Consider the following 144,179-nt stretch of genomic DNA (forward strand, 5'->3'; position numbering starts at 1 on the left):
ATAATAATTCTAGGACACAGTGGGTTGCAGTCTTCAAGGTTTACTCACAGTTGTTGAACTCCAGGCTACCAGAACCAGGGTAAACCTCCCACGCTGTCCTGTGTTTACCAAGGCAGGGGTTCAGCAATCTCCCAGGTGTTTCAGGAGCACATAATGGGACCCCATTCTGTGTGCCTTCCTCGGTCGTCTTCCTGCGCTGGCTCTCACCCTCCTGCCCTGTGCCGCGCAACCAGTGTCCCAAGCCGGTAACCTCGATTTTGGCGGGCAACCTGCAGTCCCCTGAATCCTACAGTGCTGGCCAAAAGTATTGGCACCCCTGCAATTCTGTCAGATAATACTCAGTTTCTTCCTGATAATGATTGCAATCACAAATTCTTTGGTATTATTCTCTACACTTAATTTGTCTTCAATGAAAAAAACACAAAAATAGTTGTCCTAAAGCCAAATTGGATATAATTCCACACCAAACCTAAAAAAGGGGGTGGATGAAAGTATTGGCACCCTTTGAAAAATCATATGATGCTTCTCTAATTCGTGTAATTAACATCACCTGTAACTTACCTGTGGCACCTAACAGGTGTTGGCAATAACTAAATCACACTTGCAGCCAGTTAACATGGATTAAAGTTGACTCAACCTCTGTCCTGTGTCCTTGTGTGTACCACATTGAGCATGGAGAAAAGAAAGAAGACCAAAGAACTGTCTGAGGACTTGAAAAACCAAATTGTGAGGAAGCATGAGCAATCTCAAGGCTACAAGTCCATCTCCAAAGACCTGAATGTTCCTGTGTCTTCCGTGCGCAATGTCATCAAGAAGTTTAAAGCCCATGGCACTGTGACTAACCTTCCTAGATGTGGACGGAAAAGGAAAATTGACGAGAGATTTCAATGCAAGATTGTGCGGATGGTGGATAAAGAACCTCGACTAACATGCAAACAAGTTCAAGCTGCCCTGCAGTCCGAGGGTACAACAGTGTCAACCCGTACTATCCGTCGGTGTCTGAATGAAAAGGGACTGTATGGTAGGATACCCAGGAAGACTCCACTTCTTACCCCGAGACATAAAAAAGCCAGGTTGGCGTTTGCCAAAACTTATCTGAGAAAGCCTAAAACGTTTTGGAAGAATGTTTTCTGGTCAGATGAAACAAAAGTAGAGCTTTTTGGGAAAAAGCATCAACATAGAGTGTACAGGAAAAAAAAAGAGGCATTCAAAGAAAAGAACACGGTCTCTACAGTCTAACATGTCGGAGGTTCCCTGATGTTTTGGGGTTGCTTTGCTGCCTCTGGCACTGGACTGCTTGACCGTGTGCATGGCATTATGAAGTCTGAAGTCTACCAACAAATTTTGCAGCATAATGCAGGGCCCAGTGTGAGAAAGCTGGGTCTCCCTCAGAGGTCATGGGTCTTCCAGCAGGACAATGACCCAAAACACACTTCCAAAAGCACTATAAAATGGTTTTAGAGAAAGCACTGGAGACTTCTAAGGTGGCCAGCAATGAGTCTAGACCTAAATCCCATAGAACACCTGTGGAGAGATCTCAAAATGCCAGTTTGGAGAATGCACCTTTCAAATATCAGGGACCTGGAGCAGTTTGCCAAAGAAGAATGGTCTACAATTCCAGCAGAGCATTGTAAGAAACTCATTGATGGTTACGGGAAGCAAATGTTCGCAGTTATTTTGGCTAAAGGTTGTGCAACCAAGTATTAGGCTGAGGGTGACAATACTTTTGTCCGGCCCTTTTTTGGAGTTTTGTGTGAAATGATCAATGATTTGATTTTTGCTTCATTCTCTTTTGTGTTTTTTTCTTGCAAGCAAATTAAATGAAGGGAATAATACCAAAGAATTTGTGATTGCAATCATTTTCAGGAAGAAACTGAGTATTATCTGACAGAATTGCAGGGGTGCCAATACTTTTGGCGAGCACTGTATGTGGCTCCCTTTTTAGCAATGTAGTTGCGGTTGTGAGTAGCTGCACCCCGAAAGTACAGAAGCCTCCGGTTTCTAGCAGAGCCTTGTAGTTCTCCACTAGTTAGGGGCTGGTCCCCTTTGCAGCCTGATCCCTCCACGTTCCTGCAGATTCAGGCGCATGGGTGGCATCCGCACTTCCCGTGCCCCTGGGATCCCCTCTGTCTCTGGAGCCTTCCCTCTGCTCCCGTCCTCTCTCTCTCTCCTGGACCTCTCTTACTAGGCCCCACTCCTCTCAACTCCTGCTCCAAGCACTGAAGCCAGGAGCCTGGACCTCTTCCACTGCTCTCCTGAGCAGGACTGGCTCTCACTGAACTCCTTCTAGATGGTTCCTTGCTTTCTTATACTCCTACTGAAGTGCTCCCCTAAACTACTTCCTCCACCCACACCCACTACTTGGTTCCACCCTCCAACCAGGGACCAGGGACTGTGCTCTCCCCTAGGAGCAATCTCGCCCTTCCCTCTGAAGAGGAGTGTAATGGATGCAAGTGCGTGGGTCCCAGGCAGTACTCCATCCTTACCTGAGAGTGGGATACCACACCTCTGGATGAGATGTAGTACCTCAATGGCGACTGAACCCACTGGGGCGCCACACAAGGATTGCCTGCCACACACTGTAATGCCACAGGCATGTTGGTTGTGGGCATTACAGTGATTGGCTGGCTGCACAGCATCATCAGGTATATATAAGACCGGGCGCCGCCATGCTCGTCACAGTCTACCCCGGAATCAGGTAGAGTAGGGAGAGGTTCTGCTTTGTCAGGGAGAGATTTAGTTGTTTAGAATTAATATAGGTATTCCACAACATATATCTATAATATCCATCTGAACTAACAGTCCTTCTGAGGACTAATCCAGCTGCATATAATCCATGCTAGGCAGGAAGTGTATGTTGCAAACTGCAGTGCATGATACAGCACATGAGGGTCAATTGAATGTCCTGTTAGTATAGGTATTCCACAACATATATCTTTATCCATCTGAACTAACAGTCCTTCTGAGGACTAATCCACCTGCATATAATCAGAGCTAGGCCGGCAGGTGGCATATGTGGCAGACCGCAGTGTATGATACAGCTCAAGAGGGTCCACTGAACGTCTTGTCTGGTGCTGCTGCCAGGCCAGCATCAGCAGAGGTAGCAAAACTAGCAGCCTGACCACCACCAGCATGATCAGGCACATGGCAGCAAAGCACCCATCTAAGTCGGCCGAACCCCAGGGTCCAGAAACAGTGTCTGCGGGTGACACCACTGCTAGTTTCCTACACTATAGATGGTACTACCTGCACAACTGTCATACCGTCTGTTCAGCATGGATGGCCTGAGGACAGGGAGGAGGAAGAGGAGGAGGATGAGGAGAAGAGCGTAGTCAGTTGTCCTCTTGGTGAGGACACCGAAGTCTTGCCTCTTTGCAGTCTGGCACACATGGCTGAGTTTATGTTATGCTGCCTTTCCCGTGATCCAAATTTTGGGTGACAGTCATTATTGGTTGGTGCTCGTTGGACAACCAAGGAGTACAGGTGAGAGAGCCACAAATGCAATCCAGCAGAGGCAGGGGAACACTGTCAAAGTTCTGGGACAGTTTTCTCATACCCTCTCATAACACAGGCCCTGAGGCACAGGGTACTCTCACAAGGAGTATAAAGTTTTGGAAGATGGTGAGGGAGTACTTTGCCAACCATACCAATGTCCTCTGTGCCTTATAATTATTGGTTATACAAGCTGGACACATGGCATGAACTGACTCTCTACACCTTAGAGGTCCTGGCCTACCCTGCCGCTAGCATTTTGTCAGAGCGGGTTTTTAGTGCCACTGGTGGAATTATAACCGATATGTGCATCCGCCTGTCAACTGAAAATGCTGACAGGCTGACTCTTATAAAAATTAGCAAGAGCTGGATTTGGCCAAACTTCTCAACATCACCGAATGATAGCAGCATAACATAAACTCAAATACAGTGTCTTTTTTTGGGAAGTTCTAACTCTGTTCTCATGCACCTCTGTCTTCACACCCAGACATGAGTATATGCTTCCAGATTTTGTCTATTTGCTTTTGTCTTCCTCCTCCGCATCCTCATTCTCCACCACCATATTACCACTATATGTACCATATTAACATATCTACATCTCTTGCAAGGGGCATTGGAGTTCCCCCAAATTTTTGGCAGCCGTTGCTATACTACATAGGCAAGCAGTATGGCAGACCCACTTTCTAATAATGGGAACTTTGTTTTCAGGAGGCCCTCTGACCTCTACGTCTCTTGCAAGAGGAATATAAGTTCCTTCAAATTTTTGGCAGCCGTTGATTCACTGCATAGGCAAACAGTATGGGAGACACACTTCCTAATAATGGGAGCATTTTTTGCAGGCGGCCCTCCGACCTCTATGTCTCTTGAAAGGGGTATTGGAGTTCCTCCAAATTTTTGGCAGCCATTGCTTCACTGCATAGGCAAACAGTATAGGAGACACACTTCCTAATAATGGGAACATTGTTTTCAGGAGGCCCTCCGACCTATACGTCTCTTGCAAGGGGCATTGGAGTTCCTCCAAATTTTTGGCAGCCCTTGCAGTCACTGCATACGCAATAACAGTTTAGGAGACCCACTCGTTAATATTGGGAACAACAAAGCATAGCCGGCTGATGGCTCTCTAACAATAGCAAGGACCGACTGCTGGCCCTTTAATAATAGTAATGGCCGCTTGATGGCCCTATAAAAATAGTCTTGGTGACTTTTAGAGTCCCTCCATCATAAATGAAACAGGATGTGTCTGATGATGTGTCACACACCACATGACCAGATAAGGTAGTAAAATGTTAAAATGACAATTCCTGGTGAATGCATTTGTCTTGGTTGAAAGCAATGCAAAAGTGCAAAAACGCATCAAAAATGTGTGAACACAGCCAAAGGTGTGGTGGAGATTTTTTGTTTTTGGTTATTTATTTTGCCTAATATACAAGTCATTAACCTGGAAAGGATGTTCCTTAACATATTGCCCAGGAAAATCCATTTTGGTTTCATTTTTGCATGTTTTATTGTGAGTCCGTAAAAGTGGCATAATACCTCTGACAACATTGTTGACAGCAGTGACCTGGGAGTCAGAAATGCTTCCAGAGGTCTTCCCCATGCTGTTCCCATGTCATTGAAAGGGGGAAGATCGGGGTGTCAGTACTTTCAGAACAAGGGATCTGGAACTGCCAGGGCCGTGCCTCTGGTTGCAGGGGGAAGACAGACTGTGAGCTCAGGGGTCAGGTGACCGGGAAGCTGGGGGCGTATCCAGAGCCAGAGCTCAGGGGTCAGGTGACCGGGAAGCTGGGGGCGTATCCAGAGCCAGAGCTCAGGGGTCAGGTAACAGGGGAGCTGGGGGCGTGTCCAGGAAGAGGGAGAAAATGGCGTTTTGCATGGGAAAGCAGGGAGTTGACAGTTGGAGTCAAGCCCGACTAGAGGGAGAAGAGACACAAGGTCCATGGAGCCAAGCAAGTGAGGTGCAGTGTTATGGACTGTTACGCTCACGCCTGGACTGACTGGCGTGAGTGTGATTAGTGATCCCACTGTACCATGAACCGAGGAGTGCCTGGAGGGGCGTTACTAAGTATCAACCAGATCTGACCAAGGTCGCATGGCGGCTCAGTCGACTCCGTGAACCAAGGAGGAACCGAGCAGAGGGACCAGGTGCTACTCCAGGTCAGACCCCGGTCACAGCTGTTGACCCACACCGGGGAATGCAGGAACAGGCAGGTTAGGCTGGCAAACAGACAGGTGGGTATTGGCAGGCACGGTTGTTATGCAGACTGGTGGGTACTGGTAAGCACGGCTTGTATGTAGACAGGTGGGTACTGGCAAGCACGGCAGGAGTGCAGACAGGGAGATACTGGCAAGTACGGCTGGAGTGCAGACAGGGAGTTACTAGCAGGTTGGAGCGCAGGCTGGATAGGGTCCAGTACAGACTGGGAGACAGGAACAGAGCCGCAGATGCGGTGGACAAGCAGAGTAAAGCGAAACCGCCGGAGCGGAGGACAAGGCAGAGCAGAGCGGAACCGTCAGAGCGATGGACAAGGCAGAGCAGAGCGAAACCACCGGTGCGGTGAGTATGCAGAGCAGAGCGAAACCGCAGGTGCGGTGGACAAGGCAGAGCAGAGCGAAACCGCCAGAGCGGTGGACAAGGCAGAGCAGCAAGGAACCGCCGGAGCGGAGGACAAGGCAGAGCAGAGAGGAACCGCTGGTGCAGTGAGCAAGCAGAGCGGAGCGAAACCGCAGGTGCGGTGGACAAGGCAGAGTAGAGCGAAACCGCCAGAGCCGTGGCTAAGGCAGAGCAGACAGAAACCGCAGGTGTGGTGAGCAAGCAGAGCACGGCGAAACCGCAGGTGCGGTGGACAAGGCAGAGCAGAGTGAAACTGCCGGAGCGGTGGACAAGGCAGAGTAGAGAGGAACCGCCGGAGCGGTGGACAAGGCAGAGCAGAACAGGGCTGCAGGTGCAGGCAGAGAGGACAGGGCTCTGTTCACATGGAACAGACTGGAAAATACAGGAAGATGGTTAGAACACAGGAGGTAGATACTGAGGAAGGGAAAAGGGACAAACAGAACCAGATACACACAAGGTACTTACAATGAAGTAGCAAGTGAACACAAAACTCGCAAACAGAAGTACAGAGACAACGAGTTGGAGTTAGGTACAGGTTCAGACACTGCAGGAAAAGGGAGGGTACGGACATAGAGACAAACAGGTAACAGGCTAGGACACAGTTCAGACAGGAACTGATACTGCAACGAGATACAGGAACGAGCCTGGGTATACAGCCCCCAGGGTGGCAGAAATGGACTAGAAGTTACAGATAACAGGCCTCAGTATACAGCCCCCAGGGTGGCGGAAACAGACTAGAAGTCAGAGATAACAGGCCTGGGTATGCAGCCCCCAGGGTGGCAGAAACAGACTAGAAGTCAGAGATAACAGGCCTGGGTATGCAGCCCCCAAGGTGGCAGAAACAGACAAGATACAGGACAAGACCTGGCAACTCAGAGGCAGAGAGCACACTGATCGTTAGTGTTGCTCAGGCACCTCCTTCTGGGTGGAGGGGGTTTAAATATCCAGTGACTCACAGCAATAGGCTGGGGACGAATTAAGAGTGCGCCCACTGCAGCTATAAGAATCAGGAAGTAACCGGGCCACCGCCCTAAGCAATCAGACAAGAGACATGCACACAGCATGAACTGGAGCATGGTTTGCAGACTGGACTGATGGGTAAGATTGCGGTCTTGCATGGTGGGAAGTGGTGCACTATGCAAGCACGCCGCCAGGGATCTTACATGGACTAGGGGCTTAGGGGGTCAAACCGGAGACCGCCCGCTGCCGCCAGAAGACGGAGCATTGTTTAGGCGGGGAAGCCAGAAGAAAACAACACCGGTATCAGCCTGCAACGGCCTTGTGGGGAACAAGAGTCAGCTAAGTGTAAAACTGCCTATTACAACTGTCTCTGCTACATCTAGCCAAAGTGTGGATTGTCAGCTATAGCCTTTTAACTGCTACTCCCTTTGTTGTCCTCATATTTCCCCTGTTACTCCCTGCGTGGAGAAACACGGGGTGAATTACAATAAATTCCCCCTGTGTTTATTAACCCTGTACTGGCTGCTTTGTGTTTCTGTGTCACTGCATCTAAAGTACCTGTGTCACATTATTTGAGCACTGTTCCCATCGATTTCGGCAATTTTTAGGCCCTCTGCAGACCGCCGGGGGGAGCCGCCGGAAAAATGCTCGAGTTTCCCATAGACTTACATAGGGCTCGTTACTCGGACCGAGCACTCGAGCATTCCAATTTGATCGACTCGAACAACGAGTACCCAAGCATTTTAGTGCTCGCTCATCACTATTAAACACCACTAATGCCACCAATGTAAAAAAGAGGCTTTCTCTTATTATGTAGACTCAAATACTAAGGTTGAATTTACGCTTCATGATTCTTGGGAACGTCCCTAGGACCACGGTGTTTATTAAGATATTGGAAGAGCTTGAGGACCTTGAATAAGAATGTTACTCTTAACTGTTATTTATATTTCACAGATAATAGCAGATCCTGACGTTCAATGGCTTAATATAGATTGTTACACCAAATTTTCAAGTGGTATTAGTAGACTCATCGCTGAATAAGGCCTGTCCAATCGCTATTTCATATCTATTCTAGTTTATATATGTGTGTAAACAGGGAAAAATTATAATGTCCTCTAATGTCATAGAACACATTGAGCAAATCAACCAATAGTAGATAATACACATAAAGAGTGACACACATGTATCACAAAAAAATGAGAAACCAACATGTTTGCCGTCATTAAATTTGGTTCATCACACGTCACATACCAAAATATAAAAAAAATGCTGAGGCATAGCTGAAGATGTAAAATTGTTATAGACTCACTATATAGTGATTAAGTGATATGCAAAGGTATGATAGCAGCTAACAGATAGAATGCACCACAATATGGTTTAGCGAGTAAGCAGGGAGGGGGAAGAGATGAGCTGTTTCCATCTCCTCTTGTGAACGGTGTCATCCTTTGTATCTATATATAAGTCTAATACATCTGTGCATACAGATGACTAATAACTGTGATCTATCAGACTGTTAGGCTATGTTCACACACGTTGGGTTTTTCAGCGTATTTTGCTGCAGGTTTTTATGAAAATTTTCAGCTGCGTTTTGCAGTACCAGCAAAGTCTATGAGAAACCAGAATTCTCTGTTCACACATCTTGGTTTTATTTTGCTGCGTATTTTGTGCCTTGGTTGGGTTTTTGGAAAATAGAGCAGGTCACTTCCTTCAGCATTTTTTCACCTTTTTTTCACTCATAGGAAGTAATGGGTGGTGAAAAAAACGCACCAAAAAATGCAATTAAATTTTTTCAGTTTCAGCGTTTTTTTAGTGTTTTTTCGGCGTTTTTGATGGCAAAATAGAATGGGGTTCTTTTTTTTCACAGAACTTTATGTACATGCATAAATAGAGACAGAAGGACAGTGAAAAAACGCTGAAAAAATGCATAAAAAAACACAGCAAAACCTGCCTTTTTGACGCAGCTGGTTTCCTGCCAGAGATCAGTTTTGATGAAGATTTCTGACTTAAAAAAATACAACATGTGGGAACATAGTCTTACCATGAAATCACTGTTCTCAGAGATCTGTAATGTGTAAGCAGATAACTGAAAAAAAAAATAATTTGCTACTTGCCAATCTGAACCGTAATGGAGTGAAATGAATATAATATTTTATAAATAATTAAATAAATGAAGTAAACTGAAAAACACCAAATACAATAAATGAATAGATATATATAAATTAAACAAGCTAATTTTTGTCAGAATGAGTGTTAACCCAAACAAAAACTAAATACTATAGTCTATTAACTTTAGTCTGTTTTATCCTGGTCCTATGCAGTTGACAGATGACACACTGATGGAAAACAATGATGACACACTGTTGAAAAACACTGATGGAACTAGTACCGGCTTTTGACATATGTGTTTTACACGGATGTGAGAAGGCGGTCTAAGTGACTGAGAAATTTGCAAAACTAATATGGATTTTTGACATAGGGTATCAAAGAGGTGAACTCCACATATAAACCACTGGGGACCACATGATACTCATACAATTTGGATGTCCAAATGCATACTTTTGACTTTATGAGCAGAATGTACCACTATATTTTTTAGCGTGCATGTTACCTTTCGTTCCTTAATATCATATGATTTTCTCATTTATATACTGCTAAATGCAGAAGGAAAAATGCATATTGCAACTAATCTTTTGAGTCTGTCATTCTGATTTGTGTCCTTTCTTCTTGTTAATGTAAACTTGACAAGTTAGTTTTTGTTACTTGTTTCCAATCCAGGAGCTGAATTCTGTATTTTCAGGAAGTGAGTCTGTCAGAAACAGCTATATCACCATAAAAACAACAGGACTTTTGTGGGCCTATATGGATTTTCATGGTTAAATTATTTGTAGCAATCTTCAGACATGAATCTAACTTACAAATAATAGTTGATTATAATTGCAACAAAAGTGTAGTTCTGCAATCATTTCAATTTTTAGCAGTACCTCCAAATTCCTAAACCAAACATTTCCATTTAGTAGAGTTTAGAAAGAAAATGCAGACAGCTCCTAATGTCTGACCTATGTATATGAAAACTAGACTGTTCCTTGCAGAAATTATGCAAGTAATTATTATCAGTATTAAAAACCATATGAACCTAAAATTTGTATTAAAAATTTAGAGCATGTATGCCATGTCCACAGGGTACACACCAAATGGCAGGAGGTTCCATCTTTAAAGGGAACCTGTCAGGTCCCCCATGCCCTTCAACCCAGCAGTATTCACCTATCTATGAGCAAATTCCCTGCCTGACCAGCCCTGTATAACTTTATTGAGTGAAAACAAGGTATAAAACAGGCAATTATAATGTCCCCATTTGCTATTCTAATGAAGGCTTTGACAAGTTGATTGGGCGTTACCTACCCAAACTAGTCAGCCCTCTTTCCATGTTATCACGCCCCTGTGGGCATGATAACATAATTTGCATGAGTGGTAATAATGTACAGAAAAATACAAGAAAAAAACTATTGAAAAAACATTAAAGCTAAGTGTACACTTCCCGGCTTCAGAGGTGTGCACTGTGCACATCTGGAAGTTTAAAAGATGGCTTCCAGTAATGCTCAGTGCGCACCTATGAAGCCGGGAAGTGTACACATGGCTTCAGAGAGGCAGTGATGCTGCCGGAATGAGCGGCGCGCATGTGTGAGATTTGCATGAACGGCAATGACGTCGGTCGTGCAAGTTATGTTATCATGCCCACAGGGGCGTGATAACATGAAAAGAGGCTGACTAGTCTGGGATAACTAACGCCCCATTGACTAGTCAAAGCCCTCATTAGCATAGCAAATGGGGACATTATAAATGCTTTTTTTACACCTTGTTTTTACTCAATAACCTTATACAGGGGTGGTTAGGCAGGGAGTTTACTCATACATTGGTGAATGCTGCTGGGTTGGAGGGCATGAGTGATTGGACAGGTTCCCTTTAAGACCTTCATTTATAATAAGGAGGATATAGGACTTCAATTCAAAGTGGCCATCAGCAGCCTATGTCTATTGAAATCAATGAGGAGATGATCTTGTGACTGTACTATACATGTCCTAAAAAGGGAATACCTATTTGATGTATCGAAAATAAGGGGGGGAGACAAGCGTACATAGGGTGATATTGAAAGGTACAGATGAGAAGGAAGTTATGGAATTGCTCACCTGAAAAGGTTGTGATGGTAACAACTCCAATGATTTCCCATGAATATCACAGCTGCTGCAGTCCCTTTGGGAAATGAAGTTAAAAACTCTTGTGCATATAGATTAGTACAAAAAGGAGATTGATGTTTCACAGTAGACCGCACTGCTGTAAGTAGGAAGTATTTACAGAATGGAAAAGAAATTTCATAGTTTTTATTTTTACGCTTTTCGTTTTCAAAAATAAACTACATAGCACAATCCTAATTTGATGCATACTCACCATCTGTAAAAGCATTACACATAGATAAACACTGAACAATCTCAACATCATTTCAATAAATACTTATATTAAAGATACACTCCCATCAAAGTTTATATCCTCTTAATATATTGCAATCATTATATTATATAGCACTGTGTACTTGCAATTGCTCATTTAGCCCCTGTACCCAGTAAATTCATCTAGGTCCAGCTGAATCCTTCTAAGCTCTATGTAGAAACAGGAAGTCTCATTCCCCTGCATGAGACATTATTACAATCCTACTGAAGAGTCCCTGGCCAGCCAAGCTCAACATCCTCTTCAACTCCTGACCCAGCTGCTCCTGCCCCCCTTGCTTCTAACTATCTTCCTTGTTTCCTCTAGTTAGTGAGGATTGTAGCTCTAATGCTGTCTCATGCAGGGAAAAGTCACTTCTTGTTTCTACATAGAGATTCAGCTACACTGATTTTCATCACGTGATGTCATAGACATAAAGGAAAACAGAAGAATTATCTGGGTAAAAAGGCAGAATGAGCTATTGTAGGTTCACAGCCCTATATAATATGATGACTGCAATATATTAAGATGATAAAAACTTAGATGGGAGTGGTCCATTAAATAGAAACTACATAAATATTCAGTAAATAAAGCAATATAACATTTTTCAGTTCTTTTCCTCTAATGTATACATTGGTGTATGCTTTATTTGTCTAATACAGGGCATGTAGACACAGAAATTTGGACACGGCTTTAATTTTGCAAGACTTTTTGGACAAGATTGTACTTTAAATAGCTTATATCAAAATCAAAATGTAAGTTTTTGATGGATTAAAGACAGTGGCAAGCTGAATTTCTTATCTCTACACAGATATACACTTCATTTTAAACCTTTAGTTCATAACACAGCAAAGTTTTTTACACTATAACATGGCAGCAGTAGTGAACTTTTCTATGCTGTCTTGGTAAAATGTCAGAGAACAAAATATTTATATAAAGTTATGCTACTTAGTGGCTCATAACTATCAAAGAGGTCCTACTGTTGCTTAATGGCTTAGCGTAAGTCCCTTTAATTACATATTTCCATCAGTGAACTATGAGAACACAAAGACCATTTGTACTCTTTAAACTATTTCCTTTCCATTATATTAATAGTGTGCTTTCTCACCTAATACTTACACTATGCATCATTAGCACATTCAGATTTAACGTGTCCAAACGTAAATATGATACTATAAATGATTGCTCTTTGGATCTTTCTTTTTTTTTTTTTTTTTAGAAAACACATTTCTACTGTGGGGCAAACAGTTAATAAAATCTTAAGGGAAAAGAAAAAAACATTATTCTCAATCCTGGCAATGGTTTCAGTTTGTATTTTGATTTAGTAAGGAAATGAAAGCCATAAATTAGGAACCATATCTCAGAAAGGTTAGAGCCAGGAACAAAGCCATGAGTAAGAACAGCGCTTGTGCTATTATTAATGGTATAACCAGTACTAGAAGTGTGGTTCCCATGAACTCTCACACAAATATCCAAGATGGACAACAAAGCAGAATGACATATTAAACGTTATAGCCTTTGTAATATAAATGTAATACATGTAAATTTTATTAGCTCTAGCACAATGCAGGATCATACACTTTGTTATGGCTAGAATATTAATCTAAGTTGGGTTTCACACATCCGCGGGTCTCCTGATCCAACCTTGAAAGTTCCATATATGCCTAAGAGGTTGTCGAGTTTTGGTGGTGAGACCCACAACCAGTCTGCTCGACGTAGTCTGCAAAACATGGATATGTGAAAACTTATTTCCATTTTATATATATGAGCTAAATACTCACTACATGAAAGAAAGGTGTCTATAATGTAAATTGACAAATTCAATGCTAGCAGCGACAGCTATGTACAAGTGATATCTTCACCTGTAAATACAGGTTATCCACTTGAATGGAAATGTAACTTATTTATGTAAATTGTTTTGCGCAAACTTCTCACCTGTTCCTTTAAATACCCATGTATTGTTTTCATTGTGTGCTCCATATGTTTTCATACATTGTATACAGAATACTGGATGATCCTTATTGAAATAGAGCATTGTTCCGAGCAGAACACATGCACAGTTTGTGAGAAGGGAAGAAATATGAAGACAAAAAGATACATACTATTTTTAATTACTATAACTCATAGAGGTTACATAGGAAGGTTTAACCCATTCATATCCAGTAATTTTCCATTTTATGATTTAGTTTTATTCCCCCACTCCTAAGAGCCACAACTTTTTTTTATTTTTCTGTCACCACAGTCATTAAAGGGCTGTTTTTTGAAAGGATAAGTTATAGTTTTGAATGCCTGAATTGAATGAAGTACACCATTGTTTTTAGGTCATTGTGTGATATAAATGATCTCACCATAAAATTATCCTGGTCAATACAATCAGAGTGATACCGAACTTATAAGGTTTTTCTCATATTTTAGTGATTTAAAAAATGTGAATTTTATAAAAAAAATATTGATTTGTGTCCCCATTTTTTTTTACATAGTTATATCAGTAAAAAGTAAGCTCACAAAGGGCAGGACCCTCTCCCCCCTGTAACAGGCTGTAATGGTTGGTTTGTTCACTCTAATTTGTATCCGTATTTTGGATGTAACCCCTTCTTATGTACAACACCATGGAATCAATCATTCTCCAAAAAGAAATAATAATAATAATAATAATAATAGTTATATAGTTACATACAGTACAGACCAAAAGTTTGGACACACCTTCTCATTTAAAGATTTTTCTGTATTTTCATGACTATGAAAATTGTACATTCACACTGAAAGCATCAAAACTATGAATTAACACATGTGGAATTATATACTTAACAAAAAAGTGTGAAACAACTGAAAATATGTCTTATATTCTAGGTTCTTCAAAGTAGCCACCTTTTGCTTTGATGACTGCTTTGCACACTCTTGGCATTCTCTTGATGAGCTTCAAGAGGTAGTCACCTGAAATGGTATTCCAACAATCTTGAAGGAGTTCCCAGAGATGCTTAGCACTTGTTGGTCCTTTTGCCTTCACTCTGCGGTCCAGCTCACCCCAAACCATCTCGATTGAGTTCAGGTCTGGTGACTGTGAAGGCCAGGTCATCTGGTGTAGCACCCCATCACTCTTCTTCTTGGTCAAATAGCCCATACACAGCCTGAAGGTGTGTTTGAGGTCATTGTCCTGTTGAAAAATAAATGATGGTCCAACTAAACGCAAACCGGATGGAATAACAAGCCGCTGCAAGATGCTGTGGTAGCCATGGTTCAGTATGCCTTCAATTTTGAATAAATCCCCAACAGTGTCACCAGCAAAGCACCCCCACACCATCACACCTCCTCCTCCATGCTTCACAGTGGGAACCAGGCATGTAGAATCCATCTTTTCACCTATTCTGCGTTGCACAAAGACACGGTGGTTGGAACCAAAGATCTCAAATTTGGACTCATCAGACCAAAGCACAGATTTCCACTGGTCTTATGTCCATTCCTTGTGTTCTTTGACCCAAACAAGTCTCTTCTGCTTGTTGCCTGTCCTTAGCAATGGTTTCATAGCAGCTATTTTACCATGAAGGCCTGATTGCACAAAGTCTCCTCTTAACAGTTGTTGTAGAGATGTGTCTGCTGCTAGAACTCTGTGTGTCATTGACCTGGTCTCTAATCTGATCTGCTGTTAACCTGCGATTTCTGAGGCAGGTGACTCGGATAATCCTATTCTCAGAAGCAGAGGTGACTCTTGGTCTTCCTTTCCTGGGGCGGTCCTCAGGTGAGCCAGTGTTACGATGTTAGTAGATACCCTGAAGTCCAATGGCGTGGGCCAAGGAAGAGACTGAGACAAGAGTAGTGTGAAGGTCTATTTTAAACGCAAGTGCAAAAGGGATCACAGCAAACAGTTTATGAAGGTAAGTTCATTCCAAACAATACTTCTCAGAACATAATCTGTAAGGCACAGGCTTCCTTACTTTGTGGAATGTAAACGCTAACAATAGTCCAAGTTTACTTAGGTACAGTAATATGCAAGCAGAAATAAGGATAATAAGCAGGCGTAGGTATTCCTCAGTTGATTGTGGACTCACGTAGTAAGTAGAGAAGACAAACTGGAATATGGACCTTGATGCTGAGGAATGCAGGAGGTGCAGCGGTGGAAGCAGCGATGTCTTAGGCAGAGCTGGAGCCGGGTATTAAACACTGAGCAAAGATGGTGACTTTACCGGAAATGTGAAGATCCAGGAGAAGTCCACTTCAGGAAGACAAAAGTTCTGAGATCCCAGAGAGAGTGAAACAACAGCCAGCAGTTCCTTTCAGCAGAAGTCCCTTTAGCGGAGGATTCAGGCAGCAATCCTTTCAGCGGATGACTAGAAGTAAACACAAAGTCAGCAAGACTCTATTCAGAGGGCTAGCACAGGTGAGTAGCAAGCTACAGGCACACAATACTCAGGCAAGGCATGATTGCAACACATGCAGTTTAAGTAGATCCACAGGCAGGAATCACATGACCCCAGTGAGGCAGTGGAAGCCATCTTGGCTAAGGGAAAAACTACTGGCAAAGTAAAATTAAACCTGGCATCCTGACATTACTCCCTCCTCAGGGGTGGCCTCCGGACGTCCCCAAACCAGGCTTTTCAGGATATCTTTCATGAAATTCGGCTATCAGTCGAGAGGCGTTGATGTTCTCCACAGGTTCCCAAGAGTTCTCCTCTGCTGAATAGCCCTGCCATTTTATCAAATACTGAAGCCGGTTCCTGTGAATCCTGGAGTCCAGAATCTTTTCCACCACAAATTGTTCTTGCCCATCAACCACCACAGGATCAGGAGGAGGTGCTGTGCGTCCCTGAAAAGTACTCGATATCGTGGCCTTTAGTAATGATACATGGAAAACAGGGTGGATCCTCATGGTCCTCGGTAACTTCAGGCGACATGCAACTGAACTCACGATACCACTGATCTTAAAAGGGCCAATGAATTTTGGTCCCAATTTCTGTGAGGGAACATTTAACTTCATATTCTTGGTTGACAGCCAAACCGAGTCTCCTACCTTGAAAATAGGTGCTGGCTTCCGGAACTTATCAGCAGTCCTTTTATACCTCTCTTGTGCTGACGTCAATGTTTCCTTTAGGAGTTCTAGATGTCGTTTCAGGGCGGTTAACCTCTCTGCGACCGCTGGTACAGGAGCCTCAACTGGGAATCTAGGTAGAATATGTGGATGATAACCAAGATTGGCAAAAAAGGGTGTTACCTTTGTGGATGCACTTTGGGAGTTGTTGTAGGAGAACTCTGCCAAGGGAAGCAGATCTACCCAATCATCCTGTAGATGGCCAACGTAGCACCGAAGATAAAGCTCTAGCGTCTGGTTAGTCCGCTCTGTTTGTCCATTCGTCTGGGGATGGAAGGCTGTGGATAAACAGACATTGATATTTAATGCAGAACAAAACCCCTTCCAGAATTTGGAAGTGAATTGTACCCCCCGGTCTGAGATAACTTCATCCTGAACCCCATGTAGCCTGAAAATATCTTGTATCACCAGATCTACCGTGTCCTTAGCCGATGGAAGGCCTGTGCATGGAATGAAATGGGCTGCCTTAGTTAGACGATCTACTACTACAAAGATCGAATTTTTTCCCTTGGAGGTGGGCAACTCCACAATGAAGTCCATTGAGATAGACCCCCAGGGACGAGACGGGATCGGTAGAGGCTGTAACAATCCAGTTGGTGGTGAACGAGGGGTCTTACAACGGGCACAGACTTCACAAGAACGGACATAATCCCTCACATCCTTCAGGCAATTAGGCCACCAGAAGAAACGGCTCAGAAATTCCTGTGTCTTTTGTACTCCTTTGTGGCCAGCAATCTTTGAGTCATGCACAAACTTCAGGATCTGCAGCCTCATGGCTTCAGGAATGTATAGTTGTAGATCTCGAGACCACATCCCATTTTTGAAGGTCAGATTTACGTCTTCAGTAGGCTGAGATAGAAACGAATCCGAACTGTAGGCCTCCTTAATGTCTTTCCATAAATCCTGGTTCTGGATTACTCCAACAAAATTGGCATCGGACAGAATTGTCTTAGACGGGGCATCAGATATAGCATCTGTAGCGTACATTCGAGATAATGCGTCTGCTTTACCATTGCGGGAACCTGGACGGTAGGAGATGATGAAATTAAATTGGTTTAGGAATAAGCTCCATCGAGCTTGACGTGGAGACAAACATCTAGCTGATCTGACAAACTCCAGGTTACGGTGATCTGTGAGTACCGTTATTTGTTGTGCAGCTCCTTGAAGATGGTGCCTCCATTCTTTAAAGGCAGCGATAATCGCCAGTAACTCCTTATTCCCAATGTCATAATTCTGCTCTGCTGAAGAAAGTCTTCGTGAAAAGAAAGCACAGGGATGTAGCAGACTCTTCTCTCCGGTTCTCTGAGAGAGTATTGCCCCTAAAGCGCAATCAGAAGCATCCACTTCAATGACAAATGGAAATGCAGGATCTGGATGAATCAGTACTGGTGCAGAGGTGAAATGATCCTTGAGGCCTTCAAAAGCCTGTTGGGCTTGCGGAGACCATGAAAAGGTTCTTCCCTTCTTTGTAAGTTGTGTAATGGGTAGGGCGACTTCTGAGAAGTTACGAATGAATCGTCTGTAGAAGTTGGCAAAGCCGATGAAGCGCTGCACCTCCTTGACACTCCTTGGGATGGGCCAGTCCTGAATCGCCTGGATCTTGCTAGAGTCCATATTTATTCCCTGTGGGGAAATTACGTAGCCCAAAAACTGAATCTCTGTCTTGTGGAACTCACATTTCTCAAGTTTGATATAGAGGAGATTCTCCCTAAGTCGCCTTAGCACAGTCTTGACATGTTCTTGATGCTCTTGTAAAGAATCAGAAAAAATCAAAATATCATCCAAGTAGATCACAACAAAATGGTCCAACAAATCCCTGAAAATGTCGTTAGCTAAATGCTGGAACGAAGCAGGCGCATTGCAGAGCCCGAAAGGCATCACCAGGTATTCAAAATGTCCATAGCGACACCTAAACGCCGTCTTCCATTCGTCGCCTGGTCGAATACGAAGTAAATTGTAGGCCCCGCGGAGGTCTAGTTTAGAGAAGATTTTAGCGTGTCGTACTCTTTCAAGCAGTTCGGGTATCAGGGGTAACGGATACCGGTTTCGAATGGTAATTTTATTGAGTTCCCGATAGTCTATACAGGGTCTGAGAGACCTATCCTTTTTCTTCACAAAGAAGATGGGAGCTCCTGCTGGCGAAGAAGAGTTTCGAATGAAGCCCTTGGCCAGGTTTTCATCAATATATTCTTTTAAAGCTTGCAGTTCTGGTCCTGCCAGGGGATAGATGTGACCAAAAGGTATCCCTGCACCTGGAAGAAGTTCTATAGGACAATCGTAAGGTCTATGTGGAGGAAGCTGATCTGCGTTCCGTTTATCACAAACATCAGTGAACTCCTTGTAAATAGATGGTAAAGATAATACCTGTATCAGATGTCTCGGCTCCTGAGGCTCCTGAGTCGGTAGTGTTGCGGTTGGGCTCCCCTTGAGTGGAAAAGAAATCTCCTTGGTCTCCCAGTCTATAATGGGATTCTGTGACTGCAGCCAGGGTATTCCTAGAATTAGGGGAAAATGAGAAGAAATTAACATAAAGGTGAGCGACTCCTGATGGTTGGGTTCCATGAATATCTCAAGGGGAACCGTCTCCTGATCCACGGGCCCTGAGGCTAGAAGGGAACCATCTACTGTCTCCATTGTTACTGGAGTGGCCCTCTTTTGTATTTTAATGTCATGTTTTGTGGCGAATGCAAGGTCCATAAAGTTACCACCGGCACCTGAATCAATCATTGCTGAACTGGTGATCCATTGTCCTGCAACCAAAATCTTGATGGGGAGAGAAAGGTGTGAGTTCTTCTCTTTTCGCCCCCTAGAAGGAGCAGCCGCCGATAACGAGCGGATCACCGCATTAAGAGGCAGACTGGATTCTGATGCAACTGATTCCGAGTCGGAAATATCACACTCAGCGATGGCAGCTATGGACTTGCGGGGCCGACTTGGGCAGTTGATGAGGAAGTGATCTGATTTACCGCAGTAAAAGCACAGGCTCTCTCGGAGTCGGTATTCCCGTCGCTCATCACTCCCGCGTCTCTGTAATGCGTCGACTTGCATAGGGATCGGTTCTGCATCTCGAACAGTTCTGCTGACAGGTTCCTTAGAGGAGGAAGAGAGGAAGACACTTGAACGATTCAATGCAGTCCATCTTTCCTGCTTACGCTCTGTGAGGCGAATATCTATGCGTACACAGTGATTAATAAAAGCTTCTAGCCCTTGGGGAGACTCTGTTCGGGTGCGCTCATCCTTGATGGTACTAGATAATCCTCTTCTAAAAATGGGCAGTTGAGCATTACTGTCCCAAGTCGTGTCCACTGCCAGTCTTCTAAAGTCTGTTGCATACTCAATTACAGAGTGCTTACCCTGGCGTAGTGATAACAAGGCAGCCTCAGCTGTGGCGCGACGATTGGGATCATCAAACATTTGCGCCATCATTGCCACGAAATCGTTGAAATTATTCAAACGCGGATCACGAGTTTCAATCATTGGATTTGCCCAGGCCAGAGCTCGATGAGTAAGCAGCATAATAATGCACAACACCTTCGATCTATCAGTCGGGAAATGAGCTGCATGAACATCAAAATGCAAGGTACATTGATTGATAAACCCACGAAACTTGTCACGGTCACCATTGAATTTAAACGGTGGCAGTTTTGGACTGACGGCAGAAGGGGGCTGAACCAGGTTTTGAGTCTCTAGATTTGATAGCCGTGCCCGTAGTTCCTGAAGAGACTGCCCCCACACTTGCGTGTTATGATTTGTCTGAGCCTCCAAAGCCTCCATCTTTGTCTTCAGGTTCTGCACATCAGTATGTAAAGCATTAGTAACTGTACATAGTCTCTTAACACGTGTCTCCAGAGTTTCAGACCCCGCGGACTCCATCTTTAGGCCTGAGTATCCTGTTACGATGTTAGTAGATACCCTGAAGTCCAATGGCGTGGGCCAAGGAAGAGACTGAGACAAGAGTAGTGTGAAGGTCTATTTTAAACGCAAGTGCAAAAGGGATCACAGCAAACAGTTTATGAAGGTAAGTTCATTCCAAACAATACTTCTCAGAACATAATCTGTAAGGCACAGGCTTCCTTACTTTGTGGAATGTAAACGCTAACAATAGTCCAAGTTTACTTAGGTACAGTAATATGCAAGCAGAAATAAGGATAATAAGCAGGCGTAGGTATTCCTCAGTTGATTGTGGACTCACGTAGTAAGTAGAGAAGACAAACTGGAATATGGACCTTGATGCTGAGGAATGCAGGAGGTGCAGCGGTGGAAGCAGCGATGTCTTAGGCAGAGCTGGAGCCGGGTATTAAACACTGAGCAAAGATGGTGACTTTACCGGAAATGTGAAGATCCAGGAGAAGTCCACTTCAGGAAGACAAAAGTTCTGAGATCCCAGAGAGAGTGAAACAACAGCCAGCAGTTCCTTTCAGCAGAAGTCCCTTTAGCGGAGGATTCAGGCAGCAATCCTTTCAGCGGATGACTAGAAGTAAACACAAAGTCAGCAAGACTCTATTCAGAGGGCTAGCACAGGTGAGTAGCAAGCTACAGGCACACAATACTCAGGCAAGGCATGATTGCAACACATGCAGTTTAAGTAGATCCACAGGCAGGAATCACATGACCCCAGTGAGGCAGTGGAAGCCATCTTGGCTAAGGGAAAAACTACTGGCAAAGTAAAATTAAACCTGGCATCCTGACAGCCAGTTTCTTTGTAGCGCTTGATGGTTTTTCCAACTGCACTTGGGGACACTTTCAAAGTTTTCCCAATTTTTTGGACTGACTGACCTTCATTTCTAAAAGTAATGATGGCCACTTGTTTTTCTTTACTTAGCTGCTTTTTTCTTGCCATAATACAAATTCTAACAGTTTTTTCAGTAGGACTATCAGCTGTGTATCCACCAGACTTCTGCACAACACAACTGATGGTCCTAACCCCATTTATAAGGCAAGAAATCCCACTTATTAAACCTGACAGGGCACACCTGTGAAGTGAAAACCATTTCCGGTGACTACCTCTTGAAGCTCATAAAGAGAATGCCAAGAGTGTGCAAAGCAGTCATCAAAGCAAAAGGTGGCTACTTTGAAGAACCTAGAATATAAGATATATTTTCAGTTGTTTTACACTTTTTTGTTAAGTATATAATTCCACATGTGTTAATTCATAGTTTTGATGCTTTCAGTGTGAATGTACAATTTTTATAGTCATGAAAATACAGAAAAATCTTTAAATGAGAAGGTGTGTCCAAACTTTTGGTCTGTACTGTATGTTGAAAAAATACCTAGGTTCATCAAGTTCAAGCTTTCTTCACCAATTATACAATTTTTTTTCTCACTAAATTATCTATAACCCACAATGTTATGTGTACTGAGGAAATCATCCATCCCTTTTTAAAAGCTGTTATAGTATCAGCCATTACTACCATTTGTGGTAGAGCATTCCACAGTCTGACTGCTATGATTGTAAAGAACCCTTTCCTATTTAGCTGTCAGAATTGCTTTTATTCCACCCATAATGAGTGGCCCCTGTTTCTTAGTATGGTCCTTGGAAGGAATAAGTCATGTGCTAGTCCTTTGTGTTAACCAGACATGTATGTATACATATAAATGAGATCTCCTCTAAGACGTCTATTTTCCAAGCTAAACAAGCCCAACTTTTCCAACATCTCAACATATGAGAAGCCTCCATCCCTTGTAATAATTTAGTTCCCCACCTTCGAATTGACTCTAACTTCTGAATATCCTTTTTAAAATGTGGAGCCCAAAACTGGATCCCATATTCTAGATGTGGCCTCAAAAGTAATTTATTTAGAGGTAATATAATACATTGGGATCACAGGATTTTATTTCTCTTTTTATACATCCTAAAATCTTATTTGCTTTTGCGGCTGCTGCTTGACAGTGAGTGCTGCTGCTCAGCTTACTTGTAACCAGAATTCCCAAGTCCGTCTTCTGCTCTGCAGTAGCGAGTATACTCCCATTTATTGTATATATCACAGTAGGATTACTCCATTCTAGGTGCATTACTCTACATGTATCTACATTAAACCTCATTTATCAAGTGTTTGCCCATTCAATCATCTTATCCAGATCATTTTACAATATTTTAATGTCAAGGTCAGATTTTAATATCCTATATAGCTTGGTGATGTCAGCAAAGACTGAAACGTTACTCTCAATCCCATGCACTAGGTCATTAATAAAGAGGTTAAAAAGAGTCGGTTCTAGTACAGATTCCTGCAGAACTTCACTGCTGATTATCCACCATTTAGAGAATGTACCATTTACGATGACTCTTTGTTTCCTGTTTTTTAGCCAGTTCCTTACCCATCTTCATATAGTTTCCCACACTCCCTGCTTCTGGAGTGTCAGTGTTAAGCTGTTATATGGTACAGTATTAGATGCCTTTGCAAAGTCCAGATAAATCAGATGCATTACCAACATCCAGATTTGCACTTACCTCCTCATAGAACCCCAACATGTTGGTTAGACATGACTTTTCTTTCATAAATCAATGCTGGTTGTCAGTTATTATATTATTCCCTGCAATATATTTCTGCAGGTCATCTCTTATAATAGCCTCAAAAACTTTGCACGCTACTGATGTCAGACTTACCGGACAGTATTTCCCTGGGTCCACCTTCTTACCTTTCTTAAATATAGGTACCACGTCAGCCCTCCTCCAATCCTATGGCATTAACTATGTTACAAGAAGATTAAATACAGTGGTCTGTCAATTACTGAGCTCAATTACCTCAATATCCATGGATGAATGCCATCTGGCCTGTGGGATTTGTCAGTGTTTAATTTGCTCAGACGTAGTTGTACTTCTTGTATTAAGCTTGTTATATCAGGGGGTGAACTTTAATTTTTTCTTTGTTAAATGACCCCTGGAACAGTCAGTTCATTGGTGAACACGTATTAAAAATGTCTGTTTAATATCTCAGCCTATACTTTGTCCTCTATAATTATCTTGTTTTATCATCTTTTAAGGGGCCTATACCATTCAATTTTTTCTTTTCAGCATTGATGTATTTATAGTATTTTTGGGACTTATTTTAATGTCGCTGGTGATTTGTGTTTCAGTAGCTAACTTTGCTAGGTTTATTTCTTTTTTACATTTCCTATTGAGATCTTTATACTCCTGAAATGCTATTTCTGTACTCTCGGCCTTCAAGATTTTGAATGCCTTTTGTTTTTGTCTTATTAAACTTTGTACTGTCTTATTTATCCATAATTGTTTCTTTTAATTCCTGGACATTTTTTTTTTAAACCTTGTTTTTATTGAAAATAAAATTTTCATACATTAATTAATGCATATATAACTTGAAATATACATTATTAGATTGTTATAAGATGGTAAATAGCAGAATGTACATTCCAAGCATGGTTACAACAAGTCAAAAGACAAACCAAAAACTAGGAGGGGGGAGGGGAGAAAAGAGAATGCCTAAAACAGGTTCTTTTCATATATAGATCACCCAACAGGGGTGTATAACCTTATTCCCTTCTTGAAAGATGTGCGGGACCCAATGACACTAAGATAGACTCCTGACACCTAGATGTATCTCCACACTGCGGCTCTAACTAACACATTTCTACATGGGCATTTCCCCCAAAAGTAGCTGCTCTTGGTACCATACTGTAGGTTGGAAGCAAATTCTAGTGTCATCTTGGATGCATTGCGGAAACAAAGAAATTAAACTTTCCCAAGTTTCAGAGAAGGACTGTACCTTTTCCTCCTTGTGTAAGGAGGCCTCAGCCCAATCCATCTGAAGCAGGAATGACAGTTTATCTAAAAAGATCTTAAAAGGAGGAGCTCGGTTGTGGAGCACCATGTGTTGCAGTTTACAGGCCCCCGGAGAGCATGTGTATTTATCTGGCTCTAGGTGTCCAAAGATGGCCAAAGAGGCTCATCAGATTCCTGGACATTTTATTACCGGAGGGTATACATTTTCTACAGGATTCTAGTAGTATATCCTAAAACAAGCTTCATTTTATGTTTGGTATGTTATTTTTTGCCGATGTGGGAGTGCTTGTCTGTTGCATGCCAAGTACCTTTTTAGTGCTTTTTATTACTTTTTCAGTTGGAAGTGCGGCAACTAACAAATTGCAATGTTGGCGTTTCATTTCTTTTTTTTCAGCGTTAAACTTCCAGTTTAAATAATTTCATAGCATTATAGAACAGACTTTTATAGATGCTGTAATATCAAATACTATTATTTTTATTTTTTCAGGGCTATGATTTAAAATTTTATATATACAGTACTTTTTTAAATAAATTTTTCAAACTTTTAATTTTACTTAATTTTTTAGCTCTCTAGAGGACTTGAACTTGTTGTCATTTTATCGCTTATGCTATGTACTGCAATATTAAGAATTGCAGTATATAATGAAATTGACATTCTCCCATAAAATGTAGCCACGTGTCCCCAATAGTTCATCAGCACACTGCAATTGGATCTCAGGAGATCGGATGGGAGCCTGTTATGTGTGCACCTGCCACAAGAACACTTAATTGCCACTGTCAGTGTTTCACTGCGGCAGCTAAAAGGTTAAACAGTAGCAATCAACGATGGCATAATCTGCTGCTATTATAGGAAAATAGAGACTGTGGAACACAGTTGGCATCTACTACGTGTGGAGTAGGCTCAGCTCCTGTGCCCGCTCCATGCATGTGCACCCAAACTGTGAGACCTAATTCAGATGTTTGTTTTTTCTTATATGTGAAAATGAAATTGAATGATTTTCATCAGTGTGATGGATCAGATTTTCATACATTTTTTGGTCAATATGTCACTTTTTTACAATCAGTAATTTTATCCATTGCCAAAAAGAAATTGCAAAGATTATCCCATATCTTGTTACAGTTTTCAAAAGAGGACAGCACACAGATTGCACAGGTATGGTTGTCTGTGATTTTCATAGACCCATAGATTTGTATGAGAGATTTTGATCAATGACTTGATCAAAACAGATATGTTTCTGTGATTTTTCGCACACACACCGTCTAGCAAAGAACATGGGCATGTGACCATTTTCATAGAATATAATCGGTACGTGTTGTATCTGTGAAAAACAAAGCTAGAACATGTATGTGAAAAACAAATATCTGAATGAAACCTGACTTACTGTTATAACATGTGCATGCAGGGCTTAAATAGACTATAGTTCATTTTGTTCAACTTCTTATCCTACAAAGCTGACCCACAGAAGGATAAAACAATCTTTTCACATTGTAAATAGGGCAATAAGACCAAAACCCTCTGTATTAATGATCCATCTCTAGCCAGGTAGTACAGCACATGCATTGAGGATATATTATTATTACCATATTTTTCGGACCATAAGACGCACTTTTTTCCCCAATATTTGGAAGGGAAATGGGGGGTGCGTCTTATGGTCCGAACGTTACCTGCAATGGTGGTAAAGTGGGATCGCAGGGCCCTCCAGGAACGTGGTGGTGGTAGCAGCGGCGTCAGTGGCAGCTGAGGTGAGGCAGAGCGGCTGGGGTGGGGCTGGCACCTGTGCCTGGCCAGTACTGGGGCTGGGGCCGGTGTCGGGCTGTGAGCGGCGTCGGGCAGCAAAGCAGTGCGGCCTGCGCAAATTTCCAGTGTGCGGCCATCTTCCTAGAGCTATGATCCACAGCATCTGACCTCTTCTGCTGCAGCTGCCAACTTCCTGAGGGACCCTGCCTCCTGTGATTGTCGCTCCACTGCCCCCCAGATAAGATACCATACCTATTCAGACTATAAGATGGACCCCCATGTTATAAAAAAAATTTTTTCTATTTTCCACACCAAAATTTGGGGTGCGTCTTATAGTCCGAAAAATTTGGTACTTGCTTCTTTAAATGAGCTGAATAGGCTTCTGAAAGGCTATTCCATAGGTAAATTGTTCTTGCTTTGCACATATTCATATATATGACTGTATATACTCTAAACACATGGGGCCCAATTCATCAAAGCTTTTACAGTAGAATTCTGACATAAAAGCTATGAGAGGACGAAAACTTTTAGTGCAACTCTGAGCTGCCCCCAAATTTTCCCATTTTGTTTTCACTTCAGTTTCTCCCAGCACTGCCGAAATGTGTGGAGCTGTGGTATGAGGGGTGAGATGGGAGCGTGCCGCCACAGCTCGTCTGATTTATCATTGGAATGAGATTTTTGTTATAGCGCATGGAGGCGCATGTTCCTAGTCCACATACATGAAGACGTGTGTGTCTCTTCATTAATCAGGAGTGTCTGACTCCACCATGCTCCCTTATCAAGGCCAACGAGAAAATCTCTGGTCTTGATGAATTGGGCCCATTGTCTTTATTTTGTAGGTTATCCTTACAGTGGGTTACAATACCTTAATTGCTGCAATGACACGCTTCTGTGGTTAACTTCTTCTCATTAAACTGCAGAGGAAGGTATTAATGGTAGAGAAGTCTCTGAAAGAGCCGTGTTGACAAGGAGATGTGCATTATGACACTGATACACTGAGCCACAATGCTGTGACAAATATTTGCGGCGAGGGACAGGAAATTATCAAAGGAAAGAATTGACATCAAAAGGGTATTGCATGTTCATACCTGTTGGAGTTGCTGCTGGCCTGTTAAGTGGTTAGGCCTGAGGCCTGTTCCATCTGAAAGGATAGCAGTGTTTTGAAATTTAGTGCAGACTGAACATCAGCAGCTATGGCAGAACTTAGAGGTGGCTTGACCACTGAAGATATAGGAGGTGGGTGGGAAAAAAGCAAATGTAATGTCGTACCTGAGTGAGAAATGCTAGGCAGAAGGTAGTATGTTGTGTAAGGTTAAGTTCACACGTTCAGTATTTGGTCAGTATTTATATCAGTATTTGTAAGCCAAAACCAGGAGTGGGTGAAAAATGCAGAAATCGTGCACACATTACTATTATAATTTTACTCTGATTGTTCCACTCCTGATTTTGGCTTACAAATACTGATATAAATACTGACCAAATATGAACTTGGCCTTAGAGTTAGTTTCTTGAGGACAGAAGTTATGCTGCTTCACTAAACAAGTCCTGATTTGTCACCTGAGTAGCGATGGGCGAACCTGAACAGTAAAGTTCGTGGTACGTATCAAACACCTAGTGTTCAGGCACGGACCCCGAACACGGACTTCCTCAGGAAGTCCATGTTATTGTTTGGGTTCAGCAACCCAAACATAGGCTGTTCCCACACTGTCATCTGCGTGACAGTGCAGGAAACACAGGCTCTGATCGGTGGTAAGATTGTTATTGCCGGTCAGTGCACTGCGGGTTCAAGTTGTTTCATGACAGCGTGAGCCCACAGCTGTGACTGAGACCGGCAGTAAAAAGCTTACCGATGGTCAAAGGCATTGGCTGATGAGAGTACTACTCCCATCAGCCTACTCCTGCTGTCGCTTATAATCTGCTGAAAGTAAAAAAAAACAAAAAAACATTGAAATAAATATTGAAATATAAAACACCATTATTTTCACTTTAACGCCTAATCCCCAACTGTTCTCCCTGACAGCCAGATCACACTGACCGAAGCATAATCGCTCCTGTAGTGTGTAGCGAGGTGCTTCAGTTAGAAAGTTCACTAGAGTTCAACAGCTGCTGAACCCCGGTGATCTCACTTATGGCACCGCTGATGAGTGAGAAAGTTCTCACACAGCAGTGGTGCTGTGATTGAGTTCACCAGGGTTCATCAGCTGATGAACTCCGATGAACTTTCTCACAACAGATCAATGCTACACACAGACAAGGAGTGATTACACTCCTGTGTCAGTGCGAACCTGCTGTCCTGGAGAGTAGTCATATCAGTGACTGCTGATGTGACTGCTCTCCAAAGTCATCAAATGTGTATAGCCATGTGGAATTTCATTTCAAATAAAGGTTTTTGGTCAGACTGTGTCTTTATTTACAAACTTTTACTAAGGGGTTAGTAATGGGGTGTCTTATGGACGCCTCTCCATTACTAATACCTGAACTTCATGTCAGCTGCCAATACAAGGCTGACATGAACCCCAACTTTATTACTCCACTTGCCACCGCACCAGGTCAAGTGGGAAGAGCCGAGGCTAGGTGCCAGATTTTGCGCATCATATTGATGCACCATTTATGGTGCCGCTGAGGGCTGATGTTATTAGCCTCAGAGGTGGCTAGCATCCATGGCCCCTTTCCTAACTATTTATATCAGCTCACAGCTGTCTTTTTAGCCTTTTCTGTTTAGAATATATAGGGGGACCCTATGTAAAGTTTTTTTCTGGGGTCTCCCTATAAACTAGCCAGTAAACACTAATCAAACAGCTGTGAGCTTTTATTAATAGCCAGAGAACATTTTGGGCTTATGGCCCCTTTTCCTGGCTAGTAATATCAGCCCCCAGTGGGCAGCTTTCCCTCTGCTGGTTATGAATAATCACCGGGAGCCCACGCTATTTTTTTTTATTTAATTCTTTATTTTACATAAAATGTACACTGTGGGTGCTGACTACAACTCCCATCATTGTCGCCTGGTCGCGCTGATCTCAGGGAGAACAGGCGACAATGATGTGAGCTGCACTCAAAACCCGACACTTGACACTCCAGCATTCACTAGAGCTACCGTGAGACCAAGAGGCTTGAACTCAGGTAACCTTTCACCAGAGTTCAAAGCCACTGGGTCTACCAGCAGCTGTGAGGCCAGAAACTTCATGGGAAACTTTGAGGCACATTTTAAGGTTACTGACAGAAGCGTAGCTATGGTTCTTGTTCAGAAGGGGTAAAACTTCTTCGCGGTCCCCTAACCAGGTAACCCTGATTACAACTATGGTGGCGCACCATAATAGTAGATATAGGAGAACCTCAGAAGATGACTGTGCTGTTACTAAAAAAAAAATCTCTATACAAAGACCAATGCTGATATTACTGCCATACAATGACCATATAGTGGTAGATACCAGTCATATATAACATATAAGGGATCACAACACAGGTATTGATGGTAACTTACAGCGGATGTTCATTCTGATGAAATTGTTCATTTTTCCAGTTTTCTCAATCTGAACAAGACCGTTTTATGGATGCAACAGTGTTTAATGGCCCCAACACTGTACAAAGGCCCCACATTAGCTCCATAACTGTATGATAGCCCTCTAAATAGCCTCCATATAATGCATTACCAGTTAAGGGGACGGTTGCAAACAACTTTATTAAATAGTGGAAAGCAACTGAACCCGGGGTCTGCGAGGTAAAACAACCAACTGAAATAACAATCCCCTCTGTGTTACTGCACACTAGAAAGGGAATAGGGGTTCGCACTATCTCCGTTTACTGCACAAGAGATGTGCGATAAATAATGTATCTATAGCCCTGTTTACAGCACAGGGACAACACAGCTGGCGCTAGGATGCGTGTGTGATACAAGCACGCGTATACGTGCTCCCAGCCGGCGTGCTACCGGACTGAGGAGTATCTCTCCACGTGGCTTACAGGCGGTGCCGGGAATACAGTTTCTGCAGACTGCTCGGGGTGTATGGCGACCCCCTTGTCGGAGCCAGACTGTCAGACGAAGCTACCTGCCTCCCTCCATCTAAGGCTGCCTATCCCCTACTAAACCTGCCTGACAGAAGCTAAAGCACACGTGGAGCCCAAACGACCAAGCGTCCACACAACAACACCATCACAGCTCAATGATCTGAGCGCGCCGCCATGTTTGTGGGCAGGCTATTTAAAGATTAAGCCCTGCCCACCGTCGCCCTATTGGTGACGTCACTAGCCATCAATCAGGCGGTGCCAGGTCACCGGATCAGCTGACTCCCAAACCACCAATCACGGTCCGCCATGTCACGGGCATGCTCAGTGCAGTGAATCCTGGACTTAGGCTATAGCAGCCCTGTTTCCCTCTGCAACCTACGCTTCATGTTGCTAGGAACAAATATCCAAGAGACAACTTGTACATCTCATGCACCAGCTAGGTGTTGGGACTGACGATGATGCTCAGCAGCATCAGCCCTGGCTGGACCAGAATGGGGAGACCACAGAATCCACTAATGGGTCTGAACCCATTTCAAATCCAGCAAACGCCTGACACCTAACATTATCTCCCCTTCTAACATCACCCTCCACTTGATGCTCATTTTTCTCAACGAGTAGGGGAGCATGAATGTGGTCCACCGGTTCGCAGGGATGATCCTCAGATTCATGGACCCTCCAGTGTACTGGGTGACCATTTTTTCCACGAACCATCTTAGACCCCATAATAGCCTGCACCTCGAGATTATCACACCTAGTGTCTGTAGCAGGTTGGGGTTCAGCAAGTTTTGTCAGGCGAACAGGTTTAAGGAGCGACACATGGAAAGTGTCGTGACTCCTCAGGTGTCGTGGTAACTGTAAACGGTACATTACTGGGTTTACTTGGGCCAAAATTTTGAAAGGACCAAAAAAGCAGAGGGCAAACTTAGCAGATTCCCCACGTACTTTAATATTGAGAGCCGTAAGCCACACTCTGTCGCCCGAATAGAATTCGGGAGCAGGATCATAGAATCATAGAATCATAGAATGGTTGAGTTGGAAGGGACCTCCTGGGTCATCTGGTCCAACCCCCTGCTCAAAGCAGGATTCACTAGATCATCTCAGACAGATGTCTGTCCAGCCTCTGCTTGAAGACGTCCATTGAAGGGGAACTCACCACCTTTCGTGGCAGCCTGTTCCACTCATTAATCACCCTAACTGTCAAAAAGTTTTTTCTAATATCTAATCTGTGTCTCCTCCCATTTAGTTTCATCCCATTGCTTCTAGTCTTTCCTTGTGCAAATGAGAATAAAGATGATCCTTCTACAATGTGACAGCCCTTGACATATTTGTAGACAGCTATTAAGTCTCCTCTCAGTCTTCTTTTTTGCAAGCTAAACATTCCCAAATCCTGCAACCGTTCCTCATAGGACATGGTTTGCAGACCAGTCACCATTCTGGTCGTTCTTCTCTGAACTTGCTCCAGTTTGTCTATGTCTTTTTTAAAATGTGGTGCCCAAAACTGTACACAGTATTCCAGATGAGGTCTGACCAAAGAGGAGTAAAGACCGATAATGACTTCACGTGATCTAGACTGTATGCTTCTGTTAATACATCCCAGAATTGTATTTGCCTTTTTTGCTGCTGCATCACACTGTTGACTCATGTTTAGTCTATGATCTATTAGTATACCTAAGTCTTTTTCACATGTACTGTTGCTTAGCTCTATTCCTCCCATTCTGTATATGCTTTTTTCATTTTTATTGCCCAGATGTAGTACTTTGCATTTTTCCCTGTTAAAAACCATTCTGTTGGTTGCTGCCACTGCTCCAGTTTATTTAGGTCTTTTTGAATCCTCTCTCTCTCTTCTCTAGTATTAGCTATCCCTCCTAGCTTTGTGTCATCAGCAAATTTAATCAGTTTACCCTCAATTCCTTCATCTAAATCATTGATAAAGATGTTGAACAATACAGGTCCCAGGACGGAGCCCTGTGGTACCCCACTTGAGACATTCATCCAGCTGGATGTGAAGCCATTTACAACCACCCTTTGAGTCCGATCACTAAGCCAGTTATGAATCCACTTAACAGTTGCCTGGTCCATTGCATACTTGGTCATTTTTTCAATAAGGATGGTGTGAGATACTTTGTCAAATGCTTTGCTGAAGTCAAGATATACTATATCTACAGCATTTCCCTGATCCACCCAGTCAGTGATTCTGTCATAGAAGGAAATTAAGTTAGTCTGACATGACTTGTTAGTTACAAACCCATGCTGACTCTGGTTAATCACTTCATTCTTATCCATGTACTTACATACATGTTGTTTAATAATTTGTTCAAAGATCTTTCCTGGTATAGAAGTCAGACTCACCGGCCTATAGTTCCCTGGGTCCACCTTCTTCCCCTTTTTGAAGATAGGAACAACATTTGCTCTTCTCCAGTCTTCTGGGACTTCTCCTGTTCTCCAAGAATTTTCAAAGATTATGGAGAGTGGTTCTAAAATTTCTTCTACGATCTCCTTCAGTACTCTGGGGTGTAATTCATCTGGACCTGGAGACTTGAACTTATTTATGTTAGCTAAATATTCCCTCACAATCTTTCTGTTTACAGATAACTTTGATTCCTCTATTCCTTTAAAAGGACAGTGAAGATCAGTTGATGTTACATTTTCTTTCTGAGAGAAAACAGATGCAAAATAGGAATTAAAAAGTTCGGCCTTCTCAACATCCTCTCTTACCATTTCTCCATTTTCATCCTGTAAAAATCCTATAGCATCTTTGACTTTTCTTTTACTTTTGACATACCCCCAAAATCCTTTTTTATTGCTTTTGACATCTCTTGCAAGCCTTAATTCATTGTCAGCTTTAGCTAACCTGATACGTGCCCTGCAGAATCTGCAGACTGCATTATAATCTTCTTTAGATATGCCTCCCTCTTTCCATTTAATAAACATTTCTTTCTTTCTTTTTAGCATGTGTTTAAGTTCTGTGTTCATCCATCCTGGTTTCCTTAAATGCTTCCCATTCTTCCTACTTTTCGGGATTGTTAAGGATTGTGCTTTGAGAATCTCATTTTTAAAAATTTCCCATCCTTCCTGGACATTTTTGTCCTTAAGGACATCCAGCCATTGGATCCCTCCTATTCTCTTTCTGAGTCTCTTAAAATCTGCCTTTCTAAAATCTAACCTTGAAGTTTGAGTCTTCACATGTCTTCCTCCTCTAGTTATCCAAAATTCTATAATAGCATGATCATAGGATGATGAAGAGTGTCAGCCGACTCTCTCATTCGATTCTTGGAGGCCAATATAGCATCCTGGGTATGGTACCAAACCTCCCGTGCCTCCAGAGCCAAATCTCTGACCCCAGGTTCCATAGAGGGAACTGGCATAGGAACCGGAACGCACGGATGTTGGCCATTATTCAGAAGAAGTGGAGTCAGATCTGTGGAATCCGCCACGGGTAACGGGTGGAGAAGACCAGCCGGACTTTGACGGGATGATTTATCTCTCGCACAGGAGACACATGCTAGAACATATTCCTTAACGTCCTGGCACTACCGGGGCCACCAATACGACCGTAGAAGGAACTTTGTGGTACATTTGACCCCAAAATGACCTCCGATCTTAGGGGCATGTGTCCAGGAGAGCACATCATTTTGTAAATTAGGGGGAATGAATGTCCTCCCAGAAGGAAGAGTGAGACTGGGCTCTTCATCGTCCTCGGCCATATCCATGGACCAGTACAAAAGGTCTACCTGAGGGTTCTTTTTGATATAATCTGACAAGACCTGGGTCACAGGGACAGACAGAGGATCTGTGCCGGGGGCCAAATCAATAGGACAGCCATACGGTCGGTGGCGAGGTAAAGTGTCTGCAGCCTTTTTGGGAAAGACATCCGCAAAGGTCTGATTTTGCACAGGGAGAGCGGCCAAGTCGGAAGAAGGCTCAGAAACTACCCTCCGGGTGATTGTAACCATACACTGAAACACACAATTCTCACTCCAGGAAAAAATTCTCGCCGAATTCCAGTAAATGTGTGGAGTGTGACAACATAACCATGGAAGACCCAATAGCACCTCATCTAATCCACTGGGAATAATAAGAAAGGAGATAACCTCCCGGTGACCCTGAGGAAATGACATGGTGAGGGGAATTGACTGGTGGGTGATTTGTGTGTCCAATAGTGAACCATTGACTACCCTAATGTTCATTGGTTTTGGAAGTAATTCCATAGGAATGGCGTACTTCTGGGCAAAAGTAGATGACAAAAAATTGCCATCGGCACCAGAATCCACCCACGCCTTGGCAGTAACCGTAGTTGTTCCGAAGAACAATGTTACCTTATACAATAATTTGAAGGAAGGAGCCCCGGAATCTAACACACCTCCTCCAACGGCGGTTAGACACACTTGTTTTCCCGACTGCTTGGAACCCTTATTAATGGGGTACTCCAAGAGATGTGCAGGTCGGGAACGAGAGGGGCTAGACTCCGTCCGGGATACATCCATAGCCTCAGGCTCCGGGTCGGGAGTCGCGGGTTTGGAAATGGGTCTAGAGAATGAAGGTGCCAACCGACATTGAGGTCTGGGGACCTCCAACTCTAACTTGTGTTCTTCATGACGCAAATCTATTTGGTTAGCAAAAGAGATAAATTCCTCCATGGAGGTAGGAATCTCTCTGGTAGATAGAGCATTTTTAATATGCCCAGCCAGACCCTTCCAGAACACCAGGATTAAAGACCGCTCAGACCAATCCAATTCAGCCATTAAGGTTCTGAACTGGATGGCATAGTGGCTGGCAGTGACCGAACCGTGGACCAACGCAAGAAGCTTAATAACCATATCATGCGTGACCTGAGGACCTAGGAAGACATTTTTTAGGGCTGTAAGAGAGAGACCTGCATTATCCACTACAGGGTCACTCGGATCCCACAGGGGTGTAGCCCACTCCAAGGCCCTGTGAGAAAGCAACGAGATGACAAAACTCGCTTTGGCCCTTTCGGAGGGGAACCGTGCCTCCATCATCTCCAATTGAATGGAGCACAGATTAATAAAACCTCTGCAGGATTTGCTGTCACCAGAAATTTTTTCCGGGAGAGCAAAACAGGGTAATGGGGCGATTGCAGCTGCCTCAGCATTCACCGCAGCCAAGTTAACCAGATTGGCTGCTTGAGAAGCTGCCTGGGTAGCTACTGCAGTGATATCAGCCACCGGGGCAGCTTGTTCCAGAGTCCTAAGTCTGGCCTCAAGTTGCTGTATATAGCGCTGCAGTTGCTGGTAGTCAGCCATGTTCGGCAAGACCCTGGCGCTCTGCTACTGTTAAGGGGACGGTTGCAAACAACTTTATTAAATAATGGAAAGCAGGTGAACCCGGGGTCCGCGATGCAGCCTGGGGGACTGCGGCCGAACACCTTCCGGGTAAGAAGGTAAATAGGGATTCGCACTATCTCCGTTAACTGCACGAGAGGTGTGCAATAAATAATGTATCTGTAGTCCTGTTAACAGCACAGGGACTACACAGCAGGCACTAGGATGCGTGTGTGTTAAACATCGGCGTATACGTGCTCCCAGCCGGAGTGCTACCGGACTGAGAAGTATCTCTCCATGTGGCTTACAGGCGGTGCCGGGAATACGGCGTCTGCAGACTGCTCAGGGTGTATGGCGACCCCTTTGTAAGTGCCAGACGGTCAGACGAAGCTACCTGCCTCCCTCCATCTAAGGCTGCCTTTCCCCCGCTAAACCTGCCTGACAGAAGCTAAAGCACACGTGGAGCCCAAACGACCAAGCGTCCACACAACAACACCATCACAGCTCAATGATCTGAGCGCGCCGCCATGTTTGTGGGCAGGCTATTTAAAGATTAAGCCCTGCCCACCGTCGCCCTATTGGTGACGTCACTAGCCATCAATCAGGCGGTGCCAGGTCACCGGATCAGCTGACTCCCAAACCACCAATCACGGTCCGCCATGTCAAGGGCATGCTCAGTGCAGTGAATCCTGGACTTAGGCTGTAGCAGCCCTGTTTCCCTCCGCAACCTACGCTTCATGTTGCTAGGAACAAAGACCCGAGTGACACCAGCTAGGTGTTGGGACTGATGACGATGCGGAGCAGCATCAGCCCCGGCTGGACCGAAATGGGAAACCACAGAATTCACTAATGGTTCTGAACCCATTTCAAATAAAGCAAATGCCCAACGCCTAACTCTACCTATAGTCCTTGACACAGTATAATGCACGCTCTATACAGTACGATACACTCCCCTTAGGCCTCTATACAATATAATGTATTCCCCATAGGACTTCATATGGTATAATGCATCCCCATAGGCCTGTAAATAGTATGATGTGCTCACCAACGGTCTCAATATAGTATAATACACTACCAATAGGCCACAATATAGTATAATGCACTCCCCATGGACCTCTGTATAGTATAATGCACTCACCATAGGCCTCTCGATAGTACAATGCACTCACCATAGGCCTCTCAATAGTATAATGCACTTACCATAGGCCTCCATACAATATAGTGCACTCCCTATAAAATATACAGTATATATACAGTACAGACCAAAAGTTAAGACACACCTTCTCATTTAAAGATTTTTCTGTATTTTTATGACTATGAATATTATACATTCACACTGAAGGCATTAAAACTATGAATTAACACATGTGGAATTATATACTTAACAAAAAAGTGTGAAACAACTGAAAATATGTCTTATATTCTAGGTTCTTCAAAGTAGCCACCTTTTGCTGTGATGACTGCTTTGCACATTCTTGGCATTCTCTTGATGAGCTTCTAGAGGTAGTCACCGGAAATGGTCTTCCAACAATCTTGAAGGAGTTCCCAGAGATGCTTAGCACTTGTTGGCCCTTTTGCCTTCACTTTGCGGTCCAACTCACCCCAAACCATCTCGATTGGGTTCAGGTCTGGTGACTGTGGAGGCCAGGTCATCTGGCGTAGCACCACATCACTCTCCTTCTTGGTCAAATAGCCCTTACACAGCGTGGAGGTGTGTTTGGGGTCATTGTCCGGTTGAAAAATAAATGATGGTCCAACTAAACGCAAACCGGATGGAATAGCATGCCGCTGCAAGATGCTGTGGTAGCCATGCTGGTTCAGTATGCCTTCAATTGTGAATAAATCCCCAACAGTGTCACCAGAAAAGCACCCCTACATCATCACACCTCCTCCTCCATGCTTCATGGTGGGAACCAGGCATGTAGAGTCCATCTGTTCACCTTTTCTGCTTCGCACAAAGACACGGTGGTTGGAACCAAAGATCTCAAATTTGGACTCATCAGACCAAAGCACAGATTTCCACTGGTCTAATGTCCATTCCTTGTGTTCTTTAGCCCAAGCTTGTCTCTTCTGCTTGTTGCCTGTCCTTAGCAATGGTTTCCTAGCAACTATTTTACCATGAAGGCCTGCTGAACAAAATCTCCTCTTAACAGTTGTTGTAGAGATGTGTCTGCTGCTTGAACTCCGTGTGGCTTTGACGTGGCCTCTAATCTGAGCTGCTGTTATCCTGCGATTTCTGAGGCTGGTGACTCGGATAAACTTATGCTCAGAAGCAGAGGTGACTCTTGGTCTTCCTTTCCTGCGGCGGTCCTCATGTGAGCCAGTTTCTTTGTAGCGCTTGATGGTTTTTCCAACTGCACTTGGGGACACTTTCAGAGTTTGCCTTCAATTCTTAAAGTAATGATGGTCACTAGTGTTGAGCGAGCATACAGCCTTTTCTCTCTTCTTTTGGTCATTTATTGTATGGGTTTGATGCATCCTGGTAGTGCATTAGTTCTGAAAACCTGGGCATGTAAACGCTAGTGTTGAGCGAGCATGCTCGACACTGCTCGTTTCTCACCCGAGCATCACACTACTCAGGATGTTCGGCGAGCACCGAGCATTTCCGGGTTACTCGGGCGGGAGCTCGGGTCTCCGCCCTGCACGTTTGGCGCTCTTTACAGAGCCAATGAACATGCAGGGATTGCCAGCCAGTCACTGTAATGCAGCAACCATGTTGTTTGTTGTTTGTGGGCATTACAGTGATTGGCTGGCCTCACAGCATCACCTCGAGTATTTAAAACCGGGCGTCGCCATCTTGGACACAGTTGCTCCACATCAGAGTTGTAGGGAGAGTGCTGCTGAGTTAGGGAGAGATATATAGTGCGAAATACGTAGTGTAGGGTCTCTAAAGCCTGCCAAATCAAACAAACAGTCCTTCTCAGGACTAATATCCATCCCGGATATCAGGCAGGCAGGCAGGCTGTATAGGAGATGCAGTGGTTATACCAGCAAACGCAGCATTACAGTCCTGTGTGCTCCTGTTGGTCAAATTGCTAGACTTATCACCCCTTGTCTCAGGGGCCCGGAAAAATTATTATTTTTTTCATCTAAATCCTGAATTTTTTTTTCCTCAGTCAGACTGTCCAAAAATGCATCTTATTAACCTTTTGGTATCCCCCCCCCAAAAAAAAAATAATTGAGTGTACCTGTGACTGTTCAGACACCAATATATCTGTTTAAAAGAGTCTGGTATAGGTCAGAAAAATAGAACTGTGGCTTTGTAGTTTCACGGGTGAAATCTTTGTATTATCCTGTTTTTGGCATTTTTTGCCGTAAAAAAAACTGTAATAGTGTCTCCCTGACTGGTCAGACACCAATATATCTGTTTAAAAAGTCTGGTGTAGGCCAGAAAAATATAACTGTGGTTTTGCAGTTCAACGGGTCAAATCTCTGTATTATCCTGCTTTTGGCATTTTTTGGCGTAAAAAAAAAAACAGTAATAGTGTCTCCCTGACTGGTCAGACACCAATATATCTGTTTAAAAGAGTGTGGTGTAGGCCAGAAAAATATAACTTTGGTTTTGCATTTCCATGGTTCAAATCTCTGAATTATCCACTTTTGGGCCTTTATTACATAAAAAAAACAGTTTGAGAGTGTTGCTGACTGTTCAGCACAAAATATATCCATTTTAAAAAGTCTGGTATACGCCAGTAAATTAGAACTGTGGTTTTGCTGTTCCATGGTTCAAATCTCTGTATTATCCAGCTTTTGGTATTTTTTCCGTAAAGAATAACAGTAATAGTGTCTCCCTGATTGTTCAGACACAAATATATCTGTTTGAAAGATTTTGGTGTACGCCACATAACTATAACTGTGGATTTGCAGTTCCACTGTTCAAATCTCTGTATTATCCAGCTTTTGGCCTGTTTTAAGTAAAAAAAAAACAGCAATAGTGTCTCCCTGTCTGTTCAGTCACAAATATATCTGTTTAAAAGATTCTGGTGTAGGCCAGAGAAATAGAACAGCGGTTCTCCTCTTCCACGGTTCTAATCTCCTTTTTATTACCCTTTTTCCATTAATAGTGTGAGTGTAAGCTATTTTACTTCATTTACAATGGGCAAGGCGCGTGGCAAGGGACGTGGAACTGGACGTTCTGGTGATGGTTCGTGTAGAGGACGGGGACGTGGCCAAGGTGAAAATGTGCCACAACCAACAGCCACATCTTCTCGCTCTCACTTCTTGACCAAATTACTAGGGAAGCACACTACAACACCAATATTACGAACTGATCAGTGTGAACAGGTTATTAATTGGATAGCAGATAATACTTACAGTTACCAGGGCACCACCACCTCCGGTCTGTCTTCCACACGGTCAAGTTTTAGTAGCCGTGAGTCTCAACCGCATACTCCTCCTCACCCTGATGTTCCTTCCTCCAACCATGCCGAGTGTCGTCAGACAGCAACTGATCCCACACTTGGACACTCTGAAGAGCTGTTCACTGCTCCATTTCCATATTTGTGCCCCTCGCCTGCTCCGCTTGAAGTGGTGGAAGAGGAGATCCCATGTAGTGATGCCCAAATATTTGAACAGCCACGGCCAGAGGTAGTCGACGTTGGCAATTTGTCACAAGAGGTGGACGATGACGAGACACAATTGCCACGAAGTGAGGAGGAGGATCGTGGTGCGCAAGTGGAAGAGGAGGTGGTGGTGGATGATCTAGTAACTGACCAACGTGGCAGGAGGACACGCAGATTGAGGCCAGCAGCACACAGGGGGAGGGAGGCTGAGTACCCCAACAGGCAGGAAGAAGCAGTGTGGTGGCCGCACACAGAAGGCGGGCAACAGTTCCCCGTAATACCAACACGAAGGACGTTGCCTGTACAACCGGTAGGTCTTCCAGAGCCTGGAATTTTTTTAAAGACTCTGCTGATAACCCCAAAAAGGCCATTTGTACCACCAGCCATGCCAGCATCAGCAGAGGTGACAAAACTACCAGCCTGACCACCACCAGCATGATCAGGCACATGGCAGCAAAGCACCCGACTAAGTGGGGCGAACCCCAGGGTCCACGACCAGTGTCAGCGGGTGTCACCACTGCTTCTTCCGCTGTTGTGCGTGTAATAGAACCCCCTGTTGTGCGTGCAAGGCAATCCCCTGTTCATACTGCATGCAAAGATGCCCCCTCCTCTCAGTCTTCACTTGTTATGGCAGTTTCTCAAGAAACAGCATCAACATCCACGTCCCACCGCAGCGTTCAATTGTCCATATCCCAGACCTTTGAACGAAAGCGCAATTTTGCAGCCAATGCCCCACAGGCCATCATCCTAAATTCGCACATTTCACGACTGCTTGCATTGGAAATGCTGCCTTTTAGGCTGGTGGAGACGGAATGCTTCCACAACCTTATGGTGGTGGCCATCCCTCGGTACTCGGTCCCCAGCCGACACTATTTGCCCGGTGTGCCATCCCCGCACTACACAAGCACGTGTCCCAAAACATCTGCCATGCCCTCAACAACGCAGTTACTGGGAGAGTCCACCTGACAACGGACACGTGGACAAGTGCTTGTGGTCATGGACGGTACATCTCCCTGACAACACACTAGGTAATCATAGTGGAAGCCCGGACCGAGTTGGACCTTGGGACGGAACACATCCTCCCCACAGGAGGAGGATTGCAGGCCCTATGTCAGTCAGAGTTGCCCCCACAGTGTACAGCTCCTGCGCATCATTCTCCTCCTCCTCATGTTCAGCCTCCATCTCAGATATCACCACATCAGTTACAAGCTGGAAGCACTGCAGTACTGCCTCAGCCAAGAGGCAACAGGCTGTGCTGAAACTCATAAGCTTAGGTGATAAACCTCACACTGCTTGTGAGTAATGGACAGCTGTGAAAGAGCAAGCAGATCTGTGGCTGAGACCGCTGAACCTACATCCAGGCATGGTCGTGTGTGACAATGGCCGTAACCTGGTGGCGGCTCTGAGATAACACACGTACCATGCCTGGCTCATGTGCTTAACCTTGTGGTTCTGCAGTTTCTTAAATCGAACCAAGAGTTGCCAGATCTGCTCGTCAAAGTAATCCACCTGTCAGCTCATTTTTGAAAGTCGGCTATAGCTTCCGCCGCCCTTGTTGTGTTGCAGCAGCGTTTGCAGCTTCCGGCACACTGACTGGTGTGTGATGTCCCCACACGTTGGAACTCTACCCTGCACATGTTGCAAAGGATTTGTGAGCAGAAGAGAGCAGTTGTGGAGTACCAGCTGCAACAAGGCCGTCGATATTCAGGTCAGACTCCACACATAAGACCTCATGAGTGGACCTGGATGTCTGACATCTGTACCATCCTGACAAACTTTGAGGAGTCCACCAAGATGGTGAGTGGTGATGACGCCATCATTAGCATCAGCATCCCACTTGTCTGTCTTTTGCAACGCTCTCTGCAGAGAATTAAAGAGGAGGCATAGCAGCCAGAGTATGATGAGATGGATCAAGAAGCCGTAATGGGTGATTACACACAGCCCAGCCTCATCTCATCTCAACGTGCATTGGGGGACAATGAGGGAGAGGAGGAGGAGGAGGAGGAGGAGGAAGAACAGGAGCTGGTATAATGCGCTGTAGACGGTAGTACCTGTGCAACTGTCATACAGTCGGCTCAGCGAGGGTGGCCTGAGGACAGGGGGGAGGAGGAGGAGGAGAGCATGGTCAGTCGTCATCTTGGTGAGTACACGGAAGTCTTGCCCGTTACCAGTCTGGCACGCATGGCTGACTTTATGTTGCGCTGCCTTAACCGTGACCCTCACGTTGCCAAAATGTTGCGTGACAGTCATTACTGGATGGTGACACTTTTAGACCCCCGCTACAAGGAGAACTTTCACTCTCTTATTCCTGAGGTGGAGAGGTCTGCAAAAAAGGGGCAGTACCAGAAGGCCCGTGCTGCAGAACTGTTTAAAAAAAATTCCCATCTGAACACGCTAGCGGCAGAGGTCACAGTTCGTTGACCAACCAAGGCGTACAGGCGAGAGACACGCAACTCCAATCCAGCAGAGGCAGGGGAACACTGTCAACGTTCTGGGACAGTTTTCTGAGACCCGCCCAGCTTACAGGCCCTGAGGAGTGGGGTACTCTCACAAGGAGTGGAAAGTTTCAAAAGATGGTGAGGGAGTACCTTGCCGACCATACCAGCGTACTCCGTGATTCCTCTGTGCCTTTTATTTATTGGGTATCCAAGCTGGACACTTGGAATGAACTCGCTCTGTACACCTTGAAGGGGGAAGTACACTTGAATACTGCCCTGGGACAAGGACTTGCATGGGGATAGTTGCAAGTCTGCATCTTCTGATGTGGAAAGGATCACTTCTCATGGGCACACGTTTAGGCAGTGACCTGGGTGTCAGAGATGCTTCCAGGGGTCTTCCCCATGCTGTTCCCATGTCAATGGACAGTCAGAAAGGCAGACAGATGGGATGGCCGATTTCATCATTGGCATCTGTCAATGGTGCATGAAAGTCTGTACTGATGCATTTTGAGAAATGTTAGGTTTCTTATGCATATGGAGGATAATCTGATCCACTTTTTTGTCACAAAACCAGCAGCCACACTATATACAGTACAGACCAAAAGTTTGGACACACCTTCTTATTTAAAGATTTTTCTGTATTTTCATGACTATGAAAATTGTGCATTCACACTGAAGGCATCAAAACTATGAATTAACACATGTGGAATTATATACTTAACAAAAAAGTGTGAAACAACTGAAAATATGTCTTATATTCTAGGTTCTTCAAAGTAGCCACTTTTTGCTTTGATGACTGCTTTGCACACTCTTGGCATTCTCTTGATGAGCTTCAAGAGGTAGTCACCGGAAATGGTTTTCACTTCACAGGTGTGCCCTGTCAGGTTTAATAAGTGGGATTTCTTGCCTTATAAATGGCGTTTGGACTGAGTATGGATACCTCGCTGCCGAAGCAGCCATGAGGTAGTGGCCAGCTTCAGCCTCCTCCAAACTAAAAGGCCCCATTTCAAGTGCAAGCAAGCTAGCAGTATGGTATTGCAGCCTTGGGGTGGGTTGCTGGCAGGCTGAATACTTGCGCTTGCATTGCAAGGAATGGGGGAGGTACACTTGAACACTGCCCTGGGACAAGGACTTGCATGGGGATAGTTGCAAGTCTGCATCTTCTGATGTGGAAGGATCATTTCTCATGGCCACACTTTTAGGCAGTGACCTGGGAGTCAGAGATGCTTCCAGGGGTCTTCACCATGCTGTTCCCATGTCTTTTCAGCACTGTATGCATGTGTCATACTGCTCATGGCCAGATAAGATTGTAAAATGTTAAAATGACATTTCCCGGTGAATGCATTTGTCACGGTTAAAAGCAATACAAAAGTGCAAAAATGCATAAAAAATGCTCCTTGTGAACATAGCCCAAGGTGTGGATGAGTATTTTTGTTTTTGGTTATTTATTTTACCTTATTCACAAGTCTTTACCCTGGAAAGGAAGTTCCTAAATGGTTTTCCTGTGAAATATGTTAAAGTTTAGTTTTTGAACGTTTTATTGTGAGCCCGTTAAAGTGGCTTAATACCTCTGACCACGTTGTTGACAGCAGTGACCTGGGGGTCAGAAATGCTTCCTGGGACGATGCCCATGCTGTCCCCATGTCTTTTGAGCACTGTCACTATCGTTTTGGGCACTTTTTAGGCTTTCTTCAGACTGCCAGTGGTGCCGCCGCAAAAATGCTCGGGTCTCCCATAGACTAACATTGGGCTCATTGCTCGGGTCGAGCACCCGAGTATCACGGCAAGCTCGGCCCGAGCTACGAGCACCCGAGCATTTTAGTGCTTGCTCAACACTAATGGCCACTCGTTTTTCTTTACTTAGCTGCTTTTTTCTTGCCATAATACAAATTCTAACAGTCTATTCAGTAGGACTATCAGCTGTGTATCCACCTGACTTCTGCACACCACAACTGATGGTGGCAACCCCATTTATAAAGCAAGAAATCCCACTTATTAAACCTGACAGGGCACACCTGTGAAGTAAAAACCATTTCCGGTGACTACCTCTTGAAGCTCATCAAGAGAATACCAAGAGTGTGCAAAGCAGTCATCAAACAAAAGGTGGCTACTTTGAAGAACTAAAAATGTAAGACATATTTTCAGTCGTTTCACACTTTTTTGTTAAGTATATAATTCCACATGTGTTAATTCATAGTTTTGATGCCTTCAGTGTGAATGTACAATTTTCAAGGTCATGAAAATACAGAAAAATCATTAAATGAGAAGGTGTGTCCAAACTTTTGGTCTGTACTGTATATATATATATATATATATATATATATATATATATATATACATATATATACAGTACAGACCAAAAGTTTGGACACACCTTCTCATTTAAAGGTTCTTCTATATATTTTCATGACTATGAAAATTGTCCATTTACACTGCTCAAAAAAATAAAGGGAACACTTAAACAACAGAATATAACTCCAAGTAAATCAAACTTCTGTGAAATCAAACTGTCCACTTAGGAAGCAACACTGATTGACAATCAATTTCACATGCTGTTGTGCAAATGGAATAAAAAATAGATGGAAATTATTGGCAATTATCAAGACACCCTCAATAAAGGAGTCGTTCTGCAGGTGGGGACCACAGACCACATCTCAGTATCAATGCTTTGGGGCTGATGTTTTGGTCACTTTTGAATGTTGGTTGTGCTTTCACACTCGTGGTAGCATGAGACGGACTCTATAACACACAGAAGTTGCTCAGGTAGTGCAGTTCATCCAGGATGGCACATCAATGCGAGCTGTGGCAAGAAGGTTTGCTGTGTCTGTCAGCGTAGTTTCCAGAGGCTGGAAGCGCTACCAGGAGACAGGCCTGTACACCAGGAGACTTGGAGGGAGCCGTAGGAGGGCAACAACCCAGCAGCAGGACTGCTACTTCCGCCTTTGTGCAAGGAGTTACAGGAGGAGCACTGCCAGAGTCCTGCAAATTAACCTCCAGCAGGCCACAAATGTGCATGTGTCTGCTCAAACGTTTAGAAACCGACTCCATTAGGGAGGTATGAGGGCACGAAATTCAAAGATGGGGGTTGTACTCACAGCTCAACACCGTGCAGGACACTTGGCATTTGCCACAGAACACCAGGATTGGCAAAGTCACCACTGGCGCCCTGTGTTCTTCACAGATGAAAGCAGGTTCACACTGAGCACATGTCACAGATGTGACAGAGTCTGGAGACGCCGTGGAGAGCAATCTGCTGCCTGCAACATCCTTCAGCATGACCGGTTTGGCAGTGGGTCAGTAATGGTTTGGGGTGGCATTTCTTTGGAGGGCCGCACAGCCCTCCATGTGCTCACCAGAGGTTATCTGACTACCATTAGGTACCAAGATGAGATCCTCAGACCCCTTGTGAGACCATATGCCGGTGCGGTTGGCCCTGGGTTCCTTCTAATGTAGGACAATCCCAGACCTCTTGTTGCTGGAGTGGGTCAGCAGTTCCTGCAAGATGAAGGCATTGAAGCTATGGACTGGCCCGCCCGCTCCCCAGACCTGAATCTGATTGAGCACATCTGGGAGATCATGTCTCGCTCCATCCACCAACGTCACGTTGCACCACAGACTGTCCAGGAGTTGGCGGATTCCTTAGTCCAGGTCTGGGTGGAGATCCCACAGGAGACCATCTACAACCTCATCAGGAGCATTCCCAGGCATTGTAGGGAGGTCATACAGGCACGTGGAGGCCACACACAATACTGAGCCTCATTTTGACTTGTTTTAAGGACATTACATCAAAGTTGGATCAGCCTGTAGTGTGTTTTTCCACTTTAATTTTGGGGGTGACTCCAAATCCTGGCCTCCATTGGTTAATAAATTTGATTTCCATTGATGATTTTTGTGTGATTTTGTTGTCAGCACATTCAACTTTGTACAGAACAACGTATTCAATGAGAATATTTCATTCATTCAGATCTAGGATGTGTTATTTGAGTGTTCCCTTTATTTTTTTAGCAGTGTTTATAGCTCAGGAAAAACAAAGTAAAATGTCCATTAAACAAGTCTCTGCTTAAGTCAGTCCTGTGGGCACACAGGCTACGTAGTGTTCAGCTCACTGGCTCAGTCCGGCGAAACAACACACAGGAGGCCTTCTCCCTCCAAAAACACAGATCATGTGCCAAACAACGGTATCCATTTTGAAGGCTGTTAACCACATCCAGAGGTGAGGTATGTGGGTAGCTGGACCCGCCCAACTTTCCAAGCTACCTATAACCCTGTCCCAGGTGCACCAAATGATCTTGTCAGTGTTTACGTGCACTAGAGAAACAGTCCGGGTTACATCACAGAGGACAGCCATCTCTGTGACACCTCCCATCGATTATGCGACCATTAGCCACCTTACAATATATACAATACTCACCTATCCTCTTTGTTCCCTTGTTGCTCTGGTGTCTGCAACAAACACTCGTACATCTCAGCACAGGGGTTGCCATGTAGTGACATCATCATTCCCACTGTCAATGTCTGCATAAGTGATGTCAGCCGATACAGTTGAACTTACGATGACGGATGCGGGGCCCGGTGCTGGGTTCCCTCAAGCTCGGCTCACAGGCCCTGCAGCGGCCACGTGGCAGTGCAGGGAGATCATGTCTCCCTGCTCTGCTGGAGAGTTTAACTGTATCAGCACACAAGGTTTACAGTATCATAGCTCGGGGTGGGCCCCTCAAAGCATGGGGCCCGGCGCATCCACCCCCTCTTTCCCCCTAGTAGATATGCTACTGGCTACTGGTGTTTCCAACTGCTGGAACACCTGGAGGCTGTGAACTAAGGTTACCTTGGGTGTGTATTTTACTATACTTGGTAATAAAAAAACAGGAAAGAAAAGTTGTGGGGTCCCCCATAATATTCATAATCAGTAGAGGACAAGCCAACGGCTGAGGGCAGATGTTAATATTCTGGGATAGAGCCAATAGCCTTAAAGGTTCCCAAGCTATTAATATCTGCTAACAGCTGTTTGCTTAGCCTTTACTTCTTATTATAGGGGAGACCCCCCAAAAAAATTGATGTGGGGTCTCCCTATATTCATTTAACAGCAAAGGATAAACAGACAGCTGGGGGCTGATATTAATAGTCTAAGAAGGCTCCATTTGGCCAAATGTTCCCTGGATATTAATAACAGCTCACAGCTGTTTGATTAGCATTTATCGGCTAGATTACAGGGGGACCCCAGAAAAAGTTGACGTAAGGTCCCCCTATACATTCTAACCAGCAAAAGCTACACAGACAGCTGTGGGCTAATATTACTAGCTAGGGAATGAGCCATGGACATTGGCTCCCTCCAAGGCTACCAGCATCAGCCCTCAACCTCCCCAGAAATGGCGCATTTATATGATGCGCCAAATCTGGTGCTTAGTGAGATTACCGAGATTCATCAGCTGATGAACTCCAGTGAGCAATTACACTCCTGTGTCAGTGTGACCGGTGATAATAATCTAACCGCCGATTAAAGCCTGTGTTTCCCGCGCTGTCACGCAGATAACAGCGTGGGAAACCATGAATGGGGCCCAAGTTTGGGTTTGAGTTTGGTTAATGTTCTGGTACCCGAATCAAATTTGTTTTAGATGTTCAGCCGAACCCGCCGGACTCGAACATTCACGGGTTCGCCCATCTTTACACATGAGCAGATGGTGAGCTAACAAGTGGCTTCTTGTCAGATAGAAGCTATAGATCTGGCCATGAATAACTGTGGTTTGTATTCTTTCCTGTGGGCTACATTTGGAAAAGGTATAGGCTGAGAGTGCTTTCAGCCTGCACTGAAGTAGCACTGAAGTAATCTGTTGAGGCTGTGTAGATAATATCAACTGGGATGGGGTGCCAAAAGGGATGAGCAGCGCTGAATTAAAAACTCTGGGAGGCTATAAATTGATCCAAATAGGGCTGTGACATTTTTCTATTTCAAAGCTACTCTACAGCAGCTGTGGTGGAGGCATGAAGTGTGGCCCCATGAGTTCAATTTTGAGATGGAAAGGAAAAGTGTAGACAGGATCCTTTAGAGCAGAAAGAAAGTACAGAGTAATAGGATGCTAGGGACAAAATCCTGAGCAGAGGGGATTAGGACCTTAAAAAAACATGGCCTTGGTAAGGAGGATCCATTTATCCATTTTTCATATTTATGTATGAATTTATTATGTATGAATATCTCAAAGCAAATATCAGGACTTTTCCTGATTGGCTGAATGATAGGACCTGTAGATGCCCCTTTTATAATGCAATGTACATTTGGTTATTTCAAACCATGCATAATTAACTTTATTTTACCATGATTGTTATGATAATATTAATACAGTTCCCACATACAGCTGACTCAAAATCCTCACTTATGGAAATTCATATAACCATGTTAAACATATGCTATGCTAAAAACATCACTTTTATTGTCTGGTGGGATTACTTACACATTGGTACTTTATAGGGAGACAGCATATAATAAAATTCTGATACAGTGGCACTGAATGGTAAATTCTGCTGTGTGCTAGTAAATACATTTAAACCAAGAGATCCATTGTTTTTTGAGGCTTTCAGCATAAATGGAGAACCATGTGTGCCTTTTTCCAATGAAGTGCCATTTTCCACTGTAATGTAATATTATTGCCAGGATGCATTAAATACAATAGGACAGCGAAACCATGGATTTCTGAGACAGCTACAAACAAAAAACAGGCTCAGACACATGGAATAAAAGTAGAAAGGAGCCACATTATGTTTTCTTTTTTTCCAAGTGCTGGAAACACTGTTATGTCAATCACTGCAATTTATTGTTTTACTTTTCCATCAACTTTGATATTGATAAAAAAGGCTTTTAAAAAAGAATTAACAGCACAACAGCAAAAAAATAGAATAGTGATACAATTTATCTTTCAGCATCAAAAATATGTACTTCAACAGGGTGAATTAAAAATGATATAACCTACTCCAACCACATTAATTTGCACATTATGGGCCCAATTCATTAAACACCACTCCACTTTTTTTTTTATTTCATCGCAGAAAATCCAAGTCCCCTGCCCCCTTGTCTTATATTCACCTTCCAGCATTTTAATCTGTTTTTGCCGCTGCTTCGGTCCATCTCCTGCAGTTTGTGATCTACCGTCTGCTCCGGTGTTTCATGAAGCTAGCTAGAGGTCACTAATCAATGTAAGTCTATGAGAGCTTCGTTCTGGCTTTCATAGACTTGCATTGAGAGCTTGTGATGTAGCTTCTGAGTTCCCGCCAATCAGAAGCTGCACTCACAAGATGGTGTCACACGACCAGACTGGTGCTGAAAAATGGTGAATACGCTGGAGGGTGAGTATATGACCGGTGTGCAGTGGACTTACACTGAAAGTGCCACTCCAGTGGTGAAAAAAAAATTCTAGAGTGGTGTTTTAAGGCTGATCTGGTACACGACAGTCATAATGAAGGCACATTTTAGAGTAAGATGCACCAAATTCATTAAGATGTGCACATCACTTAATTAATTTAATGCATTATCTCAGCTGCATGAGCCTCCTTGCACCTCACCAAAAATGTTACTAAAGTCACGGACTGGAATAATATGTAGGGCGTAAATCACACTGCCACTATTGATGAATTTGAAGTGCAGGTGTTGTAATGCTCTTTCCTACTACAGTTTCGCACAAGTACTGCCCATTTTGGCGGAGTTGCCTAAAAATGGAGAGAAAACGGCAAAAGTCACAAGATTTTAAAATTTATGCTGTGCAAAAATTTTCAAAGTGTTTCATGCCACTTTTCTGGCATAAACTCTTTGATGAATCGGGGCCTTTATGTTTTTATGTTTATGCACTATGTTTAGGCTATAAATTTGAAAATGCTTCCATTAACCAAACAAATGTCTGAAGACTGTCTGTCTGGCATACATTTAGCACAGTATACAAAGAAGTGTATTGTATATCCTTTTTTATTATGGGAGTTATCAATGATATCTACTACATAGAACAAGGTGTGGGGGGTCTTTCATAGCAATATATATACAGCAAAAGATAAAGCCTTACGAACATCAGGTCAGATTACCAATGCACTGCAGGATGCAGCAAGCCTCCATGATAAAGGCGGGGGCAGTATATGTGCAAAATACTGATGCAGACAGCCACTCGCTGACCTACCAATTCATGGAGGGGGTGGCTGTGTTCTATTATACATGCACACTGATGAAGCTTGCATAAGTCGCCAGTCCCACAGATATGTGTGATGCACAGAGTCTGGCTAGCAGCCTATTGATGACGCCCATACTATTAGAACAAGTGGGTTGCCCAGCTCTATATACGTGCACACCCACAGGACAGACGCCCAAATTCACCCAGCCAACACTAAAGAGGCCTGGCCGCATCCTGCATAAAAATGTGCAAAACAGATGAAAAATAATGTATAAGATAAGTACACCACATGGGGTATTGGTCGATATTTTGGCCAAAATACGCAAGCTCTCAACCCACATCAAAAGAAGAGTTTCCATAATTCGGAAGTGGAATGAACATCATTTCACCATAAACCGGCCACAACCAGGAGCTCCCAGCAAGATTTCAGACAAAGGAATAAAAAGAATTATCAGAAAAGTTGTACAAGACCCCAAGGACCACCTGTGGGAAGCTACAGAAAGACCAGAAATCAGCAAGTACAATTCTTTCAAAGAAAATAATTAGTAATGCACTCAATCTCCTTGGCCTGCATGCATGCTTGCCACACAAGACTACACTGCTGAGCAAAAAGCATGTTCAAGGGTGTTTAAAGTTTGCTCAAAAACATTTAGACAAGTCTGTGAAATGCTGTAAGAATATAGTATGGTGAAATGGGACCAAAATTGTACTGTTTGCATGGCATAATACACACCATGTTTGGAGGCCAAAAGTCACTGCATAACACCCAAAAAACACCATACCAACAGTGAAGTTTGGAGGTGGGAACAGCATGATGTCGGGTTATTTTTCAGCATACGGCACTGACAGACTTCATGTATTTGAAGGAAGAATGTATGGACAAATGTACAGAGCCATTCTTGTTAAAAATCTGCTACCATCTACCAGGACGATGAAGATGAAACAATGGTGGGCATTTCAGCAAGACAATGATCCCAAGCACATAGCCAAGAAAACTCTCAATTGGTTTCAGAGAAAGAAAATAATGCTGCTAGAATGGCCCATTCAATCACCTGACCTGAATCCTATAGAAAATTTGGGGAATTAACTAAAGCTCAGAGTTCATGGAAGGAGTCCATGGAACCTTCAGGATTTGAAGAGTGTGTGGAAAAATGGTCAAAAATCACACCTGAGCAATGCATGCGACTAGTTTCCTCATACAGGAGCTGTCTTGAAGCTGTCATCACCAAGATACGCTTTTGTATGAAGTATTGATTACATTTCAGTAAGCATGTTCAATAATTTTTCCCTGTGTCATTTCTCATTATTACACATAACTTAATTTATGGGCATCTATGGTTTGACATTTTTGCCTATGTGGATTGGATGGATTGTTACCGACATCTGGTGAGAATTTTGTGTTTAAAAATATATTTATTTACTTAGAAAATTGCTGACATGTACAATACTTATTTCACTCCCTGTATACTTACATCAAACCATCAACCTCCAAAATGCTGAAGAAATCTTTCCAAAAGCCACAGGCACAACAATATGTGCCCCACACTACCTGTTCTAGTATGGGTCCATTCGATGCCTGGCTTCATGCTGCATCATCTGAAAGGATAGGAGATACACTATTATGCTAGCACAGAGGCTCAGTTGTTAACACACTGATGCTTTGCAGTCCTGGGTCCTGGGTGCAATTACCACCAAGGACTACATGTTCTCTCCTGTTTGTGTGGGTTTCCTCCATGTCCTCTGGTTTCTTCCCACACTCCAAAGACATATGGATAAGAAATTAAGTTTGTGAGCAACAATGGGGGACAGTGATGACCATGTCTGTAAAGCGCTGCAGAATATGATGATATAAGCAAAGCATAACAAAAATAATAAGCATTAAAACTGCTTATTTCATTATGTGTTATGAATGATAAGGGATTAGAGCTGTTTAACTTGATAATAATGACATATCTTGCTCAGTTTTCCATCTTGATTCCATATTTCTCAAACTCTCCTGGAGGCTTTAAATCTATCCTAGTGTTCATGTTTACACTGGTCTCTAGCTTAATCCTTGCATTCCTTTGCTATGATAACGCTAAAGACTTAAAATGGAAATTCTTTCGGATAAAATGTAAATGCTTTTTATCATTTGACATTTTTGTTGTACTATCTGATCTTACTGTATGCAGACGTTATGTTATTGCTATCTTCCCTTTTTTCCTCCCCTCTCCAATTTCCCCATATTTCCTTCATTAGACACTGCATGTCGAAAGCCCCAAAGAAGAGACACCATAGCAGCTTGCTGCAAATACCTCTTTGAGGTAAAATAGCAATAGCAATATTTTTGATGGGGTAGAACCTCTCTATTGAACATTAACTGAACTTATCATGGTGCAAGTAATGTCTTACAATATAAGAAGAAGGAATAGAGAGATGGGGAGGGTTTTCATTCAGCACCAGGTAAAAAAGAAATCCTCAATTAAATAAAAATATGTTTATTATAGAGCTTACTCCATTAAAAATGGATACCTATGAATAAGGACTATTTTTTAGTCCGAAACCCGTAAGGTTCATACTTGTTTTTTATTATTTTTTAATTGAGTAAGCTCTATAATAAACATGCTTTCATTTAATTGAGTATTTTTCTTCCCTGTGCTGCATGAAACCCCTCCCCATCTCACCTTTTTCATCCTCTTATGCTGCATGTCATTGAGTGCCATCCTGAAGGATTCCGTGCATTAAACTTTTTGGGCTGTCTGAACATTGTGGCATTGCTGACAGTGTAGTGGTAAGCTGATTGACCTTTTTTGGATTAATGTCTTTATAATGTTGAAGAACTGAATTCTAACATCTAGTTCTTCAAGTCCTCACGGCCTTAAAGGCAGACATAGTATTTCTACAAAAAATGCACCATGATAGGTTTGGGTCCCTTAGGTTTGCACTACATATTAGCTGTGTTGTGATGAACATAGAATCAGTACAGCATACACACATGTAGTGTCCTGCAAGAGATTCCGCATTAATGAAATGAGGGCAGGGTTTATTTACACCCCTGGCAGAAAGGGCTTTATGCCAAGAAACAAGAAACTGTTTTGTGGGATTTAGAGGTAGATGTGTATAGTTTTATTCATTTTTATCCATTTTCTCAGGTACTTGGAATGTGTAGGGGGTGTTTCTGTGTAAAAATGCTACGTGATAGATTTAGAGCATAAAATGGCCACTGAGAAGACAAAATGGATCCTGATTTCCCAAAATACGAATAATCTGCTACCCACCCACCTTATATTATTAAAACAAAAAATGTCCAGATGTCCTTCAAAAAAAACATTGAGATTGTAGCAATATGAGGAAAACTGAAGGATATTTATATTGAAAAGATTAAACAAAAATGATGACATATACTAAACAGCGTTATTACACGCGAGGTAATATATCTCATTTCATTCCCTCTCAGCTTCCCAATTAAGGGACAGAGAAACACAATCTACAATCTAATTTCTCAGAGACTTGCAAAAAATGTATTATATGAGCCTAAAAAATGGCAGCTATGTTTCTCTTCATATTATACCCTACATAAAACTAACTTTGGCCCACTTTTCCAGGAAACCAGAAATGTATTTTCTAGGTAGTGCTGCTACAATAAAGATGTCTAAAAAAAAAAAAAAAATAACAAAACTCAGCACGCCCATATTCTTCAGGATACATCGGAAAGTTCATGAATGGGTGCTAATTGATGCTGGTAAAGATCAACTATTGTAGAACTGAAGAAGAAAAAAGGATTTTCTGGCACTTCCATGCAAAAAAAAATTTTTTTTTTAGAAATTAATTTAAAAGCAAGAGGATCCACCAGGAGTATAAAACCTTACACATTTCTGGCGTACACTATGCCTTCAGTACTATTCAATTTTCTAAATAGAATTACAAAAACTATCCTTTTAAATAAACATTTGCAGAAAGGCCTATCAGTACCAGATGTTTATTTGTACTGTCTAGCAGTTCACCTACAGTGGGGAAGTAAAATAAGTATTTGACACAATGCCAATTTTACAAGTTTTTCCACCTACAAAGACTGGAGAGGGCTGTAATTTTTATTGTGGTTATAATTCAACTGTGAAAGACATAATCAAAAAAGAAAAAACAGAAAATAACATTGTATGATTTTTAAATAATTACATTGCATTTTATTGTATGAAATAAGTATTTGATCACCTACCAACCAGCAAGAATTCTGGCTCTCACAGACCTGTTAGGTTTTCTTTAAGAAGCCCTCCTTCTCTGTACTCATTACCTGTATTAGTTGCAACTGTTTTAACTCGTTACCTGAAAAAAAGACACCTGTCCACATTCTGTCAGTCAAACTCCAATCTGTCCACCATGGCCAAGATCAAAGAGCCGTTTAAGGACACCAGGGACAAAATTGTAGACTTGCATAAGGCTCGAATGGGCAACAGGACAATAAGCAAGCAGTTTGGTGAGAAGACAACAACTGTTGACACAATTATTAGAAAATGGAAAAAACACAAGATGACTATCAATCTTCCTCTGTCCAGGGCTCCATGCAAGATCTCGCCTCGTGGAGTAAAGATGATTCTGAAAAAGGTCAGGAATCAGCCCAGAACAACATGGGAGGACCTGGTCAATGATCTGAAGAGAGATGGCACCACAGTCTCAAACATTACCATTAGTAACACACTACACTGTCATGGATTAAAATCCTGCTGGCGCGCAAGGTCCCCCTGCCCATGCTAGCACATGTCCAGACCCATTTGAAGTACACCAATGACCATCTGGATGATCCAGAGGAGGGATGGGAGAAGGTCATGTTATTTGAGACAAAAATAAAACTTTTTGCTATTAACTCTACTCGCCGTGTTTGGAGGATAAAGAAGGATGAGTTCAACCTCAAGAACACCATCATAACTGTGAAGCATGGTGTAGGAAACATCATACTTTGGGGGTGCTTTTCTGTACCCTCAAAGGTATTGAAGTAGGACGGATGGGGCCATGTGTTGCAAGATTTTGGCCAATAACCTCCTTCCCTCAGTAAGAGCATTGAAGCTGGGTCGTCGCTGGGTCTTCCAGAATGGTTAAGACCTGAGACTCAAAGCCAGGGCAATTAAGGAGTGGCTCTGTAGGAAGCATTTCTTGGACCTGGAGTGATTCAGCCGGTCTCCAGACCTGAACATAATAGAAAATCTTTGGAGGGAGCTGAAACTCAATGTTGCCCAGTGACAGCCCCGAAACCTTAAAGATCCGGTGAAGATCTTTAAGAAGGAGTGGGCCAAAATCCCTGCTGCAGTGTGTGAAAACTTGGTCAAGAACTACAGAAAATATCTGTCCTCTGTAACTGCAAAAAAAGGTGTCTTTATCTGTTAAGTTCTTTTTTTCTATTGTATCAAATACTTATTTAATGCAAGAAAATGCAAATGAATTATGTAAAAATCATACAATGTGATTTTCTGGATTTTGATTTTAAATTCTGTCTCTCACATTTGAAGTGTATGTATGATAAAAATGACAGACCTATCCATTCTTTGTAGGTGGTTCAACTTGCAAAATCGGCAGTGCATCACATCCTTTTTTCCCCACTACACATAAGATTCCTAATTGGGCTTCAAAGTTATCCTACATTAAGCAGACCTAAATTGACAAACTAATTCACTGCTATGATCTGAAATCCTCTGAAACTTCTTTTATGTCCAATTGCTTTCACTAGAGACATCTGGCTAGCTTGTAGCAAGAAATTTTTGTAATCTTCTCCAAAATCACCAACGATTCTTTCCTTTTATACGTCATGTTTACCTGATAGTTTCACAGCAACTATGACTCGAAGCTGTTTTGGAGCTGGTTTCTTCCATTTTGTGGACATAATAGACCAATTTTATATAGAACTTCTGCCTTTTTATATCCTACAAAGGAAATTCAGTCTACCAATCTTGACTCAATCCCAATATCTCAAGATCAGACAAATCTTGCACTTTCAGCACATACCGATAGTAGGTTTTCCTTGCCCACAGCTTTTAAATATTGATGCAGGGGGACTGTATCTACACAGGACCCAATTACTGATACAGTGCCTACAAGTAGTATTCAACCCCCTGCAGATTTAGCTGGTTGACACATGCGGAATTAACTTGGCATTGTGACATTTGTACTGTAGATCAGCCTGGAAGTGGGAAATGCACTGCAGCAAATTTTGTTTTTGTTTTTTGTTTTTTTGTTTTTTTAAAACGTTAAAAGTTAATTCAGAGTGTCATTTATTATTCAACCCCTCAAACCACAAGAATTCTGTTTGGTCCCCCTAAAGTATTAAGAAGTAGTTCAGGCACCAAGAATAATGAGCTTCACATGTGTGGATTAAAGATCTCTTTTGCCAGCCTTTTCTGACTATTTAAGACCCTCCCCAAACTTGAGAACAGCACTCAGACATGGTCAACATGGGAAAGACAAAGGAGCATTCCAAGGCCATCAGAGACAAGATCGTGGAGGGTCACAAGGCTGGCAAGGGGTACAAAACCCTTTCCAAGGAGTTGGGCCTACCTGTCTCCACTGTTGGGAGCATCATCCATAAGTGGAAGGCTTATGGAACTACTGTTAGCCTTCCACGGCCTGGACAGCCTTTGAAAATGTCCTCCCGTGCCGAGGCCAGGCTTGTCCGAAGAGTCAAGGCTAACCCAAGGACAACAAGGAAGGAGCTCCGGGAAGATCTCATGGCAGTGGGGACATTGGTTTCAGTCAATACCATAAGTAACGTACTCCACCGCAATGGTCTCCTTTACAGACGAGCCCGTAAGGTACCTTTACTTTCAAATCGTCATGTCAAGGCTCGTCTACAGTTTGCTCATGATCACTTGGAGGACTCTGAGACAGACTGGTTCAAGGTTTTATGGTCTGATGAGACCAAGATCGAGATCTTTGGTGCCAACCACACATGTGACGTTTGGAGACTGGATGGCACTGCATACGACCCCAAGAATACCATCCCTACAGTCAAGCATGGTGGTGGCAGCATCATGCTGTGGGGCTGTTTCTCAGCCAAGGGGCCTGGCCATCTGGTCCGCATCCATGGGAAGATGGAAAGCACGGCCTTCCTGGAGATTTTGGCCAAGAACCTCCGCTCCTCCATCAAGGATCTTAAGATGGGTCGTAATTTCATCTTCCAACAAGACAACGACCCAAAGCACACAGCCAAGAAAACCAAGGCCTGGTTCAAGAGGGAAAAAGTCAAGGTGTTGGAGTGGCCTAGTCAGTCTCCTGACCTTAACCCAATTGAAAACTTGTGGAAGGAGCTCAAGAATAAAGTCCACATGAGACACCCAAAGAACCTAGATAACTTAGAAAAGATCTGCATGGAGGAGTGGGCCAAGATAACTCCACAGACCTGTGCCGGCCTGATCAGGTCTTATAAAAGACGATTATTAGCTGTAATTGCAAACAAGGGTTATTCCACAAAATATTAAACAGAGGGGTTGTATAATAATTGACGCACACTTTTATGTTTAAAATTTAATAAAATTCAACTGAGCAACATAACTTTTTGGTTTGTAAGATTTATGCTTCTGTTCATAAAACCTACTCTCGTTTGCAGTTTGAAGGCTCTAACTTATTTGCATCTTATCAAACCAGCTAAATCTGCAGGGGGTTGAATACTACTTGTAGGCACTGTATATACATACATGCATAATATGAGGAGAGATAAGAGAGTGTTAACCACAGATAAATATGAGATGGAAGTGGTCAAGATGAAAATTGGTGAATTTGTAGCTGTGAGTCAGCTCAGGGGAAGCGTAAAGGGGGAAGAAGCTGAAAGTCAGTTGTCCCTGAACCCTGAGCTGGTTGATCGTATGGAAACCACTGGTGAGACCGAAACGTCTTGGTACAAGTGCCTTATAGATGTGCCCAAGGATTTGAGGGAAGAATGCTCCAGTGAGTCCGTGCATGAGGAGTTTAATAAGGTCGTGGGAGCCTGTAAGGTGTACCTGACCTCAGAAGCTAAACAGCTGGTGGTCCTGTCCACGACCGAAGTCACAGTGAAGAGGGTGGCTATCCTAAGTGACATGCACTGGCGATGTATTCGCACGAAGCGGGTTCTCCGGTTGAAGACGGAACAAGCCGTTAGACAACTGGAGTTTATGAGGAAAGCTCACAGTATGCGTGAAGAGGTCATCCGGGTGCCTCATGTTCTGGTGAGGAAGCTCGTTGGGAGAAATGGTCGAGCCATGCAGATGATGGTCAAGAAGTCTGGTGTGGTGAAAGTAAGCAGTCCACGTGATCATCAGGACTGGATACCAGACGAAGACGGCATGATGTCATTCTCCGCTGTAGGAACAGAAGAAAGCCTGGGATATATGCGCACACTGTTGGAGTACCGAGTGACCTACCTGCGAGAGGTAGAACAGTTGAATCTCGCTAGACTGCGAGTGGATAGACAGCATCATCTGAGTAACAGAAGATGGCAGCCATCTAGAAATTATGAGACCAGAGAGAGAAAGGGCCCCCTAAATAACAGAACAGCTATAGCTGGAGTTAGGGACCTTTCAAGATGCCCTGAGAGTAGTGGGCGTGGGTTTAGAGGTAGTGAGACCTCCAGTAACTCAGGTTTGAGCAGCCCAAATAAACGACCCAATAGAGGACGGGACATTACGGAGTCGAATCGGACCTTAGATACCAGGGCATGTGAGTCACACCGCTGTATGACTGACCGCTGGGAGCGGGGGAGGTCTGACAAGATTATGACTGACCGCTGGGAGCGGGGGAGACCTGACAAGGTTACAACTGACCGCTGGGAGCGGGGGAGCTCTGACAAGGTTACGACCCGGAAAGGTGACCTGACGAAGTCAGTGACAGTGACAAATGGTAGGTCCCTAAGGAATGGGCTAATGTCGTTGACTAATGTTCCAGGGGCTGAGTAGCACAATTGTAAAGTATATATAGGTGGTCCAAAAATAGGTGGCCAGAGAATAACATTTATTTTGATTTATATATAAAAAATTGGGAATCCAATCTGAGTTGAGATGTCCCTAATACTCTCTAGCAAACTATTTGGTCCCATGCAGCTAAATCCTCACAGTTCATTTTCTATGAAGAAAATCAGAATAAAATCCTCATCAATGGTACCATACACCAGTCCTAATAAACAAATATTTGAGTAGCAGCTCACTCACAATTAGAGATGAGCGATTACGAAAAACGATTGCCAATTTCAAATTCGGCATGAATATAGTACATTCAGATTTATGATCGGACACACAAGCATTTTTTCTAAAAATATGCAAAAATTAGAAAAATTCGGCAAAAGGGTGGGAAATGGGTTAATATAGTGGAAGCCCGGAACCAGTTCGACCTTGGGACGGAACACGTTCTCCCGACGCTGAGGATTGCAGGCCCTGAGTCAATCAGGGTTGCCCCCACATTCTACAGCTCCTGAACCTCCTCCTCCTCCTCATCAGCCTCCATCTCTTAAATGATCACATAAGTCAGGAGCTGGAAGCACTGCAGCACTGCCTCGGCCAAGCGGCAACAGGCTGTGCTGAAGCTAATACAGTTAGGTCCATATATATTTGGACAAAGACAACATTTTTCTAATTTTGGTTCTAGACATTACCACAATGAATTTTAAACAAAACAATTCAGATGCAGTTGAAGTTCAGACTTTCAGCTTTCATTTGAGGGTATCCACATTAAAATTGGATGAATGGTTTAGGAGTTTCAGCTCCTTAACATGTGCCACCCTGCTTTTAAAGGGACCAAAAGTAATTGGACAGATTAAATAATTGTAAATAAAATGTTCATTTCTAGTACTTGGTTGATAACCCTTTGTTGGCAATGACTGCCTGAAGTCTTGAACTCATGGACATCACCAGACGCTGTGTTTCCTCCTTTTTGATGCTCTGCCAGGCCTTCACTGCGGTGGTTTTCAGTTGCTGTTTGTTTGTGGGCCTTTCTGTCTGAAGTTCAGTCTTTAACAAGTGAAATGCATGCTCAATTGGGTAGAGATCAGGTGACTGACTTGGCCATTCAAGAATATTCCACTTCTTTGCTTTAATAAACTCCTGGGTTGCATTGGCTTTATGTTTTGGGTCATTGTCCATCTGTAGTATGAAACGACGACCAATCAGTTTGGCTGCATTTGGCTGGATCTGAGCACACAGTATGGCTCTGAATACATCAGAATTCATTCGACTGCTTCTGTCCTGTGTCACATCATCAATAAACACTAGTGAACCAGTGCCACTGGCAGCCATGCATGCCCAAGCCATTACACTGCCTCCGCTGTGTTTTACAGATGATGTGGTATGCTTTGGATCATGAGCTGTACCACGCCTTTGCCATACTTTTCTCTTTCCATCATTTTGGTAGAGGTTGATCTTGGTTTCATCTGTCCAAAGAATATGCTTCCAGAACTGTGCTGGCTTTTTTAGATGTTTTTAGCAAAGTCCAGTCTAGCCTTCTTATTCTTGATGCTTATGAGTGGCTTGCACCGTGCAGTGAACTCTCCATATTTACTTTCATGCAGTCTTCTGTTTATAGTAGATTTGGATATTGATACGCCTACATCCTGGAGAGTGTTGTTCACTTGGTTGGCTGTTGTGAAGGGATTTCTCTTCACCATGGAGATTATTCTGCGATCATCCACCACTGTGGTCTTCCGTGGGCACCCAGGTCTTTTTGCATTGATGAGTTCACCAGTGCTTTCTTTCTTTCTCAGGATGTACCAAACTGTAGATTTTGCCACTCCTAATATTGTAGCAATTTCTCGGATGGGTTTTTTCTGTTTTTGCGCTTAAAGATGGCTTGTTTCATCTGCATGGAGAGTTCCTTTGACCGCATGTTTACCTCACAGCAAAACCTTCCAAATGCAAGCACCACACCTCAAATCAACTCCAGGCCTTTTATCTGCTTAATTGAGAATGACATAACGAAGAGATTGCCCACACCTGTCCATGAAATAGCCATGGAGTCAATTGTCCAATTACTTTTGGTCCCTTTAAAAACAGGGTGGCACATGTTAAGGAACTGCAACTCCTAAACCCTTCATCCAATTTTAATGTGGATACCCTCAAATGAACGCTGAAAGTCTGATCTTCAACTGCATCTGAATTGTTTAGTTTAAAATTCATTGTGGTAATGTCTAGAACCAAAATTAAAAAAAATGTTGTCTCTGTCCAAATATATATGGACCTAACTGTATGCTTAGATGACAAAACACACAACGCTGAAGAGTTGTGGACAGCTCTAAAAGAGCAGGCAGATATGTGGCGCACAACGCTGAACCTACAGCCAGGCATGGTCGTGTGTGACAATGGCTGGAAACTGGTGGCGGTTTTGAAGCGAGGCGAGCTCACACACGTACCATGCCTGGCCCATGTGCTTAACCTCGTGGTTCAGCGGTTTCTCAAAACCTACCCAGATTTGTCGCATCTCCTTGTCAAAATACGCTGCATGTGTGCCAATTTTAGAAAGTCAGCTACAGCTTTGACCACTTTTGCTGTGCTTCAGCAAAGCTTGTAGCTTACAGCTTACTGACTGGTGTGTGATGTACCCATGCATAGGATTTCTACATTGCAGATGTTGAGAAGGATTTATGAGCAAAAGAGGGCAGTTGCTGACTACCAGCATCAACACGGCCGTCGGTATTCAGATCAAACTATACACATAAGACCTCAGGAGTAGACATGGATGTCAGACATCTGTACCATACTACAAAACTTTGAGGAATCCACCAAGATGGTGAGCGGCGATGCTGCCATAATTAGCATCACCATCTCACTTCTCTGTCTTCTGAAACGCTCTCTGCTCACAGTTAAAGAGGATGCATTGTAGGCGGAGCACGATGAGATGGAGCAAGGAACCATACATGGTGATTCCACACAGCCCAGCCTCATCTCATCCCAATGTGGATTGGGTGACAATGAGGAAGAGGTGGAAGAAGAACAGGAGCTAGTTTCCTGCACTATAGACAGTACTACCTGCACAACTGTCATTTCGTCTGTTCAGCGTGGATGGCCTGAGGACAGGGAGGAGGAGGAGGATGAGGAGGAGAGCATGGTCAGTCATCCTCTTGGTGAGGACACGGAAGTCTTGTCTCTTTGCAGTCTGGCACACATGGCTGAGTTTATGTTATGCTGCCTTTCCCATGACCCTCGCTTTGTCCAAATTTTGGGTGACAGTCATTACTGGTTGGTGACACTTCTAGACCTATGCTACAAGGAGAACTATCTGTCTCTTATTTCATTGCCAGACAGGCCTAATAAAATGGGGCAGTACCACGATGCCCTTGTTGTGGAATTATTAAAAAAATTCCCATCTGAAAATGCTAGTGGCACAGGTCACAGTATGTTGGGCAACCAAGGAGTACAGTCGAGAGAGACACAAATGCAATCCAGCAGAGGCAAGGGAACACTGTCAAAGTTCTTGGACAGTTTTCTCAGACCCTCACTTCACACAGGCCCTGAGGCGTGGGGTAATCTCCAAAGGAGGGAAAAGTTTTGGAAAATGCTGAGGGAGTACCTTGCTGAACATACTAAGGTCCTCCTTGATTCCTCTGTGCCTTATAATTATTGGGTATCCAAGCTGGACCCATGGCATGAACTGGTTCTCTATGCCTTGGAGGTCCTGGCCTGCACTGCCACTAGTGTTTTGTTAGAGCGAGTTTTCAGTGCCGCTGGTGGAAATATAACCAATAGGCGCATCCGCCTGTCAGCTGAAAATGCTGACAGGCTGACTCTTATAAAAATGAACAAGGGCTGGATTAAGCCAGACTTCTCACAGCACCGAATGATAGCAGCATAACAAAAACTCAAATACAGTGTCTTTTTTTTTGGCAGGTCTAACTTTATTCGCATGCACCTCTGTCTTCACACCCAGACATAGGTATAAGCTTCCTGATTTTGTCTATTTGCTCTTGTCCTCCTCTTTCTCCTCAAGCTCATCCTCCACCACCATATCACTACAATATTTACCATATCACCATAGCTACAGTGGTGGCCAAAAGTATTGGCACCCCTGCAATTCTGTCAGATAATACTCAGTTTCTTCCTGATAATGATTGCAATCACAAATTCTTTGGTATTATTATCTTCATTTAATTTGCTTGCAAGCAAAAAACACAAAAGAGAATGAAGCAAAAATCAAATCAATGATCATTTCACACAAAACTCCAAAAATGGGCCAGACAAAAGTATTGGCACCCTCAGCCTAATACTTGTTTGCACAACCTTTAGCCAAAATAACTGTGAACAACCGCTTCCAGTAACCATCAATGAGTTTCTTACAATGCTCTGCTGGAATTGTAGACCATTCTTCTTTTGCAAACTGTTCCAGGTCCCTGATATTTGAAGGGTGCCTTCTCCAAACTGCCATTTTGAGATCTCTCCACAGGTGTTCTATGGGATTCAGGTCTGGACTCATTGCTGGCCACCTTAGAAGTCTCCAGTGCTTTCTCTCAAACCATTTTATAGTGCTTTTGGAAGTGTGTTTTGGGTCATTGTCCTGCTGGAAGACCCATGACTTCTGAGGGAGACCCAGCTTTCTCACACTGGACCCTACATTATGCTGCAAAATTTGTTGGTAGTCTTCAGACTTCATAATGCCATGCACACGGTTAAGCAGTCCAGTGCCAGAGACAGCAAAGCAACCCCAAAACATCAGGGAACCTCCACCATGTTTGACATTCTTCCAAAACGTTTTAGGCTTTCTCAGGTAAGTTTTGGCAAACTCCAGCCTGGCTTTTTTATGTCTCGGGGTAAGAAGTGGGGTCTTCCTGGGTATCCTACCATACAGTTCCTTTTCATTCAGACATCGACGGATAGAACGGGTTGACACTGTTGTACCCTCGGACTGCAGGGCAGCTTGAACTTGTTTGGATGTTAGTCGAGGTTCTTTATCCACCATCCGCACAATCTTGCGTTGAAATCTCTCATCAATTTTTCTTTTCCGTCCACATCTGGGGAGGTTAGCCACAGTGCCATGGGCTTTAAACTTCTTGATGACACTGCGCACGGAAGACACAGGAACATTCAGGTCATTGGAGATGGACTTGTAGCCTTGAGATTGCTCATGCTTCCTCACAATTAGGTTTCTCAAGTCCTCAGACAGTTCTTTGGTCTTCTTTCTTTTCTCCATGCTCAATGTGGTACACACGAGCACACAGGACAGAGATTGAGTCAACTTTAATCCATGTTAACTGGCTGCAAGTGTGATTTAGTTATTGCCAACACCTGTTAGGTGCCACAGGTAAGTTACAGGTGCTGTTAATTTCACGAATTAGACAAGCATCACATGATTTTTTAAACAGTCCCAATACTTTTGTTCACCCTCTTTTTTATGTTTGGTGTGGAATTATAACCAATTTGGCTTGAGGACAATTCTTTTTGTGTTTTTTCATTGAAGACAAATTAAATGAAGATAATAATACCAAAGAATATGTGATTGCAATAATTTTCAGGAAGAAACTGAGTATTATCTGACAGAATTGCAGGGGTGCCAATACTTTTGGCCACCACTCTATGTCTCTTGCAAGGGGCATTGGAGTTCCCCCAAATTTTTGTCAGCCGTTGCATTCACTGCACAGGCAAACAGTTTGGGAGACCCATTTCCTAATAATGGGAACATTGTTTTCTGGAGGCCCTCTGACCTCTATGTCTCTTGCAAGGGATATTGGAGTTCCTCCAAATTTTTGGCAGCTGTTGCATTCACTGCATAGGCAAACAGTTTGGGAGACTCACTCCTTTCTAATGGGAACATGTCATTACTGTGGCCGAGCTCTATGTGTCTTTAAATTGGTATTGGGGTTGTTCCCAAATTTAGGCATCCCTTTGCAGTCACTGCATGGGCATTACCATTATAGGAGACCCACTCCTTTTTATGGGAACATTTTTTTTAACTGAGACCCTCCTCTATGTCTCTTCAAAGGGATATTTGGGTCCTTTAAAAATAGTAAGGTCCGCCTGATGGCCCTCTAAAAATACTGTTTTTGACTTTCAGAGTCCCTTCTTCATAATTGAAACAGGATGTGTCTGATGATGTCTCACACACCACATGGCCAGATATGGTGGTAAAATGTTAAAATTTCCTGGTGAATGCATTTTTCACCGTTGCAAGCAATGCAAAGGTGCAAAAATGCATAAAAAACGCTACGTCTGAATATAGCCCAAGGTATGGGGGAGCATTTTTATTTTTGGTTATTTATTTGCCTTATATACAAGTCATTGCCCTGGAAAGGATGTTCCGTAACATTTTTCCCATTTTGGTTTCGTTTTTGTATGTTTTATTGTGAGTCCATAAAAGTGGCGTAATACCTCTGACAACGGTGTTGACAGCAGTGACCTGGGAGTCAGAAATGCTTCCAGGGGTCTTCCCCATGCTGTTCCCATGTCATTTGAGCACTGTTCCCATCAATTTGGGCAATTTTTAGGCCCTCTGCAGACTGCCAGGTGGGCTGTCGAAAAAATGCTCGAGTTTCCCATAGACTTACATTGGGCTCGTTACTCGGACAGCGCACTCGAGCATTCCAATTAGCTCGACCCAAGCAATGAGTACCCGAGCATTTTAGTGCTCGCTCATCACTAGTTTCCATGTATTCAAGAACAAAGGGTTAAAGAAGAATTTTCATCACTTAAGTCAGAGATGGACTAAATTTACTTAAATTATTTTAACAGATTTCTCCAAAAAGTATGCATGAATTAAACTAGAAACAACAAGCCATAGTACAGTAATTAAACTCTAACTCTATTATTTTCTGTAGACAACAAAAATAGTAGAATGTATTTATTGGTTTAGGTAAATAAAAAACAAAACTAAAATCTGTAAAGAAGTTAATGAAGCAAAACATGTTTTCTTTGCCATATGTTGTTGGCTTTTTTAGGGATGTTCTGCTTTTTTGTGCAATTTTTTTTTTACAATTTGAGAGATATATCTTTTGATATCCCTTTTTATGTGAAACATGATGCAATTTTTCCTTCAAGGGGAAACAAATTATGGAAAAAAGCTAACAGCTATCATGATGGCTTAGGGAGGAAAGGATATCAAAAATTCAACTAGTTATTGTCACATAAAATGAATACATATATTTTTGTCACTCTAAAAACTTTAGAAAGTCAAAAAGGCAATCTGGTTCATTGCGTCTGCTTCTCATCAATTAAAATAGCTTTGCCATATCCACTCTAACAATAAATGATGGTAAGTAATGTGTATGTAATTGATATTCATGGTCCATTGTCAAAATATGGAATAAATATAAGCTTCATTACTTTAAATAAAACATTAATTTAATGTGTTTAAAAACCTGATAGAAGTAAAATTGTAATACATTTTTTATGACTTTTTGGCATTTTGTTAAAAATGGTAGATTTTGTATATAAGCATAGCATGAGAGTATGCTCAGAGCATGTTGATATTCACTATATATTTTAATGTATTATCTAGATGCATCGTTTTTGGCCAAGGTCAGAAGTGAAAACATCGTCAAAGTTGGTACGTGTATGAAACTATTATTGAAAAGTGATGCTGAATGCACCTGCCTAAAGCTTTTAGTATTTCATATATACACTCATCAGCATTGATATTGCAACACCAAGAAAGATAAGTCATGGAATTATGAAAATCTAAGAATCAATAGATATGGTAGCCTTGGCATGGTATCAATGAATTTATAAATAGTTATTTGGGAAATGTTCTGCAATGCTGAATGCAATTGGGCAAGCAAATCATAAAAATCAAATCAATATTTGCTATGGTCTCCTATTTTCATCAAGAAAATTAGCTCAATTATTTTAGGTACACTATCACACAATTTTTGGAGAAACTTGGCAGGAAGGTTTTTTGAAACATCTTTAAAGCAGACCTGTTGGCAGGATTGTGCTCATTGTGAGCATATCATTATCTCCAAATTGAAAGTAAAGATTACACAAGAACCACAGGACGGATTTCATCTACCAAGGTATCATTTTAATCAGTGTAGTATTGCCCACTTGACAGTGTATGTAGTTTACTGAGCACAATCCTGCTTACAGGTTTGCTTTAAGAACTAAAAATATTTTCTGTGAATGTAGGCTGTTTCAAATCTTTCTGCCTTTACATGTAATCCCAGTGTCACGGTGTGTCATATGTGATAGACAGTCACCCTGCAGTTGGTTGCGAAGATCTCTTCATTTGGCATTACAGATACCTTCTTAGATCTGTCTCACTCTAGGACCCAGCGGCTACCTTTCACCTGCTAATTGACACCAAGGCCTGGATGTTTAAATACTTGCTGTTTTCTACTGGCAGGTGCCGGTGATATTCACATACTCTTTTGTGAAGGCTTGGAGCTGTTGCAGTCTGCTTACTTCCACTTTGGTGCTAGGAGGACGTTTGGTATAATCTCCCTGAAGTCAGCACAAGCTAAGTTACTTTCCTCTGTGTTTGTCTCCTTTGTTGTCTTTAGTTGTTAGTGGGGACTGACTAGTGCTCATCCCCATTCTTCCCTATCTAGGGCCAAGCACTAGTGAAATACCGGGTTTAGGGTCCTTTGCGGCGATTTGTGAGGAAACAATATATGGACGATAGGGGAGACAGTGCGATATCAGATCAGCCTAGGAGGTCTCCAACTCTCCCTTTCCCTAGAGTCTGGGCTCCCTTCCCCTCTTCCCTTCGTGTTGCACTTAGTCTTTCCCACACCTTGCGTGACACCCAGACTCAATGATGTTGTAATTAGGTCTCTGTGGGGGCTGAATTTGAGTGTGACTGAATTTTTCCTTGAATTTTATAAAAATCCACTTTCCCCAAAATGCATTTTTTGTTTATTTGCTTCTGCGCCTATTCAGCAAGATGACAACCACTGGCTGCCATTTTTCGGAAGCATAATGGGCTATCGAATGATTTAAAAAATTGTTATAATCACCTCAATGACCACCTCTTCAACCCCTACACTAATTACTACCTTATGTCAGGTCCTCACAGCATCTTCTTATGCATCTCCGCTTGCAATGGAATCTTTAGACCTCTTGCATTGTGCCAGAATCTTCAATGTAAAGGCTAACGAGAGGGTTTTGTGCATGTGCGTGGAAAGTCATGGCATACATAGTGAAGTCATGACACTTGGGAAGGATTTAGGGAATTTTTGGAGTTAGTGACAGACAGACTCTTGGGTACTGCCTTCATAAGGGCAGTAGCTATCACACGGGGCATGACATGGTCAAATACTAAGAACATTGATCATAATATACTAACATTGCTGAGTGCCACTGCAATTGAGTGCCAGTGTCAGCTCCATGTGAGAGTTGACACCCCGCAGCAACCCCCACGATTGGTGCTAGCACTGATCATGGACTTTTAACCCTGTGATGCTGCTGTTAATAGTGTCAAATCAGTTTTTAAATGTATTTTTTAAAATGTGGTGTCTAGAACTGTACACAGTATTTCAGGTGACGCCCGACCAAGGAGGAGTAGAAGTGGATAACTACTTCATGTGATCTAGACTCTATGCTTCTCTTAATACATCCCAGAACTGTGTTTGCCTTTTCTGCTGCTGAATCACACTGTTGACTCATGTGAAGTCTGTGATCTATTAATATACCCAAGTATTTTTCACACATGCTGTTGTTTAATTCTATTCCTCACATTCTAGATGCAATTTTCGTTTTTCTTGCCCAGATGTAGAATCTTGCATTTCTCCCTGTTAAATACCATTCTATTAGTCACAGCCCATTGTTCAAGCTTATCTAGATCCTTCTGAATCCATTCTCTGTCATCTCTAGTGTTAGCAATCCCTACTAGCTTTGCATTGTCTGCAAATTTGATTAGTTTACCTTCAGTTCCCTTATCTAGATCATTTATAAAAATGTTGAGCTACACTGGGGCCAGAACAGAGCCTTTTGGTACCCCACTTGAAACACTCTTTCAGTTGGAAGTGCATCCATTTATTACTACTCTCTGAGAATGATCACTGAGCCAGTTATGAATCCACCTAACCATAGTCTTATCAATTTCATTCTTGATCATTTTCTCAAAAAGTATAGAATGAGATACTTTATCAAATGCTTTACTGAAGTCAAGATATACTATATCTACCACATTTCCCTGATCCACCCCATCAGTGATTCCATCATAGAAAGAAATTAGATTAGTCTGGCATGACTTGTTTACTACAAACCCTTGCTGGATCTGGTTAATTACTGTATTCTTATCCAAGTTCTTATATACATGCTATTTAATAATTTGTTTAAAGATCTTTCCTGGTATAGAAGTAAGGCTCACTGGCCTGTAATTTCCTGGCTTCATCTTCTTTCCTTTTTTGAAGATAGGGACAACATTTGCCCATCTCCAATCTTCTGGGACTTCTGTTCTCCAGCATTTTTCAAATATTCTGGCTAGTTATTCTGCAATTTCCTCTACTATCTCTTTCAGTATCCTAGGATGTAATTCATCTGTACCATGATATTTAAATTAATTTAAATTGGCTAAGTGTTCCCCCACCATCTCTATGTTTATAGATTGTGTGGTTTCTTTTATTCCTTTGATAGCACCATGGAGATCAGTTGATGTTACAATTGCTTTCTTAGAGAACACAGATGCAAAATAGGAATTTAAAAGTTCGGACATCTCAACATCATTTTTGACCACTTCACCCTTTTCATCCTGTAAAAATCCAATAGCATCTTTCACTTTTCTTTTACTTTTGACATTCCCCCAAAATTCTTTTTTATTGCTTTTAGTCTTCCTTGCAAGTCTCACTTCATTGCTTCATGGCTTTAGCTTTAATGCTTGCCTCCACTCCCTGCAGACAGCATTATATTCTTCTTTAGATATGCCCCCCTCTTTCCATTTAATATATATTTCTTTTTTCCTTTTTAACAGGTGTTTAAGTTCTGTGTTCATCCATCCTGGTCTCTTTAAATGCTTCCAATTCTTCCTTCTTTTCATGATTAATACTAATTGTGCAGTGAGAATTTCATTTAGCAAAATCTCCCATCCTTCCTGGACATTTCTGTCCTTTAGATCATCCAGCCATGGTCTATTGCACCCTCTTTCTGAGTCTATTAAAATATGCCTGTCTGAAGTCCAACCTAAAAGTATGAGTCCTCGGTGGTCTTCCTCCTCTTGTAATTCAAAATTCGAGTATAGCATGATTGTTGCCTCCTAAATTCCCAGCCACCTTTACTTCCTCAACTATTTTCTCCCTGTTGGTAAGAATTAGATCCAAGATGGCAGATCCTCTTGTTCTCTCTTCCACCTTTTGACAGATAAAGTTCTCAGCGAGAGAAGATAAAAATTTCTGGACCTTCTACTTTTGTCTGAGAGATTCCCAACAAATATCTGGTTAGTTAAAGTCTCTCATGATCACCATGTCATACTTTTTTGAGAACAGAGACATCTAGTGTAAAATCAGTTAATCCATATCCTCAGTCTGTCCAGGTGGCCTATAGTAAACACCTACAATAGTGTCCTTTCAGTTCGTCTCTCCTTGTATTCTTACCCAAACAGTTTCTCTCTACCTTCTCCTTTTTCTCCTTTATTTTGTTGAAATATATTTAATAAAATAGATTTATAAATTACCTGATTGGCTTTGTGTCTTGGGTATTGTTTTGATATACAGCCATGGTTAATTCTTGCTAGGTTGCCCAAATTACAGATTTATTAACCCCTTGTTTAGTGCAGACTTGGTTTGGCATAAATTTGGATTTTTACCCGAACAGTTTCTGCAGGGCTACCCTTCTCTGATGCTTGCATCTCTGTGGAGATATAAGTTTCCTAACACAAAATGCAATACCTCCTCCCCTCTTGTTAATCCTGTTTCTATTAAATAAGTTGTAGCCTTCACAGTTTATATTCCAATCATGTGTATCATCCCACCAAGTTTCAGTGATGCCTATGACATCATATCTTTCTTCCTGTATTAGCAGCTCCAATTCTCCTTGTTTGTTTCCCATGGTCTGAACATAAACACATTTCAGTATGTAGTCAGTTTCTCTTGTTCCTCTATTTTCATTCAAAATTAGTTGTTTTTGCTCTTTATTTCCACTTCTAATAGCAGGGTTACCAAAAGAATTCATTTGCTGCATATTTTTCCTGGCGAGATCTTTCCCATCCCACAATGCTCTAGTTTAAAGCTCTCCTGATGAGTTTAGCAAGGTGTCTACCAAGTTTGTGTTTTCCTGTTTCCATAAGTCCATCATACAGATAATTCACTCCATCGTCAATAAACCCAAAAGGTTGCTCACGGCACCATTGATGTAGCCAGTTGTTCATTTGTAGAATCCTGTTCAATCTCCTTGGTCCACGTCTAGTGATGAGAGAGCACTAAAATGCTCGGGTACTCGTTGCTCGGGTCGAGCGAATTGGAATGCTCGAGTGCTTGGTCCAAGAAACGAGCCCAATGTAAGTCTATGGGAAAGTCAAGCATTTTTCCGGCAGCTCCACCTGGCGATCTGCAGAGGGCCTAAAAAATGCCCAAATCGACAGGAACAGTGCTCAAATGACATGGGAACACCATGGGGAAGACCCCTGGAAGCATTTCTGACTCCCAGGTCACTGCTGTCAACAACGTTGTCAGAAGTATTGCGCCACTTTTACGGACTTCCAATAAAACATGTAAAAACGAAACCAAAATGGATTTTCCTGGGAAATATGTTAAAGATCATCCTTTCCAGTGTAATGACTTGTATATAAGGCAAAATAAATAACCAAAACAACAATACTCCTCCACACCTTGCGCTATGTTCACACGTAGTGTTTTTGATGCGGTTTTGCACTTTTGCATTGCTTTCAACCAAGACAATGCACTCACTGGGAAATTTCATTTTAACATTTTACAACCTCATCGGGCCATGTGGTGTGTGACACATCATCAGACACATCCTGTTTCATTTATGATGGAGGGACTCTGAAAGGCACAAAGCCTATTTTTTTAGGGCTATCAGGCGGCCCTTCTATTCTTAAAGGGCCACCAGTCGGCCCTCGCTATTGTTAGAGAGCCATCAGCCGGCTATGCTTTGTTGTTCCCATTATTAACAAGTGGGTCTCCTATACTGTTATTGCGTATGCAGTGACTGCAAGGGCTGCCAAAAATTTGTAGGAACTCCAATGCCCCTTGCAAGAGACGTATAGGTCGGAGGGCCTCCTAAAAACAATGTTCCCATTATTAGGAAGTGGGTCTCCCATAGTGTTTGCCTATGCAGTGAAGCAACGGCTGCCAAAAATTTGGAGGAACTCCAATGCCCCTTGCAAGAAGCGTAGGTGGTGGAGGATGGGGATGCAGAGAAGGAGGAGGAAAAGAGCAAATAGACAAAATCGGGAAGCGTATACCCATGTCTGGGTGTGAAGACAGAGGAGCATGGGAATAGAGTTAGTCCTCCCCAAAAAAAGACACTGTACTTGAGTTTATGTTGCGCTGCTATCATTCGGTGGTGTTGAAAAGTCTGGCCCAATCCAGCCCTTGTTCATTTTTATAAGAGTCAGCCTGTCAGCATTTTCAGTTGACAGGCAAATGCGCCTATCGGTTATAATGCCACCAGCGGCACTAAAACCCACTCTGACAAAACACTAGCGGCAGAGCAGGCCAGGACCTCCAAGGCGTAGGGAGCCAGGTCATGCCAAATGTCCAGCTTGGATACCCAACAATTATAAGGCACAAAGGAATCACAGAGGATGTTGGTACGGTCGGCAAGGTACTCCCTCACCATCTTCCGAAACTTTGTACTCCTTGTGAGAGTACCCCTCACTCAGGGCCTGTGTGATGGGAGGTTATGAGAAAACTGTCCCAGAACTTTGACAGTGTTCCCCTGCCTCTGCTGGATTGCATTTGTGGCTCTCTCGCCTGTACTCCTTGGTTGTCCAACGAACTGCGACCTCTGCCACCAGTGTTTTCAGATGGGAATTTTTTAACATATTCCGCAACAAAGACCTTCTCGTACTGACCAATTTTATTAGGCCTGTCCTGCAAAGGAATAAGATACATAAAGTTCTCTGTAGCGTGGGTCTAGAAGCGTCACCAATCAGTAATGACTGTCACCCAAAATTTGGACAACGTGAGGATCAAGGAAAAGGCAGCGTAACATAAACTCAGCCTTGTGTGCCAGACTACAAAGAGGCAAGACTTCCATGTTCTCACCATGAGAATGACTGACCATGCTCTCCTCCTCCCTGTCCTCAGGCCATCCACGCTGAACACACGGTATGGCAGTTATGCAGGTAGTACTGTCTATAGCGCAGGAAACTAGCTTCTGTTCCTCCTCCTATTTCTCTTCCTCATTGTCACCCAATCCACGTTGGGATGAGATGAGGCTGGGCTGTGTGTAATCACCCTGTATGGTTCCTTGCTCCATCTCATTGTGCTCTGCCTTCAATGCATCCTCTTTAATTGAGAGCAGAGAGTGTTTCAGAAGACAGAGAAGCAGGATGGTGACGCTAATTATAGCATCATCGCCGCTCACCATCATTGTGGAGTCCTCAAAGTTTTGGAGGATGGTACATATGTCTGACATCCATGTCCACTACTGAGGTTTTATAAATGGAGACTGACCTGAATACCAATGACCTTGTTGATGCAGGTAGTCAACAACTGCCCTCTTGTGCTCACAAATCCTTCCCAACATCTGCATTGTAGAGTTCCAACACGTGGGGACATCACACACCAGTCAGTGAGCCGGAAGCTTCAAACGCTGCTGAAGCACGGCAAGAGCGGCGGAAGCTGTAGCTGACTTTCTAAAATGGACACACAGGCGGCATACTTTAACAAGCAGATCCAACAGATCTGGGTAGGTTTTGAGAAACCGCTGAACCACGAGGTTAAGCACATGGGCCAGGCATGGTACGTGTGTGTGAGCTCGCCTCAGAGCCGCCACCAGGTTCTGGCCATTGTCACACATGAACAAACCTGGCTGTAAGTTCAGCGGTGTCAGACACAGATCTGCCTGCTCTTTCAGAGCTGTCGACAACTCTTCAGCATTGTGTGGTTTGTTATCTAAGCATATCAGCTTCAGCACAGCCTGCTGCAGAGGCAGTGTTGCTGTTAGAACTCTCCTGTTAGGTTTTTTCTATTTTGCTGGTCACATGACCTTTTTTGCCTATTTAATCCTGCTCCGCCCTTCTGGCCATGCTGGACTTCATTGTAATTTCTACTCTTAAGCTAGCCAGGTGCTTTGTAACCTTTCTCAGTCAGTTTAGCTAGGTCTTTTGACCTCTATGTTCTATGTTGTTTGTTTGTCTTTTTACTGCTACAATTTCTTCTAGGAGGTGTCCATCTTTCTCCCAGTCCCTAGTTCTTGTAGGGATCCCTCCCTCACATCCATAGGTCTTCGTTCAGACTAGCTGAGGACTTTAGCGGGTCTGATCGCAGTATCTGGTTCCCCGTTACATCGTAGGGATCTAGCTTAGTTCTATTGTAGGGACAGATCTCTTGTCTTTCCTTAGTGCTTGTAGCCTATCATAACAGTAAGTACAGCCCAAAAATATCTCTAAGGAAAGACCTCCAGTTTCCATCATGGTGTCGGTTCAGGATTTGGCTCAACGCCAGCAGGGACTCTCTCTGGAGGTGGCCGATCTCCAACAACACGTGAGTAGCTGTTCTGGAGCGCATTTTGTGGAGCCAAAGATACGATTGCCTGATTTATTTTTTGGTGAACAACAAGATTTTTTTTCCTTTAAAAATGCTTGTTTATTGTATTTTCATTTGAGACCCAGATCCTCTGATGATGAATCACAACGCATAGGGTTCATAATGTCACTTTTGCGCAACGAACCTCAGGGATGGGCCTTTTCTCTCCAACCTAGTGATCCGTGCTTTAGATCAGTGGATAGTTTTTTTTTCTGCTTTGAGGTTGTTTGTGCCTATGACCTTTAGGAGAGATTTGTTTGTTGAGTGTCATGAGTCTCGGTTGGCAGGTCATCCAGGAATTTCTGAGACCAAGAGACTTGTGGGTTGCAGTTTTTGGTGGCCTGGATGGCAGAAGGAAGTCATTAAGTGGGTGCGTCAATGTACTGTGTGTGCTAGATCTAAGTCTTCTCATACTCCTGCTGCGGGGTTGCTTTGCCCTCTGGAGGATCCTAGTGCACCTTGGACACATCTGGCTATGGACTTTATTACTGACCTTCCCTCCTCTGAGGGTTTCACGGTCATCTGGATGGTCGTGGACCGTTTTAGCAAGATGTGTCACTTGGTTCCCTTCATCAAACTGCCCTGCGCTAAGACACTCGCTAAGGCCTTTGTCAAGGAAATTGTCAGACTCCATGGTGTTCCTACTAACATTGTTTCTGATAGGGGACCTCTGTTCGTGGCTCGTTTTTGGCGTGCCTTTTTTGACAGGTTGGGAGTTCATTTGTCGCTTTCATCTGGATATCATCCTGAGTCTAATGGTCAGACAGAAAGGAAGAATCAGGATGTTGAGCAGTTCTTGCATTGTTTTGTGGCAGACAATCAAGAGGGGTGGTCTGAGTTTCTGCCGCTTGCTGAATTTGCTCTTAACAACCATATATCCTCTTCTGCTGGGTGTTCGCCTTTTTTTTGTTGTTCTGGGAGACATCCGTCTTTTGGGTCATTCTCCAAATTGGTATTGGCTGTGCCTGAGGAGGAGAGTTTTTCCGGTGATTTGGAGAGAGTTTGGACGGATGTGCGTGGTAATCTTCTGGAGGCTATCAAAATATCTAAGAGGTACTTTGACAGGAAACGTCAAGAGGTTTGGCTTACGGTTGGTGACATGGTTTGGTTGTCCTCTAAGAATCTGCGGTTGAGGATTCCTTCTAAAAAATTGGGTCCCAAGTTTGTAGGGCCCTTTAAGGTGCTTCAGGTAGTTAACCAATCTGCTGTTAGGTTGGAGGTTCCTACCTCCTGGAAGATTAATCCGGTGTTTCATGTTTCTCTATTGAAAAAAGCTGATGTATCAGATAGAGACGCCACTGCCACTGTTCCTCCAGTGGTGGAGGACAGGGAATATGAAATTTCCCGCATCCTTAATTCTAGACGGTATAGGGGGAGTTTGCAGTATCTCGTCGCTTGGAAGGGTTTCGGTCCCGAGGATAACTCATGGGTGAGGGTGGATGATGTTTCTGCTTCCAGACTTGTCAGAGCATTTCACAAGAGGTTTCCTGATAAGCCTGGGCCTAGGGGATCCGGAGGATCCTCATAGAAGAGGGGGTACTGTTAGAACTCTCCTGTTAGGTTTTTTCCATTTTGCTGGTCACATGACCTTTTTTGCCTATTTAATCCTGCTCCGCCCTTCTGGACTTGCTGGACTTCATTGTAATTTCTACTCTTAAGCTAGCCAGGTGCTTTGTAACCTTTCTCAGTCAGTTTAGCTAGGTCTTTTGACCTCTATGTTCTATGTTGTTTGTTTGTCTTTTTACTGCTACAATTTCTGCTAGGAGGTGTCCATCTTTCTCCCAGTCCCTAGTTCTTGTAGGGATCCCTCCCTCACATCTATAGGTCTTCGTTCAGACTAGCTGAGGACTTTAGCGGGTCTGATCGCAGGATCAGGTTCCCCGTTACATCGTAGGGATCTAGCTTAGTTCTATTGTAGGGACAGATCTCCTTTCTTTCCTTAGTGCTTGTAGCTTCCAGCTTGCGACTGATGTGGTCATTTCGGAGATGAATGCTGTAGAGGAGGAGGAGGTGCAGCAGCTGTAGAATGTGAGGGCAACCCTGATTGACCCAGGGCCCGCAATGCTCATCGTTGGAAGGACATGTTCCGTCCCAAGGTCCGACTGGGTTCGGGATTCCACTATGTTAACTCAGTGTGCCTTCAGCGAGATGTGCTGCCCCTGCCCATAAACACTTGTCCACGTGTCTGTGGTTAGGTGAATTTTCAAAGTTACTGCATTTTTGAGGGCATGGCTAATGTTGTGGGACACGTGCTTGTGTAATGCGGGGACGGCACACTGGGAGAAATAGTGGAGTCTGGGGACCGAGTAACGAGGGACGGCCGCCGCCATCAGGTTGCGGGAAAATTCCGTCTTCATGAGCCTAAAATACTACATTTCGAGCGCAAGCATTTGTGAAATGTGTGAATTTAGTAGTGTGGTCTGTGGGGCATTAGCTGCGTATTTGCGCTTGCATTCCAAGGACTGGAGTAGAGACAACTGAATGCTGTGCTGGGACAAGGTCGTGGACATGCTTGCTGATGGTGCTTGTTGTGCTAGTTGAGAGTGTTCAACGACAGATGCATGGCGGGAGACATCTTGGCATGTGCCATGGACAGGGGATTGGCATGCACATACAACAGTGGAACCAGCAGTGGTGTCACCCGCAGACACTGTTTCTGGGCCCTGGAGTTCGGCCCATTTAGTCGGTTGCTTTACTGCCATTTGCCTGATCATTCTGGTGGTGGCCAGGCTGCTAGTTTTGCTACCCCTGCTGATGCTGGCCTGGCAGGTGGTGCAAATGGCCTTTTTGGGGTTATCGGCAGAGTCTTTAAAAAACAACCAAACTCGGGAAGACCTAACAGTTATACTGACAACTTCCTTCGTGTTGATGTTACGGGGAACGGTTCTCAACCTTCTGTCTGCGGCCACCACGCTGCTTGTTTTTGACTGTTGTGGCGCTAAGCCTCCCTCCCCTTTGTGTGCTGCAGTCCTCGCTCTGCATGTCACCTTGCCAGGTTGGGTCAGTGACTTCATCGTCCACCACCTCGTCTTCCACTTCCGCACCATGATCCTTCTCCTGATTTTCTGGCACTTGTGTCTCATCATCATCCACCTCTTGTGACAGTTTCCCACCTTCTCCTTCGTGTGACCGTGGCTGCTCAAATATTTGGGCATCGCTACATGCGATCTCCTCTTGCCCTGCTTCAAGTGGATCAGGCGAGAGGCCCGAATCTATAAATGGAAAAGTGAACAGCTCTTCGTAGTGTCCAAGTGTGGGTTCAGTTTTTCCCGGCACTCGGCATGGTGGGAGAAAGGAGGATCAGGGTGAGGAATATGCAGTCCAGACTCACGGCTACTGAGACTTGACCGTGTGGAAGACAGGGTGGTGATGGTGGTGGCTAATGACTGGAAGCATTATCTGCTATCCAACCAATAACCTTTTCACACTGCTCTGTGTTCATTAGTGGTGTTCTGCGGTCCCCTATTAATTGAGACAGGAAGGTCGAGCGAGAAGATGTGGGTGCTTGTTGTGGAACAATTTCAGCTTGCCCACAGCCTCGGCCTCGTCCTCTGCATGCACCATCATCACCATCACGTACACTTCCCCGTCCCTTGCCACGCGCCTTGCCCATTTTAAATGGAGGACAATATTTTCCACGTTCACTACAAATGGCTGAATTTGAACCACAGTGATATATGATACATGTCATGGAAAACCACAGTTTTAAATAGCTGGCCTGTAGGTTACTATTTTTCACAGCGACCTGGTGTCAATAACTTTATAAACACCTTGCAACAAAATTTACATAGAGGCCAGAAATGGCTGAATTTGGAGCGAACTTATATGTGATACTGTACGTGTGACGGAAAACCACAGTTTTAAATAACTGGCCTGTTGGTTATTATTTTTCACAGCGAACTGGTTTCAATATCTTCACTGACACACTGCAACAAAATTTAAAAGGAGGCCAATATTTTCCACGTTTACTACAAATTTCTGGATTTTTAGCGCTGTAATATGGAAAGAATCTGACTGTATTTTGCTGTAGCAACAAGCAAATGGAGCAGAAAAACAGTGTTCTCTGGATTGCTTTTTAATCAAATAATCAGGATTAAGATAAAAAAATAATTATCCCTGGCCCCTGATACCTGGGGCTATTTGTAGAAATTTCTGTAACAGCAACAGCAGACAGAACTGGAATGGAGCGTCTTGTGCTGTATTATACACTGATACCTTTGAAGGACTGTTAGTTCAGGTGGATATATATAGATGTTGTGGTATACCTACACTAACTAATAAACAAGCAAATCTCTCCCTAGCTCAGCAACATGTCTCCCTACACTGCCTGTTTCCTGTGTAGACTGTGACGAGCATAGCAGCGCCAGTTCTTATATAGACCTGACGATGCTGTGCGGGCAGCCAATCACTGTAATGCCACAACCAACATGGCTACGGCATTACAGTGTGTGGCAGGGAATCGCTGCATGTTCATTGGCTCTCTAAAGAGCACCAAACATGCAGGGTATGGATCCGAGCTCCCGCCCGAGCAACCAGGAAATACTCGCAGAGCGCCGAACATCTTGAGCAGTGAGATGCTCGGGCGCATACCAAGCAGTGGCGAGCACGTTCGCTCATCACTATCCACGTCCATCCACTGGGAGGAAGGATGAGAAGATGACGTATGTTTCCAGTTCCTTCTCTTTCTGGCCTAGGTCTGCAAAGTCTCTGTATATAGTTTCCAGGTACTTTTTTGCTGTATCATTTATTTCTACATGTATGAGCAGTTGTGGGTAGATGTCTGTAGCACTGAAGAGTCTTGATACCCTATAAGACACATCTTTGATTTGGGCACCTGGAAGACAGCACACTTCTTGTGCAGTAATGTCCGGTCAGCAGATAGAGGCTTCTGTTCCTCTTAGTAGAGAATCCCCCATGACCTCCACTCTCCTTCACCACAGCACTTTTTTTCTCCCTTAAAGATACTTCTTATTTCTTACTGGAGTATTCTTTATGTGCAAAGCACTTTTTATGTACATCTTCATAGTTGTCCTGCAAGACAGCCTTGTAGTGTTTCTTCAGTGGTATGTGTGCTGACTGCCTCCTCATCCCACTGCTTCGTTGGGTCACATGCTTCCATTTCTCTTATTCTGCAGGTACATTTAAAGCTGCTTCTCTTTGAACATTTTGAACAGTTATTTCTACTCTGTCATTAGCTTCTACAAGAATGCTGAAAAGTTCTTCTCTTGTAACATTCTGAAGAGATTCTTCTGCCCTGTCAAGGAAATCCTCATCTTCTTTGATGAGCTTCAGTGTAGCTATTCTCTCCTGAAGACTTTGAGCCTTTTCCTTTAACATAGTCACAAACTTGCATTTCTGACACATAAAGTTTGTCTTTTCCTCTGGCAAGTCTGTAAATAGATAGCACACAAAGAAGTATAGCACACCATATGGGTATTCTCATTCTCCATGTTGAACAAAGCAAATTTTTGTTGAATCGATTTCCTTCAAGCAGCTCGATCCAGCTACACCCAAAGATTTTCAGACTCATGGCAAAACTTCCCTCTTCCCAGGATGCACCAGGAATACGCAAATTATCTCCCTAGAGCTTCAATTCCTGGTCAACAATTATGGTCCGACACTTCTTATAGTCTGCAAAATATGGTAACAATCCTCCAATTTAGAGTTGAAAGATGGAGGCAGCACACCAATTAGAATCATAGAAAAATTAGTGATTTAATAGCCATAGTGATGGCGACTTGTCGGTTAAAAAAATTAAAACCTTTCTCAAACCTTGAATTAAAGTATACAATCTGTCTGTCTATTCATCTATCTATCTAACTAAAAACTGACTTTCAAAGAGAATAGCAGGGCTCTTCCTATGTCCAATAGAGATGAACAGATTGATTTGCGGAGGATCAAAGTTGAGTTGAATTTACTGAAATTCAAGGTTTCATACAATTTCAAACATCTTGAGCTTCGATTCACATTTAAAAAAAAAACTTGCCCAGCACAATTTCCCACACTGTGAAAAGCGTCAAAGAGCAGACTAATGTAATTTTGGTATCTGGGCGGGACTCCCCATAATGCCCTGCTGCTATGACATCTGAAGGATTATCACACCTACAGTGGCTCCCAGTGGTTCATAGTTTGTAGGACAGAGTCATTTTCTATCTCCAGTCACTGGATAAGCATATCTCTTTTGCAGTTTGTAAGTTCTTATGGTAAGCAGAGTATTCTCTCTTTCTCTCCTTTGCCCTATGTGTATTTTCCAAGCTATTAAGTCCTTCAACCAGAAGCCTATTTTCCCCTTGCTAGACAGACAATTTATTTTAATTCTGACCAATGTCACTTTAACATATCCCTTAGATTCTGAAAATGTTTTTCATGACATGGTGTACTTCAGATTAATGGTAAACTTAGGATGATATTTTTGTAAAGTAGTGCAAATTCTATCAAAAATTTCCCAAATAAGTCGAAAATTTAGCAATTTTCAAACTTTGAAATTTTGTGCTATTAAATCAGACAGTTATACCACACAAATAGTTAATAAATAACATTTACTATGTGTCTACTTTGCATCAGCATATTTTTTTAAACATATTTTCTTTTCATTATGAAATTAGAAGGGTTAAAAGTTTATCAGCGATTTATCAGAAATTTATCATTTTCCTTCAACCCCGGGCAATTTCCATTTTTGCTTTTTCCTCCCCTTCAAAGCATTTTTTTATTTTTCCAGCCATATAGCCATATGAGGGCTTGATTTTTGTGGTATGATTTGTACTTTTGAATGACAGCATTTATTCTGCCACATACTGTACTGGAAAATGGAAAAAAAGTGTGGTGAAATTGCAAAAAAGTGCAATTCCACAATGGTTTTATAGGTTTTTTATTTACCGATATGATTCCAAAATTCAGTATGAGTACGCAGATACCAAAGATGTTTATTTTTATTTTTTTAAGTGGTGAAAGAAATTCAGAAACGAATCAAAACACAATTTTGCTTTTGTCGCCATTTCCCGAGTCACGTATCATTCTCATTTTTTGCGATCTTGGGTTCTGTGAAGGCTTATTTTTTGTGCCGTGAGCTCACATTTTTACTGATAACATTTTGGGGTAGATACGATGTTTTGATCGCCTTTTATTGCACTTTATTTCCATGCTGTGGCGGCCAAAAAAAGGAATTCTGCTTTTTTGATTTTTTTCTCGTTACTCCGGTTACAGATCAGATTAATTTATTTTATATTTTGATAGATCAGACATTTTTGAATGTACCTAAAAATTGGAAACCCCACACAAATGACCCTAGGAATTTATCTAGAGGTATGGTGAGCACTTTGAACCCGCAGGTACTTCACAGAATTTTATAACATGAGCCGTGAAAATAAATCAATTTTTCTCACAAAAATGTTGCTTTATCCCCAAATTGTTAATTTCACAAGGGTAAACAGGAGAAAACGAAAGGTACAAATTGTTGTACAATTACTCCTGTATACGCCAATACCCCATATGTGGCTAAAAACTACTTTTGAGGCCCAGTATGAAGCTCAGAAGGGAAGGAAAGCAATATTATAGTGCTGATTTTGCTTTTATGGTTTGCAGGTGCCATGTCACACTGACAGAGCTACTGAGGTGCCAGAACAGCAGAACCCTCCCATAAGTGAACCCATTTTACAAACTACATCACTCCATTAATTCATGTAAGGGTACAGTGATCATATTTACACCACAGGCTTGTCATGGAACCTCATACAATTGGGCGGTGAAGAAAAAATAATTACATTATTACCACAAAAAAATTGTTTTAGCCCCAGATTTTATATTTTCACATGGGGAAGTGGGTAAAATTGGCACCAAATTTTGTCACATAATTGCTGCTGAACGTTGCAATACCCGATATTCAGCTGTACAGTACTGCTTATCCACACAGTGAGACTTGTGATGGAATCCTCCCTCAAGTGACCCCATTTTTGGAGATTACAACCCTCTGGGAATTTATCTACAGGTGTAGTGATAATTTTGACTCCATGAGTGTTTTCCATAATCAAACAGCAATAAATATTGCTGAGTGAAAGTTGCAAATCTCAAATTGTAGTGCCCAGTACATTGTAGTACCCATATATTGTGCGCTGCACGTGCTTCTGAGGACGCGCACCCCGTAAATTACACAGGCTGTCATCGCTCCAGTACTGACAAACATGTTAACGTTAAATGTCATTTAGATATATTGTTTGACTTAGAAGGAGGTGGGCATTTGGATTTTGGGGAGCAAAATTTGCAGGATTTCTTTGCTTTTAGAAAGTCTTTGGGTTACCATCAATGTGGAAGTCCCCTATATTTCCGTTAACAAATGTTGAACCTGAGTGAGGACTTGCTTTTCTTGTGGATTGAGTTGAAACTTTTGCTTAGAATATTTTACATCCCATTTTGGATCACATTTATCCTGCATTCTACTCCAAGTACTTACATTGGGGTTTCCATCTAAATCTCCCAATGACATGATTCAGATGAAATCCCCTATAGATCCAATCACTATAATGAAGCAGCAGCGTTACTCTGGACTCCGTCTGGCCTCTATTCAGCGGTATCCTTATTTTCAGAGGTGCACAAAACTGTAGCTAACCGTGCTTTTATGCACACTTTAAAGACAGACACCGCTGGATAATATGCCAAATGACATCCAGAGTGTCTCTATCTGCCTCATTATAGTAAATCTTCTGTTGGGGTTCCATCTGATTCACATATTTAGAGAGTTACATGGAAATACCGGTGTCAGCGTAGAAGGCAGGATACATGTCAGTCGATCCTTTGGGATGCAGAATAAACAAATCAACCGCATGTCAAGAATTGGTCTTATTTATTTTTTACGTAGTTTCTCCGGCAGTATACAGTAAGTGATAAGGCGCCTTTATTCCTCAGGTCAGTGTAATTATAGCGTTACCAGATTTATATATATTTTTTTGTATTTGGCTACTATTACACACTAAATAATACTTTATTTTGAAAAAACAAGTTTTTGCATGCTATATTCTGAGAACTATAATTTTTTTATATTTCTGCCGAAAGAGTCATATGAGGGCTTGTTTTTCGATGAGTCTGAGTTTGTATTGGTATAATTTTGAGACACGTAACATTTCTTGATTGCTTTGTATTCCAATTTTTGTGGTGCAGAATGAAAAAAAACTTCAATTCGGGAATAGTTTTTTCTTTTTATGCCATTCACTGTGTGGTAAAAGTCAGAAGACTGCTTTTTTCTTTGGGTCAGTACAATTACAGTGATACCACATTTATGTCTTGTTTTGACAGTTTTATATATCAGGTCATTCTGGATGCGGCAATATCAAGTATTCATACTTTATCTGTTTATTTTTATATTTACATAAATCTGTGTATTTATTGGTATGATATTTTTTTAAATGTTTTTGTTCTTTTTTTATATATATTTTTACAATTTGTTAAAACTTTAAAACCTTTTTTTTACTTTTTTTTACCTAGTCCCTCCATGGGACATCAACTTTCCCTCTTCTGATCGTGATCTAATTTTCTGCAATACTTTTTCATTTAATCAGAAAAATCTCTTTAAAAAGCGGACAGACACACATATTGTTATTGAACTCTAATGGTTTCTTCCATAGAGCCCTAATGGCAAAAGAAGGGGGTATCTCACACAGCTAGTATACCATTAATCATCATGAAGTAATCCCTTCCAGGATTATATAGAATCATATAGTGAGTTTTTCAGTACTTCACAAGGATGAGTGCAACCCAGTGAACAAAGTGATTGTAGTGCAAAATAAAACAAACAAACAGGATCACTCTTACATAGACCTCTACACTACATATAAACACTGCCCAGGCCATAAAAGATTGCCTATATGGTGATTCCTGCCTATCTGAGGAGGCTGGCACTAGAGATGAGCGGTGTTCGACTCGAACTGTTCGCCAATCTCAAATTCGAGCTGTTTTGGGCGGTGTTCGAGCCGTTCGGCGAACACGAATAATTTGGAAAAAATTCGGCTGTTCGAGGTTATGTTCGATAAGTGTTCATGCACCAAAATCATAACTGGATTTTTTCTCAGTAATGCTGAAAATTAATGTTAATACGCAGTTGGAGTGTACAGCGGGGCGGGGGGAAGGGCAGAGGATGGATCTCTGCATAAATAATGAAGATCTCCATTTTTTTTTTCTTTCCCGCATTTACAGTGGGGAGGTGCAATCTGTCAGCCTATCAGCAGCGCACACACGGAGCGAACTGCATTTTTTCACACAAGCAAGGTCATGTGTCATTGGCAGTGTATGTCACATGTCCTTGCCCTATAAGACCCAGCCATTTTCCACGTAGCCACCATTTTCTCACTGCTGCAGCTGCATGTTAGACGGCACCGCTGTTGCTGTGTGCGCTATACTTTGAGTGTTAATTTCAAGCCAATTTTCGCACAAATCTACAGATAGCTTGGGAGTAAGGAATAGTTGTGATTGCAGTCCTTTTGAGGACTAGGTTACATCATTTCCTACGACTTTTATTAGGCAAGTCTGTGCTCTTAAGTAGATAGGTTGGGAGTAAAGACTAATTGTAATTGCAGTCCTTTTGAGGGCTAGGTTACATCAGTTTCTATCACTTTTATTATCAGACAGGTCTGTGCTCTTAAATAGATAGGTTGGGAGTAAAGACTAATTGTAATTGCAGTCCTTTTGAGGGCTAGGTTACATCAGTTCCTATCACTTTTATCAGGCAGGTCTGTGCTCTTAAATAGTTAGGTTGGGAGTAGGGACTAATTGTAATTGCAGTCCTTTTGAGGGCTAGGTTACATCAGTTCCTATCACTTTTTGCCAGGCAGGTCTATGCCAGTGCTGTGCAAGTTTTTTTCACAGCATTTGGCTAAATCTAGCTAACCAAATCCTTTTTAGCCTCTTGCAGTGTGTGTTGGTCAGTGGAGTAGCCTATCTGTGTTGCAAGCTACACCACCTGTGTATAGAATACAAATTTTTTTGCTGCACTTAGCCAAGTAAAGCCTTTTGGGCATAGCATCATTCTATTAGTCCATCTATACTAACCTCCACCAGGTTTCAAATTCAAAATAATTTTTATCTGCATCTAGCTCTCAAAAAATATTTGGGCTTGGGCTTGTAGCAGTGTGTGGGACTTGTTCTATTAGTCCATCTATACTAACCTCCACCAGGTTGCAAATTCAAAATAATTTTTATCTGCATCTAGCTCAGAAAAAATATTTGGGCTTGGGCTTGTAGCAGTGTGTGGGACTTGTTCTATTAGTCCATCTATACTAACCTCCACCAGGTTGCAAATTCAAAATAATTTTTATCTGCATCTAGCTCAGAAAAAATATTTGGGCTTGGGCTTGTAGCAGTGTGTGCGACTTGTTCTATTAGTCCTTCTATACTAACCTCCACCAGGTTACAAATTCAAAATAATTTTCATCTGCATCTAGCTCTGAAAAAATATTTGTGCTTGGGCTTGTAGCAGTGTGTGGGACTTGTTCTATTAGTCCATCTATACTAACCTCCACCAGGTTGAAAATTCAAATAATTTTTATCTGCATCTAGCTCTGAAAAAATATTTGGGCTTGTGCTTGTAGCAGTGTGTGGGACTTGCTCTATTAGTCCATCTATACTAACCTCCACCAGGTTGCAAATTCAAAATAATTTTTATCTGCATCTAGCTCTGAAAAAATATTTGGGCTTGGGCTTGTAGCAGTGTGTGGGACTTGTTCTATAAGTCCATCTATACTTACCTCCACCAGGTTGCAAATTCAAAATAATTTTTATCTGCATCTAGCTCAGAAAAATATTTGTGCTTGGGCTTGTAGCAATGTGTGGGACTTGTTCTATTAGTCCATCTATACTAACCTCCACCAGGTTGCAAATTCAAATACATTTTTATCTGCATCTAGTTTTGAAAAAATATTTGGGCTTGGGCTTGTATCAGTGTGTGGAACTTGTTCTATTAGTCCATCTATACTAACCTCCACCAGGTTGCAAAATCAATATAATTTTTTCTGCATCTACCCAGCCAATACTTTTGGGCTAATACCGCAGTTTGGAAACTCAGCTCTGCTCGGTTCCCATCCATTGCTTTTTGTGCAAACAACTCCAGAGTTGTGAATTAGTTAACCACCAAAATGAGTGGAAAAAGGCCTGCTGCTGGTGGAAAGGGGAATAGGCATGTTGGGAAGGGAAAAAAGGGTTGTGTCCGTGGGGTAGGTGTTAAAGCAACTGTAACATCTGCAGAAGAAAGACCATCTTCCAGCCAAACTAAGATGTCTACTTCTTTTAGCGGACAATGTGATAAGATCCCTTTCTTACGGCCACGCCAATCGCTACAAATTCCAGATGAGGCACAAAAACAGCAAGTGCTTCAGCGGATATCAAGTGCTCCTTTAAGTGGTCTCTCCTACACATCAACTTCAACATCACAAATACTCCAGTCCTCAGAGGTGTCACCCCAATCACACTTGCTTCCTCACAGCTCCCAAGTCTCCAGCTGCCCGTCTGAGTATGGTGTAGAACAGATGGTTGAGTCTGCAGAGCTGTTTACTCATACTATAGCCTGGGAATCAGAGATTGGCTCCAGAGCTTCTGTGAATGCAGACGGGGAAATGATCTGCACTGATGCCCAGAATGTTTATGAGTCGGATCCAGGACCAGACGCAGAAGATTCTGACCATAATGTAGACCCTCGTTCCCAAACTGTATCTCCTGTTGGTGGAGACAATGAGGAAGACGATGATGAGACTCAAATACCTGATTGGAGCGACAACTTTCGTTTTTTGTCAGGGCAGGAAGAGGTTGGCTCTCAGGACGACGGGTGTGATACACAGGGTGATGATGACGAGGTTGGAGATCCCACTTACTGTCAACCCACAGTCAGCCAGTTGATGAGGTCAGCAGAGGAGGTGGAGGAGGATGCTAGTGACGATGAGGTCAGGTTGCGCCTTCCTGGACAGAGACGTAGTACTGGAAGCACGTCAACAACTGCATGCTCAAACACCACTCTGCATCTGACCACAAGCCGTGGTGGATCTTCAGGTCACATGGGTGCTACGCCTTGCATAGCCTGGGCATTTTTTCAGATCGATAAGGATGACCCAACTCGCGTTATCTGTAACATTTGTCAGCAAAAGCTAAGTAGAGGCCAAAAAATACATAGTTTGAGTACTTCATGCATGAACCGGCACATGGATATGAAGCATAAGTTGCAGTGGGAAGCTCACTGTGCTACAATGCGGGCTAGCCGGCCGGGCCAACCACCGTCTGCCACATCTTGTGTATCCGCGGCCTCTTTATCCTCTGTGACTAGGGGGACAGCAGTCACACCAGTTTTGGGACGCAGACCTGCCACCTCTTTACCCGCAACAGCCAGCGTGATTGGCAGGTCATCATTTTCTTTGGAGGTGGAAATACCAGCTGATGTTCAACACTGTTCGTCATCGATAGCACCACCTTTGGATCAATGCAACCTAAAATGTCTGCCTGCATCTTCCTCACAGACCGGCAGTTTGCCAGGGACACCCTTCTCAACCCCGTCTAAGCACAACAGTCATCCCTCGGTCCCTCAGATGTGGACAAGTAAAAGACCATTTCCTCCTAGCCATGACAAAGGTAAGAGGTTGAATTTCACCATCTGCAAGCTCTTGGCTACAGAAATGCTGCCTTTCTGCCTCGTGGACACAGAGGATTTTCGAGACCTTATGTCCGTCGCAGTGCCCCAGTACCAGATGCCCAGTCGGCACTACTTCTAAAAGAAAGGTGTACCTGCGCTACGCCAGCATGTCGCACACAACATCACCGCTTCTTTGAGAAACTCTGTGTGTGACAGTGTGCATTTCACCACAGACAGTTGGACGAGTAGACATGGACAAGGGCATTACATGTCGCTGACTGGGCACTGGGTAACTATGTTGACAGCAGGACAAGGGGCTGCTGTCCAAGTCTTGCCGATCCCACGAGTTGTGAGTCAATCCTCTTTATCTCGAAGTTCCTCCACTGCTTCTGCCTTCTCAACCTCCTCTCGGTCCTCCACCTGCACCCAAAGCCTGTCTGGTCATGCCACCCGCTTTATAACTGCGCAGAAGGGATCCTGCACACCTCCTTACTATGCTGGCAGCAGGGCTCAACGTCATCAGGCGGTTTTTACTTTGAAATGTCTGGGAAATGTGAGTCACACAGCTGAGGAGTTGTGGTCAGCTCTGGAAAACAGTTTCATGAATGGTTGTCTCCACTGGACCTGAAACCAGGGAAGGCCGTGTGCGACAATGCTGCAAACCTGGGTGTGGCCCTTCACCGGGGCAATGTCACACACGTGCCTTGTATGGCTCTCGTGTTGAACCTGGTTGTCCAGCTATTTTTAGCCCACTATCCCGGACTAGATGGCCTTCTGCAGAGGGCACGGTCGATGTGTGCTCACTTCCGCCGACTTACATCTCTACAGATGTCGTTGGGCCTGCCACTTCACCGGCTAAAATGCGATGTGCCTACCTGGTGGAATTCAACTCTGCACATGTTGCAGCGACTGTGGCAGCACCGACAAGCCCTGGTACAATACGTTCTGATGTATAGCCTGGGCCAACGAGATCCAGAGGTGGGGCAAATCACGCTGGAGGAGTGGTCTCAGATCAGGGACCTATGCACCCTTCTGCACAGTTTTGAAATGGCGACAAAGATGTTTAGTGCTGACGATGCCATTATCAGCATGACTATTCCGGTGATTTACATGCTGGAGCACATGTTAAACAGAATCCGGAGTCAGGTGGTGGCACAAGAGGAGGTGGAGGAAGTAGAGGAGGAGGAGTTGTATGCGGAAGGGCTAACATCTGCAAGGTCCAGACGGTCGGCAGCACCAAGGCGGCAGGCATGTGAGGGTGGGGGAGATGGTTTTACCAGGGCGCATGGTAGCAGCCAAACTAGTGAGGAAGGTGCAGGAGCCCAGTAAGAAGTGGAGGACAAACTGATGGAAGGCTCATCAGATGAGGGAGACCTTGATCACATTTCTGTTGTGCGAGGTTGGGGGGAGAGGGCAGAGGAAGGAAGCATGATTGTTACCTCGCCACCAACACAACAGGGACTTGGTGCGCCTGGATGTGCAAGACATATGAGTGCTTTCTTGCTGCACTACCTGCAACATGACAAAAGTAAATTAGCAGAAATTATTCCTGCCATAGAAAGAGATGCACGCATGCAGGAGTATCAGCAAAGTCTGTTGCAGAATCTTACATGTGCTTTTCCACAAAACACTAGTGGTGCACGTATTGAATCTCACAGTTCCAACTTGCCAACCGTGGGACCGTTGAGTGTTCAGCACTCAAAACGTAACAGAAACACAGTATCTGCTGGTAACATCTATTTTGCGGAATCATTTCACCACTTTTTTAGCCCATCCTTTGCAAGGCCACAGGAGACAAGAAGTCTGACACATAGTCAACGCTTAGAGACGATGGTACAGGAGTATCTCCAAGTAAACATTGAAGCCATGACTGTGTCACTGGACCCTTGCTCTTTTTGGGCTTCCAATCTGGATAAATAGCCGGAGCTCACCACTTACGCCTTGGAGATCTTGTCATGCCCCACAGCCAGCGTTCTGTCTGAACGTGTGTTCAGCTCTGCTGGTGGTGTGCTGATAATGTAGACAGACTCACGTTCATAAAGATGAACAAATCAAGGATCCCAAACGACTTTTCTACCCCTGTGTCATCCTGGGGAGAGTAAAAGCTTGATGGTTTGTTAAAATCACCTCACCAACCATTTTAAGCTTTCAAATTACTAATCATGTTTATCTGTATCTTGGCTGGAAAATAATTTGGGCTTTGTAGCAGTTTGCAGTACTGATTCTGCTAGGCCATCTATACTAAACTCCACCAGCTTTCAAATTAATAATAATTTTTAGCTGCATCTAGCCCGGAAAATAATTTTTGGGCTCATAGATGCGCAAGACACATGAGTGCCTTCTTGCTGCACTACCTGCAACATGACCTTCAGATTGTCTGAATTCTAAATAACCCTGACTACTGGGTTGCCACACTCTTAGATCCCCCACACTCTTCGATCAACCTTTTCATTTTAATAAAGAACAAAAAAATGGTCATTTTTGAAATTATAAGCATTAGCAGGTTATTAGAAATTGAAATCAAACAGTTTTCAACTCAAAACTTTATTCTAGGTGATGTTTCATTTGCACATAGGACCCTTTTGTTCGAAAGGAGCTTCTGAACTCTCTCGTCCTTTGAATTTATCAGGTTTTGGATGGTTTCTGCTTCAATTGTTTTGCATGACTCCAGAATACCCTCCCAGAGCTGTTGCTTAGATGTGAACTGCCACCCGCCATCATAGACACTCCTTTTGATGATGCTCCAGAGGTTCTCAATGGGGTTGAGGTCAGGGGAGCATGGGGGTCACACCATAAGTTTGTCCCCTTTTATGCCCATATCAGCCAGAAGTGCAGATGTGTTACGTGCAGTATGAGACGGTGCATTATCATGCATGAAAATGATCTTGCTGCGGAATACACGGTTCTTCTTCTTGAACCATGGCAGGAAGTGCTGTTTGAGAAACTCCACATACATTATGGAGTTCATCTTTACCCCTTCAGGGATCCTAAAGGGGCCGACAATCTCTCTCCCCATGATTCCAGCCCAAAACATTACTCTACCTCCTCCTTGTTGGCGCCGTAGCCGTGTTTGCATGGGGTGTCCATCAACCAGCCATCCTCCACTCCATCCATCTGGACCATCGAGCATTGCACAGCACTCATCGGTGAACAAAACAGTTTTGAAGTCAGTCTTCATGTATTGTTTGGCCCACTGGAGCTGTTTCTGCTTGTGTACAGTAGATAGAGGATGTTAGGAGGGCGTTAGCAGACAACTTTATTTTAATGGGACGCAACCGACCCCGGGGTCCGCGATGCAGCCTGGAGGACTGCTGCCAAACACTTTCTGGGTGGAAAGGCAAGCGACAACTTAGATGTTAAACCCTTCTGTGTTTCTTCAGACAGGAACGGGTAAAGCGGTACGCTCTATCTCCGTTAACTGCACGGAAGGAGAGAAACCGGCGACGCACCTATCAACAATCTTAGCCCTTCGTGTTAATGCATACGGAAAGGGTAAAATGGTTCGCACAATCTCCAAGAACCGCAGGGAGACGTGCGACCGTGGGATAAGCAGTAGCCCTGTCTTTGATACAGGCACTACGCTATGGGGAATGGCGCTAAAGCGGTTCACACAATCTCCAAGAACCGCAAGGAGACGTGTGACCGGAATAGGAGCAGTAGCCCTGTCTGCGATACAGGTGCTACGCTAAGGAGAAGACGCTAGTGTGCGGGAATTATTTCTGCCAGGTACTCGTGCACTCAGCCGGCGTGCTACCGGTGAGAGCCGACCCGCTCAATATGGCTCTTAGAGGAGCTCTGGAGATCTGCGTGCACAACAAAGAGAATGGGAGCTCTAGCAAAGTAGGATTTAATCTCCCGGATTGCCTCGGATGTCTCCTGAGACCAGTCCTTGGGATTGGCACCCTTTCGGGTTAAAGCGGCTAAGGGAGCCACCAGGGTGGAAAAATGTGGTATGAACTGCCGGTAGTAGTTAATAAAGCCCATGAAGCATTGTACCGCTTTAAGAGAATGGGGCTCCTGCCAGTTATGTACTGCCACCAACTTTTGTGGATCCATAGCCAATCCCTTACTGGATATAATGTAGCCCAGGAATGGTAACGAATCTCGTTCAAATTGACACTTCTCCAGCTTACAGTACAAAGAATTTGCTTGCAATCACTCGAAAACCCTGCAAACATCCTCTCGGTGTGTGGAGAGGTCCGGGGAAAATTAAGAATATCATCAAGATAGACTACCACGGAAGATAGCAGCAAATCCCGAAAGATATCGTTGACAAAATCTTGAAAAACCGCAGGGGGATTGCATAATCCGAAAGGCATGACGAGATACTCGTAATGGCCATCATGAGTGTTAAAGGCTGTTTTTTCCACTCGTCGCCCTCACGGATTCGCACCAGATTATATGCCCCTCGCAGGTCCAGTTTAGTGAAAATATGAGCCCCTCGCAACCTGTCAAATAGCTCAGAAAAAAGGGGCAGAGGATATTTATTCTTGATGGTGATGGCATTTAATCCTCTGTAATCAATGCAGGGATGCAAATCACCCCCTTTTTTCTGAACGAAGAAAAACCCTGCTCCCGCAGGAGAGACCGATTTTCTGATAAACCCCCGAGCCAGATTCTCTTTGATATAATCAGACATGGCCTGGGTTTCGGGTACAGACAGAGGGTAGACCCTACCGTGAGGAGGCTCAGTACCGGGAACCAGGTCAATAGGGCAGTCATACGGTCTGTGGGGAGGTAAAGTCTCAGCAGCCTTTTTAGAAAAGAAATCCGCAAAGCTCCGGTATTGCGCAGGCAGAGCGGACAAGTCATGAGAAGGCTCAGAGACTGCTCCTCAGGCAGCTGTAACCATACACTGGGGCACACAATCTTTACCCTAGGAAGAAATTCTCCCTGTACAGCAGTCAATGTGTGGAGAGTGATGGCGTAGCCAAGGAAGACCCAATAACACCTCATCTAATCCCCCGGGGATAATAAGGAAGGAGATAACCTCCCGGTGACCCTGAGGAAACGACATGGTGAGGGGAACAGACTGGTGGGTAATTTGTGTATCCAGCAGAGAACCATTGACCACCCTGATGTTCATTGACCTAGGCAGTAAGTCCATAGGAATGGCATGTCTCTGGGCAAATGCTGCAGACAAAAAGTTGCCATCAGCTCCAGAATCCACCCACGCCTTGGCTGTGACCACGGTTGTTCCGAAGGACAATGTCACCTCATAAAGTAATTTGGAGGACGAGACACCTGAATCTAACACACCCCCTCCAACGGTGGTTAAACACTCTCGTTTCCTGACTGCTTGGAGACCTTATTAACGGGGTACTCCAGGGGATGTGTGAGTCGGGAAAGAGGGGGCATAGACTTAGTCCGGGATATGTCCATAGCCTCAGGCTCCGGATTGGGAACCGCGGGTTTGGAGATAGGCCTAGAGAAAGCGGGTGCCAACTGAAACCGAGGTCTGGAAACCTCCAGCTCTAACTTGCGTTCTGCATGACGCAGATCAATTCGGTTAGCAAGTGTAATTAACTCTTCCAGAGAGGTTGGAATCTCCCTGGTAGCTAGAGCATCTTTAATGTGCCCAGCCAGCCCCCTCCAAAACACCGGGATCAGCGAACGCTCTGGCCAATCCAGTTCAGCCGCGAAGGTTCTGAACTGAATGGCATAGTGGCTGGCGGTGACCGAACCCTGGGTCAACGCAAGCAGCTTAAGAGCCGTATCATGCGTGACCTGAGGCCCCAGAAAGACGCTTTTTAAGGTCCTAAGAAAAAGACCTGCATTATCCACGACCGGGTCATTCCGCTCCCACAGTGGAGTAGCCCACTCCAGAGCCCTGTGGGAGAGCAACGAGATAACATAACCCACTTTGGCTCTCTCGGAGGGAAATCATGCCTCCATCATCTCCAAGTGAATGGAGCATAAATTTATAAAACCCCTGCAAAATTTACTGTCCCCAGAAAATTTCTCAGGGAGAGCAAAGCGGGGTAATGGAGCACTTGCAGCAGTGGCAGCCGAGTTTATCATGTTGGCTGCTAGAGAAGCCGCCTGGGTAGCTACTGCAGTGGTATCAGCAACCGGGACCATTTGTTCCAGAGACCTGAGTCTGGTCTCCAGTAGAGATGAGCGTTGTTCTACTCGAACTGTTCGCCAATCTCAAATTCGAGCTGTTTTGGGCGGTGTTCGAGCCGGTCGGCGAACACGAACAATTTGAGAAAAATTCGGCTGTTCGAGGTTTTGTTCGATAACTGTTCGTGCACCAAAATCATAACTGGATTTTTTCTCAGTAATGATGAAAATTAATGTTAATACGCAGTTTGAGTGTACAGCGGGGCTGGGGGAGGGGCAGGGGATGGATCTCTGCAGGAACAATGAAGATCTCCATTTTTTTTTCTCTTTCCCGCATTTGCAGTGGGGAGGTGCAATCTGTCAGCCTATCAGCAGCGCACACACGGAGCGAAGTGCTTTTTTTCACACAAGCAAGGGCATGTGTGATTGGCAGTGTATGTCACATGTCCTTGCCCTATAAGACCAAGCCATTTTCCCCGTCGCCACCATTTTCTCACTGCTGCAGCTGCGTGTTAGACGGCACCGCTGTTGCTGTGTGCGCTATACCTTGTTAATTTCAAGCCAATTTTCGCACAAATATACAGATAGCTTGGGAGTAGGGAATAGTTGTGATTGCAGTCCTTTTAAGGACTAGGTTACAGCATTTCCTACGACTTTTATCAGGCAGGTCTGTGCTCTTAAATAGATAGATTGTGGGAGTAAAGACTAATTGTAATTGGAGTCCTTTTCAGGACTAGGTTACATCAGTTCCTATCAGTTTTTGCCAGGCAGGTCTGTGCCAGTGCTGTGCAAGTTTTTTTCACAGCATTTGTCTGAATCTAGCAAAGCTAATCCTTTTTGGCCTATTGCAGAGTGTGTTAGTCAGTGGAGTAGCCTATCTGTGTTGCAAGATATACCACCTGTGTATAGAATACCAATTTTTTTACTGCACCTAGTGAAGTAAAATCTTTTGGGCATAGCATCATTCTATTAGTCCATCTATACTGACCTCCATCAGGTTGCAAACTGAATATAATTTTTTTCTGCATCTAGCTCTGAAAAAATATTTGGGCTTCTAGCAGTGTGTGGGACTTGGTCTATTAGTCCATCTATACTGACCTCCATCAGGTTGCAAATTAAAAATAATTTTTTTCTTCATTTAGCTCTGAAAAAATATTTGGGCTTCTAGCAGTGTGTGGGACTTGTTCTATTAGTCCTTCTATACTGACGTCCAGCAGGTTGCAAATTGAATATAATTTTTTTCTGCATCTAGCTCTGAAAAAATATTTGGGCTTCTAGCGGTGTGTGGGACTTGGTCTATTAGTCCATCTATACTGACCTCCATCAGGTTGCAAATTAAAAATAATTTTTTTCTGCATCTAACCCAGCCAATAGTTTTGGCCTAATACCACAGTTTGGCCACTCAGCTCTGCTCGGTTACCATCCATTGTTTTTTTGTGCAAACAACTCCAGAGTTGTGAATTAGTTAACCACCAAAATGAGTGGAAAAAGGCCTGCTGCTGGTGGAAAGGGGAATAGGCGTGTTGGGAAGGGGAAAAAAGGTTGTGTCCGTGGGGTAGGTGCAGAAGAAAGACCATCTTCCAGCCAAACTAAAATGTCTACTTCTTTTAGCGGACAATGTGATAAGATCCCTTTCTTACGGCCACGCCAATCGCTACAAATTCCAGATGAGGCACAAAAACAGCAGGTGCTTCAACGGATATCAAGTGCTCCTTTAAGTGGGCTCTCCTCCACATCAACTTCAACATCACAAATACTCCAGTCCTCAAAGGTGTCACCCAAATCGCACTTGCTTCCTCACAGCTCCCAAATCTCCAGCTGCCCGTCTGAGTATGAGGTAGAACAGATGGTTGAGTCTGCAGAGCTGTTTACTCATACTATAGCCTGGGAATCAGAGGTCGACTCCAGCGCTTCTGTGAATCCAGACGAGGAAATGATCTGCACTGATGCCCAGAATCTTTATGAGTCGGATCCAGGACCAGACGCAGAAGGTTCTGACCATAATGTAGACCCTCATTCCCAAACTGTAACTCCTGTTGGTGGAGACAATGAGGAAGACGATGATAAGACTCAAATACCTGATTGGAGCGACAACTTTAGTTTTTTGTCAGGGCAGGAACAGGTTGGCTCTGAGGACGACGGGTGTGATAACGCACAGGGTGATGATGATGAGGTCGGAGATCCCACTTACTGTCAACCCACAGTCAGCCAAGAGATGAGGTCAGCAGAGGAGGTGGAGGAAGATGCTAGTGACGACGAGGTCAGGTTGCGCCTTCCTGGACAGAGACGTAGTACTGGAAGCACGTCAACAACTGCATCCTCAAACACAACTCTGCCTCTCACCACAAGTCGTGGTGGCTCTTCAGGTCGCATGGGTGCTAAGCCTTGCATAGCCTGGGCATTTTTTCAGATCGATAAAGATGACCCAACTCGTGTTATCTGTAACATTTGTCAGCAAAAGCTAAGTAGAGGCCAAAAAATACATAGTTTGAGTACTTCATGCATGAACCGGCACATGGACATGAAGCATAAGTTGCAGTGGGAAGCTCAGTGTGCTACAATGCGGTCAAGCCGGCCGGGCCAACCACCGTCTGCCATATCTTGTGCATCCGCGGCCTCTTCATCCTCTGTGACTGGGGGGACAGCAGTCACACCTGTTTTGGGGCGCAGACCTGCCACCTCTTTACCCGCAACAGCCAGCGTGATTGGCAGGTCATCATTTTCTTTGGAGGTGGTAACACCAGCTGGTCTTGAGCGCTGTCCGACATCGATAGCACCACCTTTGGATCAAGGCAACCTAACATGTCCGCCTGCATCTTCCTCACAGACCGGCAGTTTGACGGGGACACCCTTATCAACCCCGTCTAAGCACAATAGCCAGCCCTCGGTCCCTCAGATGTGGACAAGTAAAAGACCATTTCCTCCTAGCCATGAGAAAGCTAAGAGGTTGAATTTCACCATCTGCAAGCTCTTGGCTACAGAAATGCTGCCTTTCCGCCTGGTGGACACAGAGGATTTTCGAGACCTTATGTCCGTCGCAGTGCCCCAGTACCAGATGCCCAGTCGGCACTACTTCTCAAAGAAAGGTGTGCCTGCGCTCCACCAGCATGTCGCACACAACATCACCGCTTCTTTGAGAAACTCTGTGTGTGACAGGGTGCATTTCACCACAGACACTTGGACGAGTAGGCATGGACAGGGGCGTTACATGTCGCTGACTGGGCACTGGGTAACTATGGTGACAGCAGGACAAGGGGCTGCTGTCCAAGTCTTGCCGTCCCCACGAGTTGTGCGTCAATCCTCTTTATGTCATTTTTCCTCCACTGCTTCTGCCTCCTCAACCTCCTCTCGGTCTTCCACCTGCACCCAAAGCCTGTCTGGTCATGCCACAAGCTTTCTAACTGCGCAGAAGGGATCCTGCACACCTCCTTACTATGCTGGCAGTAGGGCTCAACGTCATCAGGCGGTTTTTACATTGAAATGTCTGGGAAATGTGAGTCACACAGCTGAGGAGTTGTGGTCAGCTCTGGAGAACCAATTTCATGAATGGTTGTCTCCTCTGGACCTGAAACCAGGGAAGGCCGTGTGCGACAATGCTGCAAACCTGGGTGCGGCCCTTCGCCGGGGCAATGTCACACACGTGCCTTGTATGGCTCACGTGTTGAACCTGGTTGTCCAGCAATTTTTAGCCCACTATCCCAGACTAGATGGCCTTCTGCAGAGGGCACGGTCGCTGTGTGCTCACTTCCGCCGTTCGCATCCCGCAGCTCAGCGACTTACATCTCTACAGAAGTCGTTGGGCCTGCCACTTCACCGGCTAAAATGCGATGTGCCTACCCGGTGGAATTCAACTCTGCACATGTTGCAGCGACTGTGGCAGCACCGACAAGCCCTGGTGCAACACGTTCTGACGTATAGCCTGGGCCAACGAGATTCAGAGGTGGGGCAAATCACGCTGGAGGAGTGGTCTCAGATCAGGGACCTATGCACCCTTCTGCACAGTTTTGAAATGGCGACGAAGATGTTTAGTGCTGACGATGCCATTATCAGCATGACTATTCCGGTGATTTACATGCTGGAGCACATGTTAAACAGAATTCGGAGTCAGGTGGTGGCACAAGAGGAGATGGAGGAAGTAGAGGAGGAGGAGTTGTATGCGGAAGGGCTAACATCTGCAAGGTCCAGACGGTCGGCAGCACCAGGGCGGCAGGCATGTGAGGGTGGGGGAGATGATTTTACTAGGGCGCATGGTAGCAGCCAAACTAGTGAGGAAGGTGCAGGAGCCCAGGAAGAAGTGGAGGACGAACTGATGGAAGACTCATCAGATGAGGGAGACCTTGATCACATTTCTGTTGTGCGAGGTTGGGGGGAGAGGACAGAGGAAGGAAGCATGATTGTTACCTCGCCACCAACACAACAGGGACTTGGTGCTCCTGGATGCGCAACACACATGAGTGCCTTCTTGCTGCACTACCTGCAACATGACCCTCGAATTGTGAGAATTAGAAATAATCCTGACTACTGGGTTGCCACACTGTTAGATCCCCGGTACAAAAGTAAATTTGCAGAAATTATTCCTGCCATAGAAAGGGATGCACGCATGCAGGAGTATCAGCAGAGACTGTTGCAGAATCTTACATGTGCTTTTCCACAAAATACCAGTGGTGCACATAGTGAATCTCACAGTTCCAACTTGCCAACCGTGGGACCGTCAAGTGTTCAGCACTCAAACCGTAACAGAACCACAGTATCTGCTGGTAACATCAATTTTGCGGAATCATTTCACCACTTTTTTAGCCCATCCTTTGCAAGGCCACAGGAGACAAGAAGTCTGACACATAGTCAACGCCTAGAGACGATGGTACAGGAGTATCTCCAAGTAAACATTGAAGCCACGACTGTGTCACTGGACCCTTGCTCTTTTTGGGCTTCCAATCTGGATAAATGGCCGGAGCTAGCCACTTACGCCTTGGAGATCTTGTCATGCCCCGCAGCCAGCGTTCTGTCTGAACGTGTGTTCAGCGCTGCTGGTGGTGTGCTGACAGATAAGCGCACGCGGCTCTCCACTGATAATGTAGACAGACTCACGTTCATAAAGATGAACAAATCATGGATCCGAAACGACTTTTCTACCCCTGTGTCATCCTGGGGAGAGTAAAAGCTTGATGATTGGTTAAAATCACCCTACCAACCATTTTAAGCTTTCAAATTACTAATCATGTTTATCTGTATCTTGACTGGAAAATAATTTGGGCTTTGTAGCAGTGTGCAGCACTGATCCTATTAGGCCATCTATAATAAGCTTCACCAGATTTAAAATTAAAAATAATTTTTAGCTGCATCTAGCCCGGAAAATAATTTTGGGGCTCCGAGATGCGCAAGACACATAAGTGCCTTCTTGCTGCACTACCTGCAGCATGACCCTCATATTGTCAGAATTCGAAGTAATCATGACTACTGGGTTGCCACACTCTTAGATCCCCCAAACTTTTCGATCAACCTTTTCATTTTAATAAAGAACAAAAAAATGGTCATTTTTGAAATTATAAGCATTAGCAGGTTGTTAGAAACTGAAATCAAACAGTTTTCAACTCAAAACTTTATTCTAGGTGATGTTACATTTTCACATAGGACCCCTTGTTCGAAAGGAGCTTCTGAACTCTCTCGTCCATTGAATTTGTCAGGTTTTGGATGGTTTATGCTTCAATTGTTTTGCATGAGGACAGAATACCCTCCCAGAGCTGTTGCTTAGATGTGAACTGCCTCCCGCCATCATAGACACTCCTTTTAATGATGCTCCAAAGGTTCTGAATGGGGTAGAGGTCAGGGGAGCATGGGGGTCACACCATAAGTTTGTCCACTTTTATGCCCATATCAGCCAGAGATGCAGATGTTTTATGTGCAGCATGAGATGTTGCATTATCATGCAGAAAAATGATCTTGCTGTGAAATACACGGTTCTTCTTCTTGAACCATGGCAGGAAGTGCTGTTTGAGAAAATCCACATACATTATGGAGTTCATCTTTAGCGCCTTCAGGGATCCTAAAGGGGCCGACAATCTCTCTCCCCATGATTCCAGCCCAAAACATTACTCCACCTCCTCCTTGTTGGCGCTGTAGCCGTGTTTGCGTGGGGTGTCCATCAACCAGCCATCCTCCACTCCATTCATCTGGACCATCGAGCGCTGCACGGCACTCATCCGTGAACAAAACAGTTTTGAAATCAGTCTTCATGTAATGTTTGGCCCACTGGAGCCGTTTCTGCTTGTGTGAAGTGGATAGAGGAGGTCGACAGGATGGCGTATGCACAGCTGCAAACCTCTGAAGGACCCTGCATCTTGTTGTTCGGGGGACGTTGGAGGCACAAGCAGCTTCAAAAACTTGTCTGCTGCTATGACAAGGCTTTTTTGCCGCTGCTGTTTCAACCTGACGTAATTGCCTGTAGGAAAGAGTCCTCAATTTGCCCTTATCAGCACGCACACGTGTGTACTGTGAATCAGCTACATACTTCTTGATTGCCAAGACACTTCATCCTGATCATCGCACAATGTTGATTGTAGTCATGCCTTGACCTAAACACTCCACAATTTGTTGCTTCTCAGCAGCCGACACATCCTTTTTCTTTCCCATTTTGGCAGAAAATGTAGGCTGCTTAATAATGTGAGAGAGCCTTCTTAAGTAGTCTTGCCTTTCATTGGACACACCTGCCAAACTAATTAGCACAGGTGTCTGCAATTGCTTACAGTGATATAAAGAGCCCTGACACACATCACCATCAATGAGTTTAACTGACAAACAAACAAATTCTTCCCTTATCACTCCTAAACACTTTTTGCATAATAATTTGGAACGCGGTGTACATGCGCTTTTCCACAAAACACCAGTGGTTCACGTAGTGAATCTTACAGTTCTAACTTGCCAACCGTGGTCTGTATGGAATTGTTCAATAAAGGGCCCAAAATTAAGATAACATAGATGGGAGAGGTCTCTATGAATAGGAATTCCTAAGTATTTGATACCCTGTGAGGGCCAGGCAAAGGGAAAGTTGGACTGGATGGAATCCTATATGGATTTAGGGAGGGAGACATCGAGGGCCTCAGACTTCGCTGCATTGATTTTAAAATTTTACCATGTAACAAAGTGATCTATTTCAGCCATAACAGCAGGGATGGATATATGTGATTGAGTGATATATACTAGGACATCATCAGCAAATAGAGAGCACTTGTACTCGGTGCCTCCCACCTTAATCCACCTAATATTGGGGTTATGGCGAATTGATGAGAGCAGGTGCTCCGTCACTAGGATGTATAAGAGAGGGGACAGAGGACATCCCTGCCTTGTCCCATTGGTGATTGTGAAAGGTGATGAAAATGTTCTGACGCACCCCCTGGGCCTTGGGACACCCGGAGCCGGACCCTTTTTGGTGGATGCTGGTGGTTGTAGTCTTCGTGGCGGCGATCCGTTTCCGTGGCTCAGGGCGGTCAAACCAGTGGCGGAACTATTTATGTGGTTTTGATGTTTAAATGTCCGACTACGCCACCCGTGGATTGTGGTCAGAGTGAACCGCCGCTACAGGGCAGACCGCTAAGGCTGGTGTTGTGGGTGCAGCAGAGCGTAGCATAACTCCCCACGGGAGGAGTATAGCCTCAGGTCAGTGTATGCGAAGGATGGGGGTGATGGTGCAGGGAAGCAGCAGTAACGACACGGAGTCAGTGATGCAGTTCAGGGCCTTTACTCACAGTTCTTATTATCCAGACCACGTCTGCAGGTAACGGCTGCCCACGTCGTACTGTGCTCACCAGGTGAGGGGCTCAGACAACTCCCAGATAACTTTGGAGCGCTTCACAGGACCCCCTTTGTGTGTCCTTTGTCTGGCCTTTCTTACCAACACTTCTGTCCGGCTGCCTCGGGCCTCCTCTTGGTAAACTTGGCGCCAGTTTCCCTGACCCTATGTGGTGCCTTCCTAGCGGGTGGAGCAAGGGGCTGCGCCACATAAAATGTCAGAGCCTCCGGTTTCTAGCTGAGGGTCGTTTCCTGCCTCCACTAGTTCGGGGACCGGTCTCCCCCTTTGGCCTGACCCCTCCACGCAGGTGGATTCGGGCGTGCGGTGGCGACTCGCCCGTCCGCACCCCTGGGATCCCTTCATTCCTCGTTCCTGGAGCCTTCTCCGCTCCTCTTCCTTCCTTCTCCCTCTTGCAGGCCTGGGCCTCTGTTACTAGGCCCGCCTCCGGAGCAGAGCTCATGCAGAGCCCCTGCTCCCTGCCACTTCTGCTCAGACTTCTCTGCACTGAACTAAGATGGTGCCCACCTTTTATACTCCCTTCTCAATGCACCCAGGAACTGCTTCCTCCCTGCTCCTGCACTGCAGGGTTCCCCTTCCTCAGTGTTCCCTCCCCCCACTCCAGCCAGGGACAGGGACTGTCGTGCCCATCTCAGGGGCATATTGGTCGCCCTGCCCCATGGCAATGTGGTGTAATGCATGCAGGTGTCGGGTCCTGATCCACACTCCATCCTTATCTGAGAGTGAGATATCACACCTCTGGGTGAGGTGCAATACGTCTGTAGCAACCGAGCCCTCGGTGCTACAGTTCCATTTATCTTCAGCCTAGGTGACGTATTGTGATACAGGGCCGTGATTTTGGCTATAAAAGGGTCCCCTAGACCCCTACCCCAAGCTTTTTAAGAGAATCATATATGGCGTGCCAGGAGACTCTATGGAATGCTTTCTCAGCATCCAACGAGAGTATCTACTTACAAATTTTTAACTGCATCTAGCCCAGGAAATACTTTGTGCCTAGTAGCAGTGTCTGCTAGTCAGCGGATTATCCCGGCTGTTAAGCAAGCTACACCACCTGTAGTTTGGACACTTAATTTTTTCAAAGGAAATGCTTCGGGACCACGGGATACTTAGTGAAGAGCATCAGGAGGCACCCCAAGGCATAGGGGCTGGTACTGGCACTAGGATGCCTTGCGGTGGACAGCCGAGCTCGATCCTTATAAAAGCTTTTTAACTGCAGCAGCTTTAGTGGACGCTACTGGAGCTGGAATTACGCGGCTGCTGGCATGAGACTTGCCCTCCAATAGATCCTTGTAAATGGATTTAAAGTGTATTCATTCAAATTAGAGGGACAATTTAAATTAAAAAGCTTAGAGCTGCCTCCACCACAGGGGGGCTCTCTCGACCCACCAGCGGACAGGCACCAATATTGGGAGAGGGGGGCTGGCCGTCAGGGTTCACCGCGGCTCTGGCACAAACCCGGCGACACGGAGGTGGCACGGGCAGGAGCGGACTGGCCGTCTCGGCTTCTCACTTTTTGGATTTTAGAAGGGCATGACATGCCTATATCTGTGTCTCCCCCTCCTTTTACTCCTCCACCTCTTTTCTTTTCGCATGACTATATGTACTTGTCACTTTTCCATGTGTTAGTTGTATCTTCTGAGCAGTTTGTCAGCTTTTGGACACCTTTGAAGGTGTTTTCTATGTGTTTCTATGTGTTTTTGTTTGCCTGCCATTGGTTTTAACGGTGTTCGAAGGTGTTCGACGAACAGTTCGACGAACAGTTCGGCGAACACACGGGTGTTCGACGAACCGAACCGAACTCGAACACTACGGGGGTGGCTCTACACTAGTCTCCAGTTGCTGTATATAATGCTGCAGCTGCTGGTTGTCGGCCATGTTCGGCAAGACCCGGGCGCTCAGATACTGTTAGGAGGGCGGTTGCAGGCAACTTAATTTTAATGGGACCCAACCGACCCCGGGGTCCACGATGCAGCCTGGAGGACTGCTGCCGAACACTTTCCAGGTGGAAAGGCAAGCGACAACTTAGATGTTAAACCCTTCCGTGTTTCTTCACACAGGAACGGGTAAAGCGGTATGCTCTATCTCCGTTAACTGCACGGAAGGAGAGCGACCGGCGACGCACCTATCAACAATCTTAGTCCTTCGTGTTAATGCACACGGAAAGGGTAAGATGGTTCTCACAATCTCCAAGAACCGCAGGGAGACGTGCGACCGTGGGAGAAGCAGTAGCCCTGTCTTTGATACAGGCGCTACGCTATGGGGAATGGCGCTAAAGCGGTTCACACACTCTCCAAGAACCGCAGGGAGACGTGTGACCGCACTAGGAGCAGTAGTCCTGTCTGCGATACAGGCGCTACGCTAAGGAGAAGACGCTAGTGTGCAGGAGTGATTTCCGCCAGGTACTCGGGCACTCAGCTGGCGTGCTACCGTACTGAGCCGACCCACTCAATATGGCTCTTAGAGGAGCTCTGGAGATATGCGTGCACAACCAAACAACTAGCTCAAATGATCTGAACGTGCCACCATGTTTGTGGGCGGGCCTTTTAAAAACTAAGCCCTGTCCCACTGTCGCACCATCGGTGACATCTCCTGTGACCTATCAGGCGGTGCCAGGTCACCGGGTCAGCTGGTTCCTGAACCACTAATCACGGTGCGCCATGTCACGGGCATGCTCAGTGCGATGCTTTTTAGACTTAGGCTGCAGTGGCCTAGACTCTCTAAGAAACCTGTGCTTCATGTTGCTAGGCACAAATACACGAGATACCACTTGTACCTCTCGTGCATTGGCTACGTGTTGGGACCGACAGCGATGCTGTGCAGCATCAGCCCTGGCTGAACCAAAATTGGAGACCACAGAATCCACTGCTGATTCAGAACCCATTTCTGATCCAGAAAGCGCCTGGCGCCTAACATAGGAGGTCAACAGGATGGCTTACGTACAGCTGCAAACCTCTGAAAGAACCTGCATCTTGTTGTTCGTGGGACGTTGGAGGCACCAGCAGCTTCAAAAACTTGTCTGCTGCTATGACAAAGCTTTTTTCCCACTGCTCTTTTAACCTGACATAATTGCCTGTAGGAAAGAGTCCTCAATTTTCCCTTATCAGCACACACACGTGTGTACTGTGAATCAGCTACATACTTCTTGATTGTGCGATGATCAGGATGAAGTGTCTTGGCAATGTTGGTTGTAGTCATGCCTTGATCTAAACACTCCACAATTTGTTGCTTCTTAGCAGCCGACACATCCTTTTTCTTTCCCATTTTGGCAGAAAATGTAGGCTGCTTAATAATGTGGGACAGCCTTCTTAAGTAGTCTTGCCTTTCATTGGACACACCTGCCAAACTAATTAGCACAGGTGTCTGCAATTGCTTACAGTGATATAAAGAGCCCTGACACACATCACCATCAATGAGTTTAACTGACAAACAAACAAATTCTTCCCTTATCACTCCTAAACACTTTTTGCATAATAATTTGGAACACAGTGTACATGTGCTTTTCCACAAAACACCAGTGGTTCACGTACTGAATCTTACAGATCTAACTTGCCAACCGTGGTCTGTATGTAGTTGTTCAATAAAGAGCCCAAAATTAAGATAACATAGACGGGAGAGGTTTCTATGAATACGAATTCCTAAGTAGTTGATACCCTGTGAGGGCCAGGCAAAGGGAAAGTTGGACTGGATGGAATCCTGTATGGATTTGGGGAGGGAGACATCGAGGGCCTCAGACTTCGCTGCATTGATTTAAAAATTTTACCATGTAACAAAGTGATCTATTTCAGCCATAACAGCAGGGATGGATATATGTGATTGAGTGATATATACTAGGACATCATCAGCATATGCCGAGCACATGTACTCAGTGCCTCCCACCTCAATCCACCTAATATTGGGGTTATGGCGAATTGATGAGAGCAGGTGCTCCATCACTAGGATGTATAAGAGAGGGGACAGAGGACATCCCTGCCTTGTCCCATAGGTGATTATGAAAGGTGATGAAAATGTTCCATTTATCTTCAGCCTAGGTGGCATATTGCGATACAGGGCCGTGATTTTGCCTATAAAAGGGTCCCCTAGACCCCTACCCCAAGCTTTTTAAGAGTATAATATACGGCTTGCCAGGAGACTCTATGGATTGCTCTCTCAGCATCCAACAAGAGTATCTAATTACAAATTTTTAACTGCATCTAGCCCAGGAAATACTTTGTGCCTAGTAGCAGTGTCTGCTAGTCAGCGGGTTATCCCAGCTGTTAAGCAAGCTACACCACCTGTAGTTTGGACACTTAATTTTTTCAAAGGAAATGCTTCAGGCCCCCGGGACACTCAGTGAAGTGCATCGGGGAGGCACCCCAAGGCACAGGGGCTGGTACTGGCGGTAGGATGCCTTGCGGTGGACTGCCAAGCTGGATCCTTATTAAAGCTTTTTAACTGCAGCAGCTTTAGTGTACGCTACTGGAGCTGGAATTATGCGGCTGCTGGCATGAGACTTGCCCTCCAATAGATCCTTGTAAAAGGATTTAAAGTGTACTCATTCAAATTAGAGAGACAATTTAAATTAAAAAGATTAGACCTGCCTCCACCGCAGGGGGGCTTGCTTGACCCACCAGCGGACAGGCACCAGTATTGCGAGAGGGGGGCTGGCCGTCAGGGTCCACCGCGGCTCTGGCACAAACCCGGCGACACGGAGGTCGCACGGGCAGGAACGGACTGGCCGTGACGGCGTCGCACTTTTTTGGTTTTAGAAGGCCTATATCTGTGTCTCCCCCTTCTTTTACTCCTCCACCTCTTTTCTTTTCGCATGACTAAATGTACTTGTCACTTTTCCATGTGTTAGTTGTGTCTTCTGAGCAGTTTGTCAGCTTTTGGACACCTTTGAAGGTGTTTTCTATGTGTTTCTATGTGTTTTTGATTGCCTGCCATCGGTTTTAACGGTGTTCGAAGGTGTTCGACGAACAGTTAGATGAACAGTTTGGCGAACATATGGGTGTTCGACGAACCGAACCGAACTCGAACACTACGGGGGTGGCTCAACACTAGTTGGCACCCTAGTTATAGTTGGCGATTTTGGCACCCCTGCTCCACGCCGGCTATCCCTAGATATCCTGGCTCGCCCTAGAATTGATTCCTAATTGCACGACAATTCGATGCAATCTAAGGCATATATTATAAACACAGAAAAAAGATTAAGAGATTAATGTAAATAGATGACGCATCTTGCCAATAAGAAGATGGTCCAGGATGCATAACGAAGGTATCAGCCTTTGATCAGTGTCCCAGTGTCTCCAATGGAGGACTTATCATGACCATAGACAAAAAATCGTCCCAAATAGATGATAGAAGCCTCAAGCCTCAAATTCGTGTCCTCATATCTCAGGTCTCTGATTAGCGTCTCAGTGCCTCAACGCGTTTCCCAAAATCTAAAGTTCCTCAAGAGGCTGATACAGATGGAATGTCCAAGGTATATAGATATATAATATTTAGATGCACACTGATGTTCAGTCCATTATGATTGTTATGGGGAAGGTTGCAAACACCTTTATTAATAATGGAAAGCAACCGAACCCGGGGTCCGCGATGCAGCCTGGAAGACTGCGGGCGAACACCTTCCGGGTAGAAGGAAAAACAACCAACTAATATATCAATCCTTCCCGCGTTACTGCACACCGGGACAGGAATAGGGATTTGCACTATCTCCGTTAACAGCACGAGAGATGTGCGACAGATAACGTAGCCGTAGCCCTGTTAACTGCACAGAGGCTACGCAGTAGGCACTAGGACGTGTGTGTGATTCACGCCGGCGTATACGTGCTCCCAGCCGGCGTGCTACCGGACTGCGGAGTATCTCTCCACGTGGTTAACAGGCTGTGACAGGAATAGGGAGTCCGCAGTCTACTCGGGGTGTATAGCGACCCACTTGTCGGAGCCAGACTGTCAGACTAAGCTACCTGCCTCCCTCCAGCTAAGGCTGCCTACCCCCCGCAAAAACTGCCTATCCAAAGCTATAACAGCAAGAGAGCACGTGGAGTCCAAACGAACCAGCATCCACACAGTTACACAACCTCAGCTCCATGATCAGAGCGCGCCGCCATGTTTGTGGGCGGGCTATTTAAAGATTAAGCCCTGCCCACCATCGCATTATTGATGACGTCACCCGCGGCCAATCAGGCGGTGCCAGGTCACCGGATCAGCTGACTGCCAAACCACCAATCACGGTCCACCATGTCGCGGGCATGCTCAGTGCAGTGCATCCTGGACTTAGGCTGTAGTAGCCCTGTTTCCCTCCGCAACCTATGCTTCACGTTGCTAGGAACAAAGACCCGAGAGACAACTTGTACATTTCGTGCACAAGCTAGGCGTTGGGACCAGAATGGGAGACCACAGAATCCACTGATGATTCTGAACCCATTTCAGATCCAGCAAACGCCCGACACCTAACAATGATAGTCAGAACTAGGATAGGTAACTCAAACCTTCCAATAGTCCTGTTTATATATATCCTCCCCCTAATTCCATTGGTCCCAATAATAGATAACAGGTGTGTAACCTGTAAACAAATAGGCCCCATATTCCATGTGTTAGCGCTACATAGCTAGTCTAATCAAGCACTCTTAGACCCGGCAGATCGGCATGCGCTCCACACGGTGGAACGCACAACTTCCGGTTTCCACCAACGTCACTTCCAGTGCTTGGCAAAATGATGTTTGTGTGTTCCAGCCCTTGGAACTCAAGGCTAAAGGCTTCATGCGTCATATCTGGCACTCACCGGTAAGGCACTTGCGCTCCACTTCATGGAACGCATAGTGCTGACGACTACGCAGCAGCACAAAGAGCAGCCACAGTTGATGTGCCCCACAGCTAGAGACATAAAAAGGGGGCATAACCCTGCCAGAACACCGCAAAATATGTGCGCATCAAGGCGCAATCACCAGACAGACCAGCAAATATAGGCACTTTACCTGTAACCCATAGAAGATATAGAAAAGTCACTCTATAGACTTCAATACTAAAGGGAGGGGCCCAATAAGTGTACATATTTGATACAGATTTATTATTTATAAACCCGCATTCCCTCTAAACAATATGGCTTGATATCCCTGCATAAGGGGTTCAGATTAGAATTGGGATCCATTTTATCTCTATAAAGATATGATATACTTAAAGATAAACCTAATGGACCGGGAAGGAGTATATACACGATGTAAAGATAAATCAAGATGCGGGTGTCCCAAGCATAGGACAACCCATGGATCATAGCAGGTCAATAATCAATTTTTAATCCAAAACTGGGCCTGAGTAATGTACCAGAAAACCCCTCAAAAGAGAAAACAGAACTATAAAAAAGGGGCATATGACAGTAGTTCATTAATGCCTTTCGGTGTGACACTATTTAGTCTAAATTTCCATTCACACTCCTTCTGGAGTACTCGTTTATCATGATCTCCGTTTCTAGCATTAAGTCTTACTTTTTCCAAGATGTTAAATGAGACCTCTTTTATATTGCCATGATGAACCCCATTAAAGTGTCTCGCTAATGGTGCATCTCTCTTATGGTGAATGCCCCCTAGTTGTTCACCCACCCTACGTCTAAATTTTCTACACGTCTTCCCAACATAATCAAGTGGACAAGATCAGGTGGCTTTGTAGATGAGACTATCCGTTTTACAATTACAGAAGTCCCTTATAAAAAACCTCTTACCAGTTGAAGCACTGACTAACGACTTTCCTGGACTCATCTGTTCACACATCTTGCAATCATTGCATAAAAAAAAACCCCACAGATCTTTCTGTTAAGCCAAGTCCCCATCCCAGGTGGTTTTTGGTAAAAGCTATGGACCAGTCGATCCTTCAAGGATCGTCCCTTTCTAAATGTCACACTCAGCGACGTAGAGATAGCACCGTTTAGGTCCGGGTCGGATACCAGAATATCCCAATGTCTCCTGAGAATCGCAAAGACCTGTTCATTCTTATTATCAATGGTCTCTATTAGTCTAGATATGTCCCTCCCCGCTCTCCGATGAACCTCAAGCAGGGAATCTCTCTTACATTTCATTGCGTGATCACACGCTTGATTCAAGATGTGTGTTGGATAGCCCCTCTCCTTAAATCTATGTTTCAAGTCAGAGGATTGCCTACGATAGTCACCTACATCAGAACAATTTCTTCTATCCCGAAGGAATTGGCCCTTTGGTATCCCCTCTCCTTAGTGCCATAGGGTGGTGGCTGTCCCACCATAGAAGACTTTTAGTCGCTGTTGGCTTGCGGTGTGTGATCGTTTGTAGATGTCCCCGTTTATCTTTAATAATCATTAGATCCAGGAAAGATAATCGTGTGTGATTAGATTCCAAAGTAAAATTTAATCCCACTTTATTAATATTAATTATTCTTACAAATTCTGTGAAGTCAGCTGATGATCCTGTCCACAAAATAAGAATATCATCTATGTATCTGACCCACAGCATGATCTTGTCTTGCCACCACCCCTCCTCCCCAAATATGTGGGTTTCCTCCCACCAGCCCAAGAAGATGTTAGCATACGAGGGGGCACATGGGCTCCCCATTGCAGTACCCCTGAGCTGGTGGAAGTATTCACCATTAAAGAGGAAGTAGTTGTGGGTCAGTACATATTCAAGGAGGTTCAACAGAAAATTATTATGCTTCTCACACTCCACTGCTCTGGATCTAAGGTAATATTTAACAGCTTGCAGGTCCACCCCATGTGGTATATTGCTATGCAGTGCTTCCACATCTATTGATGCTAAGATGGTATCTGCATCATTATGGATACCCTCAAGTTTCTTAAGAAGATCAGTTGTATCTCTAATATATGATGGAAGCATTGTTATATAGGGGTGTAAAATACGATCAAGATAAATCCCACTATTTTGTATCAAACTTTCAACACCTGAAACTATAGGGCGTCCTTTGAGCGGACCGAGGCCTTTATGTATCTTGGGTAAGGTGTAAAAGGTGGGAGTAACCGGGAAAGTTGGACATAAAAGATCATACTCATTCTTGGACCCCAGATGTTCATTCCAAACTTGGTCCAGAATTGCCAATAATGATCCTTATAGTCAGTTAAGGGATCCCCAGGGAGAGTCTCATATGTATCTGTGTCAATGAGTATTCTATCACACATAGTAAGTTATTGTTGATGGTCCATTATGTCAATATTCCCGCCCTTATCCGAGGTCTTGAATATCAAATGTTTATTTTCCTCTTAGGACCTAAGGGCAGATTCCTCCTCAGCTGTCAAATTAGATCCTGCATCCCCAACATTGGAAATCTAACACAAGTCCCTTTCCACCAGATTGATAAATATATCCACACTAGAGAAGTCACCAGATGGTGGCATCTTTTTACTCTTATTTTTCAAGTTCGTAAAAGGTCCTGTACCTCTATCCCTCATGTTTTCTCTTTCCAGATCTACCAGGATATTTAGATTTTCAAAATCATCCTCAGATAGACCAAGAGCTTTGCATTCTTCCCTATTATGGGACTTAAAAAATTTTCTCCATTTCAATTTCTGATCAAAGAAATGAACATCTTTCACACATTGGAAGCAATTGAAACGGTTTGTAGTTACATATGAAAGACCTTTACTCAATACATTAATTTCATAAGTGCTGAGTACATGATTTGACACATTAATATACTGATTCATGTTCAATGGAACTTGCTCCTTAGGGGGTAGTCCCTGAGAGTGCTCTGCTCTAAAATAGAGGAGGACGACCCGGACCTAAAGGGTGCTATCTCTGCGTCGACGAGTGTAACATTTAGAAAGGGACGATCCTTGAAGGATCAACTAGTCCATAGCTTTTACCAAAAACCACCTGGGATGGGGACTTGGCTTAACAGAAAGATCTGTGGGTTTTTTCTATGCAATGATTGCAAGATGTGTGAACAGATGAGTCCAGGAAAGTCTTTTGCCAGTGCTTCATCTAGTGCTTCATCTGCGGTCCAGCCTGTCATGTGAATGTAGCAGAGCTGAAGCTGTCGTGGGAACCATGGAAAGGTAAGGATGATGTTGCTTTATTATTTTACTTTTATTGCAGGAGATCATTGGCTTCAGCTGGAATGGGCGTGATGGTAAGTATGGTTTAATTTAGAACAATAAAGAATTGTGTCTTTATTTCAATTAAAGGACTTTATTCTGGGTGTTTGTGTTTTTTTGTAACGTTGACTATGGGGTTAGTAATGGGGGTGTCTTATAGACGCCTCTCCATTACTAACCTGGGCTTGATGTCAGCTGGCATTATAAGCTGACATCAACCCCAGCCCTATTACCCCACTGCCACTGCTACAGGGCTGTGGGAAGAGCGAGGCTAAGTGCCAGAATTGGCGCATCCTATGGATGCGCCATTTCTGGGGCGGCTGACGGCTGGTGTTTCTAGCCTGGGAGGGGGCCAATATTCATGGCATCCTTCCTGGGCTATTAATATCAGCCCCCAGCTGTCTGCCTAGCCTTTGCTAGCTATTAAAATAGGGGGGACCCCACGTCATTTTTTTTGGGGTCCCCCATTTTAATAGCTAGTAAAGGCTAGGTATTCAGCTGGGGGCTGATATTAGTAGTAGCCTGGGAAGCTCCGTGGGTATTACCCCCTTCCCAGGCTTCAAACATCTGCCCCAGCCGTCTGCTTAACCTCTGCTAGAGACTAAAATTACGGGGAACTACGCGCCATTTTTTTTTTTATAAATCCTTTATTTTAACACTAAATGACAAGTACAGTAATCACCACTATCACTGTACTTCTTATATATGTGACTGACATGTTTCTATCTATCTAATCTATGTGGGATGCTCTATTATTTCTGTTATAAATTGTCGGGTACAGATGCTGAATTGCCGGCCGGCTTTTTTAAAGAGACGGTGCATGAAAACACTAATATTTTTTTAATAAATCCTTTAACACTAAATGACAAGTACAGTAACCAACACTGTCACTGTACTTCTTATATATGTGACTGACATGTTTCTATCTATCTTATCTATGTGTGATGCTCTATTCCTTCTTGTCTAAATTGTCGGGTACCGGTGTATGCCGCTGCTGAATTGCCGGCCGGCTTTTTTAACGAGAGTGTCTTCTGAGCAGTTTGTCAGCTTTTGGACACCTTTGAAGGTGTTTTATATGTGTTTCTATGTGTTTTTGTTTGCCTGCCATCGGTTTTAACGGTGTTCGACGGTGTTCGAGTGTGTTCTAAGGTGTTCGACGAACAGTTCCACGAACATCCCGGTGTTCGACGAACCGAACCGAACCCGAACACTACGGGGGTGGCACAACACTATTAATGAACAACTGTCATATGCCCCTTTTTTATAGTTCTTTTTTCTCTTTTGAGGGGTTTTCTGGTACATTACTCAGGCCCAGTTTTGGATTAAAAATTGATTATTGACCGGCCATGATCTATGGGTTGTCCTATGCTTGGGAAACCGGCATCTTGATTTATCTTTACATCGTGTATATGCTCTTTCCCGGTCCATTAGGTTTATCTTTAAGTATATCATATATTTATATAGATAAAATGGATCCCAATTCTAACGATTCTGATCTGAACCCCTTGTATAGGGATATCAAGCCATATTGTTTAGAGGGAATGCGGGTTTATAAATTATAATTTTTTATCAAATGTGTACACTTATTGGGCCCCTCCCTTTAGTATTGAAATCTATAGAGTGACTTTTCTATATCTTCTATGGGTTACAGGTAAAGTGCCTATATTTGCTGGTCTGTCTGGTGATTGTTCCTTGATGCGCACATATTTTGCAGTTTTCTGGCAGGGTTGCACCCCCTTTTCATGTCTCTAACTGTGGGGCGCATCAACCATGGCTGCTCTTTGTGCTGCTTCGTAGTCGTCAGCACTATGCATTCCATGAAGTGGAGTGCCTTTCCGGTGAGCACCGGATATGACGCATGAAGTATTTAGCCTTGCGTTCCAAGGGCTGGAACACACAAACACCATATTGCCGAGCACCGTAAGTGACGTTGGTGGAAACCGGAAGTTGTGCGTTCCACGGTGTGGAGCGCACACCGATCTGCCGGGTCTAAGAGTGCTTGATTAGACTAGCTATGTAGCGCTAACACATGAAATATGGGGGCTATTTGTTTACAGGTTACACACCTGTTATCTATTATTGGGACTTATTGGGACCAATGGAATTAGGGGGGAAGATACATATAAACAGGACTATTGGAAGGTTGAGTTACCTATCCTAGTTCTTACTATCATAATGGACTGAACATCAGTGTGCATCTAAATATTATATATCTATATACCCTGGACATTCCTTCTGTATCAGCTTCCTGAGGAACTTTAGATTTGGGGAAACACGTTGAGGCACTGGGACACTAATCAGAGACCTGAGATATGAGGACACGAATTTGAGGCTTGTAGCTTCTATCATCTATTTGGGACCATTTATTTCTATGGTCGTGATAAGTCCTCCATTGGAGACACTGGGACACTGATCAAAGGCTGATAGCTTCGTTATGCATCCTGGACCATCTCCATATGGGCAAGATACGTCATCTATTTACATTAATCTCTTAATCTGCTACATTCACATGACAGGCTGGATCGCAGCCGAAAGCTGCCATCCAGCTTGCCATGCCACAGACACTGAGAAGCGCAGGCATGCTTGCGCTCCTCAGTGTCTGGCAGTGACGGCATAAAGATGAGCCGAGTGCATGTTCAATGAACTCAGCTCACCTCATGCACGTCACTTACAGCATGGGTAAATTCTCCTGCGCTCAGCGATTGAGCAGGAGAATTCTCCCACGCTGGGATGGCATTGAGATGACAGGCTGGATCGCAGTTGAGCGCTGCCATCCAGCTTTTCATCCTTCAGAGACACTACTGAGTGCACGCTGCTGATCACGTGACAGCGCGTCACTCTGCCCTTCTCGCGCACTTTCAACGAAAGCGCGCCTCCTCCCTCTCTCTCCCCCCCTCTCTCTCTCCCGCTCTACCTACCCGGAAGCACGTGAGCTGCGGCGGTCACCGGCCGGGACTCCGCTCTCGCCCCGGGCTCCATTGCCTATCGATAACCGCGGGACTGCAGACTGTAAGTAACCTCGGGCCTCGGCCCCCACCGCCTGTCATCATACTACTGACAGGAATAGATACCCTAACTTTCGGCATTATATCCTAGGCAGACCCATAGACCACACGGTCTGCCCTATATTTATCCTGCTACCACAGCCTTCTGCTACATCGTGACAGCACCTCCTGACCACTGCCTGACTGTCTGATCCCCCAGTCAGAACCCCCTACCGCACCTATTTGGTATCCAGGACCAGAGCCTGCTACCATAGAACCATTGCTGCAGAAATTCATCCAGAGCTACCTGCTGCACCCTCCGTACCACTGGAATACTTGACGCACCTGTCCTCCTATGTCTGCAATACATGATATAAGGTATACAACATAATTGCAGACTAATTCCATTATACCTCCAACATTAACCCTTCATTAATTTCCCAAACAGGATAAGGGGTACTACATAGACGCCACATCGTCAGTACCACCAGTGGCACCTTGCTGCACCTCTCTCACCAAGACAGGGATATAACCAGACCCACCTGTCGCATCTCCAATAAGGACTACTACGACTACTCAACTTCACATAAAACACATCTACCTTAGGGTAAGTCCTAATTTTGTCATATTTACTGAGAATCTAGTGCCTGCAGTATCCGACCTATATCTTCTACGATCTTAGGATCATATCCATCCCGGACTAGTCCACCACCAGAGGTGGCTCCCTACAGACCTCGGTCCAAGAAATACAAACACCGCACGCCTCTGTCCTTGTTGTTCACCAACAGCAGGTAAAATACCACTTCCACTAATAACGTCTAGTCTATTACTCTCAAGTTCTTATGCACTTCTCTTGCACCCCAGGTATCCAGAATATGTGAAGCTTCCTACTGACACTAGAGTCCGCCGCCTAAAGGGCCTCAGGGCTACTACAAGGACACCCAGTCTAATCCTAACAGGTAACTTACACTTATACCATATTTATTTAGAACCGATATTTTAGTACAACGACACCACACCATATTACCATATTGTAATACGATTCCTCTTTTATTAGGTCCACCTTTTTACTACCCCAGCATCGACTACCCCAAGACTTTATGGAAAGCTGTTTTATCCTTTAACTCAGAACCATATTTATTTATTTATTAATTTTTTATCTACCTCTCATATCGTCTATTTTAACCCTCTTTTTGTTTTTAAATAACTGTATCAATAAAAATACTTTTTAGCCATTCCTTCTCCCGTATCCTTCTTCTACTACCATTAGCGCGAATTTTAAACCATAGGTTATTTTATTTTAAGATACGTCATCTATTTACATTAATCTCTTAATCTGCTACATTCACATGACAGGCTGGATCGCAGCCGAAAGCTGCCATCCAGCTTGCCATGCCACAGACACTGAGAAGCGCAGGCATGCTTGCGCTCCTCAGTGTCTGGCAGTGACGGCATAAAGATGAGCCGAGTGCATGTTCAATGAACTCAGCTCACCTCATGCACGTCACTTACAGCATGGGTAAATTCTCCTGCGCTCAGCGCTTGAGCAGGAGAATTCTCCCACGCTGGGATGGCATTGAGATGACAGGCTGGATCGCAGTTGAGCGCTGCCATCCAGCTTTTCATCCTTCAGAGACACTGCAGAGCGCAAGCATGCCTGCTCTACAGTGTCTATGAAGGATGGCATGCTGGATGGCAGCACTCAGCTGCGATCCAGCCTGTCATCTCAATGCCATCCCAGCGTAGGAGAATTCTCCTGTTCAAGCGCCGAGCGCAGGAGAATTCTCCCACGCTGTCAATGATGTGCATGAGGTGAGCTGAGTTCATTGGTCATGAGCTCACCTCCTGCACGTCACTGACAGTATGTGACAATTCTCCTGCGCTTAGCGCATGCGCAGGAGAATTCTCTCACGCTCACCGCATGCGCAGGAGAATTCTCCCACGCTGTCAGTGACGTGCATGAGGTGAGCTGAGTTCATTGGACATGAACTCGGCTCATCTGGATGCCGTCACAGCCCGACACCGAGAACCGCAAGCATGCCTGCGCTTCTCAGTGTCTGCAGCATGGCAAGCTGGATGGCAGCGTTCTGCTAAGATCCAGCCTGTCATGTGAATGTAGCAGAGCTGGAGCCGTCCTGGGAACCATGGAAAGGTAAGGATGAGGTTGGTTTATTATTTTATTTTTATTGGCTTCAGCTGAAATGGGCGTGATGGTAAGTATGGTTTAATTTAGAACATTAAAGAATTGTGTGTTTATTTCAATTAAAGGACTTTATTCTGGGTGTTTGTGTTTTTTTTAACTTTGACTATGGGGTTAGTAATGGGGGTGTCTTATAGACGCCTCTCTATTTCTAACCTGGGCTTGATGTCTGCTGGCATTATAAGCTGACATCAACTCCAGCCCTATTACCCCACTGCCACCGCTACAGGGTAGTGGGAAGAGCGAGGCTAAGTGCCAGAATTGTCGCATCCTATGGATGCGCCATTTCTGGGGCGGCTGATGGCTGGTGTTTCTAGCCTGGGAGAGGCCAATATTCATGGCACCGCACCCTTCCTGGGCTATTAATATCAGCCCCCAGCTGTCTGCCTAGCCTTTGCTAGCTATTAAAATAGGAGGGACCCCACATTATTTTTTTTTGGGTCCCCCATTTTAATAGCTAGTAAAGGCTAGGTATTCAGCTGGCGGCTGACATTAGTAGCCTGGGAAGCTCTGTGGTTATTACCCCCATCCCAGGCTTCAAACATCTGCCCCAGCTGTCTGCTTAACCTCCGCTAGAGACTAAAATTACGGGGAACCCCACGCCAATTTTTTTTCTAATAAATCGTTTATTTTAACACTAAATGACAAGTACAGTAACCAACACTATCACTGTACTTATTATATATGTGACTGACAAGTTTCTATCTATCTAATCTATGTGTGATGCTCTATTCTTTCTGTTCTAAATTGTCAGGTACCGATGTATGTCACTGATGAATTGCCGGCTTTTTTAAAGAGACGGGTGCATGAAAATCGGAGGGCACTAGTGTGTTCCAATTGCCCTGTTATGTTTTTAATGCACCCTCCTATATACCCTGCCTGCCTGTCTGCCTATATATTCTGCCTACCTGACGTTTAATTGAGCACCGTTCTCATCGATTTGGGCAATTTTTGACCTTCTGCAGATCGCCGGGGGAAACCGCCAGAAAAATGCTTGAGTTTCCCATAGACTTTCATTGGGCTCGTTGCTCGGGTCGAGCACCCGAGTATTCCAACGTGCTCGACCCGAGCTTCGAGCACCCGAGCATTTTAGTACTCGCTCATCACTAGATACGATACGATACAATACACTTTATTGATCCCGAGGGAAATTATACTATCACAGCAGCAGAACATAGACATGAATTCCAACATAACAGTAGAATTTTTCAGGTATAATCTCATACATTCCTGTTCATGACCGGTCAGTACCATATACAATTAGAACGCCAATAATACACTAGTCACTTGGAGAACTTCACATTTAGGTAGTTGTTGTACATTCCTATAGCAGTTGGCACAAATGATTTCCTGTACCTTTCCTTTTAGCACCTTGTGATGAAAGCCGGCCGGTGGGTGCAGCTCTCTGGCGCCCCCTTACCTCTCAGGTCAGTCAAGGTACTGCACCTAGAGAAAGTAGTGCCAGGAAGCTGCAACCAGCGTAGGGAACACGGTAGAGTGTTCCCTTCAACGTCACTAAACCGTAACGTCACTACACAGCACAACTCGCTAGCGCCCTCTTAGCCTCAGGTCAGTCAAGGAACTGCACCTAGGATAAGCGGTCGCCAGGGAGACTGTCCTGTAACCTACTGGGTATCGGGGCCCTCTGTAGTGAGGGCGGTATATATATCTTCCTTGGCCGCGCCAGGAATATATATATCTGAACCTCCGACCGTCACTACCAGCCTTCCCCAATCCCCAGTTGGTATGCTGCCACCAGTCCCTATTTTAGATATACGCCCAGTCCGTGAATGGGCCTATATCGGGTCAGGAACCAACCCTGGGTAGCGTTTTTGGCTTGAGCCGAGCTCACACGGACGTGCGTTCGTTATGCAGAATAAAAGGCAGGCCCACAATTACTTGAGGTAATTGATTATAATAATACACTAGATACACGATATACAACTAAATATACACAGGTATAAGGTCAGGCTAAACTATACAACAATGGAATACAACACACAGAATCACCACAGCATATCAGTTACCGGTTTCTTGATTCTCTTGTGACGCAGGGAGAGGATTCTGCGGTCACAGGCACGGTTCTTTGTTACAGGCTGAGGCCTACCACCGCATGGTCAAACTGCTCCTCCCCTTGGTGGCCTCAGCTGGTGCTCAGATGTTCAGCACCCCACTCTTGGGTCAAGACTGACTTATCTCTTGTCTGTCCTGCTATCTTACCTGCCCCGTCCCGCCCACTGCTGGTGAGGTCAGCTGGCTCAGTCTCCACCCTCAGGTCTAACTTCGATCAGAAGCCCAAATTCTATGGAACCCAATAACTTCTTCTGGGATGGTCTCAGGATACCCCCAGGGGTTCCCATGGATTCGGGCCGCCGTAACCGACCTTTTGATATCAATTATGATACCATACGGTCCTCAGGAATGGCTCAGCGCTATATCTTGGCTTCCAGAGCACGTACAAACGTCTACCGCGGAGGCTTGTGTGCGCAATGGCTCCGGGACGCCGTGATATTTTTTTATTGGCCCATCCCACGCAACATGCGTGTACTTTTCATGTTTCTATATCTTATGCCTCCATGCTTGTGACAGACAAAGAAACTAGTCCTATGGGACAAATGGTCAGGTACAGATAGACGAAGCACCCCCCCCCTGCTGGCTGTGTTTCCTCTCGAAGTCTTTGAAGCTCCTAGCATTCAAGTGTTAAGTAGGCCCCGGGGCTTCTTATCTTACAGGAGCCTGGATGGGGGGAAACTATCTAGTTGACGTTTTAACAGAAGGTCCCAAGGGTGGGGGCGGCTGAAATGTGGCCATCCCTGGATATGATTTATCATTACCAAGATGGCGGCTACAGGTTCATCACACCTCCCCCTATACGAGGGCGCGAGGGGGTAGCACATTCCTGTGTTCCCCCGTGCGTCCTTCTGCACCCTCCCCTTGCCGGGATAACCCGTCAGCGTTACCGTGGTCACGGCCTCTTCTGTGGCGAATGGAGAAGTGGTACTGCTGGAGAGCGAGGCTCCAGCGTAGCAACCTGCCATTCGACCCAGAGACCGTGTGTAACCAGCTGAGGGGGTTGTGGTCCGTCTCCACGGTGAAATGGCTCCCGTACAAGTAGAGCTGCAGACGCTGCAGGGCCCATACAATTGCCAGGCATTCTTTTTCCACCGTGGAGTAAGCCACCTCCCGGGGCAGTAGCTTCCTGCTCAGGTACAAGACAGGATGTTCCTGGCCTGTCGTGTTGACCTGACTTAGCACAGCACCGAGGCCAAAGTCACTGGCGTCGGTCTGTACCACAAACGGCCGGTCGAAGTCGGCAGCTTGCAGTACAGGGGAGCTACTTAGGGCAGCTTTGAGTGCCCCGAAAGCTGTCTCGCAGGCGATTGTCCAGTCGACTGCGACGGGCAGCTTCTTCTTGGTGAGGTCCGTCAGGGGCTTGGCCAGGGTGCTATAGTGAGGGACGAACCTCCTATAGTACCCGGCGGTCCCCAAGAAGGACATCACCTGCTTTTTGGTCCTAGGAGTGGGCCAGGATGCGATGGCATCCACTTTCCCAGGTTCTGGCTTCAGAACCCCCCCGCCTACCCGGTGACCCAGGTAGAGGACCTCACTCATGCCCAGCTGGCACTTTTCCGGCTTGATGGTCAAGCCTGCCCGGTGGATCCGACCGAGCACCTGCCGCAGGTGCTCTAGGTGATCCTCCCAAGTGGGACTGAAGACTGCAATATCGTCCAAGTACGCAGCCGCGTACCCTTCAAGTCCCTCAAGCAGCGTATTGACCATCCGCTGAAAAGTGGCAGGGGCATTCTTCATGCCGAATGGCATCACTGTGGACTCGTACAGTCCAAAAGGGGTGATAAAGGCAGAGCGTTCCCTTGCCGCGGGGGTCAGAGGAATCTGCCAGTACCCCCGGCTCAGATCCATGATGGTCAGGTACTTAGCCCCGGCCATCCGATCGAGCAGGTCATCGATGCGTGGTATGGGGAACGCATCGGTGGCCGTTACAGCGTTGAGCCCCCGGTAGTCCACGCAGAACCGTGTAGTTCGGTCCTTCTTTGGTACGAGGACTACAGGCGAGGCCCACGCGCTGCTGGATGCCTGGATCACCCCCAGCTTCAGCATCTCGTCTATCTCTTGGCGCATGTTTCCCTGCACCTCGAAAGAGACCCGATATGCTGAACGCCGGATCGGCGGGTGATCGCCAGTGTCCACGTCGTGGACAGCCATCTCAGTCCTTCCGGGCAGGCTGCTGAACAGCCCCCGGAAGGGGTGCAGGGTGGTCCCCAGCTGGGACCGTTGGTCCTCCGTGAGCTGGTGGCCAACCCCCACATCCTCGATGGACCCACCCGCCTTGGCTTGGGTGAGCAGATCCAGGAGGGTTTCTACCTCTCCTTCCTCGGGAAGGTTGCACACTGGGTGGGCAGTCGCTTCCCGCTCATGATGAGCCTTCATCATGTTCACGTGGAAGGCCTTCCTCCTTCCACGGGCGTGATCCAGGGTGACCAGATAGGTGACGGCGTTGAGTTTCTGGTGCACGAAGTAGGGACCTTCCCAGGCTGCCTGAAGCTTGTTCTGTGGTACGGGGACCAGTACCCACACCTTTTGACCCACCTGGTAGGTCCTCTCACAAGCATTCTGGTCGTACCACCGCTTCTGGTCGGCCTGGGCCTGGGCCATATTGTCCTGCACCAGCTTTGCCAAGGCCATCATCCTGTCCCGGTGGCGCACGACATACTCGATGACCGACACCTCGGGGGTGGCCAAATCCCCTTCCCATGCTTCCTTCACCAGAGCCAGGGGGCCCCGTACCCGTCGCCCGTACAGGAGCTCAAAGGGGGAGAACCCCGTTGAGGCCTGCGGAACCTCCCGGTAAGCAAATAGGAGGTGTGGGAGGTAACGCTCCCAGTCTCTCCCGTGGGAGTCGACCAACATCTTAAGCATCTGCTTTAAGGTGCCATTGAACCGCTCACACAGGCCATTAGTCTGTGGGTGATACGGGCTGGCCACCAGATGTTGCACCTGCATTTGCTTACAGAGGGACTCCATCAGCCGCGACATGAACTGGGTCCCTCGGTCGGTGAGCATTTCTTGGGGGAAACCCACTCTGGAGAAGATCTCCAGTAAGGCGGTAGCCACCTTGTCGGCCCGAATGGACGACAAAGAAACCGCTTCCGGGTACCGGGTGGCATAGTCCACTACCGTGAGTATGAAGCATTTCCCGGAGTGGCTGGGAGTGGACAGAGGTCCAATAAGATCCACAGCAACCCTCGAGAAAGGCTCTTCGATGATTGGCAGAGTTACCAGTGGGGCTTTGGGGCGCGGCCCCGCCTTCCCCACCCTCTGACAGGTGTCACACGAACGGCAGTAGGCACCCACCGCGGCTCCCATCCCAGGCCAGTAGAAATGCTGAGCTATCCTGGCCTTGGTTTTAGCGATCCCTAGGTGTCCGGCCATCGGAATCTCGTGTGCGATCCGCAACAATTCCGCCCTGAACGGATAGGGTACCACTAACTGTCGGTCCCTGGGCCACGCCTCCGGTGAACCCTGCTGGACCGTTACCCAGTACAGCCGTCCCTGGTCCCAGACCACCCGCTCGCAGTCTGACTCCATGGGAGGCTGTGCCGCCTGTTCCTTGAGAGCTTTCAGGCTGTCGTCTGCTTCCAACGCAGCCTGAAATTCCTGACTTGATGTGGCCAGAATCGACAAAACTGCCACATCCTCCGTCAGCCCCTCCGGGCATGTCACCTGGCCGCTGTCTGACCCGGCAGACACTTGGTCAGAAGTGGGGAAGCCGTCGGACCTCTGCAAGGCTCCTTGGGCTCCGGCGCTCACACTCCTGGTGACAGCGGCTATGACCGCTGTGACCGTGGGTAGTGCCCGCTTCCCCTCTGTTTCTGACCAAGCCGCCCGATCAGGCAGGCTTCCTAGGCCTTTGGACATCTCGGATGTGGGGAACTCCTGCCCTGGGGTCTTACCTGGCGGCTCCTCTCTTGGGACACCCCCACCCCCCATGGCCTGTTCCTCCCCCTGCAGTGGGCCTATACTCAGCAGCCTGGATACCCCTGGGAGCCCTACACTGCCGGTAGCTGCCCCCCTCTCCATCCCTGAGCTTCCCTCTACAGAATCCTGCCCGCCCCCTCCCTCACCGGAGGACAAGAGGTCACGGCACGCCGGCTGAGCACCTCTGCGGGCATCCCCACACTCCCCACCTGCTTTCACTAACCCTGTTTGTGTTGTGTCTGTGCAGGTGTTACCCTCAGGTTTCACTCCCTCCTCCTCAGCAGGACGCACACTACATACAACATGGTTGGCATTAGCAGCAGACAAATCAATACACTCTTGGGGGGCCGAACTTGGGGGTTCAGAGGGTACATACTGCGATACTAGACGCCCCAAGTCGGTCCCTAATAAAACATTTGCGGGAATATTTGGCGTTACTCCCACCTCCCGCATCCCCCTCCCGGCACCCCAGTCCAAATACACCATGGCAACGGGAAGTGCCGGCTCCACGCCTCCAACCCCGGAGACGGAAAGAGTCTTTCCTGGTACCAAGTCCTGGGGGGACACCACCTCAGGCCGTACCAGTGTTCGTTCAGCGCCAGTGTCCCGCAGTCCCATGACCGCAGAACGGCCTATGGTGACGGGTTGGATGTTGTCCAGGGACCTACCACCACCCCCTCCCACACACAAAACATTGGGCGCTCTCTGGGACTGGGATGGGGTCTTTTGGCGCTGGGGACACTCAGCCCTAAAGTGTCCTGGTTTGTTGCATAGATGACAACGTCTTACGTCTGGTCCTTGCCTGGAGAGGGCAACAGGGGGATACACCCCTTGTGTTCTAGGGGCCGGGGAAACAGGGGCATGACTGGGCTTACCCCCTCTCCAGGTGCTGCTGGCAGACTTCTTCAGCTCAGGCGCCCTGTTATTGGCATACTCGTCTGCCAGGGCGGCTGTAGCAGAAGCCCCTGTTGGTTTTCGGTCACGGAGGAACTGTCAGAGGTCCTCTGGGCAGTTCCACAAGAACTGCTCCGTGACGAACAGTTCCTGGACCTCCTGGCAGGTAGTAAGCGCTAGACCCGAGGTCCAGTGCTCTGCGGCTCTCAACAGCGCCCGCATATGATCGGTCCAGGTGTCCTTGGGGCCACGCAGCAGGCTCCGGAACTTCTGGCGGTACGACTCGGGAGTGAGGTTGTACTGCCGGATCAGGGCCCGCTTGATGCAGTCGTAGTTCTGTACCTCCCCGGCAGGTAAGTCCCCCAAGGCATCCAGGGACTTACCCCTCAAACGGGGGGTCAGGTATCTGGCCCACTGATCCCGGGCCAGATGGTGCTGAAGACAGGTCCGTTCAAATGCCACCAGAAAGGAGTCCAGGTCCCCATCCTTCTCCAGTAGAGGGAAGTCCTCAGCTCGGACTTTGGACGACTTGGTCTCCTGATGGGTTGGTTGCTCTAGCGGAAGCCCCCGCTGGGCCAGGTCCAGTTGGTGCTGGCGCTCCGCAGCTCGCTCTGCACGCTCCGCAGCCTCCCGGCGCTCTGCAGCTTCACGCTCCGCAGCCTCCCGGCGCTCTGCAGCTTCACGCTCCGCAGCCCGCTCCGCAGCTTCGCGCTCCTCCTCCGCTGCCTTCTCTGATGCTGCCAGGAGGGTTTTGTAGACGGCATCGCCATGAGACTGGAGACTTGCCATAGCCGCTTGTAAAAGGGCTTGTGATCTGGACAGGCTGGGCTGGGTAGGTGGTGGGCAGCGCACTGCGGGACCATATACTGGGGACTGGCTCCCTGAGGTGCCCGGGCTGGACTCCTCCTCGCCATGAGTAACAATGTCCTCCCCTCCTGCCACACGGACCGTAGCATTAGCCTCCTGCAGGGTCTTGCTCCTGGTGCCGTCTGCCATCTTGGTAACCGACACCGCTGCAACCCTGAGTTTGCACACACCTTGTTATACTTTTAGCCTGACCGTCTAACGTTGGGCTGACCTTAAGACTCCAGCAGTGGAAGTTACCACTGGCAGTCTTTAGTGCCTGGGAGTAGGGGTCCCACAACACTATTATTCTGCAATCCCACCGCTGCCACCAATGTGATGAAAGCCGGCCGGTGGGTGCAGCTCTCTGGCGCCCCCTTACCTCTCAGGTCAGTCAAGGTACTGCACCTAGAGAAAGTAGTGCCAGGAAGCTGCAACCAGCGCAGGGAACACGGTAGAGTGTTCCCTTCAACGTCACTAAACCGTAACGTCACTACACAGCACAACTCGCTAGCGCCCTCTTAGCCTCAGGTCAGTCAAGGAACTGCACCTAGGATAAGCGGTCGCCAGGGAGACTGTCCTGTAACCTACTGGGTATCGGGGCCCTCTGTAGTGAGGGCGGTATATATATCTTCCTTGGCCGCGCCAGGAATATATATATCTGAACCTCCGACCGTCACTACCAGCCTTCCCCAATCCCCAGTTGGTATGCTGCCACCAGTCCCTATTTTAGATATACGCCCAGTCCGTGAATGGGCCTATATCGGGTCAGGAACCAACCCTGGGTAGCGTTTTTGGCTTGAGCCGAGCTCACACGGACGTGCGTTCGTTATGCAGAATAAAAGGCAGGCCCACAATTACTTGAGGTAATTGATTATAATAATACACTAGATACACGATATACAACTAAATATACACAGGTATAAGGTCAGGCTAAACTATACAACAATGGAATACAACACACAGAATCACCACAGCATATCAGTTACCGGTTTCTTGATTCTCTTGTGACGCAGGGAGAGGATTCTGCGGTCGCAGGCACGGTTCTTTGTTACAGGCTGAGGCCTACCACCGCATGGTCAAACTGCTCCTCTCCTTGGTGGCCTCAGCTGGTGCTCAGATGTTCAGCACCCCACTCTTGGGTCAAGACTGACTTATCTCTTGTCTGTCCTGCTATCTTACCTGCCCCGTCCCGCCCACTGCTGGTGAGGTCAGCTGGCTCAGTCTCCACCCTCAGGTCTAACTTCGATCAGAAGCCCAAATTCTATGGAACCCAATAACTTCTTCTGGGATGGTCTCAGGATACCCCCAGGGGTTCCCATGGATTCGGGCCGCCGTAACCGACCTTTTGATATCAATTATGATACCATACGGTCCTCAGGAATGGCTCAGCGCTATATCTTGGCTTCCAGAGCACGTACAAACGTCTACCGCGGAGGCTTGTGTGCGCAATGGCTCCGGGACGCCGTGATATTTTTTTATTGGCCCATCCCACGCAACATGCGTGTACTTTTCATGTTTCTATATCTTATGCCTCCATGCTTGTGACAGACAAAGAAACTAGTCCTATGGGACAAATGGTCAGGTACAGATAGACGAAGCACCCCCCCCCTGCTGGCTGTGTTTCCTCTCGAAGTCTTTGAAGCTCCTAGCATTCAAGTGTTAAGTAGGCCCCGGGGCTTCTTATCTTACAGGAGCCTGGATGGGGGGAAACTATCTAGTTGACGTTTTAACAGAAGGTCCCAAGGGTGGGGGCGGCTGAAGTGTGGCCATCCCTGGATATGATTTATCATTACCAAGATGGCGGCTACAGGTTCATCACACACCTTAGTAGGATTAGACTGTTACTGAAGGTGCTCCTCTGCCTCATGAACAGCTCATATAATGGAAGTGCATCATTGCTCATTAGAGCCAAAGACTTCTTCTGAATTCTTTCCTCTACTACCTTCTTAAAAGTGGCAATATGGCGGCCAACAGCGGAGCTTGCCTTCTTGATAAGCTTATATAGCTTATTAGCATTAGACATCCGCACACTACATCCCCAGTATATGATTGTGAAAAAGATGGCACTTGCCACTATAGACTGGTAGAACATTTCTAACATTTTGCTGCACACATTAAATGACCTTGGTTTCTGTAGGAAGTACAGTTTGCTCATCCCCTTCTTGTAAATCTTCTCCGTATGGCACCTCCAGTCCAGTTTGCTGTCCAAGTGGACCCCCAAATATTTACAACTCTCGACCTTCTCCCCTTTCTGACCAGCAATAGTGACAGGTGAACAGTTCATCTTTCTCCTGCTGTAATTCACCACCAGCTGCTTTATGTTTAGTTGTAGTTGTAAATAGCCTGGCACTAATCCACAAAATTCGACACCACCCTCCTATATTCCTCCTTACCCTGGGGACCTTCCCCCAGCCGCCGTCATGTGCCTAGTCCCTGACTGTCACCTCAACTAACCCTGGCTAGTGCACTGCCAACAAGGACCCTAGCCTACTGATAATGTAACACAGGGTAAGATGACAAACAAAGAACTGGCAGTAAAAAAAACAACTTAACTTAGAAGGAGATAGATCTGCCAGTCTGGAAACATTTCATGGAATATAAACATGCTGAAGAGCATTTACATTTTTATATTATTGATCATGTTCCTCATCTCCGATTTTGCACCAAAATTCTTATAAAACATGAACCACAATAAATTTATGAACTCAGCACATTGAGTTCAATTTGGCTAATATGCTTTAGTGTCCTTTTTGTCCGTATCTTCTCTTATGAGATCATGCACCTCTCTATAAAGTGTTATGCTTTTTCATATTTTTATATTATTGGGTTTCACTTACATTGTATACATACATATAGGTACAATATATTTACTATAATCTTTTTTTTTCATTTTCCCATAGATTGAGAGTGAAAATCTTCCAGCATGTTAGATCAAAGTGATTTTTTATGTGGTTTCCAATCGCCTGTCCTGCAATGTCATTTTATATATAAGTACAGTACAGACCAAAAGTTTGGACACACCTTCTCATTTAAAGATTTTTCTGTATTTTCATGACTATTAAAATTGTTAATTCACACTGAAGGCATCAAAACTATGAATTAACACATGTGGAATTATATACTTAACAAAAAAGTGTGAAACAACTGAAAATATGTCATATTCTAGGTACTTCAAAGTAGCCACCTTTTGCTTTGATGACTGCTTTGCACACTCCTGGCATTCTCTAGATGAGCTTCAAGAGGTAGTCACTGGAAATGATCTTCCAACAATCTTGAAGGAGTTCCCAGAGATGCTTAGCACTTGTTGGCCCTTTTGCCTTCCCTCTGCGGTCCAGCTCACTCCAAACCATCTCGATTGGGTTCAGGTCTGGTGACTGTGGAGGCCAGGTCATCTGGCGTAGCACCCAATCACTCTACTTCTTTGTCAAATAGCCCTTACACAGCCTGGAGGTGTGTTTGGGGTCATTGTCCTGTTGAAAAATAAATGATGGTCCAACTAAACGCAAACCGGATGGAATAGCATACCGCTGCAAGATGCTGTGGTAGCCATGCTGGTTCAGTATGCCTTCAATTTTGAATAAATCCCCAACAGTGTCACCAGCAAAGCACCCCCACACCATCACACCTCCTCCTCCATGCTTCACGGTGGGAACCAGGCATGTAGAGTCCATCCGTTCACCTCTTCTGCGTCAAACAAAGACACCGTGACTGGAACCAAAGATCTCAAATTTGGACTCATCAGACCAAAGCACAGATTTCCACTGGTCTAATGTCCATTTCTTGTGTTCTTTAGCCCAAACAAGTCTCTTCTGCTTGTTGCCTGTCCTTAGCAGTGGTTTCCTAGCAGCTATTTTACCATGATGGCCTGCTGCACAAAGTCTCCTCTTAACAGTTGTTGAAGAGATGTGTCTGCTGCTAGAACTCTGTGTGGCATTGACCTGGTCTCTAATCTGAGCAGCTGTTAACCTGCGATTTCTGAGGCTGGTGACTCGGATAAACTTATCCTCAGAAGCAGAGGTGACTCTTGGTCTTCCTTTCCTGGGGCGGTCTTCATGTGAGCCAGTTTCTTTGCAGCGCTTGATAGTTTTTGCAACTGCACTTGGGGACACTTTCAAAGTTTTCCCAATTTTTTGCACTGACTGACCTTTATTTCTTAAAGTAATGATGGCCACTCGTTTTTCTTTACTTAGCTGCTTTTTTCTTGCCATAATACAAATTCTAACAGTCTATTCAGTAGGACTATCAGCTGTGTATCCACAAGACTTCTGCACAACACAACAGATGGTCCCAACCCCATTTATAAGGCAAGAAATCCCACTTATTAAACCTGACAGGGCACACCTGTGAAGTGAAAACCATTTCCGGTGACTATGTCTTGAAGCTCATCAAGAGAATGCTAAGAGTGTGCAAAGCAGTCATCAAAGCAAAAGGTGGCTACTTTGAAGAACCTAGAATATAAGACATATTTTCAGTTGTTTCACACTTTTTTGTTAAGTATATAATTCCACATGTGTTAATTCATAGTTTTGATGCCTTCAGTGTGAATGTACAATTTTCAAAGTCATGAATATACAGAAAAATCTTTAAATGAGAAGGTGTGTCCAAACTTTTAGTCTGTACTGTATATCATAGAATCATAGAATCATAGAATGGTAGAGTTGGAAGGGACCTCCTGGGTCATCTGGTCCAACCCCCTGCTCAAAGCAGGATTCACTAAATCATCTCAGACAGATGTTTGTCCAGCCTCTGTTTGAAGACGTCCATTGAAGGGGAACTCACCACCTCTCGTGGCAGCCTGTTCCACTCATTAGTCACCCTAACTGTCAAAAAGTTTTTTCTAATATCTAATCTGTGTCTCCTCCCATTTAGTTTCATCCCATTGCTTCTAGTCTTTCCTTGTGCAAATGAGAATAAAGATGATCCTTCTACAATGTGACAGCCCTTGACATATTTGTAGACAGCTATTAAGTCTCCTCTCAGTCTTCTTTTTTGCAAGCTAAACATTCCCAAATCCTGCAACCGTTCCTCATAGGACATGGTTTGCAGACCAGTCACCATTCTGGTCGCTCTTCTCTGAACTTGCTCCAGTTTGTCTATGTCTTTTTTAAAATATGGTGCCCAAAACTGTACACAGTATTCCAGATGAGGTCTGACCAAAGAGGAGTAAAGACCGATAATGACTTCACGTGATCTAGACTGTATGCTTCTGTTAATACATCCCAGAATTGTATTTGCCTTTTTTGCTGCTGCATCACACTGTTAACTCATGTTCAGTCTATGATCTATTAGTATACCTAAGTCTTTTTCACATGTTCTGTTGCTTAGCTCTATTCCTCCCATTCCGTATATGCTTTTTTCACTTTTATTGCCCAGATGTAGTACTTTGCATTTTTCCCTGTTAAAAACCATTCTGTTGGTTGCTGCCCACTGCTCCAGTTTATATAGGTCTTTTTGAATCCTCTCTCTCTCTTCTCTAGTATTAGCTATCCCTCCTAGCTTTGTGTCATCAGCAAATTGAATCAGTTTACCCTCAATTCCTTCATCTAAATCATTGATAAAGATGTTGAACAATACAGGTCCCAGAACAGAGCCCTGTGGTACCCCACTTGAGACATTCATCCAGCTGGATGTGAAGCCATTTACAACCACCCTTTGAGTCCGATCACTAAGCCAGTTATGAATCCACCTAACAGTTGCCTGGTCCATTGCATACTTGGTCATTTTTTCAATAAGGATGGTGTGAGATACTTTGTCAAATGCTTTGCTGAAGTCAAGATATACTATGTCTACAGCATTTCCCTGATCCACCCAGTCAGTGATTCTGTCATAGAAGGAAATTAAGTTAGTCTGACATGACTTGTATATATATGTATTATTGCTGAAATTGAGTCGTTTCCTGATAGATTGTCAGCACAAGTTTACTGACAAATTCTTAGGTAAAGGAAAAAGTCACATTCACTTGTTAGGCTATGTGCCCAGAATGCAGAAATGCTCCGGATTTTTCCTGAGTGTTTCTGCATCTCCCTGCGCATGTAGACTTTACATGTGTTTTTTCAGCCAAGGACACGCGTTTGTGAAGCGTTTTTAGCATGCGATTTTGCATGCGGGTTGTCAAGCGCTTTCCAAGCCATTTTAGCATCACTTGGAAAAGTGCTTGACAACTTGGGCACACTATATAAATCCATGCAACCGATTTTATACAGTGTGACCAGGTTAGTAAAAAAAAAAGAATAAAAATCGTTAAAAAAAAAAAACAACATATACTCTCCTTCTGATGGCCCCCGGTCTCCTTCTCCGATACGTCCGGTCTCCCCGGTTTCTCACGGTGGTGTAAAAGGACCTTCCATGATGTTATTTAGTCATGTGACAGCGACGTCAGCGGTTGCGTGACTTGTCAAATGACTGAATGACGTCATGGAAGGTCCTTTTACTTCATCACGAGCCACCGGGGAGCCAAGACATATCGGATAGAAGACAGCGGCACATCAGAAGGAGAGTATAATGTGTTTCTTAATTTTAAATTCTTTTTTTTACAGGTACTATGGTACCCGGGTCTGGAGGAGAGTCTCCTCTTCTCCAGACCCGGGTACCATCCGCACATTGAATCGCTTAATGTCCGCATGTGCACATGTAGTCATGCGAATAATAAGGGATTCAATGCAAATCAATGGTGGCAATTACGCTGTGTGTCCGCAAAATAATTGGTAGTGCTGCTGATTTTTCTTGCAATGATAATCTGCAGCAGAAATTTCCGCAGCATGTGCACAGCACATGCGGATTATCATTGACGAAGATAGCAGACCTGTTACCGAGCATTTTTTAAGCGCTTCTATGGCGGAATTGCCGCTGCGGAAACAGTTAAAAAATGCATAGTTGGCACACAGCCTTAGTGCAGCTTTCCTCACATACTGACCATCACTTCTATCCATAAAATAACTGCTGGTAAAGTAGCATATGGCCAGACCAGTCCATTAGCCTCTTCCAATTGTAAAACACCTCACATAGAAAAGGTGCTTTTTATTGGAGGAGGCAGATGGACAGTTCTGATCACATACTCCTCCACCCACAGCTATTTTATGGACAGAAGTGCTGGTCAGTTTGCAAGGAAATCTGTACTAACAAAAGAAAGTGTTTGTCCTCTTTACCTGATAACTGTTTGTGAGCTCATTCTGACACTCTAACAGAAAAATTTCTAACTGATTGACCCCGATTCATCAAAGCAATTTTGACAGAATTCTGGAGTAAATTGCTTTGAAAATTTGCAAAATTTTGGCATAACTCAGAGTTGCACTAAAATTTTAAGATTTTTAGCATTTTTACGTCAGTGTCGTTCAGATCCACCAAAATAAGTGGGGCTGAGGTTGGATGGGGTGCGATGAGGACATGACCCCACATCTTATCTAATTAATGATGAGATGTGGCATTCCCTATGCCAGAAACATTACTCCAGGCATAGACTGGAGTAAGATCTCTGGCGAGGTTCATACCACTCCTTAGAAGCTCCTGTATCATGAAGACTTGTGCACCTCTTCATGAATTAGGAGAGTCTGAATACACCACAACCCATTGCAGTTTTTGATGAGTTGGGGACTTTATCTGTCTTTTTCTGACTTCCTTTCAGCTGGTTTATGGATACAGACAACATTAAATTTAAATACACAAGGAAACAAAAAAAATGCAAAAAAATAAAAATTTGTAATGAAACCTAATTACAAAAAAATCTAATTTTTATACATGCATTTAAGTAAAAAAAACTTGTCCCCAAAGGTGGCCAACCTTTTAACATTTGTGTTTTCTATTCCAGAAGGATATGAAGTTTCTATTTTCTTATAATAAAATGTATATACAATTGAACACTAGATACTGACTCTCATATAAATATTTTTTTACTTTATTTAGCTACTTCAGTGCAATAGCTCTAATGATATTGAGGCATGATGCCAAATAATCATTTCTCTAGATGGACTTTTTCTTCATGTCTCTTGTCATAAACCCTGAAAACTTTCCATGAAATATACTTTTTTAATGTTACCTCTCCAGCTAAGTCCAAAGTGTATTGTAAGTCATTTTCTAAAGTAGTCCTGACATTGAAATGAAATTGACATGGAAAATGGAAAATGTGCTCAGGTAATATGTGAGCTTTATATTTTCTTTGTTGTAAATGTAGCAGCATGTTTTATTAACCACTCAAGTCCTTATTTTAGACTATCACATTCAATAAGAACAGCCACTTGTCAATAAAGAAGAAGAAAACCAGCTCTGGAATTGCTGGGTAAACTTGATGCCCGGGGAAACATCAGGTCTCAGTAGAACATTAAAATGTCCATTAACTTAGTTTGTTTCTCCTTTCCCTCCATCTCGGCTTTACAGACAGCTCCAATACATTTTGTATAGCAAGTAAAAGTTCAAATTATACTGTGTGCACAAGTGAGTATGTTGATCATATAATAATTTTCATGCATGTTTTCCAACTCCAAACAATATTATATTTAAGGTGAAAGCAAGGTTTGAAGCAAGGTGATGTGCACTTGTGTAATGAGGGAGGATGTGGCTTAAATGGGTTTTCCCACAAACAAAAGTTGATTTTAATCAATAGATCTTGGAATAATAATAAGTTCTACAATTGGATGTGTTTAAATAAAATGTTCCTGTGCTGAGATAATCTTATAAATGTTCCCCTGCTGTGTACTGTGTAATGGCTGTGTCTGACTGTGCAGGAACACGGTCTGATCATACCACAGCTCATGGGTAGGGGAGGATGCAAAAGGGTATACAGATATTACAGCAGAGGATCACAGCTGATTTTTTTTGTGCGGTAAAACATTTGCCTGCCTGTTTTTAAACAATGTTTTACTTTAAAGAATCAGTGGCAACCCCCTGCTGAAATGTCTGTATACTCTATCTTTCTCCCCCCTCTGTGGTATGATCAGACCATGTCCCTGCAGGGTCAGACACAGCCATTACACAGTACACAGGCAGGGGCACATTTATAAGATTATCTCAGCACAGGAACATTTTATGTAAATACATCCAATTGTGGAAATTATTATTATTCCAAGATCTATTGATTAAAAAATAACTTTTCTTTGTGGGAAAACCCTTAAATGATGTCAATACTCTTTATCAAAGTTTGCAGAATTATTAGGCAGCTAGTTTTCCTCAGGCAAAAAGAGCTAAAAAGTAGATTTAAATAACTCTGAAAAGTAAAAAAAAAAATTAAAATTCTAACAGAATGATGCTGCACTCTTGAATGAACTAAGATATTGGGCATGATAACAGAACCATGCAAATAGTTAACAGGGTGCTAAAAACTATGTTGATAAAAAAAGATGCACATTAACTGCCAAAGAATTGAGCAGAATCAAATGTGAAGCTATCAAGAATACTTTATCCTTAAAATCAATCATATTCCAGAACTGCAACCTCCCTGGAGTGCTTGAGTTCAAGGTGTACAGTGCTCAAAGACCTGACCAAGGTAAGAAACCCGGCCGCCACTGAACAAGACAGACTTTTCAAATGTTTTATGGACTGATATGATTAGAGTGACTCTTGACAAACCAGATGGATGGGCCCTCTGCTGGATCAGCAATAGGCACAGACATCCCGCTTTACCCAAATGCCAGCAAGGTGGAGTTGAAGTACTGCTATTGGCTGGTATTATTAAAGATGACATAGTTGGACCATTTTGTGTTTAAAATTAACACAATATCAACTTGTAAATTGAGATGAGCAAATGTTTTGATGTTCGGGTTCGTCGACTAAACCCGAACATCAAAAAAATGTTCGTGTTCGGGCATCTGATCCCGAACACGAACCCGCACACAATCCCGAACACAGCCCTGAACATCCCTGGTTTCCCACGCTGTCATCTGCATGACAGTGCGGGAAACAGGAACTATGAACGGCGATAACATTGTTACCGCCGATCACATTGCTGCCGAATTATGCTGTCAGGAGTCAGCATGATTCCACAGCTGTAACAGTGACCCACGGTAAAAAGCTTACAGCGGGTCACAGGCGCAGGCTGATGGGACTACTAACCCAAGCAATGTCAATCGTTTCTTTTTTCAAATATTTGTATTTCACTCCAAAAAACATTCATTGCTGTACAAAAATGCATGCAAAAAGCGCATGCAAAAATGCACCAAAAACTCTGCAGCAAAGTGAATGAGAAACGTGAAGTGTCATGCACACGTTGAGTATTTTTTGACTTGTAGATTTGGTGCAGAAAATCATCAATTCTCTGTACATTTTTGCTGCGTTATTTTCCAGCGATTTTTCAGTGTATTCCATGGAAGAAAAAGGATATGTTCACACATCATAGTTTTTTCAGCGTTTTTTTATGCAAATTTTCAGCTGCGTTTTGCAGTACCAAAAAAGTCTATGAGATTCCAGAAATCTCATGCAAACATCATGTTTTTTTGTTTGTTCAGGATTTTGTGCTTTGCATGTTTTTTTGCAAAATAGAGCATGTCACTTCTTTCAGCATTTTTTCAGCATTTTTTCAATGTTTTTTCACCCATTGGATGTAATGGATGGTGAAAAAAATGCTGAAAAAATGCACCAAAAATGCAGGTGTAAAGTTTTCAGCCTTTTTTCAGCTTTTTTTGTGCCTAAACCAGAATGAGATTTTTTTTTTCACTAAACTTTATGTAGATGCATAACAGAGAAAAAAGGACAGTGAAAAAACACAACAAAAACACACAAAAAAAAGTAAAAAAGCAAAAAAACAGCAACAAAAATCATGAACAATCTCCTGGCAAGAGATCGGGTTGTGCTGCAAAAAAAAAAGCTGAAAAAACACATAATGTGTGAACATAGCCAAACACAGGCAAAACACACCAAAAGCAAAAATAGAAAATAAGCTTCAGCATGTCAATTCTCTCTGCATTTTTGCCTGTGTTTTTCACCCATTGAATGCACTGAAAAAAAACACTGGCAAAATCACAACAAAAACGCATGCAATAAAACGCATCAAAATCAAGGCAAAATCACAGCAAAAACACAGGCAATAAAACAAATCAATATTGCGGTAACATCGCGTCAAAAAGGAGGCAATAAAATGCATCAAAATTGTTGCAAAAACGCGGGCAATCACATGAATGAAAATCGCCTTTGTTTTTGCCGCGATTTTACAGCGATTTTGATGCATTTTATTGTCTGTGTTTGTGCAGTGATTTTACTGAGATTTTACTGCGATATTGATGCATTTTATTGCCTGCGTTTTTGTTGCGATTTTGATGCGTGTTATTGCCTGCTTTTTTGCCACAATTTTGACTATTTTTTTGTCACAATTTTGCCTGTGTTTTTTCAGTGTATTCAATGGGTGCACAGAGAATTGACATGCTGATGATAATTTTCTGCACCAAATCTGCAAGTCAAAAAATCCTCAACGTGTGCATGACACTTCACGTTTCTCATTCACTTTGCTGCAGATTGTTTGGCATGTTTCTGCATGTGTTTTTTGCATGCGTTTTTGTATGTCAATGAATGCTTTTTGGACCTAAATAAAGATATTTGAAAAAAGAAATATGGGACATCGCTTTAATGGTATGTGCACACGAACAAGAGCTGCTGTGGGTTTGATGCTACTTGCTTATGCAGCGTCAAACCCGCAGTGGCTAGATGTTACAGCCTAGTAGACGGGATTTGTGTAAATCCCATATCCACTATGCATTCATCTGTGCCTCATACCCTACCATAATTATATATAAATGTAAAGCAAAATTGCATAATAAATATAGGGTACTTAGTGAACTATTTTTGATCAAAAAAAGTATACAAGCCGTCCCACCAGCGGCAAGGTGACCCTAAATTGGGACGGTACCTATACTGCCTATATTAAAAACCTTACTGTATATCAAAGTTGAAGTAATGCATATAAAAGGGTAGACAAATAGGACCGGGTCCCAACTCCAGACCACCTAGGCCCGTGGTAAGCTACATATATACCAATCAGCTCAACAAAGGGCATGCCACACCCTTAAATTGCACAGAATGCAAACAAGTCAAAAAAACAGACAATGTGAACTGAGGTCTAAGATGGCAGACATACAAGAAACAGAGGCATGTTCACACTAGCAAAAAAGAAGCAAGACAAAAATATATCTCATACCCTACCATAATTATATATAAATGTAAAGCAAAATTGCATAATTAATATAGGGTACTTAGTGAACTATTTTTGATCAAAAAAAGTATACAAGCCGTCCCACCAGCGGCAAGGTGACCCTAAATTGGGACGGTACCTATACTGCCTATATTAAAAACCTTACTGTATATCAAAGTTGAAGTAATGCATATAAAAGGGTAGACAAATAGGACCGGGTCCCAACTCCAGACCACCTAGGCCCGTGGTAAGCTACATATATACCAATCAGCTCAACAAAGGGCATGCCACACCCTTAAATTGCACAGAATGCAAACAAGTCAAAAAACCAGACAATGTGAACTGAGGTCTAAGATGGCAGACATACAAGAAACAGAGGCATGTTCACACTAGCAAAAAAGAAGCAAGACAAAAATATATCTCATACCCTACCATAATTATATATAAATGTAAAGCAAAATTGCATAATAAATATAGGGTACTTAGTGAACTATTTTTGATCAAAAAAAGTATACAAGCCGTCCCACCAGCGGCAAGGTGACCCTAAATTGGGACGGTACCTATACTGCCTATATTAAAAACCTTACTGTATATCAAAGTTGAAGTAATGCATATAAAAGGGTAGACAAATAGGACCGGGTCATAAACTCCAGACCACCTAGGCCCGTGGTAAGCTACATATATACCAATCAGCTCAACAAAGCTAATATCTCATACCCTACCATAATTATATATAAATGTAAAGCAAAATTGCATAATAAATATAGGGTACTTAGTGAACTAGTTTTTATGCAGTAAGGTTTTTAATATAGGCAGTATAGGTACCGTCCCAATTTAGGGTCACCTTGCCGCTGGTGGGACGGCTTGTATACTTTTTTTGATCAAAAATAGTTCACTAAGTACCCTATATTTATTATGCAATTTTGCTTTACATTTATATATAATTATGGTAGGGTATGAGATATATTTTTGTCTTGCTTCTTTTTTGCTAGTGTGAACATGCCTCTGTTTCTTGTATGTCTGCCATCTTAGACCTCAGTTCACATTGTCTGGTTTTTTGACTTGTTTGCATTCTGTGCAATTTAAGGGTGTGGCATGCCCTTTGTTGAGCTGATTGGTATATATGTAGCTTACCACGGGCCTAGGTGGTCTGGAGTTGGGACCCGGTCCTATTTGTCTACCCTTTTATATGCATTACTTCAACTTTGATATACAGTAAGGTTTTTAATATAGGCAGTATAGGTACCGTCCCAATTTAGGGTCACCTTGCCGCTGGTGGGACGGCTTGTATACTTTTTTTGATCAAAAATAGTTCACTAAGTACCCTATATTTATTATGCAATTTTGCTTTACATTTATATATAATTATGGTAGGGTATGAGATATATTTTTGTCTTGCTTCTTTTTTGCTAGTGTGAACATGCCTCTGTTTCTTGTATGTCTGCCATCTTAGACCTCAGTTCACATTGTCTGGTTTTTTGACTTGTTTGCATTCTGTGCAATTTAAGGGTGTGGCATGCCCTTTGTTGAGCTGATTGGTATATATGTAGCTTACCACGGGCCTAGGTGGTCTGGAGTTGGGACCCGGTCCTATTTGTCTACCCTTTTATATGCATTACTTCAACTTTGATATACAGTAAGGTTTTTAATATAGGCAGTATAGGTACCGTCCCAATTTAGGGTCACCTTGCCGCTGGTGGGACGGCTTGTATACTTTTTTTGATCAAAAAGAGTTCACTAAGTACCCTATATTTATTATGCAATTTTGCTTTACATTTATATATAATTATGGTAGGGTATGAGATATATTTTTGTCTTGCTTCTTTTTTGCTAGTGTGAACATGCCTCTGTTTCTTGTATGTCTGCCATCTTAGACCTCAGTTCACATTGTCTGGTTTTTTGACTTGTTTGCATTCTGTGCAATTTAAGGGTGTGGCATGCCCTTTGTTGAGCTGATTGGTATATATGTAGCTTACCACGGGCCTAGGTGGTCTGGAGTTGGGACCCGGTCCTATTTGTCTACCCTTTTATATGCATTACTTCAACTTTGATATACAGTAAGGTTTTTAATATAGGCAGTATAGGTACCGTCCCAATTTAGGGTCACCTTGCCGCTGGTGGGACGGCTTGTATACTTTTTTTGATCAAAAATAGTTCACTAAGTACCCTATATTTATTATGCAATTTTGCTTTACATTTATATATAATTATGGTAGGGTATGAGATATATTTTTGTCTTGCTTCTTTTTTGCTAGTGTGAACATGCCTCTGTTTCTTGTATGTCTGCCATCTTAGACCTCAGTTCACATTGTCTGGTTTTTTGACTTGTTTGCATTCTGTGCAATTTAAGGGTGTGGCATGCCCTTTGTTGAGCTGATTGGTATATATGTAGCTTACCACGGGCCTAGGTGGTCTGGAGTTGGGACCCGGTCCTATTTGTCTACCCTTTTATATGCATTACTTCAACTTTGATATACAGTAAGGTTTTTAATATAGGCAGTATAGGTACCGTCCCAATTTAGGGTCACCTTGCCGCTGGTGGGACGGCTTGTATACTTTTTTTGATCAAAAATAGTTCACTAAGTACCCTATATTTATTATGCAATTTTGCTTTACATTTATATATAATTATGGTAGGGTATGAGATATATTTTTGTCTTGCTTCTTTTTTGCTAGTGTGAACATGCCTCTGTTTCTTGTATGTCTGCCATCTTAGACCTCAGTTCACATTGTCTGTTTTTTTGACTTGTTTGCATTCTGTGCAATTTAAGGGTGTGGCATGCCCTTTGTTGAGCTGATTGGTATATATGTAGCTTACCACGGGCCTAGGTGGTCTGGAGTTGGGACCCGGTCCTATTTGTCTACCCTTTTATATGCATTACTTCAACTTTGATATACAGTAAGGTTTTTAATATAGGCAGTATAGGTACCGTCCCAATTTAGGGTCACCTTGCCGCTGGTGGGACGGCTTGTATACTTTTTTTGATCAAAAATAGTTCACTAAGTACCCTATATTTATTATGCAATTTTGCTTTACATTTATATATAATTATGGTAGGGTATGAGATATATTTTTGTCTTGCTTCTTTTTTGCTAGTGTGAACATGCCTCTGTTTCTTGTATGTCTGCCATCTTGGACCTCAGTTCACATTGTCTGGTTTTTTGACTTGTTTGCATTCTGTGCAATTTAAGGGTGTGGCATGCCCTTTGTTGAGCTGATTGGTATATATGTAGCTTACCACGGGCCTAGGTGGTCTGGAGTTGGGACCCGGTCCTATTTGTCCACCCTTTTATATGCATTACTTCAACTTTGATATACAGTAAGGTTTTTAATATAGGCAGTATAGGTACCGTCCCAATTTAGGGTCACCTTGCCGCTGGTGGGACGGCTTGTATACTTTTTTTGATCAAAAATAGTTCACTAAGTACCCTATATTTATTATGCAATTTTGCTTTACATTTATATATAATTATGGTAGGGTATGAGATATATTTTTGTCTTGCTTCTTTTTTGCTAGTGTGAACATGCCTCTGTTTCTTGTATGTCTGCCATCTTAGACCTCAGTTCACATTGTCTGTTTTTTTGACTTGTTTGCATTCTGTGCAATTTAAGGGTGTGGCATGCCCTTTGTTGAGCTGATTGGTATATATGTAGCTTACCACGGGCCTAGGTGGTCTGGAGTTGGGACCCGGTCCTATTTGTCTACCCTTTTATATGCATTACTTCAACTTTGATATACAGTAAGGTTTTTAATATAGGCAGTATAGGTACCGTCCCAATTTAGGGTCACCTTGCCGCTGGTGGGACGGCTTGTATACTTTTTTTGATCAAAAATAGTTCACTAAGTACCCTATATTTATTATGCAATTTTGCTTTACATTTATATATAATTATGGTAGGGTATGAGATATATTTTTGTCTTGCTTCTTTTTTGCTAGTGTGAACATGCCTCTGTTTCTTGTATGTCTGCCATCTTAGACCTCAGTTCACATTGTCTGGTTTTTTGACTTGTTTGCATTCTGTGCAATTTAAGGGTGTGGCATGCCCTTTGTTGAGCTGATTGGTATATATGTAGCTTACCACGGGCCTAGGTGGTCTGGAGTTGGGACCCGGTCCTATTTGTCTACCCTTTTATATGCATTACTTCAACTTTGATATACAGTAAGGTTTTTAATATAGGCAGTATAGGTACCGTCCCAATTTAGGGTCACCTTGCCGCTGGTGGGACGGCTTGTATACTTTTTTTGATCAAAAATAGTTCACTAAGTACCCTATATTTATTATGCAATTTTGCTTTACATTTATATATAATTATGGTAGGGTATGAGATATATTTTTGTCTTGCTTCTTTTTTGCTAGTGTGAACATGCCTCTGTTTCTTGTATGTCTGCCATCTTAGACCTCAGTTCACATTGTCTGGTTTTTTGACTTGTTTGCATTCTGTGCAATTTAAGGGTGTGGCATGCCCTTTGTTGAGCTGATTGGTATATATGTAGCTTACCACGGGCCTAGGTGGTCTGGAGTTGGGACCCGGTCCTATTTGTCTACCCTTTTATATGCATTACTTCAACTTTGATATACAGTAAGGTTTTTAATATAGGCAGTATAGGTACCGTCCCAATTTAGGGTCACCTTGCCGCTGGTGGGACGGCTTGTATACTTTTTTTGATCAAAAATAGTTCACTAAGTACCCTATATTTATTATGCAATTTTGCTTTACATTTATATATAATTATGGTAGGGTATGAGATATATTTTTGTCTTGCTTCTTTTTTGCTAGTGTGAACATGCCTCTGTTTCTTGTATGTCTGCCATCTTAGACCTCAGTTCACATTGTCTGGTTTTTTGACTTGTTTGCATTCTGTGCAATTTAAGGGTGTGGCATGCCCTTTGTTGAGCTGATTGGTATATATGTAGCTTACCACGGGCCTAGGTGGTCTGGAGTTGGGACCCGGTCCTATTTGTCTACCCTTTTATATGCATTACTTCAACTTTGATATACAGTAAGGTTTTTAATATAGGCAGTATAGGTACCGTCCCAATTTAGGGTCACCTTGCCGCTGGTGGGACGGCTTGTATACTTTTTTTGATCAAAAATAGTTCACTAAGTACCCTATATTTATTATGCAATTTTGCTTTACATTTATATATAATTATGGTAGGGTATGAGATATATTTTTGTCTTGCTTCTTTTTTGCTAGTGTGAACATGCCTCTGTTTCTTGTATGTCTGCCATCTTAGACCTCAGTTCACATTGTCTGTTTTTTTGACTTGTTTGCATTCTGTGCAATTTAAGGGTGTGGCATGCCCTTTGTTGAGCTGATTGGTATATATGTAGCTTACCACGGGCCTAGGTGGTCTGGAGTTGGGACCCGGTCCTATTTGTCTACCCTTTAATATGCATTACTTCAACTTTGATATACAGTAAGGTTTTTAATATAGGCAGTATAGGTACCGTCCCAATTTAGGGTCACCTTGCCGCTGGTGGGACGGCTTGTATACTTTTTTTGATCAAAAATAGTTCACTAAGTACCCTATATTTATTATGCAATTTTGCTTTACATTTATATATAATTATGGTAGGGTATGAGATATATTTTTGTCTTGCTTCTTTTTTGCTAGTGTGAACATGCCTCTGTTTCTTGTATGTCTGCCATCTTAGACCTCAGTTCACATTGTCTGGTTTTTTGACTTGTTTGCATTCTGTGCAATTTAAGGGTGTGGCATGCCCTTTGTTGAGCTGATTGGTATATATGTAGCTTACCACGGGCCTAGGTGGTCTGGAGTTGGGACCCGGTCCTATTTGTCTACCCTTTTATATGCATTACTTCAACTTTGATATACAGTAAGGTTTTTAATATAGGCAGTATAGGTACCGTCCCAATTTAGGGTCACCTTGCCGCTGGTGGGACGGCTTGTATACTTTTTTTGATCAAAAATAGTTCACTAAGTACCCTATATTTATTATGCAATTTTGCTTTACATTTATATATAATTATGGTAGGGTATGAGATATATTTTTGTCTTGCTTCTTTTTTGCTAGTGTGAACATGCCTCTGTTTCTTGTATGTCTGCCATCTTAGACCTCAGTTCACATTGTCTGGTTTTTTGACTTGTTTGCATTCTGTGCAATTTAAGGGTGTGGCATGCCCTTTGTTGAGCTGATTGGTATATATGTAGCTTACCACGGGCCTAGGTGGTCTGGAGTTGGGACCCGGTCCTATTTGTCTACCCTTTTATATGCATTACTTCAACTTTGATATACAGTAAGGTTTTTAATATAGGCAGTATAGGTACCGTCCCAATTTAGGGTCACCTTGCCGCTGGTGGGACGGCTTGTATACTTTTTTTGATCAAAAATAGTTCACTAAGTACCCTATATTTATTATGCAATTTTGCTTTACATTTATATATAATTATGGTAGGGTATGAGATATATTTTTGTCTTGCTTCTTTTTTGCTAGTGTGAACATGCCTCTGTTTCTTGTATGTCTGCCATCTTAGACCTCAGTTCACATTGTCTGTTTTTTTGACTTGTTTGC

The sequence above is a fragment of the Phyllobates terribilis genome, unplaced genomic scaffold, assembly GCF_046119375.1.
Source record: "Phyllobates terribilis strain yellow unplaced genomic scaffold, ASM4611937v1 Scaffold_2__4_contigs__length_985480577, whole genome shotgun sequence".
Lineage (NCBI taxonomy): Eukaryota > Metazoa > Chordata > Amphibia > Anura > Dendrobatidae > Phyllobates > Phyllobates terribilis.